The following is a 109,744-nucleotide window of genomic DNA, read 5'->3' on the forward strand; positions in this document are numbered from 1 at the left end:
CCCGCTGAGGGCAACTGCAAATCCGGCCCCAAGTAGACTCACTTCAGTTTATTCAGCTGTAATTGCAAGGTCAGCTCTGCTTACATCAGAGTCCTTTCACTGAGCTGCTCCCTTTCCTGGCACAGCAAAGATCTATATCACTGAGTTGAGGGGGGGCAAAAATTAATTCTGCATATTGGAAACTGAAAAGTGAAGCTATTGAAGGATAAGAATGTGATGAATCAGTTCTCTACTGTGAAGTGATGCTAAAGCTAGCTCTAACTTAGAAACAGCACAGAGCATTTTATTGTTGATCAATCCCCTTCTCCCTTTGCAGTTCCCCATGCAAGTATCTGGAGACAACGGTACTGTGTTTGTCAGTTAACAAGGACATAGTGTCGTACATCAAACCACAAACAAGTCCAGACTAAAAGCCTGCATCTGAGAAGTCCCAGTGCTGATGTTATACCTGGGCCTTATAAATGGAGGGAACCTCATTAATCTGAACACTTTGGGACCATACAACCATTTGAATTAATGAAAGCTCCCTTTCCTGATGTGTAGTCATAACCAGTGCAAGGACATACTCCTTTTTCTTTTTTTTCCCCATAAATGAGTATTTTGGCATAAAACAAAGCAAAAAAAGTCAAGTTTAGCATGCATGCGCTAAATATAAACATATCCCTGGAAGCCACAGCAGCAGCTGATGCAGGAGCAGGTTAGCTTTTGACTAACTGAGCTGCTTGGATTAGCAAATTCTGGAACAACAGTATTACAGGCCCCAAGAAGCTGGAAATCTCATATATTGATTCTCCTGGGCCTTGGAAGAAACTTCAGAATCAGATCAGAAACTCTTAGCTCAGGCCTATCTCAAGATTGAACTTCTGAATCTTCAAATCCTCTGCTTATTATTTTTAATTCACCTCCATATTCTCTGTGCCTCAGAGTGCATTGTTTCTGGCAATGACATTACTTTGTCTGTTTGTTTCCAGACGCAGTCAGAGGCGAGTGGTCAGCATCTCAGACATGATTTACTGAGGTCTCAGTGTCTGCTATGATGTCATGGTTATTTATTTTCTAGGGAAATCATCTTCCTGGAAGAATAAACTCATTTGAAGAACTAATGTTAATTGGAAACTGCCAAACAAATGCTTGTGAATTAAGGAGCCTAGAAGTGAGTAACAGATACACACACTGACCGTCTGTTGATGAAGCAGGACAAAACGCTTCCCCTTCCCCGTCATCCCCAGTCCTCTTGCTGATCAGAAAATTAGGAGGGTTGCAGAATAGCTAGGAATGAACTGCCACCGTGTGGCCGAGGGACAGTTTTAGCTACCTTTCTAGAAATCTGCTTCAAGAGCTGTTGCTGTAAGACAAGTGACAGTCCCCAGCACTTGCTAGTGAAAGTCTTCTGCTCGATCACACATTTCACTTCGGCGGCACTTGCAATGCCTTCCCAGCAGCGGCCACAGGCTTCTCGGTGAGGTCTTGCTCCCATCTCAGTCTCACTTTAGAAGGGTGGAACACATCACTTTTAATTCTATAAATTTTTTTTAAATTTTTTCTAACAGGCCACCTCCTCTTCTGACAGGAGTCAAGGCACCATAATCACTGAGCCATTCAAGCAGCCTTCCAATACCTGAAGGAGGCCTACAAGAAAGCTGGGACTTTTTACAAAGACGTGTAGTGATAGGACAAAGGGCAATGGCTTTAAACTGAAAGGGTAGATTTCGATTAGTTATAAGGAAGAAATTTTTTACAACGAGGGTGGTGAAACACTGGAACAAGTTACCCACAGAAGCTGTGGATGTCCCATCCCTGGAAGTGTTCAAGGCCAGGTTGGATAAGGCTTTGAGCAACCTAATTAGGGGAAGGTGTCCCTGCCCATGGCAGAAGGGTTGGAACTAGATAATCTTTAAGGTCTCTTCCAATGTAAACCATTCTGTGATTCTATGATGATGTCTGGTCTTGTCTTAAACTTTTTTTAATATGAGAAGCCTGCTAGTAGAAACTTTTTGCCACACTCCAAATTACTGCTAATCAAGTAACAGACTCTACTGTCTGCTTCTCTGCCCAGTAGGAAGCAGCTGGGCTCATATGTTCTGATTTGCCCTCAACATTCTTCCAGAACAACGTATTTTCCTAGCCATTAAGATAAGTCAAGAGTCATTTCACTGACTTGATGCAACTTGTTTCCACTTTACTGTGGGTATAACTCAGAGCTACAAGTTCTAAAGGTGGCAAAAGCTCCCTCAACACAGCCTGCTGTGACCAACCAGCTTGGAGCTACTTTCATCTCCTTATGGACCTGCTCCACCATGAAATCAGAACAGAAGCTCTCCTGACTTTGCCCAAGCGGAACTACAAACCAGCCTTACAGCTGTGAAAACTCTGAAGACATCCACTAGGTGTTAATCTAATATTTTTTACACACCCCATTCAATCTGGAGCAGCAGATAACTATATATCTCCGCTACGCATTACCTTGGAGGACTTCCTGCATTACTTAAAGCAGTGCTGACACCTTCTGCCTTCCTTGTAGCTTTATCGCACTGGAAGATTCAAACCAGAGTGCACATCTTGTCCAACTGCCAACTTTCCATCAGCTGCCTACATTTCTTCTGTTTCTGCCAAAGACGTTTACAATTTCAGCTCACTTCTGTGCACCATGATTACACTTCGCTGCTCAACACGAAAGGACAAAATGATTTTGAATCTCCCAGGACATGACTTCTTCAAGAGACTTCATCTCCTTCAGTTACTGGTTTCTTGTACACAGTGTCTTTAGTTTCTCATGGACAGCCACGGATGTGACATCACAGAAATTCGTAGCCCCTTCAGAGCTAGTGCTCAGCAATGACGCTAGCTAGTGGAATTTGAAATATCCCAGTACTTCAGCAGAGCTGAATTTGAAACCTCAAAATAAAAGATGCTCTCCTAAAGATCTTGCCTATTAATCCAATGCACTCTGGGAAAGAGCTTTTGGGTATCAGTGCTGCAGGGAACGCTCACACATAGCAGCCTTGATCGATAGAGCTCTGAGTTGATGTACTTCATTACCAGGGCCTGGGGGCATGACTGAAAGCTCACTATTAATGTCTACAAGGGATCTAGGTCATATAGAGCTCTGCTGGTCATCAATAATTCTATATGATTTGCATTGTCAGAGCACCTACAGTAGGTACTTAATTTCAACACTGCAATGCCTGAAAACAGCTGCATGTTGCAGCAAGGTCGTTTAGACGGTCTATCCAAAGCAGATAGAGTCTCTTTAGTGTCAGCGCAGAGAGATCTGCCTCCAAAGGCCTTGGGGGAACAATTCTCAGTAGTCGAGGAGCACCTTTGTAGGGCAACCAACTGCTCCTGGAAACAGCATGCAAAGATAGCTGCCGGTGTTGGGCAGGGGCATGGTTCTGTCTCAGGGCAATACAGAGAGTGCTGCCTTCCACACTAAGCCCTTCTTTGAGGAGGCAGCTAACACAGGGGGTGGAAATGCTTCCCCTTCCTCTCTTCTGCTCCCTTTCTGCTCAACTGCCCTGTTCTAGCACAGGCAGCACGACACCCTGTTTCTGGGCTTGAACCGTCAGCTCCCACCTCCCCAGAGAGTGTCCTAAGATGCTAGAGTCACTCTCCATAGGTCTGCTGGAGCTGTGCCCAGTGAGGAGCTTGCAAGGGCTAATATGCTAGGAGAAGGAAGATGCTGGCTTTTATAGGATAGGAGGCAGAAAATGTTCTCAGAGAAAAACTGCTTTATTAAAATGTATGGTAACAGGCTTGAAGTGAGCTTTAAGAAAAGGAAAAAAAAATCACAAAATCCAAATCAAAATTACAAATCTTTTTTTCCCCCTCTGTCTCTTATTCATAAAAGCAAACGCATAATTCATACTGGATTTTGTGTGCTGGATGGCAGAGGGACCCTTACCCTCTGTCACAGCCAGATGACCAGAGATATCTCTGTTTTACAAGGACAGACGAGAACTCACAGGGAAGGTCAAACATGCTGAAGCAATCTGGTTCTGCACATCACAGTGCATCCTTAAAACAATAGCAAAAAGATCAGCTACTCCAATGAGTAAAACCTTGGCACTATGAACATGAAGCACAGCCCAGGGTAGAACATCGTTGGAATCCTTTTCTTCTTCTTTCATCAGTATTTTAATTATGCACATGCCTAATTCTGTTACAGTAACTCAAAAAGATGGTGAAGTTTTCTGTCAGCTTTCATTCCTGTTGCAGGTTCTAGTGGCAAAAAGGTGACCACACACTCAGTAAAAATGTTCCTCAGCAACTTCAGTGTGAGTTTCTGCATGGAGAGGGGCTTCAGGGTGACATAGTTGCAAAAAAAAAAAAGTGCAATTCTTGGTCTTAAATGACCATATGTCAAAGACAGAACAGTTTTAAAGACAGTTATGATGTTCAGTTCAGGGCGGCCAGCACAGGACTGGGGAGGTACAAAGGCAGCTAGGTCATCTGTATAGAGAATGCAGACTAATCATGGGAAGCACCAGCAGCAGGAAAGCCAAACCTAGACCTTAATTTAAGCTCTTAATGAAGATTTATAAATGATGTTGGTTAAACTGGTCGTTTTGAAGAGGACACAGATTAGACAGAGAGCGGCAAAAGCACCTCCAGAATTAAAGTGCTACAGAAACAACTCACCCCTCCCCTTCATTAACACCACTAGAAAAAGAAATATAATGCTTTAATCAAACAGGAGATGCCAGCTCTGAATGGAAGAACAGGTGGGGTTTTGGCACTCTCTTATCTCATGACAGAAAGTGTCCTAGATCAGTGAGATCTGAGAGAGGTACTTCCACCTCGTGGTAGAAATCCTGTTTGTATAACTCAGTTCCAAAGAGCAGGAACACAAATCAGCAAGAATTGTTGTAAACCTGCCAAGTATTCTGTGTGGTGGGCACAAAGTTTACAGAGGTTACGATCTATAGGATGGGTTACATTGATGGCCAGTGCCTTAAGAAATTTATCCAAGCCTGTGGACAAAAAACCTACTGAATGTAAAAACAGGAAATCATCAGTGAATCACCAGCTGGTCATACCAGTGCTGCCATGATCCATCTGTCATAGTGAACCCTTGATTGAACACCAGATGAAAAAAATCAGATTAAGCAAAGACTTGATCTCAAACATCTCAGCAAATTCTTAAGACAAAGCATGAGCTGGGACAATGTGGCTCAGACTGATGCCTGTGATATGAATGGTATTGCCCTACCTGAAGGGTGATAAGCCAGTATTTCTATAGGGTGATAGCTCCTTGTCACTTTTTATGCTTTTTTACATTGCTGCACATCAGTAAAACTGGCAGAGTATGAGGCTTGACAATTCCAGGTACCACATGGAAGACACATCACCTCTAAGATGAAGGAACACTTCTAGACTGCATTCTTCCTAATACATAGTCTTTAATGATGAAGTAGCAGAATTCAAAATATTGGGTATAATCTAATGCTGATGCAGTGGATTTGTCTGCAAATTGTCTTCTGCCCTTGAGAACAACCCTTGCTCCAATTTATTGACAAAGTGTTCTTCTCCAAGACATTAAGCTTTTCAAGTGTACACTGTGATGTCTAGATTCAGCAACTAGGTGTTAAAATAGATGAAAATTAACAGGTGGTGTAACCATATGAGGAAAGTTGCATACATTTGTGCATGCAGTGAATCCCTTGATGTTGTATCGCAGGACAGAACCATTCCCAATAGCAAGTAGAACACAGGATAGGTGTTTTTTTTTTAAACACACTGGAGCAATTCCTCAAAGTGCAGGTTTCTAATGCTGATTCCTTCACAGCAGCTTTTTCTGCTTGTACCATAGCCTGCTTGTACCTCGGTGTTTCTGTATACTCTCAGATTATGGAGTCAATGATGGCACATACAAATTTTCACATGCAAAAAAAGGAGAAAATTTTGCTTCAGTGCTCTGAAGTTGGAAACACTGGTGCAAAGCTCCAATGTGTTAGCTGAATTGCTTGAATTGCTTTGCAGTACTGGAGTCAGAAGAATGACAGAATCACAGAATCACAGAAAAATTACTGCACTAGGTAATCTCTGAATCGTTGGTTTCAATAAAAGCACTAGAAAGAAGGTTTGCCAAGTTGGAGTTCCCCGCAAGCTGAATGACAAAGCAGTACTGTTAGGCACAATGAACTCAATGAGTTAAATCCTCATATGAGTACAACGTTGGAATATCCATGGCTTAAAATATGTCCCGCACAAAGAACATTCAGTGACTGCACATGTCACTTCTAGAGTGTTGGAGTCGGATCAGAGGTTAAAAAAAAAAAAAAAGCAGCAAGTCTTACATGTCCTGTTTCAAATATTCTATCTTCAGTTGAAAAGGGAATATTCTTTCAATATTCTTTCTTACGTGTTTTGGGCTTAAATTTTAAAGTGCTATATGCCCCTTCCACAGCTTTGGGCAAGTACATGGGATGTCTTTCCAACCTCTTCCTAGAGCCAGTGGTTCTCCGCTGGCTGTTTCTTTGAGACTGGTTTGCAGCCTTTGCTGCTTGGGCAGTATCTTGTGAGTATCTCCGGGGAGCACGAAGGATCCAGTTTGAATGTAAACTGTGTTCACTTGTGCTGGTAGCAACTGAAAGACAGAAGATAACCTGATGTTAACAGTTTGCCAGTGATATTTTTACATGCACAGTGAGAGAACAGAGTGCCTGCAGGATCCTTCCTGGAGGTAATGCTGAGAAACCAACCTGGTTTCACTGCAGGGTGTTGCTTAGGCTGGGATTCATCTTATCTAGTATTTCAATATCTGCAGCGTAAATACATATGTCAGAGCTAGTCCTTTTATACACACTTTTAGGGCACAGCTAATCTGACCTGTTTCAGATATCCACCCTAGCCTAAGTCAAAGGAAAGAAGTGTCTGTTTCTCTTCACTGATTATACAGGATAGATGATGAGTTCAGATGGGGACAACTTTATTTAGTTGGGCAATGCCATCCTTTCTGATAGAAACATATCATTATTTAGCCTAATCCCTAAATGACTTCTCTTTCCTAGTTGGAGAGAAAACATCCAGCTATTTCTCAATGAGAAGACTGAAAACCAGTTGAAAAAAAAGTTATCTTAATATTTTTTATAGCTATCCTCCGAAGACAGCTCAAGGTAGAGAGGCAAGGGTGGAATTCAGCCTTGGGCAGAAGGCAAGCACTATTCCAGCACTATACATGCTACATTTGCTTGTGTAATGGCCACACATGAAATAGTCGCATCCCTTCAATGGGGAATAAACAATGTATTGCTGTAGTTTCATATACTGCATGTAACGGTCCTAGATTTGGGAAGCAAAACAGATTTGGGAGGAAAACTGTGTCTATTAAATAAGCAAACATGGTCTTGCAATGCCACCCCTCCCTCTACACTCTGCACACCAAAAGTAATCATATTTCAGCTGGTTTATACTGCACCATCAAAATCAACATCTGCATTTGGCAGATCCACGTCAGGAACTCTCCGCCATCTCTCTGAATCCAGGTCTGCAATAACTGAGTCAAAGAAAGCTATTGCTTCTCTTACATCTGAACTGGGCTGTGGGCCTTTTCTCTCCACGCATGCCTGTTGATCAGATAGAGGGGAAAAAAGAGTTAGCTAAGGGTTGGGCATAATGACTTCTTATAAGCAAACTAGATAAGGAAGCTGCAAAAATTGTATTTGATTCCATACTTCAAGCTGTCAGGAAAGGACACAGGCCCAGATTACTCCACAGTTTGTAGTCATCAAAGAAAGCAGGACAGCAGTCTAATAATGTCCATCTTGTTACATGCTCAACACCAAACATCTGGCACTGGCTAGCCAGGTGTTAGAAAATCTCTCAGAATCCCCATATCAGGCTATTTAATTAGGTGGTAAAGTGACAGCTGGGCTTTCTGGCCAAATTTATTCTACCTAGCAGTAGGCATGTAATGAGACACACATTAGAAATGTAGTCATGCAGGGCTCGTTCTGTAATTAATGCAGGGCTCGAGTACCTTCAGAAGATGAATCAGGCCTTAGGTAGGCTGAATTCCCCTCTGCAGGCAGCTCTTTTAGCTGCAAAGGGATTGTGGGGTAACTTGGTTACTAATTTAAGCATCTTATTAAAATGCCTGGGTTAGGAGAAATGAATCCAGATCTAAATTGCAAAGTCTTTTTGAGATGGAAAAGGACTGTGTGTGCTAAAATATGAGTCATTCAACACTGTGATAATTCCCACAGGAAAGCCACAGGGTTTAAAATTAGGAGCCTGTCTTGATAAAAAAGCAAATGCCTGTCTGTAAATGCTGAAGCAGTCATAAAGCCTTAGTTGGCAATTCTGTAGGTCCATGTGGGATGAATACTTCCTGCCAGGCTCTACCTAATAACGGGCTGTATATTTTCCCTGCCAGTCCCAGCTAGATGTATTGCCAGGCAGCAATACCAAGTCAGAAAAATACTACCTTGGATTTCAAACATGCAAGCAAAAGGTACATGCTGGATCACATCTGAAGGATCAGCTTGCTCCGCATTCTGTGGAGGTAGAGAGATGAGCTAGCTTATTCCTCCCCTGACATTGAGTCGATTGGCATCCTCACAAGTGCTAAAAGATAACTGCTACCACACATCTACTGAAAATAGTGACTGCTGTTATGACTAAACCCTTATTGGTTAAAAGACATTTTAAAGAAATGCCTATGTACTTCCAGCATCTGACACACCTCTCTATTCTTCTCTCTTCTTAGACTCAGTTGGCAAATTTGGAATCCATAGCCAGCCTGTAGTCTGGACCCCAAGGATCTTTGGATTAAATCTCTCATGAGGACAGGGTTGTCTGGACAAAGTACCTGCCCAAGAATCATGCAGCAGGTAGGAGAAAGAAATGAATTTCCACTGACAGGTAATTTAACACAAACAGAGAGTTAGGGACAACACCATTCAAGCCTGTTTATAAGACAAACCTTGCAATCTATGAACATAAAATTTGCAGTTAGGAAGCAGAGTATTATGGCTATTCTAGAAGTTTTCTTGACCTTTCCCTAATTTTTGCAAAGCCAGGGCTGTGTGACTGTGACCCTGCCATTTGTGTTGGCAAGAATGACTCATATGGATGGTATATCCTACTGAGGTTCCTGTCTGTTCCTAAGGGTACAGCTCATGGAGATAGCATGCCAGCCAGTACCAAGGCTGTTCGTATGTAAGAGCTAGCTGGCCACAGTCAGATGACAGCACTCTTAGCCTCAGCCTGTGGGAGATTCACTTGTTTGCCAATCCAAGTTAAGATTTGGCATTTTTTCTTAGGTGGCATTTTCAGTGGCAAATCTCAGAAATTCACAGACCTGCATGAAGCTTAGTTGTGCAGAATCTATCTCCCAGCCTCTTTAGTATCCTTTTGCAATCATTTTTTCCCACCTGGCTGATGGTTACTCATGTACTGCTCCACTACATCACTGCTCAGCTCATCAGCGAGCTGTCATGCTGTAAAATCTCCGTTGCCTCAATGAATCTTTGTGTGACAGTGCACAAAGTCAGTTCACAGACTGTATCTATAGTGTTGAGATTTATCTTTTGGCATCCAGAACTACCGGGCCACTCTCCTTATATCTCAGTCATTCTCTTTGGATGTTTCTCTGGCCCTAAATAGTAATGTCTTTATAAAATCTGTCTTCTCCAGCCCACTGAGCTGAGTATTGTTTCCTACTATTATTTGTAGCTTCTGAGAGTCACCGTTCAAAGCATTAAAAAGATGACATAAAGCCCAATAAAGCCAAACGAAATATTCCCACAGACCAAATGGGTATTCGATCAAAATGTAAAATCTAAAAATGTGGTACATGGGCCTAAACACGAGTCTTGTCCTTTGGTTAAGCAACGCCTGCAACAGAGCTCGGCTTTAGCCACTCTGACATTTTGCTGTGACAGAACATCTAAATGTGGCAATAACTTTTTGGTGAAGTCTACCTGGCCTAATCAGTAAGTCAGCCATACATCCCTTCTTCTCACCATCCCCACTAGTACCCAGTTTAAAGACTGCACTGGGTAATCTGTGAGTCTGCTGCCAAAGTCATCTTTGTAGTCGTGTTTCCTAAACAGATCACCTCAATTGCTGCAATCCTTTCCTTTGCCCTCACTGAATCAGGTCCAGAGTCATATTAATGACTGAGCCATCTAGAGACATACAATCTATAAACTACAACCAGGATGGAGCTTGGCAATGCTTTTCTCTCTAGGGTACATAGAAATAGACTACACCAAAGATGATATTTCAGTTTTGGTTTTGTGGTATCATTACAGTAAAAGATGAGGAATGATACCATTTCAAAATGACCTGACAACTTTTTAATTAAAGAGAAAGGAACCCTTAAGAATTCCTCATGCCCTACAGCCTATCAGTAGAGCTTGCACTGATGTTAAATGTAGCACTGACAAATGATCTGACCAGTCAGAAAAAAATTCTATTTGTTTCAATGAATTTATAATTATTTTGTGGATGTAATTTTATGCCAATAAAAAGCCTGCCAGTAAACTTAGGGATTACTGTGCTTGTCAGTCTTTAACAGCTATAAATAACCATAGTGGAGAATTCTGAGGTACTTAAGTACCCTGTCAGAGCACCAAGAGAACAGCTCGCTCTTTCAAAACATGTTTTCAGATACTTCCCATACCTCTTTCCTTCTCCTATTTTCCCTTCCCTCCAAAAAACATACATTTCTTTCCATGACTAGTCATTCATACTTAATTTCACACTACTCAGGAAGAATCTTAAGGTATTTAGGAGCATTTCAAATGATGTAACAGTGAAAAGACAACCAGCAGAAAATCAACATAGGTCATAGAGCTAACTGCTTCATGGCTTAAGACCAAGCACATGGCAAAAGTTCTTCAGAATTACCTTAGAAGACTCTTTGGAAGGAAGTGGAAGAAATGACTTCTTTCCAGTTTCAGATGATTTTGTGGACGTTGGGGAATCTGCAGCCATATGCATGGATTTCAAGTTATTGATGTTGTCAAGATATTTTTTCCTCAAGGCTAACAGATCCTGTAAGTACTTCAAACAGTCCTGTGTCTTTGAGTACACCCAGTCTCCATCTTCCTCTTTTGGCTGGAAGCAAGAGTCGATGCTGCTTGTACTTTTGCATTTTTTTAGTGATTCACTAACTTTTTCCTGCTCACCTCCAAGGACGTACATAGAAGTGCTGCGGATCAGTCTCACAGCAGAACCTGTGCTGTCACAGTAAGGGATGTCATCTGTCACATTTCTTCGGTGGGAGTTGGGGTGAAATATAGAATGGATCTTTTTGAACATAGTGTGTCACTTCCTCCCGTTTATACCTTTTCTCTTTCAGCTTCTTAATTTAACCCTAGATCTGGGAATCAGCAGCTGTTACTCTTGCCCTCCGCAGACAGAAATTTTGCCACTTACTGTAATGAGGAGAAAAAAAAAAAACAACAACCCTGTTGCTGCACAGATTGCGTTCAGTCTAATACATCGTGAAGAGCACGACGGTAGCGCAGAAGCGTGTTTTCTATTCCGTCCGTGTCAGTGCAACAGCTTCGTCCTTTCCTCCGTTTAAAATACAGTACAGCAAGTCAAATATCATGCTTTGCCCTTTTACTTGACTGCCGCTCCCCACAAAAACAGCCAGCATGGAGGCAGGAATTCCCTCTCCCGCGCCTCCTCCGCGCTGCTCCGTCCGCGCGCTGCCGGTCACCGCCCGCTGCCGCCGGCCGCCGGCCGCTGACCGTGGTGCTGAACCGCTCCCGCTCTCCGCCCAGCATCCATCCGCCTGCCCGGGGTGCGCAGGAGGAAGCCCGGCAGGTCTCCGAGGGATGGGGTTTTTTTGGAAGACCTTGTTGAGATCAGTCAGTCCCGACAGGGACAAAAGCCTGAGTGGGGAAGAATAGTTTCTGTCGGGTGGAGTTCAGCTGCTGAAAGAAGTCGCTCTGTGTTTCACCCGACAGTAACCGGGATACGGCTACAGCTACCCGATACCACAGCACTACTAGGAACAAAGTGGATTCAGATATCAGGCTCTATTACACTCAACACAAAGAAGCCCAGTGTAAGGGATGCTGTAAAATAAAACACTCTTCCAAAGTGCTCATCTGGCAAAATATCGCAGACAGAAACCAATGAATTTGTATCTTTCCACATTAGTTCTTCTCCTAGATTAATGTGAGAACACTTAATACAGTGGTTTTGATGGCTGGTTTTTGGCTGAAAGCTACTGAGAACATTTACTATTATTGGCACATTCGAGCATGGCTGAATTTGTGACTGTGTGACAACATGATATATGCTTTAGAGATAAGTAGATAGAGATTGTCTTAGTTCTCATGACTAAGACAATCAACTTTTTAAAAGCAAGCAGGAATGTCCATTATTTACCATGTTGAAAAGAGTTTTCATAATACATCCTGCTCAAGCATTGAGTGCTTGAGAAAATTATTTTGAAAGCCAATGGATATCTCCCTGCCGACTCTACTGAGCAAATTTCTGCTAACACCACTGGAAGTGCCAATTAAAGATTTAAGCATCCTAAGAGCTGTAAGATCTCAACAGGAAAGAGAGGTTCTAATATAAATTTGCATCAATTCCCTCGGGAATTCTGATTTACTGGATACTAAACATATACCACAATCATCACAAAACATGCACTTTGTTCCTTTTACTTGTAAAGTTGAAATGTCCTGACAACTTAACTAAAAACTGAGGCAAACTTTTTTTGCCACTTTTCAGCCTTCTAATACTAGCATAGACACCATTTCCACTGCAGCTGAGAGCAGCCTAGAGATTGCTCTGAAATACTTTCAGCTGTTTGAGATCTAGCACTTGTATAGAGGTACTATGCTATTGATTATCTCCAAAGTCCTACTCTATCCCACAGCTAGGTAGTAGATTAAGTTGACTTTATGCTAGCATAGACCATTAGAACTATGAAAAATTATGAGATCTCTCCCCAGAATTACGTGTCTGAGATGAAGAAAGTTTCTGGTCATCAGTACTCACATAGAAAAATAATAATTTAATCTACAGATTGATTTCATTTTCAGAGCAAAAGGCTACAAGGAGATTTTAATTTATTGTCCTGAATGAGTGAGGTAAATATCTGTTGTAGTCATTCTAGATACTGTGTTTACTAACTAAGTTACGAGAATGAGATTGTTCCAGAATAACCCTATTAAAAATTACTTAGATTTGCTGCACAGGATACCGGTCTTTGGTTATAGATATGTTACAATACCCGTGAGCCTCAGAGAGGTACTCTAAGTGACCTCATAGTGACAAAACCTGTGATTCGAGAAAATCAGTGGGAGCTCAAGGAATTATTGATAAAGAGTTGAGTCAGTAAAGTCAATGGGATCTCCAATGAGCAACTGTTTATAGGATCAGACATTGCCTTTCAATAGCAGATGGATTTCTAAGCTCATCTGGATTTACGATGAGCAGGGGAACAAACAAACAAACAAACAAACAAAACCCCAAACCCAACCAAACAAAAAACCAAACACCCAAGATTCATGAAACCACAGAAAACGGTACATCTGTGAAGAGTAAATCTGATGATATACAAATATGTGATTTGAAAAAATATTTCATATGGGCCATGGATTTTCCTATCCTGCTTCGACTAAGTACTTAAAACATATGCTGACATCTCACTAATTTAAAAAAAGCTTTCAGGCTCTTAAGAGAGTTCTCAATTTCAAGTACGTTCATTCTCAATTTTTAAAAAAGCTTGCTGGGCCACATTCATTCTGTGCCAATATATGTGTGATTCCCATTGTTCATGATGCTATTAAAATAAGGAAAGATTAATAAATGCATGAGAAAATACAGTAGCTGAATTATATACTAGAAATTCATTTTGAGTAATACAAGGTCATTTACCATTCTTTCATACATGAATATTTTATTCTATGCATTGATTATGGGCAGTAGGAATACACAATCTTCCTCTCCTATTGTAAAAATGAATATTAATTTGTTTTGTTCAGAATATCTACTGTAATTTAAATAGCTGCACGGATTTAGGAAGCTAAAGGACAAAATAATGGTTATATTTAAAGGTCACAAACATCTCTAGTTTGTTTTGTGAGAAGAGGAATGCCCTATGTGTTTTTAAGATATTTTCCTATAAAGCATTTGCATTGAAACATATTTCTTGAATAGTGCTTTATTTATAGTCAGACTCTGGTCCCTGTGTACCTGTAAGTGTCTCTATTTAAGTAAATAGCAGGGCAACTATATTTCAGCCACCACAGATCACAGGTCTCTTCTCTAGTGTTATTGCTGGGGATTTAATATGTTACCGTTATCTAAGATGCCTGGTAATTAAAAACTCAAGAATTATTTCCTTCTGCACAAAGACACTTATCAAATGATCAATTTGGTTGACGAAGAATATTTAGTCTGTTAATTCAAACTACCAAATTCACAGAAGATATTAAGTCATAAATAGTCTTCCCCAAGGAGCTTGTGAGAAGCAGATCAAATAGACCACACTAATCAAATGGACCACACTAAATATTTAATGGCATCTAAGATTACTAACTTTAAGAAGGCAATGCTCATACGTTGTTCATTTATTTGACTACTTGAATCTGACTTCACTTACTCAATATTTTCTCTTTTAAGTGACTTTTTTTCTATTACTGCTTTCAATGTTTCTGCTTTCTTTGTAGCTCGCAGAGTGATCTAAGTTCCATAGATCACCACTTAATCACTCTCAAAACTTTTTTTTTTATCTAGCTCTGGCATCCTGGTAATTCCTGAGCCGTCATGACTGGGTAGGAAAATCAAGTTAGAAAATCCAATGTACATGTTCTGTTTAATTAAATCAACTATACAGTTGAACAAACGCCCATAACATCAAATTTATAGACAAATACAATTAAAAGAAAATCACACATCTTTTAAGTTTTTCACAATAACTTATTTGTCAAAATGCTTTGTTAGAATAACATGATATCATGCATAGAAATCTATCTACTCGATAGTTACATTTCACTCATGACCGATACAAAGGAATATCAAATCATCGTTGAAACAAAGTAAAGCTCTGATGCCAAAGAAGAAAACCTTTGACAAACTGTAAATGACAAGACATTCTTTCTCTATCATAAAATTGTATCAAGTTATTGTATTTCATTCAAGATAATATATTTTATTATATTTTTAAAATTCAATTGAAAACACTTTCTTCGCTTTTAAAGAAAAAAATATCCACACTTAAAAAATATGTGAGTGAATAGTAAAGTTACTAAACTTTGTGTTATTTTAAATAATTCAGAAACTAAATAGTAGTTGTCAATCTATGCCAAACTCTGCGATATAGCTACACAAAACAGTAGATTGTTTGGAGAGAGCTAACTGAAACAGTCCAAACCAAAGGAAAACAGAACCAACAATTCATCACAACAGGTATCTACACTTTGCTTACTAGTCCCTTATTATTTATCACATCATATGTTTCCTTGAAGTTCTGCAAAGACACACAAAAAAACCCACAATCTCCTAGAGATTTAAGAGAAAATCAACAAATGCAGGAAAGTGGAGACCACAGCTCAATACTAAAGAAAAATAACATCCCAAGGTTTGATATCTGCATCTGGTGGTTGTTACGACGCTTACTGTTTCAAAGACCACACATACTTGAAAAGGTTAGATGGTGGGGCATTCCCAAATCATAGACCAGGTGCTGAATGTCAATGCTTTTGGTGGGTGGCAAGAAACATCCACTATTAGAGGTGCAATACCACAGGACTCCTACCTTTCATTGATTAAAAGGCAAGATGGAATAAGAATGGACCTTGTTATCAAGCAAAGAAGAATTCTCAGGAATGGCTGTTTCTTCTCTTTCAGCCCGTAAGGGTAACAGTCTGGAGGAGTTCTGCCTCCCCAGAACCACTATCAGCAGCTTCTTGATATTCTTCCTCATTTGGCAAGTTCTCAAAGTATGGTAAAGTAGAGCAATTCTGATATCATGCATTTGAAATAGCAACGATTGCTTGTCTGAGGCATGAAACTGAAGAAATCAGTTTCGCAAAAATGAAGATAAAGATTTTCATTTGATCTGATTTAGATGTAAATGCAGTGAAATCTAGATGTGTTGCCCATGTCAGATTTAACAGTGATCTTTTTTTTAAAGCGTACATGCTTGAGCTGTGCTGTCACCCAGACAACACCGAACTGCAAAACCAGCTGAGTCAGAAAATTGAGGCTCCTGTCAGAGGATGAATAGAATTTTTTGTAAATCTAGAGCATCATCTTTCCATCTAATCTAAATTTGAATCTAAGTATTTCCATTTGACTTAGACCCTGCATATTCTCCATAAATTTCCACCACATGCAAAATCTGCATTCATTGAATAGGTTTTATTGCAGCATAAGCACTGACTGCGACCAATCAAAGCAGTGACTGCATTCCTACCAGGCACGAGAAGATAGAGAAATGTCATTCATGTACAGAGAAATGCTTAGGAAATTATTACACAAATGAGATACCAATCAATTTTTAATTTATTTTTTAAATTTTTTATCTTGGCATCACTGTTGGGAAAAGTTTGGTGTGCGTCCCATGACAAAGCAATAAAATGCACTCTAGTGAAATACCCTTTGCTTTAGAGCTATCTCGATGGCTGTTGCCTGGCAGCATTTTCAGAGGGTGAGAGGTTACCACACTTATCCCCTGCTGCATCTAGCCTCCTCTTTCCCTTTGTTTCCTCGAATAACCCTGTGACAAGCTTGAGAAGGGAACTTTGTCTTGTCTTCTGTCACACAGGGTCAAGGGACAACCAGTTGGCCTTGCTTGTTTCATTGGAAGAATTCATGTCCTTTTAGTAGAAACACTGTTAGGTCCTTTCAAAGCCTTGTTAGTCTTTGTTGAACTAGTTATTATCTCGCCTCTTGAGTCTTTTGTTCCAAAGATGGCTGAAGAATTGTCACGATGTGTAGCTTGTTGCCTGTCACATCCATCACCCCTTGACAAAGTCTTTGCCAGGAGACTGTGATAAATAGCTAAGATTCCTTCACGAGAGTTCAATGAGGAATGGATGTTGTAAGCAGCAGTTCTTCAAATTAGTTTATAAAAAACAAACATTTATATGACCTGTCTTGATCTTTAACTGGATCATCTCTTTCTTATTCCAGTTAAATTCTAATACACTATTTATTATTCCCACTAAGGAAGTCCATAGAATGATTTACAAGTGGGAACAGTCTGGATCTTTGGTAAGTCACGGGGTTTCCTGACCATGTAAGTGATCTCCAGGCAAGGCCAACTCACGACACCTACAGGTATTTTTGTAGGCACCCTTGGATCCCTACTTCTCATTTCTATTTCCTTCCTACTCTGTTTACCCAATCAAACAGGACAAAAACTAGTTTAATTGGAGAAGCAAAGGAGAAGTTTGGCTGGGATATCCGAGAAAGAGAAATTCAGTACAAGTGAGATATCATATGAGCACTAGGGAGGATCAAAAGAAAGAAAAGAAATACATCTTGAGCACTTCCCAATAGTTTTTCTTTGCATATTAACTATTTTTTTTCTCAGGTCACAATGCCCGTGGGGAAAAATATATCTGTACACAGCCTAACACACTGTGGTCTTTCCCTGCCCCTGCCTCTATTGCCACAACATAATCAATAAAAAGGAATTATTCTCTTTCCTATATGTTTCTCAAACATATCTTTTAGAACGTCTCCTTCAGCACCTGCAAAAGCAGTTTTCAGTTGGAGCAACTCTGGTCATGCTAAGGAATAGAAGGAGTCAGTCAAGACCCTTCCAACACACACCAGCTACACCTGCAATGACACGCTACAAGGACTAAGTCCTACAACACCATCACTGCTGTGGGTGCACACCACCAGCTGTCTGCTCCAATAACCGCTGTTATCACTCTATACGCTGTTGGAATGGAAAAGTTTTACTGATAACGAGTACCTCTCTGAAGGGCAGCAACCAAAACACGCAGGGAGTTTATTAACCAGGATTGGCAGGAGCAGTTTTTGTTGCCTCTCTCTGAGTGGTCAGTTAAGAAGCGGGAGAGTTGAGATTCCATGTTGTTCTTGTTGATTTGCCAGTTTTAACTGTTGCTGGTAAACCTGAATTCTTTCTCCTCAGCTGGTTTGATCTTCTGCCTCTACCCACTTCCCACCTACCCTTGCGCTGCCTTTGCAATGCAGTCCCACCAGTTTGTGTTCAATAAGACTCTTTGAAAAGGTGGGGGGAAGAAGAGGAAGAAGTGGCTATCCAGCTTCTCTGGCCACTTTCAAGCTAAACTTCAAAAAGCATTTCCCCTATATCCACTGTGAACAGTCAAATCATACGCTCCTTAGAGCTATGGCTGTTTGCCAGTGCAAAGAGAGTTTACCTACATCATCCCAGGAATTCTCAATCAATTAACATCATCTTCCATAATAGCTGAACTATTATGAAAATAGCAGTTCAAAGCAGTGGCTGCACAGAAGTTGTAAAAAGACCGGTCACCAGCCTGTTGGGCACCGTGCAGCTGCTGCTGGAATATCTGGCTTCAAAAAGGCTGCATGAAGCCCTTTGGCAACTCGCAAAAGTGGACACTTGAGGTGTCCCTGGAGCAGACACTGCTTGCAGTGGGTTCAGAAGTTTTAAGAAACTTCGAGGTGGCTCAGCAATAATACTAAAGGAAGTAAGATAAAAATAACCTTTATCTACTCATGGTCTTAAAGAAACATGAAAAGTCTCAGGAAAAGTACCGAGGTAAGATTTCAGTCAGGCCAGAAAAAACACAAGGAGACACAGGTGCAGGTGGGCATGTATGGTCAACTGGGTTTGCAGCTTTGCAGGATGTTTGCAGTAATCTGCAAAGCCAAATGACACTTTCCAGGCAGAGCTACTCATTAAATTCACAAAGCTTGCAAGTCAGCTTAGGCTGTGCTCGAAGGAACACAGAGATTTACGCCTGAATTCTGAAATAGGGCAGAACACATGCCTTTGACCCAGAGCAGGCAAAATACGGAGGTGCTAAATATGTTTTTCTGAGATCTCCATGTCAGGCAGGCAGGAAGTGAAGCTAGGTTAACTGGAATCAAGGGAATATTTATGTGAATGCTGGTGAACCAAAACAGCTGAGTCTTACAGGCCTGTAACCTGGGCACCAGCACAAACTGAAAGGGACCATAAGAATGGAAAGAACTGAGGCAGCTAGCACTTCTCTTGTGATTTTTTTCTACTAACATTATTACGAAAAAGCATCTCCAGGAAACTGTGGTAGCTACAAAAGCGCACAGGCCAAAATAACAGATCAAATCGTGGCCAGAGCTGGCAGCAAGCAAAGGTCACTGCATTTCTGGGTCAAAACACAGTCAGCAAGGGCTTCATGGAGCATCTTTTATACATCCACTGGAGCTAAGCAGATACAACAGGAATATCCAGAAGAATTTGCTGCAGTGGAAATGAACTGCAATCTATCACCTATAATTCTTCCTGCATAAAGAGAAATCCAATTGTCTGAAAACATGAGGCAGCAGAAATTGAGTTGATATTTCGATTTAATTCAGTTCACCTTATTGACTTCAACAGTATGCAGAACACTGTCTTTTATCACTCAAGTGTCACTGTTCTTCATTTTTTGCATAGTGAATATGATTATGGATAGAGTTATGAAATATGCACTTAGATTCCTCCACAGTGTGTCTGGATTTGTGCCTGTGGATATCAAGAATTGTTCTGTAGTGGCTGGGTGGTTTGGGGTTTGGTAGGGATTTGTGGGTGGGTTTTTTGGGGGGAGGGGAGCAGGAGAAAAGAGGTAGGCTAATCTTTCAAAAGCAACCTCCACAAGGTCACCGACTTCTTTCTTTACAGAGTTCACTGCTGTTGCAGAGACTGTAATGTCATTACAGTTTTCAAGAAGGGATCTATTTTGTTCCATCTCTTTGGCATATCCTTGCAGAAGTGATTATGAGCCAGATTACAGTTCTAAACCATATGAGAGAAAAAAAGATTATCAAGAGCTCTTGACAGGTTGATCGCAACCTGGAAAATGTCATTCTCCTCACCCTCCGTGACAGTCACTTTTTTTTTTTCCCGAAAAAAGGAAATCTGAAAATACAGATTACTGTGCAAAGACACACGACTTTCTGCCAAGCTTGAGGCCGTGGGTCGGGCTCACAGCTCATGCCGTACACCCAACTGGTACATCTGCAGAATGCCCTGCCTGGCTTTAAGTAAAAGACAACACTCACCCCAGCGAGATGTCCTCCCTGCCTGCCTGAACTACACTGCTCCTCCCAAACCTCAGAGATGTTGTGGCTTGTCCGGCTTTTCTCCTCCTTTTATTTTCTTGCTCTTCTCCTCAGTTTGGAACAAGAAGAAGGATGCTCGCATGGACCTCAGCCATCCTCATTTCCAGGGAGTGCTCCCTCTGCACCTTCAAGTTTTACCACTAGATGGAAACCTTGACCTCCAGAGTCACTCTCTTGCATTCCTGACCATACAATTGCACACTCGAGCTTCTTGATGAGCTGATTATCTACACCGAGTCAGAAATTTAAGTCACAATTCACTGGGCTCAAGCGTTTCTGTAGCTCACCGATTCGTATAAACCTGTCAGGTGTGGTGGTATCCTTAGACAAAATTGGAAGAGATTGCTACGGCTATGTAAATCTTTACTAACCACATGGAGTTAGATTGGATCAGCTGCGGACAAGCAAAGGGAAGAGCACGGGACCACTGCTTCCCACCAGCCTCAGCACATGGGGGTAGTCACCGGGGGTACATAGCTGGGGTTGCAAAGCCTGTTGAAGGCTATTCCTTTCGGCAGCACTGAGCTCCCCAGCATAGTACTGGGGTCCCAGGACATAACATAAATAGTGGCTATATAATCTGAGTTTCCTACAACATTTCTGGTTTGCAAGCACCACGTGAATGAAGAGTGAGTTTTCAGTTAATACTGTAAGAAATTTCTCACCAAATACTTCCTATGAAGGAATATTTTTTACATCTCATTTCCAAGCGGTTCACTCTGAATTTTTATGTTCAAGCATTCAAGGTGTTTAGGACACAGGGCTCCCACGGGATCATTCTCTGACTGGGGAAGTAGTTCTTAGTAATGGGATATGAGCTGCTGAATATTCACAATAATGAACTCAGAATTTACTTTTGAAGAAAACTCACGTTGGCTGTTAGCCAGCATCAATGAGATCAATGGGAGATACTTCTGCTCCCGAGTGCCAAGTCGGATGCTGAGAGCTCTACTGTTTTAGCAGGCAGCAAATTCATTTCAATATTTAGACAAAGCAAACAGGAAACACAGTTTATAAAAATTGCTCAGAAACTTAGAAGGCTATTCCTGAAAAGAACTTCTGATGCTCTTGTGTCTTTAGTCCTTACTTTTAGAAGCCTATGGAAAGATCCAGGGGCAAAGGGATGAAGTTCCTTGTGTCTTGCTCTTCAATTATTTTTTGAATAAAATTGTGAAAATCTGATATAATCTTGCTGTTATCCCTATGACTGTTCTCACACACAGTATTACAACTGTTATGTCTATAGTGCTACTAAACTGCAGAACAATTAGATGGTGTGCATGTCAACCAGTGGCATGTGAGGCTACAACTGCGCAGGTACATCAGATAGCGAAAGGCTGGATCTCTGGTTCTGAGGGCAACAGACATAGCACAAATTAAGCCTACCTAAATAAATTTTCTTTTTCCTCCAGAATATCTGGCTTTCTCTTTAATGCCAGACAGAAAGATTTCTAGCCTGTGCTGTTGCCCAAATTGTGATGGGTGCTGTTTGATGGAGCACTAGCTGATTCAAGCTAAAACTGCTGAAAAGCATGTAGCCAGTGTGGACAATAGCAGGCTAGTCATGATTCCATGGTGCCATGGAGCTGTTTCATCTACCAGTATAGGCATAGCTCTTAAAGTCTAGGCTCTGAGCTGGTATACGTAAGATAATTCAAAGGATTTACACACATTCAGTGTAGTCAGGGATTTGGTATACACTAGCACAGATCAGGAAAGGTTAGGAAAAAAAACTTCTGTAGATTTGTTTTCATCATAACATACCTGGGAATTTCACATCACAATTTGCAAATGATTTGTGTGAAACACAGACAGCAAAACCAACCCTCTCACGGGCTTCACAGGCAGCTCTTTTTCCTTGGGTTCTGCTTGGGGTTAGGATTGTGCTGTCATTACTCTAGATGTCATTAATCCCTTCTGTTCATTTCAGTCAATCTGTTTCATAGTGCTGCTTGGTTTTATAGGGTGTCCTTTGTGTGGATTGGGGTAAGAAGGGGAAGATGAATCATCTCCATCACGAAGGAGAATGCCTTATAAGTAGGAGTTAGTCCACACCATAGACATTTTATCTCAGTGGGATGCACCACTTCAAGTCTAAATGTAGTATATCCGAACTTAAAAAAAAAACACTGTAAAAAAATTACTTTTCCTAGAAAATAGTTTGTTTGGTGTTACCCGAAGTAGCACTGGAAATTATTGTAATTGAAAAGGATGGAAAATCTTGGGCTTTGGCACAGGTTTTTTTTGTGTACGCACTCCCGTTCATTCCTTGCAGAGCATACTACATGGGTCCTGCACCAGCTGGAGTTTCCGCCTAAGCTCACCTCAATTTCACCGTTACAAGATGACAATATTCAGCTTGTACACATCTCTTATACAGAAATGAAGAAGGGAAGAAGCCATAGATGAATGCAATAAAAAAACAACAAAAGCACCAACTGGCAGGAATCATGAGTAGCTGTACTACCTGAAAATACTTTGAATTCATTTCTGAAACCAAATGCGTTTCAGGTCGTCAGTGTCCCCTTAAGAAGTACCATTAAATGTGAAAGCCATCTGGAGAAAAGAAGCAAAAGCCTCGTTGATAATGATATCAGCATGGAATGAAGGACAATGCCACTGTATTTCATCACTGCCTTCTATGGTAGGACTTGTGTTTATTGAATGAAAAACTGTAAATAATAAATATGTGGTAAGCTTCTATAAATAGCACCTTTTTGTTACACTAATCATTTTCAGTTTTCTGTGATTTCCAGATGCCTCACATTTTGCAAGCAGAAAATGCACATGCACAAAGTGGAGCCTGGTGTATGAGAAGAAGTGAGAATGCCAGTCTGATGGCTAAAATTTGAATTAATATTTGATTTGAGTTTTATTTTAATCTACAGTTATAACACAGTCATGTGAACATTCATTTTACGGGTCAAATTGCTTAAATCTTTTCTTCCATTAATGAGCCAGCTGCTGCCGAGACATTCACCAAATTCAGTAGATTCACAATCTGTTCCTTAATCTAATTACTATTAAAGATGCCCACAGAAAAGTTTTTCTGGATTGCTCGATTTTACAAAGTTTAATGTAGTTTTACCAGTCAGAGATATAAGTCAAAGGCTGCACTGGTTCTAACGTCTAATACAATTAGGTTAATGGCATGAAGCCACTGGAGTGTGGAGATGCAGGCAGACTGCTCCGTGCCCAGGAGTCAGAGCCGTGGTCATATTTGCCCTTGCTGTCAAAGAGAAGAGAACGGCACTGACAACAGTGGCTAGAAGGATCTTTCTAGAAACAAAAACTGTCAGGCTCTCCTTGCATTCTCACACCCGTAGGCAGCTGTCCTACAAAGTACTCTCACTTCCTAGAAATTTCAGCAGGTGTTTCTGGGTGTGGACAGAACTTTTCATTAAAATGAAAACAAAAAGAAAAAACCCAAACAATTTGCTTTAATGAGAGACATAAACTGCTGTGCTCCTCAGGTCTGAGTCTTTCCTTACATAGACACCAGCATGAGAACATAAGGAGAGATCAGAATGAGGTCTCCTTGCAAGTGAGAAAGCATGTCAATCACTTGAATATCCCCAGAAAAGCCCTTAACATATTAAACTTTTTGCAGCAGCCTTCCTAAGTATAGGAGTTTTCTCCCCATTTTCTTCCTGCTCCTTATCTCCATTTTGTGGCTTTTTCCCCCTAGTTTCTACCAGCCTGTTTCCAAGTTGTGTTTTAGTTCAGCTGTAACAAAGTCAATGCTGGCATGAGCAGCATACTGTTCTCCTTGGCCATTGTTCTGGCTATGTAACAGCTTACCTCACCCACTCTTCAAGTTTGTGATGAAGATCAAAGATGCCAAGTTTGATGTCACATCTATACACTCCTCCCACAAGTGTTTCTTTTCTACAGAGGTGTAGATACAGGCAATTTCCACCATGAACAATACCCTGTGTGATGTGGGCTTGCCTGTGTATTATGTGGAAATCATTACTGAGCATTACTGAGAAAGAGCCTAGTTGATATAGATATGAAGTCTACTTTCATTAGGGCAGTCAGATTTCAGTTATTTATCGACTGGTTCTAGCTTTTTATTTTCTCTTCAGGAAAAAAAAAAAAAACCAACAACAAAAAAACCCTCTCAGTCATAATCCTGTTCTTGTTTCATGTGGAAAAGGAGGTGACTAGGAGGGACCAGAAAACATAAAGGAGGTTAAGTGGAACATTCTTATTAGTGAGATGATCACCATGCACCCACTCACGCAAGGGTCAGACTTTGGTTTCTCCATGTCCCTGAGGGCCAGATTATCCTTCTGTTAGGGAAGTGCTATGCTGCGTAAGCATGATAAAATCTCAGTCAGAGCCTTAAAGGAGCTAGACATGCCTGGAGAAAACCCCATAATACAAGCCAGAATTGTTGTGCAGGTGGAAGGAAGGTATCCGGATATGACATCGCTGGGGTCCAAAAGCAGCCTGTGTTCACATGGCACTGCACCCAGTTTCACAACCCTTGTTTCAGATGCACCTTTGGGGACTTGAACTGGCAAGTCCACCTGGTTGGCAGCATCCCCATCAGCTGGGGAATCTCAGTACTGTGCTCCGTTCCCAGGTACAGACATCCCTTCTGACATCTCCCCTCCACAGAGATGGACAGAGTGAGGTCAGACCAGGACCTCTGCCAGCACTGCAAGAGTGGAGGTCTCATTAAGGACATTTAATTGTAGAGTGGGAAAGGAAGCGCTTGACAGCTTTTCAGCACATAGGCCTAGGCTCCCACTAAGTGACAAAAGCTAGAGTAGATTTCTAAGGCTCTACAAGCAGTCCCTTTCTTCTTTTGCCCATGTGTAGCTTCAAAGCAGTGGAAAAAGAAGTCCATCATTTACAGAGAGACATTCTTACAAAAGAGCTCTTGAGCTGCTGGAGACTTTTACTGCAACTCAAGTGCCTCCAGGAGTCCTGAGGCACAAAACTTCTAGAGATTTTATTGTAAAATGGAATTCAGATATAAACACCAGTAGCACCTCACCTTCCTTGCAGCTGCTTTCTGTCTGCCCTGGCCACCCTGCCAGAACTGATCGGTGACCCATGAAGATCAACAAAAGATCATGCAATAACAGTACACACACTCACAGCTCAGCATCCCAACAAATTGCTTGTTTGGTCATTGTCATCTAGATCTTAATAATGTGAATTTTCAGGTTCAAGGCATGAAATCTGGCTTGCAAGTACATACAGGGGTTACTGATTTCACTAACTACAATTAAGATACTTCCTGCTTTCGAAAAGTGTGCTGCCTAGTACTTGGAAGGGAACAAATTCCTTTGGAGGTGACTCAGAGGACCTATTTCTCTTCATTGGCTCCGAAGGGAGTCCAGAGAGAGAAGTTTCAGCAGTCTGACCACTCTCCATGAATCTTCTCCAAGAACGTCTGCTAGGAGCAAGGGAGATCCCCCAGAGCACAACCGCAGTCCTCCAGCACCACGTCCCCAGCGCAGTGCAGGGCAGCAGACAGGCAGCCCATGGCCAGGGGTCTTACTGCAACAGCTGTGGCAACACCCCATCCCCTGTCCCCCAGGCATGGCACTCAAAATCAGGGGAGCTCCTTACTGTGCAAGGGCTTTTTGCTAACCTGCGATGTGGAGGAGTGAGGGCTGGTTCTAGTACATACCTTAACTGCATGGAAAGAGAAAAAAAAAAGACAAGTGGTAAGTGAAGAGCAGCCCTAAAATTAGCTAAAAAAAAACCCTGATGTGATGAATATCATGGAAAGGTTTCCTTTTATAACCAGATCTGTACAAATAGTGAGAAAAGCAAATAGCGATGTCTCTCTGTTACAGACTAAATAAATATTCTGCTACTGAGGATGCTGTTGAAAGTAGAGCTTGCACTTGGCAACTAAAGAGATCAGATTAGCAGCAGGATTCACAGCCTTTTAGATTTACTAACGTATGCAGAATAACAAAGACAACACTCTCACAGCACTTCATGCCTTCAGAGCACTGTGTAAACATCACCTAGCCATATACCTCAATAAAACCCTACATCTCCTCAATGCCCCAGCAAGACCTAGCTTTAACCAGACACTTGCTCTGTGGGAAGCCTGGCTTCCCTATCTGTCCAGCCTTTTGCCTCCCCTACAAGGTGGCTTGATAGGGCTGTGGTCTTCTGTCACTCACATTAGAAGAGAAACCTACAGCAGATAAATCACTATATAGTTGTTGGACTGTAAACCACTGATATTTTTTGTTGGCTTGTGAAATCATCCAGAGCCCATACTCAGTTCCCTGCGCCATCTAATACCCTTTCCATAGCCATCACAAAATTAGTCACAAGCTATACCATAAGCTTCCACCATTATCACCCATTAAAATTCTTCCTTACTTACAGAATGTTTAAACATATGTTATTATATCATGGCTGATATAATCATGGCTGACAATGTGGGTGGGGAGGTGAATAAGACTTTTTTGGTCCATTTACTTCTTCCAGTGCCCAAAAGCTTTGCCAAAAATGCAAGAAAGGAAGCAATCACTCAAACAATCCAATAAACATTTTCTTCATGTGGGTGATCTCACAATACAGCAACCACAGTAACTATAATAATTACTAAGAGAAACTTTTCTACCCCAGATAAATGATCTTATCCCACAAGAAATGCTTGTCTAGCAGAAGTAGGCAGTACGTTAAGACAGTTACATGAACTGCAATTTATTGGTTAGTATTACAAAGTTCCTTCAAGAATGAGGAATTTGGAGGCATCTGTCCATACAGGAGAATACTATCGTAAGCCCGAACACAGTTTCCCTACCACCCACGTGCAGGCTTCTTCTCTAGCAATGGAGAGAGACGCCATGCCATGGGAATCACCCCAAGGGTGCCTGTCTTTCTCCATTGACTAAGGCAGGCAGATGACTAGGTCAGCTAAGCTCCTCACCTAGTAGTGCTCAGAAGAGTGCCTAACATTAAGGAAAATCCATTCTGTCCAATATCTGTTTGGTATGGTCACTGTTCCCCTGGAATACAAAAAGGACCTGCACACAATGAACTTGCTCTCTGCTTTCATTATAGACAATCTCTGTTCTTCTCTTTCAAATCTTCTTTCAGACAAACCACTTCCTTTAAACTTTTCCCCAAGTGGAGACTTTTCCTCTATCTTTGTACACTGGGCTGGTGACTAATGCATCTGGCTTTTTTTTTTGGCTATAAGTTAGCACTACTAAGTTCTCTGGACACAGATCTGTGTCTCTCATACGTTCAGCACAGACTTCTGAAGAGCGAGAGTGGAAGGAGGAGATGACATAGCCCTTGTTTACAGCGGTACAGATTTTCCTGTACTCTTGCCCCACCTTATACTGAATATCCTCCACACTTCAACTGACTGGCTGAGGACAATAGCCAGATGCTGGAACTCAAAAGAGTATTTCGCTGTGGTTTTCTGAGAGCACCAGGAAAAAAAGTGGATTTTTGAGGAAGACAAACAGAGTAGGGACCCTGAAGAAAAGCTAAAGAGGTCAAGCTGAGGCAGTCAAAAAAAAGATACTTCTAGAACAATAATCCCCTTAGGGATATGAGCCAAAAGAAAGGATGGCAAATGGCAATTTATATAAAAATTGGAGGGGGAAAAAAGGATAAGAGGATCCTCTGCTTTCCTATTAATCACTCCATCCCTTTCTTACATGCTTGAGAGTTTCCTTATCCTCTGAAATCAATATTTGAATTAATGGCTCATATTCAGAGCAATAACAGAGATGTAGAGTTTGAAGAGTGCTGAGCATCTGCATTGTCCATGGACAGTAAGCTCCGCAAATCTTGTCAGTTTTATGTGGGAATCTAAATACAGATGTAGATACCTAACTTTAAATGGATACGCTTGCAAGTGATTATCTAAATGTAGGATGAGATTTTATTTGATAAATCCCAGCTGAATAACCTTGACATCTGAATAATTACTCCATGCACAGAACTTCTGGAGATCAGTTATGAGAGCAACTTCTGGGCAAGCAGAAGTAACTTGTAAAACTTCTTTTCACATTTCTTTGAGGAAAGGCAAGTGCTTAAAATCATGTATTTTGCTTCTTCCTTTGACAGCCTTGGAATAATTTTTTTAGAAGTTTTTAGATTTTTTTTTTCTCTGAAGTTTTTCTTAATGTTTTTTTGTGGCTCTTACAGCTATAGTATTATCATGGAAATAGCTGAAAAGGAACTATTTATGGGATCAGTCCTGCAAATACAGAATACTGTCCATGGTGCATATTCTAAAAATACTTTGTAGATCCATAACATACTATGCAGTTATAGGCCATAGTAAACAGTCCCAGAAATGCCAACATGCACACACACATATAAGGGTATAAAGGATGCATATATTTAAAATGAAATGTAACATTTTTACAGAGAAGTGCCGTTCGCTGAGCAGATAAGAATAATGAATAGTGTTGCTTTAGAGCTAAGATTAACAGTGCAGTTTCAGACAACAAACATGACGGTTTCATTGGTTTCATGCATGTCTATTTTGCCCAGAATCTGTATCTAAACCATTTCATGAAAGTCGCACACCATTTCTATGAGCATAAACAACATTCCTCACTCACAGACAAGAACATGCTGATCAGCTTCCCTGAACAGCGAGTTAACGGAGAGATGATGAATTCATTCCCCATTCTCTGTGGAGTGGCATTTTTTTACAGGCTGACGTGCTGTGATGAGTACTTTATGATGCATAGCTGACTGGCTCTAATACCACTTGATCCTTTATAAATTAAGTGGCAAGAGGCTGCAGCCTATCGTGTAACTCCATTACTGGGATTTGGATTAAGAGTGTCTTGCACATGTTACTGTCTTTCTTTTAGCTGCTACATATTAGGTGCCTTGAGAGTAGCTTTTGGAAACTTTTTTCTCAAGTCGTTCTTTTACTGCGCATCTGGGCTCTTCAAAAGGATCTATTTGCCAGTGAGCTGCCTGGGCCCAAGTCTGGGGGAAAATCCAGCAAACAACAGAGAAAAAGAGTAAGTTTAGAAAGAAATGTTTCCATTTAATTTCTACCTGCATTGCAAAATCTGATCCTGACTACTAGAGTAAATGCTTTTATTTGCATCATTAGTTCTAGGTTGATCCTAAAAAGATTTTACCTGTCATATTATGGCAGTGACTGTTTTCCCAAGAGATCTCTTATGGTAGGTTCAACAGTGGATACAATAGCAATTAGGCCTTTTCCTTTCATCTTTAAGAGCTGGTGTTTTTTTTAAAGTTTAAAGACAGCTTTCTTGCTCCTGCATCCTCCTGGGGTATGGGGCTTCCACCCACAGTGCACCCCTTCCACTCCAAGTCACACAGTCCCTGCACACCCAGCAGATCAGCCACAGGGAATTTTATGGGAAGGAGTAACATTAACAGGGAGGAGGGAAATGAGAGTTTAGACCCCTCCTCCCCTCTGCCACAACAGAGAAGCAAGACTGATGCCATTATTCCAGCTGTGGCCCAAGGGAAACAAGGCAGAGGGCCAGTGGGACTAGGCAGGGCTGTGCAGGGTCAGATCAAATCCTGTACAATGATGGAGAGAAGACACATTTCATAGAATCATAGAATCGTAGAATCATAGAATCACAGAATCATAGAATCATAGAATCATAGAATAGTTTGGGTTGGAAGGGACCTTAAAGATCATCTAGTTCCAACACCTCTGCCATGGGCAGGGACACCTTCCCCTAGATCAGATTGCTCAAAGCCTCATCCAACCTGTCCTTGAACACTTCCAGGGATGGCACATCCACAACTTCTCTGGGCAACCTGTTCTAGTGTCTCACCACTCTCAGAGTGAAGAATTTCTTCCTTAGTTCTAATCTAAATCTCTTTCAGTTTAAAGCCATTACCCCTCGTCCTATCACTACATGCCCTTGTAGAAGGTACTTCTCCAATCTTATTGCCATGAACAAGACTTTCTTCTTCCTGAAAAGCAGAATGTTTAAATCCAGTTGTGTTTCTTCGCATTTGTGAGCAGCTGGGCTCTGGTTTGTGCATTAAATAGCTTGGAGCTAAAATGTGCAATTAGCAACTTTGATAGTTGGACGTTGTCTCTTGATACATCTTCCGTGATGATTGATACTGTTACCTTTATTCTTCCAGATAATCCTTTTCCTCTGTATTGAGTTTGCATGGCATGCACACCCAATCCATCTCCCATCAAATCAAACCAACATACTCAGAGACAATATAACCACCCAGCTGTGCGCAGGATGATACCTCTAAATCACGAGAGGTCAGGTCCAGGCAGTAGCATTGCCAGCCACTAGTGTGGAGGTCTTGGCAGATTCACCAAGCTTTTGCTACATCATAAAGCTCTGTCTGAGGCATATCAGAGCTGAGGACTACAACCATTAGTTGCTCTGTCACCTACACAGTGCAGCTTTCCAGAGGTAATGAAATTAGAGTGTAAATGCTGCCAAGACAGCTTTCCTGTTTCATTAAGATTTTTTCCCCATCACTAGCTCTGTGATGCTACTAGAGCACTATTAGAATGTGTAGCATTTGCAAAATCAGATACATATTCTCATAAAGTACTACCACAGCCAGAGGTGGGCTAAGCATACCTACGCTCTGATTCACTTTGTACACTCTTATGATGCCTGGCCTTCTTAAATATCAAAGTTGCATCCTGAGAGAAATCAGGGAAGTATCATTAGAAGTTTGCCCTGTCCTTACACTTTTCTTAAGCATCTGCTTTTGGTCACGAAATGAGACAGATACTGGGTTAGATGCATCTTGAATATCACCTAGTACGACTGTTCTTATAGTATCTAATAAAAGAAGATTGCAGAGTAGCCAGGGATTCCAGGAGGCACTGTTGTTTGAAGAGAAGGCACTCACACACTCCAGTGATGGGCAGTCATCCAAAACACTAAGGTAGATGGATGACAATAAACTCCAGAGATAAGCAGATGGCTCCCAAGCTACAGAATGAGTTCACACCAGCGAGTACTAATGGTCTTAAGCCATTTTTATGAACTTCTCACAAAATGCCAGCACCAGCTCTTACGTGTCTGAGCTTCTTAAACACCAAAGCTATTTTCTTAAAGGTGATTTATACAAGCCAAAAGAAGTTATGTAATTTTCAGTTAAAACTTGCAGACCACAGAAATAGCATCCAAATTTTTTTCCTAATAATCCTTTCTGGCTAATGGATTTTTGGGCCAAGTTTCTGCCCTTCATACTTTTATACATCCCAGTTATAGTTCTGCAACACTTTCAATGCAGTCTGAGATCAGCAGTTGAAGTTAAATTGAATCCTGGCTGCTGTGGTCCTGTCTTCTGCCCTGGAGAAGCCACGCACCACCAGCCTTGCTGTTCTGTCTCTCCCCGTTGTCTTGCTGCGGGCATTTGTGCAAGCAGAAAGTGAGTCTGAATTTGGCTGAAGACGAACCACTTCTTTCTTTTGCTGGGCTGGTTTTCAGTCAGATCAGCACCTTCAAATTCTGCAGGTAGTGTGGAGATGAGGAGGTGGACATGCATGGTCAGGGACAGGAGAGAAGGGCAGAATTTACAGCCTCACTTTAGCTGAGTATTAGCTGCTGAGGAGCTCTGCTGCTAGCAAGAGTACGAGACATTCTGGTTCTGCAGGTCATTGCATGATGCAGTTTGCAGGTTTAGTGGAGACCTTTAATTTGATCCATAAGCTCCTAGAAAAGGCCACCCTGGTACAAAAGGATCAACCAGAAAACCGGGATGGTTTACATTCCTTCAGTGATTTGCCTGCTGTGAGATGACATTAAAGAACTGCCTGGCCCATATGTTGGGGCAAAGAGTTTCTCCTCTTTTAAAGTCTCAGTGATGTTCTTTCTATGGTCCCTGTACAAAACTCCACTTCCATTCCTTGCCAGTTCTTAACAGAAGTGCGTATTTATATCAAGTACTATTTCTCTCTTGCACCTGGCTCTCCCTATGATGATCATCAACTATGATACCTCTGAAGCAAAACACTCTTGACTCACAATTCACTGGCAATGATTGCTCCCTGATATTCTCAGCACAGCTAGAGACATCATGTATGCAAGGTTGCTCCTGACATGAGAGAAGAGTTATTTTAACATTTCTTCTCTCATCACACCAGTAAAAGGAGTAGTTACAGCCTCGTCTAATAAAGGAGGGGAGAGGAAGGCTGTACAAAGCCATTGGACGCAGGAGCTCCTACATCAGCCAGAGCAAGTGGGACTTTAAGATCTCCCTCTACATCAGTAAACCTACTCTTGCTTACAGATATCAGAAGTGGAAACAGAATCAAATACTTTCTAGCAAAAACTAATCAAGTTTTATTTCTGTGATCTACTTCACTATGTTTACCGTGGCTTAGATTATGCATAAAACAGTCATTCCTGCTGTTCGCTTGATAAATCAGTTGTTAAAACTTACAACTACTGGAGAAAGAGTTTAGTAAAAACATTTAAACCTAACAGGACCATCTGATTGTTGTTCTTACGATTAAAAATTTATATCACAGGTAATTCAAAACTGGATTTATAAAAATGTGGTAGAACAATTAAGAAATAAAATCTCCCTTGGAGATCTAACAATGTTTTAAATGAAGCTGCTTTCCAGAGCAAAATGTTTTACTGTCACGACCAGCTGCAAAGGAAAAAAACTGAGGACCATTTTCCCCTTCAGAAGAGTCTACACATAAAAGCTGCTATAATGTTTACTGAGGCTGCCAGAGGGGTTTAATCCTGCCTCTTTGAACACCAGTGGGTATAGGATTGGTCCTTGAAAATAAATGTTTCCTCTGCCTTGTAAAGTACACTATTTCATGAAAAACTTCATTTACTAGGCCTTGCCATGGTTACCATCATAGGAGTGCTTTTGTGAAAATGATCATTCACTGAGTACACGTGAAGGGCTCAGGATGCTCACCAGAAGCCAGAACTGTCTCACTGACCTCATAAAAGTGACACCAAATTCGTTGTCCGCTTTCCTGGTAAACTTTTCACACACTTGCTAGCACTCCTAAAGTGACAACTGAAACATTTCCGCTGTGCTTTAATGGATGTGTGCCAATACACTCTTAACACTTCCATCAAGGGAGAAATCAAGCAAACACTTGAGCATCATCACCTAACACCCACTCTGGCTCAGGCGTTGCCTCCCCAACTCCAGAAGTTCACAGAAGACAACTACATTTTCCACCCATTGACCAGCACAGATCAGAGTAGCCTCTAGCCAAGTGGGCTAAGTGTACCTGGAAAGATGTGCAAATATGTAGGTCTACATCCTGCCATTGAGATCTTGACAGCACCTCTCCAGTCCCAATGGAGTCCCAGATGGCCTTGTTTGGATTGTGCAGGTGCACTCTCTCTTGCAGGGCACCAAAGGAGAGGTGCAATGTAACACCAGCAGCTGATGACCAGAAAGAGAGGAATTCACTTGCATTACCTCCACATCCCTTCACATAACTGTGGCATGTAGCCTTAGTATGCCAGGCTTTTGACATTCAGGGCTGTCCAAACTAGTGCTATGCTCTTCTAGGTTCCCTCACATCAATGTGGGCTGGGTCAAGATTTGGAGCAAAGGCTCAACTCTTATACTTCATCTGGGATGTCAGTAGTACCGATCAGCCCACTCACTGAGCCTGGGGGCTGATTCATTAGTGCTTGGCACAGAGCCACTGCCCTGAAGTCCAAGCCTGGGTGTTGATGCTGGCACCTACATGCAGCAAACCCACTGATTACATCCACTGAAAAGATTTGGCTGAATGGAATAATTTGCAACTTGAGGGCAACAGGAATTCCTTCAAGTCCATGATACAGTCACCTGGACTGTAAGTCCCCTGCGAAAGGCTTTCCATCACTCAGCTTAGTCAAGCTTCCAGATACATGGTTGCACAGAGATGGGATGCGGCTCTGCTCCCCCTTGTACTTCCATTGAGCTCTGGGCTTCAGGATGATACAGAAAGGGACTCTGAATACTCAAGTTTTATAGCAGTTGTTACTGAGTGCTAGAAGTTTTCAATAAAAAATTTAATATACTAGAATTCAAGTTAAAAAGAGCAATTTGCTTATAAAATACATATTTGCTGCACTGTACCATGAACTTTGGTAGGAGTATGCATTCTAGGGTTTTCAAATTAAACTTAGAAGAGTGGGACCTGGGAACCAAAATCCCTGAAACTCCACTGAAAACTCTTGCCTCAGTGCTTTGAAGAAACAGTTTTTTATTGCATAGCTGTATTTTACCTCAAAATTGTAGAATTTTAGGAGGTTGGGTGTCTGGCTTGAGACCTACCACAAATGAAACTGACCTCATCATAACCCTTAAAAAAACCCAACGACCCAACAGTCTAAGTGAGAAACTGCCACAAATATTTTGGCAACACTTACCAGTCTGAAAGTCAGCCTTTTAGGGCTGACCTAGCATGAAGACTGAATCACTTGCCAAGACGTAACTCCCCTCCTCCTTCCCAAAACTGCAATTGTCTCCATTTTTTTTTAATCCACAGCCCAGTGTCTTAAGTCCAGTAGTGAATATTAACAAAGTCTTGACCTGTAGAGTGCTAATTTCCTCCGGGACCACTAAAGGAGAAAATCTTTTCTATAAACGCCAGATCCTGTAAACCGAGAAGTTCATCACTGCAACACCTAGAGTGGGATGGAAAGTGCCAGGAATGGAATCCAGAACCCCTTACTAGGGGTGAGATTCTGCCTCCTGAGTCAGGCAGCTGAGGATGAAGGCAATGTGATTATAGTCCATTTTGAAAAGTTTTAGTCGGGAATGAAAAATCCCATCCTTTAGCATCTTTGTTTCTTCTCCATCTGCAGTCCTGGATCCTCTGCTAAGCTAAGTCCATGTTCTGTCTCTCAAAAACTAGAAGGACTCTTTAATTTATAGCATGATAGCAGAAGGAACTGCAATGGCATCTGTCCCCTTTTCTTCTGGAATTGCACAGAAAAAGGGAGAAATCCAAAATGCTGCATGAAAAGAACTGAACTGAGTACTTTTTTTCCCAGTATCACAACCTTATCACCAGAATTTCAGTTACATGAAAAGGGACACATTTTTCTCCTCTCTCCCTACCCTACAGTGAAGCTCTGTGTTTTTTTTGCTCATTCCTCTCTGGGCTGGAGAGTCAGACTCACACTTTTCTGCTTACACTCCATCCTCATGGCTGGTGCAGGAAAGACGATAGCCCAGCAGGCAGAACTCAGGGAGCAGAAAAGAGATTGAAATTTGAATCCAGGTGTGGATTCATCAGGGAAATTGATGCTTTTGCTTCCTCATCTGTTTTAGCACACATCTGATCTGATGCGGATCGTCTTTCAGCTTTCCGCTCTGCCATTCTTCAGCTCCAGGATGCAGCTATCACTCTCCTGCACCATGTTCTCAGTTACTAAGACCATCATGTCAGGGATGAGGAGGAGGTTCTGCTGCCCATGTTTCCTTCTGTGAGGACAGAGGTAACAGCACCTGAAGGCTGCAGTTAGGTGGTGCTTAACCTTACTGATACGAGCTAAGACAGTTAACTTCTTTTGACAAGGGCGTGTAGTGATAGGACAAGGGGCAACGGCTTTAAACTGAAAGAGGAGATTTCAATTCGACACAAGGAAGACATTTTTTACAATGAGGGTGGTGCAGCACTGGAACAGGTTGCCCAGAGAAGTTGTGGATGCCCCATCCCTGGAGGTGTTCAAGGCCAGGTTGGATGAGGCTTTGAGCAACCTGATCTAGCAGAAGGTGTCCCTGCCCATGACAGGGGGGTTGGAACTAGATAATCTTTAAGGTCTCTTCCAACCCAAATCATTCTATGATTCTATAATCTGGACATACAGCACCAGGCATATTTAAAGTTTCCTTCGGAAAGAAGACACCTCCTAATTAGCCACTGTGTAGGACTTATTAGGCTAACAGATTTGAACACAGTCATAAAAAAATCACTTTACATCCTCTTTTAAGTACCTTAAGTCCTATTTTAGATCTGGCCCCAGGCAACTAGAAGCAAGAGAACCTTCTGCAGAACTAGCATTAATTTCATGTCCTCAGTGTTAGTTTGGTTTCGACAACGTAATGCTTTACTTGTTTGGCTTATCATGGAATCATAGAATGGCTTGGGTTGGAAGGGACCTTAAAGATCATCTAGTTCCAATCCCTCTGCCACAGGCAGGGGCACCTTCCACTAGATCGGGTTGCTCAAAGCCTCATCCAACCTGGCCTTGAACACTTCCAGGGATGGGGCATCCACAACCTCTCTGGGCAACCTGTTCCAGCGCCTCACCTCCCTCAGAGCGAAGAATTTCTTTCTTAGATCTAATCGATATCTACCCTCTTTCAGTTTAAAGCCATTGCCCCTTGTCCTATCAGGCTTCTTTCAAGATGTATCCTGATACTTTTGTATCTGACAGTCTTTGTGACCCCATGCTATTAAATGCTGTTTAATGAAAGGCTTGAAATTTGGGGGAATCTAACCTAGGAATATTTCCACTATATCCTTACCTTTAAACCAGTATCATGGCCTCGTAAGTATAAGAAAGTAATTAAAACTTAACTTTCCTTTTCAACAAAGCCTACAGAGGAGCTAATGTGAAGCACAGGTAACAGAAAATCTAAGTAAGGGCCAGGACTTAACACCTCATTCATTAAAATCTCTGAAATGCTTGGAATTTTTATATTTAAGGCAGAGAAGTCTCCTTTTCACCATAATTATGTGAAAGACCAGAATAAAACAGAGCTAAATGAAGCAAATATATAAATAAGAAATCCTAGAGCTTGTGGTAGCTTTACTTACTATCTTAATTATATATTTCCTTCGAATGTTTCTTTTTTCCCTCCCTGGGACAGATGGAATAAATTAATCTTAAATGCAGCATAAAATCTATTCCAGATCCTCTCATATGCCAGTGTTTAAACATAACTAACTAGAATAATAAAAGTCAGAGATGGAAAAGACCTATTAGCTGACCACCTAAATTTTACATACAGAAATGTATCAATTTAACTAAACCTATTTCTAAATATTTAAGGAGGTTTGGTTACATCTTAAATCAGTTCGCCAGTGGCTAGAGTCAATTTATTTCACTTTGAAATCACACTTAAAAGCAAATGGAAGTGACCTGCTTTCAAGCGCAGTTGCACTAGCTAAATAAATACATGTGTGCAGACTAAGAATCAGCCTGTCCAGTACTGGTAACACAAACTACCGATACCTCCTTTGGGAGCTCAGGGTCCTCCACTGCCTTTGATGGAGAAGAAATACTTATCCGTTCCCAAAGCAGAGCCCCAAGCTGGGAATCAAGATACACTGAATCGATGTCTCAGTTGTGCCTCTCTCTGGCCTCGGTCGAATCTTTCTAACATCACATTAGGTCTGAAAACACGTTAATGCCTCTTACCTGATAATGACAATTCAAATATGAGCAAGCTGAGAACCTGCTCATGGCATGGTTACTTCCATAGCCAGACACAGCGTTTTGGTCCCAGTCCTAAAAAGAAATCGTACGCATTTATGTGAGTAAATTGGTTTGGATGGCAGTTTACCAGTCACAAAGGACAGAAGAGTTTGTTCCTGTATGTTCTGAAGTACTATGTATGTGCCTGCACAGGACTGTTCTGTATGAGCACTTTTTATAGCTTTTTTTGTCCAAACTAGCTTTTAGCAACTTGCTAGGGGAAAGAAGGAAGAGGGATTGCAATTATTCCATACCTAAAGCCTTATATTTATGGTAATGTTTATGTGAAATCCTCCACACAAACGGGAAAATGACTTCACAATGACATGCACGTAAACCTAGCCAGACATTCAAAACAGATTAAATATCAGCTTTCCTATACAATGATTTTTTTTCTAATTCTTGGTGAATAGTAGAGGCTGAAAGTTTCTTCCAAAGATCACTGGAGACATATGGTGGACTGACCTCCTGTGATGCCGAGAGGCTGCAGGACAGCACATGAGCCCAGTGTCTCCCCATGGCAGAGCAGTGGGAATTCACTACTTTCATAATAAGCATTTCTGGGTTTGGTGCCTGCTCGTTGTTCCTACAATATGCTAACAACACCTTGACAGCTCTTGCCAAGGTGTTCTCCTTTCCTGCAATTTTACAAGCATCCTATCCACATCCAGATTATTTTAGAGAACCAGGGCCATACACTATTAGAGACAACAGAGGAATCAACTAGCGTTTGAGCCTGTCAAACAATCGTAGAATCATAGAATGGTTAGAGTTGGAAGGGACCTTAAAGATCATCTAGTTCCAACCCCCCTGCCATGGGCAGGGAAACCCTCCACTACACCAGGTTGCCCAAAGCCTCATCCAAACTGGCCTTGAACACTTCCAGGGATGAGGCATCTACAACTTCTCTGGGCAACCTGTTCCAGTGCCTCACCACCCTCAGAGTGAAAAATTTCTTCCTTATATCTAATCTAAATCTCCCCTCTTTCAGTTTAAATCCATTGCCCCTTGTCCTATCACTACACACCCTTGTAAAAAGTCCCTCTCTAGCTTTCCTGTAGGCCCCTTTAAGTACTGGAAGGCTGCAATAAGATCACCCCGGAGCCTTCTCTTCTCCAGGCTGAACAGCCCCAACTCATGTTAGATGTTACTAAGAATTTGTGCTACTGTATGTCTGCATATGGCTTAATATACCGCTAACAAGCATGAACGTATATTGAAATGAAGGACAGCAATGTCATACAATGTAGACACAGCTAAAAAAGTACTGGTGGCAAACTAAACCAGTTTAGTACTTCTTACACCAATGTAAGATTGTCTTCTGCAGTACCTTTCTACATTCTGGTCCATTTTATTTCTCAAATATTGCAATTTTCACTATTTTTCTTCTTTCTTGTAAGGCCCAAATAATAAAAAGTAGATTAAAATAATTATTTTTAAAAATATATTTTTTACTTCTGATCACTTTCTGCAAGTGGCCATCTCTTGCAGCTGATAGTAATTTGGTAGTCGGTGAATTTTGAAGAGAGAATTTCAATTCATCAAACCTGATATTTTCCACAAAATATTAATGGAAGAAGTTTCCCAGTTCTGGGGTAGTTTTATCCCCCTTCTCTTGTCATCTACTACAGCATGAATGACCAAGTAGATGAAAGAAAGACTAACTTTTTGTTGGAGCAAGAGACTGGTTCATACCTATGCGGGTGAATATTGGTATTTATGTAAGAGATGGAGAAATAGAGAGGTGTTCACCTCCAAATACAAAACAGACAGGCATGTGCGACATGGATGGAAGAGAGGAGCTCACCCACAACTTTTCCCTGCACTCTCAGGTTGTTGAATACAACTGCCCCACTACCGGTAGGCTTTTCTATGTCAGCGTTTCTTCACAGACAGCATTCAAAATGCTCCTCTTGCATCACATCATTTTTTCTCATCATTACAGAAATTCTCATGGGCTTGGAAAACCATCCCCTGCCTGCTCCTGTGTGTAACTTCAAAACGATTACAGTGGATGGAATGAGCAAGTGCCAGGCAGCACTACGGGAGACTGGAGAATGCTCAGCACAGCGAAAGAGTTCAAATAAAAGAGCTGTAACAGCAGATACTCAAAAAAAAACAGATGGGTGGTGAAGACGTTCATCCAACAGGGTCTCTTAACTTTCACTGGATATGGGCCGCCGCACCTCAGCCTCTCCTCCAACTGGAAAAACCCAAGTGACATAAGGTGCTGAAGTAGTTTCTAAAATCCGAGCACCTAAACACGGCGGCCTGTCGCCGAGCGCGGTTGAAAGGTTTCCTCTGCGGGACGGGGCTACTTTTGAGGGAAGCGGGCGAGGCAGGCGCTCCCCTTCCCCTCCGCCCGGGCTCCCCCGCGGCAGCAGGGCGGCGGCAGCGGGGAAGGGGGGCTCAGCGCCCGCCACGGGCGGGGAGGGGGAGGCCGGGCCGGAGGAGCGGCTCCGACCCCCGGGCAGGCGGGCCGGGGCGGGCCGGGCGGCGGCAGCCGCTGCTTCTCGCACACGGCGGAGCGGCGGCAGCAGAGACAGGTCTCGGCAGCCGCCGCTCCCCCGCGGGAGGGCGGGCGCGGAGCCCCGCTGCCGCCGCCGCCGCCGCCATGGAGAAGCAGCCCGGCGGCGAGGACGACTGCGTGGACTCAGGAGCCGAGACGGGCGGGTGAGTGGCGGGAACCGGGCGCGGGGCTCTTACCTTCCCCGCCCTGGGCCGGGCCGTGGCGGCGGAGCGCCGGGGAGCTCCCTCCCGGGCCGGAGCGCCCGCCCGGCGGCTGCACTTGTTGCCGGCGGCGGCGCGTCCCAGTAGCGGCGGGGCTGGGGCTGGGGCTGGGGCTGGGGTCGGGGCTCTCTGTGTGTGCTGGGCTGAGCCGCCCTCCGACAGACGGGACTGCACCCCGGGCAGCACCCCGCTCGGAGCCCTGTTTCCTTCCCCACCCCGGGGCTGGGCGTCCCTGGGAAACGGGGAGAGCTCCTGCCGCGGGGAATCCCCCTGCTTGGAAAGCCCCGGGGAATTTACCTTCTCCTTCGGTTGAGCAGGGAAAGCTCCTCATCGTCCTCCTTGTACACATGGGAGGAAGATACTAAGAGATCGTGGGGAGGAAGATACTAAAAAGATCGTGGCCGTGGGCTTGAAGTTTGAGCTCCAAAGCACTTTGTGCTGCCTCAGCGGTGGGGCTGTAGACACGCTGGTCAGGGCTTGGTGCCGCACCATCCCTGTATCCCAGGATAATTTGTGTTGAGGATAGTCTGGAAGCGTGCCCAGCTACCTGTGCTGTCCTTGTGGTGGTGACACTTGGACAGCATCAGGCAGATAGAGCTGACTCCTTACAAGGACTATCAGAGAGCCACCCACAAAAGCAGGTTAGAATTGTAAACACCCTGAAATTGAGTTGTTGTTGTCATGATACTCATCATACTGACCTATGAACTTTGCTAGTAGTTGTGCAACCTATAAGTGTCATAAAAGAGTCATGGAGAATGACTTTTTTTTCTGACTTCATGACCCCACTGCTGGAGGTGTGCTATGTTTGTTAGTTGGATGACTTCTACTAAGATCATGGAGCTGCAAGGATGATCCATGGGATCTCCCATTCAGCTCTCACCTTCAGCCCATCTCTGCGGGAGAGAAAGGGAAGTGCCTTCCAGCCCGTCCTATGTGCTGCTGCCGTGTCATGTTGACAGTGAACGACAGTGAACCATTGCTCTTTCCCTGGCTCCAGAAGGACAAAAGGAGATTGCCCACTCCTGTTTACACTGTGGTCTCCTAGGTCTTCATTCTTCTCCCACCGTGCTTTTTCAATTGTTTTTCTTCCAGCTCCTTGTCTGGTGCATCTTCTTTGGTCTCTAGTCTGTCTGTTGCAAAACTGTAAAGCTAATTTTTCATTGCAAAGTGATGTCAGATGCACAGCACCAAAACTTAATATTACATTTTTTTTAAAAAAAAGGTGGAAATGGAATATGGTAACCTTTTTTTGTAATCCAGCTATTAATTCAAAATTTTTTTTTAATCTCTTTTGTGGTCTGAGAAGTTAAGAACTTCCTCCATCACCTTGTATTGTGGGCACACCTAACAGTGAAAGTTTTAAAATATTTTATGTGACATGAGCTTAAAGGAAAAAATCCAGACCTCCTTTCCAGATACCGGGACGCAGGGGTTTAGTTCATCTTTGGAGAACATAGGTAAAAAGGAAGCCAGAATAATCAGTGAATTCATAGCTGGTTCAAAGCTCAAAAAAATCCTTGATGGGTTTAAGTCACTCTGAATTTGTTCTGTTTTTCTGGAATAGAAAAACCTGGGTTTCCTTGGGAGGGACACTTGGAAGGATTTGATCCAGCTGGTGATATGAGCCTTTAGATCTCAGTGACCAGCACGACAGCTGCTTGTGTCTGGTGTTGATGAGGTGCTAAAGCTGATGATTTTATGAAGCATCCCTGTCCCAGACTTGACACTGGGAAGTGCAGGTTAAGAGGAGAGCCTGTCTGAGGAATCTGAACAATGACATATGGCAATTAATAACTGCAGTGCTTTGCACTGAAGTTTATGTTGAAAAGCAATGGGTCTCTGCATTTCAATTATTATTTTTAGTTCTGTTTAGCAGCTATTTTAGTCTGATAAACATGTTGCGTATGTCTCTTTCACAATGTTTATGTTTCAGCTTTCTCACCAAACCAACTGTTCACAGCACTTGCTTCTCTCTCTTACCAGGAGATCTGCTTTTTGCTTTGTCTCAGTTCCATCATAGCTATTGCTAAATTGAGCTGTTTTCCTTTTTCTTCAGTTATTCAATGGTAAAAAAAATAGAATGAAATAAATTAGTTATTTTGAAGTTCAGCCGTCGTCCTCTGAAAGTACAAGGAGAGACAACTGTCAAAGTAATTCAGTAACATTTCAACATCAAGTGGTCCCTTTCTGTCACTTAGGGAACAATAGTGGCTAGTGACTAGTAAATCCAGGCGCTGCAAGCCCTTGTCGTCTTGATGATCATATGTAATGATGTGTGAGCTCTTATACGGAGCCTGTACCGCCGAAGCTGCTTATAGCAACTAACCAATCGAATACCTCAAGTACTCTATGGGGCATATGTTTCTTAAGGTTTTGCTGCAGCTTTCAGCTACAAGAGCAGGCAAAACTCTGTGCTACAGGCAAGATCGGTTGCAGTTTGAAGCCTTCATTTTCCTAATCCATTGGAAAATACCTTCCGCTTACGGCTTTTGCCTTGGTAAATGGGGTTGGCAAAGAGGCTGCTGAACAAAAATAGTGTATTTTGAGTTCCTGAATCCAATAAGAATGGATTGAGCTGGTGGTGTCAAGTACCTAAATAAAGGGAGTAGAACATATAAGCCAATTAGTTTCTATCGGCTATTTATTAATGAGATTCCAAGGAGTTTGGCTATCCTTGCTCTTAGAGATTTTGCCTGTACAAATTGTGTCCTCTCAGGAAATGTATTTTGGGGCTTTTTAGTATAAAAACCTCATTTTATCTGCTACTGAAATCTTTCAGCCCAGAAGAATGTGAGACAAAGAGCTTTTCATGGTAATAATTTTAATAGTGAATTTGTACTATAAAACCTGAAGGAAATTGAAGGGAAGGAGAAATATGTATGTTTAAAGAACTGTAGATAAATTGTAAAGAAAACAAAAAAAAAAAATCTAGAAAAATTAATACTAAGCTACCTAAAATGACTCATAGAAATGTTAATTTTCAAATTTTCTTGGTTTTACAAGCCATGCAAATGCTATTATTTCACTATCCTTACTCTGAATAGCAAAGCAAATTTTGGGGGGGATGAGACTCCCGAGATGACAAACTAAAACAGTTTTAGAAGTTTTTAGGCATGTCATTTTGAAGCAGCAAGACAGATTCTTGCTACCACTGATGTCAAGGACAAAGCATCAGCTGAATTCATCATATTTAGGGCTGATATCCTGAGTGACGCATAGTGAATGTGGGGAAACAGGTAGTTTCTCAGACCTAAAGTCTTAAATTTTTGATTCCTAAACTTTTATTTGGTCCTGTTAGCTGCGTTCAAGGACTACTTCTGTAGGAATGCTCCCTCCTATTTAGCAAGTGTATATGCCTTAACTGAGCGTAACACTTCAGCGGGATAGCTGGCGTTGGTGAAGGTTTCAGTACATGTGACAATTCCCAGCAGAACTTCCCTCGTTCCCTTAGGCAGCTGTGAGAGCCCATGACTTAAAGGGTTCTCGCTTTAGTCGTTAGCTTACTAATAGGATCAAAGTTTGCCTAAACCCTGAGTTTTCTCCTTCCTCACTTAGAAATTGTATGAAGTTTTGAGAAGTTACAACTTTTAACTTAAACTATTTGAATTTGCAACTCTTCCACTTATATTTCAAATAATTTGTTAATCTTTTTAGAGAAAGTGGGGAGATATTATTGAAGTACAAGGGTGTTTTTACTGTATAGTAAGTTTAAAACCTAAATATTGATGATGCAAACTGAATTAATTAGTAGTTCATTGCTGAGTATTTGAAAAATTTTAGGAAGAAGGAGAATTATACTGTTTTTTTTGATAACAGGCAGCTGTGAAGGAACAGTTCGATGACATATAGAGAAATCCATTGGAAAACAGAGAAACAAAAGATGTTTGAAGCTTAGGACACTGTACCATGCAGCAACTATTTTTAACATATATTTAGCAAAATCCATTACTGTTTGGTTACAGTTATTATTCAGGGGGAGGGGGTGTTGTTCCCCCCTTTTCATTTTTTCCTGTGGTTCTATCCCTCAAATTAATTTTGCAGAGGTGAGGTTAATTTTTTGACTCTGCTATACTTGTTTGTTGATTTTCCTTGTGACTCTCACTATCTGCATGTGTGATCCTGGCCAAATCACAAATTATTTGAGCCTCTGTTAACTTACCTGTTAGACAGATTAAAAAAAAAAATTCTTTCTTTATTTGTTGCAGTTTCGTAAAATATGTGAGACTATAAAGCAGAAAATATAATTGTTAATAGGAGACAAGGCAGCCTATAAAAATAAGGTGTACCCCAATTACAGATATTAAGAATATTGTAATTCATATGTGTCCTCAGTCAGAATGGGTTGCTTAAATTATTGAATGAATAGTTGAATGGTTTTTTGAGGTGAGAGGTTGCTTTCATGTCACATGTTTCTAGCTTAAAGGGATTCAACACTCATGACACTGTCATTTGTATGGTAGTCCTTCAACATGACATGTCAGTCTCTTGTCACATGTTTCATCCATCTATGAGAAACTCTCAGGAATACAAATCACTGCTGCTGAAACCTATTTCAAGGCCTATTTTTACCTTAGGGTTTCTTTTTTTTTTGCTGAGACTTTCACTTCCTATATATCCATCGTTCCAGATGTGTCAAGGTAGACAACTTGCCCCTGATTTGACATTCAATTTATATAAAGTTGAGCTATTTGTCACAAATTGGGGTTGAGGCACCATTTTTATCAGTGGAGCAAAGCTGTTTGGCTGAACCTCAGGGCAAGCAGACCTGCCAGCATGTGGCACTGGGGCTGGGCACTGAAAGCGAGGTTGAAACGGACTTTAAACCACATTCTGATGGCCAGGAGGTCTGTGCTGACACCCATGATAGCTAGGTCCCAGCGTGCAGTGAGGTTCACCTCCACTAACTGTAGGGGTGTGAAGGTTAGGTGTTTGGTATAAGTTAGGCTGCTTCTGTTGTTAGTTAAGAGCAACAGGACCCTGGAAGGGTGACACGCTCACTGGCTTTGGATGAGTAGGTACATTCCACCTGAATCCTGATGTGTCCCTCTGTAGAGTGCTCTGTGAAGGCGTGGTGAGCGGGGTGCACAGGCAGGTGTGCTCACTAAAGCACAGTGTGGTGCTGCCTCATCAAGTGCTTTTTGGAATGTTACAGACAACCTTTCATCCTTCTACAGTGATGATGATGATGCCTCTCACATGAGGCTTCAAACACTATTGTTGGTAATAAGCTCCTGAGTGTTGTAGTTAGAGCTGAGTGATGGGAATCCATCCTCTGGCTTCATCGCTCCACTAGAAATCCAGAGCAAAGCGTTTTGAGACAAGTGGCTCTGAGTTATCCCGTGGCAGTCATCTTGATTACACAAGTAGAAGTACGATAAAGGTAACAGATTTGTGTTGGGTTGATATTAGCAAAGCAGATCGTAATCGGACCCACAGGAATTTGGCAAGAAGAAACCCAAGACGGAGCTACAAAGCTAAATCTTCTGACTCACGCGTTGTGCTTTAACTGCTATAAAATCCTTCTGTGTGCCCTGTGGAGCACTTTCTGCGGAGGGAAGGCAAAAAACTGTTAAATACAGCTCTTAATGTGAAATAGTGAAATCTGAAACAACTTTGGGTAGTGCAGTCAGGAGAAACGTGAATTCAGCAGGTGTTGTTCCATCAGTCCTAGGCAAGCAAAGGATGCAGACAGCAGAAGAGCTAGTAAACTTTCCATGATTTCATTTTTGAGGGTGATTAAGGAGTCCTGGCAATGCAGACCTTGGGCATATCATGGTTTAGTGTTGTGTTAGAATAACTTGAGAGATGTGTGTTTGTTTTATACAGCAGACTGCCTCGTGGAGATGCTGCCTGGCTCAGAAACACTAGTGACAGCCGTGCCAGTGCATTAAACAGCATGTGGGAGTGTCCCTGAGCACGGGCACAGAGTTGTCGATATTGTTGAATACTTAAAATGGTTGATGGCATCAGTTTGGATGGGGCCATCTAGCTCTCTCCCATGCAATTCTTGGGTGTGTTTTACCATGGGCCAGAGACTTGTTTAATCACGTTACCATGGCCCAGGAACCATTCCCAGCAGACCACTTGCCAGTCTGTTTTGAAAGACAAGAGGTTTTAATGGTACAGGTGCAGACTGTTTCATGGCAGTTGGCCTCGGTCCCAGACAGTTCTCTGGAGCGTATTTGTTTATTGCCATAGATGTCACTGCTGTAGCTGTGTTAACGTGATGCTGTGCCACGGCTGATCAGCATGCCAAAGTAACCCAAGCACAGCGCGATGCTCGTGTAGCTACATTGCTTGTGTGGTTCAGAGGTGGAATGTAGCCATGCTTCTTACCCAACAAAAAGGTTTAGAGTGGTTTTATGTACTGTACTAAGTAAATACAAGTTGCTCTAGCAGATACTTACTGGTATTTAGTGAGCTATTTCCCTTTCTTGGATATTTTGAGGCCCTGTATTACTGATCAGCAATGAGTAGTGCATGCTGATCTCAGAGGATTGCTCAGGATCTTTTGTGCTCCTGATGGTCTAATGCTCTCTGGTAATGCGCAGTCCTGATCCTGCAATGGCGCTAATGGAAATCGAGGTCCCGCGTCTGTCTCAAGCTTCTACATTCCTATTTTAATGTATCTTGACATCTTCACAGCTCCTCTTTGCTGGTGGCTGACTGTTGAGCACAAATTCTTTGCAGACTGATGTGTCTTTTGACTGAGCGATGAACCCTCCTTTTCAGTACCTCCCACTGCTTCAATACCCTTTTTGATCATTTTTTTCCTAATTATGTGCCTATAAAGGGAACAGTCCTCCATTTGTTCAGTTTCTGTTCTGAATGTCTTTTTCCTTTTATCTATAATGTAATATCTATCAGAGGAAATGGCTTGCTGCAAGATCATGTAATTGGCCTGGAACCTCTGAGCCCCAGCATGGCCCCAGTCTGTCACCATTAAAGCCCCTCAGTGCTTTATTCTTGAGTTATCCTAATGGGAAAATCCTCTCCCAAGGCAACTGATAGAAGCTGATACTCAGGATGTTTAAAACAGGAATGGAAAGAATGAGAAAGAACAAAGTTGCTTGATATCTAGAGAGTCTACATGACCTAGGAGATATTTGTTTCAGTACTTAATTTTTCTAATGCACGATCTTGTCAAAGGGAATATTTGTTGTGTACAGTGGTCTAAAAAGCCTAAAAGACTTGTAGAAACTTCAGGTTCAGTATCCTAAATAGCTGACCATAAGGGGGGAAAAACTGTGTTTTGTAAGTCACTTACCAGTGCATGTCATGAATCTGAATGTTTGTGCTAATGTTTTGGAAATATTAAGGGTTTTACTAACACTTATTTTTGTTCTTGTGGACTAGATTGAAGACAAATTCTAAGAAAGGAGTCAGAGGGAGGACGAAAGGTGATTCAGGTTGGCCCTGAGAGCACATAGAGAGTAATATTCGTCCCATTTGGTTTTAGGCATGTCGCTGAGGGTCCTACGTTAGGAATGTGGTTTCTATGGGCTTCATCTCAAGACAACAGCTATGGAGAAATGCACCTCAGACTACTCTTTTTATTGACTGTAGAGGGAGCTTAGGGAGGGTACAGTCCTCATTTCAGCATCTGAGGTTGACATAAGCCTTTGAGCTTAATTATCCTTTTTTTTAATTCTGTGTATGTCAGTTATGCAACAAACATGAATTAAATATTAGCTTGAACCATATTAGAATTACAAAAAAAGCCCAATACAATTCTAAAGCCTATTAAAATGTCTCTATGCAATTAGTATTCAAGCACACTGTTGTCTCCTCCTTTCTCACTCCCCATCTTTTTATTTTTCTCCTTGTCTCATTTTTCATGTCCTGCCTGTATGTAGACTGCCACTTCGACGGTTCAGGACTCATTAATTCTCCATGTCCTATAATGTGCCTGCAGCTCTTCGGGATAATAAAATAACAGTGTGAAGTAATAGAAAGCTGCTTCTGCTTGCAGTAAGCAAAAGGCAAAAATGTTGTCTCACTTCTCTCCGAAATACAAGTGGTGCAGATTGATGTTGAATTAACCGCCAACTGCCGAACACAGATAGGTGGAAGGACAGCCCCGGGCTGTTTTCAAACAGAAGCGCGGACTGAATTAATCCTTGCTTGGGATGCTCGGAGGCAGCTGGATGTACATTGCTTGCCTGTGGGCTTGTGAAGAGCGACACGTTACATAGTTTTCACACCCTTCCAAATATACAGGGCGCCAAATGATACTGATGTGACTTGCTGCTGAAAATACCGTGCAGCTCTATGGCCTGCACAGCACTACTTAGCCTGCCCCTGGGGTCGTGTCCCCTCAGTCCCTGCCCAGAGCCGGACCGGTGGTGCGTACATGGCCCAGCAGTAGGAAGAAGGATGTCTCCTTCCCTCCTCGTGTCATTACTGCCGCTGCCTTTCCCGGCTACACAAGGGTCGTGGGGGAGGTTGGTTGAGGAATAGCATTTTATTCGTGGAGGAGGTCCCGTGTAGCAGGTATATATGGGGCAACTCAGAGGGGCTGGTAATAACCTAATCCTGTGTTCTCTGCCATATGTGACAAAGATGTTTCCTTGCTCCCTGGTGTTATCAAAGTGGCTGGAGGTGCGGGATTTAGTAAAGGAGAGAGTGCTGACAGCCCCCGTCAGTAACTCTCCCCTCAGCATTGCACAGACCTTTTTCAAAAGCTACGATAACCTCATGGTACTTGACGGTATCAGTGGATTTTTTTTTTTTAATGAGTATTGTGAAAAATTCAGATTGTGTCGACTTTCACCAGTCTGGCAGGATTGACAAAGACTTGGGGATAGTTCCTCTTGATCTTTCTCACACCAGCATCTGATCTGCACAGTACTGAGTGCTAAGCACAGGGCTATGAAATATGGGGATGGCTATAATTGCTTTGTTTCTTCTACAGAGATATGTCCATATTAGAGTCGAAAGCAGCCACTGTAGTTATGTGTGGTTGATGTCTTTTTTTCCCTTGGATGCCAGAGAGCCTAGAGTATGAAGGTATCCTGAGAATATGCTTAGATGGTATCTATTTCCAGAGAAATATCTTAGGAGTCAAGGCTCACATGGTGTTTTGGTTTTTTTTTAAATTTAAAGCAATATTGCAAACTTGTTGAAATTATTGACATAAACCAAGCATTTAGATTTGGATCCAAGAACTGTGTTACGCCTCCCCGAACAGTTTGCCTGTTACGTTCAGGGCACTGCAGGGCATACATGCAAGATATTAATTGTGGCAGAAAGCTCTGGTGAGTAGGGTCTGTTTTGGAGACCCAGGGAGTGGAAGCTGTCTGACTCTGAACTACAAAACCGAACAGTCAGAAGTCATAGGTAGGGCTTCAGAAGTGGAAATGATATTTTTTTTTAATATTCAGTGATGGCGTATTTGTTTTACCTTAGTGTTTCTGAATCTTTAGGACATAAATATGCCACGTTTTAATCAGCCTAGAATGGGGTTTTCAGGAGCTTGAGGTTGTATGCGGCTGCAAAATTAATTGCACTGTTACTCAAAGTACTTAACTGCTCTTTCCCACGAGTAATCCAGTATGCACTGAAGCAGAACCAATGGGTATATGGTTTTACTGAGAGATGTCTTGAAGAGGAAAAGGGTTTCTTCAAGCAAAAAACTTTGTCATCTGTGTTTATATTTTGATACTCATTTTGTGTTTTCCCTGCCAGTTGTGACCAAAGAACAATAAAAATTCTGCTCTTTGAATAGAGTTCTCTTAAAAAAAAAGAAAAAAAAAATCTACAAAGCAGCATTTGGAGGACATAGGGTGAGGAAGAGGGGGAGAAGAGTCAAAAGCTAGTAGACTTCTGCTCCTGACGTGTCTGAAGCATCCTATTTTTCTTTATAGAGAGCCTTCTGAGCTTTAATTTTTACACATAAAGTTAGGTAGCATGAATGGCCCCTAGATAATACCCTAGTTGCTTTACTCACTCTACGTAGGTGTTTTCAAAATTCGTGCAATACGCCAGTTTTTCTGAGGTCATGCTCAAAACCTGTTCCAGTTATTATGTTAGCCACAAAATAATGCTAAATGGGCATTAAACTATTTTAATGTGCAATGTGAGTTAAATTTGGTACATTTTAATTGTCCCTTTTAGGTTAAATTTACTCTAACCCTTTTACGTTTAATATGGTCTAACTAAAGTCTTTGTCTTGCAGGTCTGAGTACAGCCGTATGTCCTCTACCAGCAGTGAGTATAACTTTGAGAATTTTTTTGAAGTGAATCCTGATATTTTCTTTTTTCTGGTTGCTAATATTTATTAACATCAACCTAGCGTTATGATGGAGTTCCCTTTGACACAGTAAAGCCCCCGTTTCTTCTCTTCTTTGATCTATGTCTAGAAATAGTATAGAAAATTAAATTGATTGGATATTTATGACCAAAATATGAGCCATGTGTGAACTCAGAAATGTTGGAGCTCACAAGAATGCAAGGCAGAACGAGAACGAAATCTGTAGACGTGGTGTGACCAGTGCAAATGGGTCCTCAGGCCAGATGAGTTTGCAGTGATGAATGTCATTAGAACTGGGGGATGCAGGAATAATTGAATGCTTATTGTAAGCTGATGTGAAGGAAGCACTTCAGAACAAATTCTGTGAAGCATTTCTTTGATTTCAAAGATGATAGATGCTCTAGTAAGTGTCACAGTCTTTCTAGATTTTTACGATAACTGGTTGAATTTCACGTTATCCAACTGATAAAAGATGGCTGCTGGTGTCTGGATTATTTTTTTCTTTTTCACCAATGCGAAATTACAATTTTTTAGGAACAAGGAGCGCTTTTTCAGTCCTCTATCTAACAACTTCAACCATTTTCTTAGTTGTAGGACATACTGTATCCACAGCACTTTGAAATGCAGTAATGCTTATTCATGCACAGCTACTAGTATCTCTCTCTCTCTTGTCAAAGTGCAAGGTGATGCCTGTCTCCCTGATTCACACGTAGACGTGAGCTTTATTTATGCCAAGCAAGCAGATCAAAAATTCACAGATGACAAACTGTGTTTTATAATCTGGATCTTTAAGCACCATGAAAATCAGGGGGGAAGAAAGCTGTCAGTTTTTTCTCATTCACACATTCTGGCTGAAGCGTGGAGAGGGTTATTTTCCATTTCCCATGGTCTTCAGCCGAGGGCTTTTATGGATTTCAACGAGAGCTGGATCAGACAGTGTTCATAATGTCTGGCTCCTGAGCTGATGTGACTAGCAGGGAGCTCGCTGTCTTTCCTCCATCTGCTCAGTGTGTGTGTGTCTGAGAAAGAGAGAATTGAGTGCAGCTTTTTCCTAAATTCTGTTGTTTAAATAGATTTCTGGATTTCCGCTGTCAGATGTAATTTTTTTCATGATCGGGAGGCACAATCCAGGCAATCAACTTTTCTGTGATAGTAAAAGCATACTGGATTTGACTGGTTACACCAGATGTGTACCTCACTACCCCCTCAGCTCACAATTTTGGGTGATGGGTTGGGGAATATGCTGCCAGCTTCCTCCACTTTTTGGGTGGTGACTCATAATAATTTGCCTAGTAGAAGTGCTTATTTGGCAGATAAGTTCAGAAGACAAGGTGTAAGTAAAGTATTTATCATCTAAAAAATTTGGTTTTGATCCCTTACCAACTTTGCATGACGGCTGCACGTTTTACAAATAAAGGCAACAAATCACATTTGTAAGGCTTTGTTTGAATTAAATGTAAGGGTGTTAAATGTAAGTTTATTTGTTTGAATAAAATGTAAGGGTAATTTTTGTTTCTGTGGTAGCTACAGTGTGTCATGTTAGCTGTGGTCGCCTCAGTGTCTTGCTGGCCACAGCTGTCCAGAATATGTGGGGAATACAGTTGTATTTCAACACCAGTAATTTGTCAGTACAAGGAGGTATTATCATTCCAGCAAAGACACAAAAGTTCAGGAGACAGGACAGTCTCCATCTTTCTTTTTTCTGCTTCCAAGGCAAATTATATTGATACAGCTTCACAAGTAGCAGTTTTTAATTTTGCATTTTGTGGTGTTGGTGTGGTCGGTTTGATCAGACAGTGCAAGAGTAACAGAAAAAGCTACATAAAAGAATTTCAGTAAAATAGAAACACTTTCATGTCAGAGGCTGGCAGTCAGGGGGTGCGTAATGCATTTGAAGAAAAGATTATTGGGGAAGAGATATTAGGAAAAAAAAGGTGATTTAGCCATTTTAATTTCTTTAGGAGAAAGATTCAGCAAGTGGTATCATTAATACTACAGAAAGCAGTCTAATCAATGATGCTGTTAGGCCCTAACATAGCACTAAGTAAGCTGTTGTAAATTAAAAAGCAAAGAGTCTCCATTACCTACAGCTGCTTCTTCTGAAGCTCCTGTTCTAATGAAGTGGAGTTTATCTAAACCAGAAGGATCACAGGCTAATTTGCTATTATAGGGGTCTTACTTGTTTGTACCAATGAGGCTCCGATTTCAGTGTTTAATAAATTAATAACCTTCGGACTTTCTGGAGGAACTCCACTGGATAACAGTTTTCCACAGACATGCTAAGAAAAGGATAGGAAATATTTAGCAGGTGAATTAACTACAGCTGCTTGTATCACTTGCTGCGATGACAGCAGCTGAACAAGCTCCAGGAGCCCTAGACCGACCCCCAAGAAAGAAGTAAAATCTCATCAGCTGCTATATGGCGATATATGGTAGAATGATGGAAGGATCATTCTGCACATGCATTATTTCTGGTACTTTTTTTCCCCTTAGCATATGACAGAAGTTGTCATGGGCGATCTACTACTTCAGCAGCTTGAAGCCCTGCCTGGTGGGTTGGTTGGACCTTGGGTATTACGCAGCATCTCAGTTCTTTTCTTCTTTGCCCTTGCATCCGAGCTTCGGATAACCCAAAAATGCTTTTTACTGGCAGCATTCGTCTAACATTTTGGGTTTGTACAGCAAGTACTTTAGGAAACAGAGTACCAAAGTTCACAGAGTGTGTTTATTTCTGCAAGAAAATGCAGCATTTGTCTGCCGTGTGGGCTCTGGCTGTTGTCAGGGTGACTGTGTGCCGCTTTGCCTTTTCTTATTGAGCAGAGTAAACAGGCTACGCAAACCTGTCTGCTGGATGCTGGGATTTGAGGTATTAGAGGTTTGAAAGGTTCACTAGTGTGATTCCAAGGAAGAGAAGTACTAAATTAATTTGACTTTTTTTTTTTTCCCCCTGAATTCTGGTGTTTATAGCCACTTTTCTCTTTGTTCTTTAGCAGGAGCTGTGGTTTGTCTTATTAGGATGTTTTGCCCATTGGTGTGTTCTTCATTAATGTAGAAAATGTATTAAGCTTCTTTTTGCTCATATTTTCAATTACCTTTTAAATTACGGTTTACAATTACCATTAGGGATCCCTAATCATGTACAAGAGGGAATTGTGCTAGGCAATTTACACACACAGGAGAGACCTTTACCCAAAGTACAGAATATCGAAATATGAAAAACCGTAGGTGGCATATGGATACAGACAGTTGGAATCACAAAGAAATAATTAATTAATGTTGGTCAGCACAATAAGCAACAGTCTCTGCACATCAGCATTTTAATTATCTTCAGATTGCTTTGAGCTATGTGTTTCAGGCATGATTTTCGACCGGGGAGGATGAGTTTTGATGGGGGCTGCTTATTTCCTCCTCTGCATAATCTTTGCATTTATGATAATGGCTCTTCAGAAACACTCAAACCAGAAGTGGGCATTTTGAAGCAAGACTTTTGTGATTTGTAGCATTTGAAATATTCCACACCTAGTCAGCTCTGGAGCCAGTGTAACCAGATTGTCTTAGAAATAATTGTGGGAGTGAGTGATTATTTTTGTTCCCCTGACATTTTTCAGCTAGGCAAGCAGTAGGGAGCTGCCCGGATACACGTTTATACCGTTCCAGCTAAGTCGGTAAATGAAACATAAAACTGGCCCTATGGGATGAGATGCAAGTTTGTGGCAGATTTTAGAGCATTTGAGATAGTAAAACCCTGTAGCATGCGACAGTTCATGTTGTGCTTCTCAATGCGGTAAAGGGCTTGTCACTCACCTGCTTTGCAGTTGGAAAGCTGGTCGTTTGCCTTCCCCTGCTGCCCTGCCTTTCATTGAGCAGCTGGGAAATGATTGAGGCCTTCAGGGGTGTTTTTAGGTTGTTTGTAATCTTCCATGGTAAACCTGAGAGCTGAGATATTAAAATTTTATTTCTGTGTTGCGTGTACTTCCTAACCCATGGAATTGCACCCACTTTTTGGTTCTAAAAGTTAAGTGCAAGACAGTTTCTTTTGGCAGATTTAAATATGTGGGTTACCGAGCATGTTTGTTTTTTGATGAAGTTTAAGTTATTTTCTGTTCGGTATTCTTTTCCTATGCTAGTATAAATTCAGAACTTTGTTGTGGGATTTGACCAATGTTTTGTCCGTGTCATCTGCATCAACTCCCCTGGGCTGGTTTTGGACTCTCTTTTCTCTATAAGTGGCAAAAGTCCTCATGTGCAAAGCTTCCTGTCTTTTGGAAGGCTAGCAAAGGCAAAGTTTCTCTTATTCTTGATTCCAGAGGCAGGGTGAGGTGCTAAGGTTGTACCTTATCTGTGTGTTGAAATAGGCTGCCCTAACGGTACTCAGGATGGTAGGTTTTATCTCCTCAGTGGTGTTTACTCTTTGTGCTCGATCTGGGGAATGGGAAATCACCAGCACTACAGTAACAGCTGTTTGTGAAGAGCCCTTTGAAATCTTGTGTTTGTCTATGTATGCACCCCAACCTAGTCCAAGACAACATACCCTAATCGACATCCATTTTCATTCAGACTTATTCCCATTCTTTTTTAGACACCTAGCAATTCTCATTAAAGACAGTTAGGTTAAGTTAATGGCATGTAGTCAAGTGGCAATATTCAAATAAGAAAAAGATGATTGCCCAAAAGATAGGCTGTCCTGAATTTGAGGTAAACCTTTGTTGTCCTGAAGCTGCATTACCTTTCTTTGCTGATTCAGTGCGGTATTTATCTGATCTCCTTTTGAGGGACTCTGTTTATTTTGAAGTCAGCTGTGAGGTTAGGTGGTTGCTGCACCCAGTGCCAACATTACAAGTAGAAATTACATGTTTGTATACACTGTCATATACACCAAAAGATACTCAGGTGCTGATGTAGTCCATCATGTAGGTTGTGAGGGGTCAGTGTAAAGCCACCTGTCCCATCCACGCCCAGAGCTTGCCAAGGCACAATTACGTGACAGTTTTCATACCACTTCCATACTGTGTGCGTGCAACAATATGCTGCCTCTCTCTTTTGCTCTTTCTGGTTTGTCTCTTTTTCTCTTTTTTTTTTTTCCCCCTCACCGTGGGTCTGCTTCTTGGTATTACCTGGTAAGAATCTTTTTCTTCCCTCTCTATTCGAGTTATTATATCATAAGCATTGTTGGAAGGAAATGTGAAGAGGAAAATATATCCCTGAATAAAAGAAAGTGTGAGAACCAGCCTGAGCACTAGGTCCTTTACAGAGGAGATCAAAGTCAGAGTGTCCAGAAGTTCTCTCATTTCTAATTCTTAAGAATTTTTGTTAACAAACACTCTAGAGACCGAGGGATCGCATCTGTCAAAAAGGGCACTAATGGAGCTTTTGACTAAAACCAGACCACTCTTCCTGGTGGCAGAGATAACAGGAGCTACAGGAGCATAAGGATCTATAGTATTATGCAGATATATAGGTGTCGTGTAACAATAGCATATGGAGAAATGGCCTCCCATTACTTGTGTATCATTTCAAAATCTGGCTGCCTTCACTTAACTGTTAAAGGTGATGAAAACGTAACCAGGAGCAGGAAGGGGGCTGGGTTTGATTTGGGCTTTCAAAAATCTGTCACAAAGCTAAAACTTCATAATATGGTTGTCTACTTTAAGTTAGGTTAGTTCGAACCAGTTCTGACCCAGGCACTGCTGGACTGGGTATCTTCAAGCGGATGAGGCCCTCTATAGACAGATGGGAGCAGCCTCATGTTCACGAGCCCTGGTCCTCGTGGGGGACTTCAACTACCCCGATATCTGTTGGAGGTACAACACAGCAGGGCATAGGCAATCCAGGAGCTTCCTGGAATGCGTTGATGATAACTTCCTTCTCCAAGTGGTAGAGCAACCAGCGAGGAGAGGTGCTTTGCTGGACCGTGTTCTCGCCAACAAGGAGAGGCTGGTGGAGAAGGTGAAGCTCAAGGGCAGCCTTGTCTGTAGTGACTATGAAGTGGTGGAGTTCAAGATCCTTAGGACAGGGAGGAGGGAACACCCTGGATTTCAGGAGAGCAGACTTCAGCCTCTTCAGGGATCTGCTTGGTAGATTACGATGGGATAAAGACCTGCAGGGAAGAGGGGCCCAAGAAAGCTGGTTAGTATTCAAGGATCACCTCCTCCAAGCTCAGGAGCGGTGCATCCCAACAAAGAGGAAGCTGGGAAAAATGCCAGGAGGCCTGCAAGGATGAACAAGTAGCTCCTGCACCAACTCAAACACAAAAAGGAAACCTACAGAGGTTGGAAGCAGGGACAGGTAGCCTGAGAGGAATACAGAGACATTATCTGAGCAGCCAGGGATCAGGTGAGGAAAGCTAAAGCCCTGATAGAATTAAATCTGGCCAGGGACATCAAGGGCAACAAGAAAAACTTCTAAGGTATGTCAGTGATAAAAGGAGGACTAGGGAAAATGTAGGCCCTCTCCAGAAGGAAACGGGAGACCTGGCTACCCAGGATATGGAGAAGGCTGAGGTACTCAATGACTTTTTTGCCTCAGTCTTCACTGGCAAGTGCTCTAGCCACACTGCCCAAGTCGCAGAAGGCAAAGGCAGGGACTGGGAGAATAAAGAACTGCCCACTGTAGGAGAAGATCAGGTTCAAGACCACCTAAAGAACCTAAAGGTGCACAAGTTCGTGGGACCTGATGAGGTGCATCCGCGGGTCCTGAGGGAACTGGCAGATGAAGTTGCTAAGCCACTGTCCATCATATTTCAGAAGTTGTGGCAGTCTTGTGAAGTCCCCACCAACTGGAAAAGGGGAAACATAGCCCCTATCTTTAAAAAGGGAATAAAGGAAGACCTGGGGAACTACAGGCCAGTCAGTCTCACCTCTGTGCCTGGCAGGATGACGGAGCAGATCCTCCTGACAGCTATGCTAAGGCACATGGAAAATAAGGAGGTGATTGGTGATAGCCAACATGGCTTCACTAAGGGCAAATCCTCCTGACTAATTTGGTGGCCTTCTACGATGGGGTTACAGCATTGATGGATAGGGGAAGAGCAACTGACATCGTCTACCTGGAGCTGTGCAAAGCATTTAACACTGTCCCACACAACATCCTTGTCTCTAAATTGGAGAGACATGGATTTGATGGATGGACCACTCGATGGATAAGGACTTGGCTGGATGGTCACACTCAAAGAGCTGTGGTCAATGGCTCGATGTGCAAGTGGAGACCAGTGATGAGTGGTGTTCCTCAGGAGTCAATACTGGGACCGGTGCTATTTACCATCTTTGTTGGCGACATGGACAGTGGGATTGAGTGCACCCTCAGCAAGTTTGCAGATGACACCAAGTTCTGTGGTGTTGTGGACATGCTGGAGGGAAGGGATGCCATCCAGAGGGACCTTGACAGGCTGGGGAGGTGGGCCTGTGAGAACCTCATGAAGTTCAACAAGGCCAAGTGCAAGGTCCTGCACGTGGGTCAGGGCAATCCCAAGCACAGGTACAGGCTGGGCGGAGAATGGATTGAGAGCAGCCCTGAGGAAAAGGACTTGGGAGTGCTGGTTGATGAGAAGCTCAACATGAGCCGGCAATGTGAGCTTGCAGCCCAGAAAGCCAACCGTATCCTGAGCTGCATCCAAAGAAGCGTGGCCAGCAGATCAAGGGAGGTGATTCTGCCCCTCTACTCTGCTCTAGTGAGACCCCATCTGCAGTACTGCATTCAGCTCTGGGGCCTTCAACATAAGAAGGACATGGAGCTACTGGAGCACGTCCAGAGGAGGGCCACGAAGATGATCCGAGGGCTGGAGTACCTCTTCTATGATGACAGGCTAAGAGAGTTGGGGTTGTTCAGCCTGGAGAAAAGGCGGCTCTGGGGTGATCTTATAGCAGCCTTCCAGTACCTGAACGGGGCCTACAAGAAAGCTGGAGAGGGACTTTTGACCAGGGCATGTAGTGATAGGACAAGGGGCAATGGCTTTAAACTGAAAGAGATTTAGAAACAGATTTAGATCAGATCTAAGGAAGAAATTTTTTACAATGAGAGTGCTGAAACACTGACACAGGTTGCCCAGAGAAGTTGTAGATGACCCATTCCTGGAAGTGTTCAAGACCAGGTTGGATGAGGCTTTTAGCAACCTGATCCAGTGGAAGGTGTCCCTGCCCATGGCAAGGGGGTTGGAACTAGATGATCTTTGAAAGTCTCTTCCAACCCAAACCATTCCGTTCTATCATTCTTATTATATTTCTCCAAACAATGCCATTTAATAAGTGTAAGGATAGAATTACATTCTTTTACTGCTATACAAAGATATACTATAGTATATTGTTTCTTATTCCCACAGAGAACTGAGATGCTTTTACAATGGCTGGCAACGAGCTGTATTAAATACAATTGTAAAAAGAATTTACAGTGGGCTTGCCAGCATCATGCTGCATTTCCAGAAGGTGTTATTATAAAAAGAAGACTAATTAAAGTGTGAGGAAAAATGGCAGAGGAAATTGGACCCAAATCATGTAGAGCTCTTAGCCTGCAGCATCTGTCAATGTTGCAAATTCAGGTGGTTTTTATAGTGGTGAAATCTGAAGTATCAGCTTCTGAGGAAAATATAGCGAGCATCTTCTGTGTATCTTGCCTAGCCTGTATTATGCTGCTAGAGGTAAAGAGCAATGCAGTGTCTCACTGTGGCTGTGTGAAGAAGGAAAATGCCATTGCTACATGCCACCTAGCAGTCTTTGGTTGTGTAAAACATGTTTATGTAGCTGCTTGTCATCAAATTCCACCACGATGAAGGAGCAAACGCTTACGTATGGGATAGAAAAGTATAGTACTGAACCACAGAAAGATGAGGTTAGAAGGCACCTCTGGAGATCATCTAGTCCAAGCTCTCTGCTGAATGCAGGGGCAGTGAGAGCTGGTTGCTCAGGACCATGTCCCATCGTGTTTTGAATGTCTCCACTGCCTCTCTGGACAACGTCTTCCAGTGAGTGACCACCCTTACAATAAAAAATTCTTGTTAGGTTTAAACAGAATTTCCTGTATTTCAGTTTGAATCATCTGCCCAGAGTAACATCAACAGGTCCTGTTACTATCCAGTCCCTAATTTGCCCTCTCAATTGCATAATTTGTAATCAACTTCTTCCTGGTTTGCTATGGTATCTGATCACACAGCACCATCCCACCTCACAGCCTCACCAGCATCCTAGTCTCATCCACAAGCATTCACAGATGATGCATCCTGATTTTCAGGAGCTGCAAATGGACCTTTGCCTATGTCAGGAAGGGCACAGAGTTATCGCTGCTGCCGAGCACCATTGACTGGAAACCATGCTGGAGCTGTTGATGTCAAGTTAACATTGTTTGCACTTTTGTCTTTTGTGAAGCTGAGGTTAGGATGCTGTTCTAGTAGGCAGATGGAGTGTTGAGGCTGGTCTTACTGCACACGGTTATTTAGAAGCATAAGGAGTAGAGAGGAAACGTGCCTTGAAAGACATGACTAAAGATGGCCAGTGGCCAGAAAGAGAAGATAAAAAAGAGCTGAGGCACAGTCATGCATAAAGACATGCACAAACAAATGTGTAACTGTGCTTTAAATCAAATAGCAATTTGATTTTTGCATATCAAATATGTGACATTAATGACAAGCATGCCCTTCCCCTTGGAAAGACTGAAGTTCCTGTTGAAATGTGTTTAGCTTGGAGTAACTCATGTATTTCTGTTTGTTAAAATCAGAATTTCACTCTTTGGGATTGTTTAGCATGCACCAAACTGTGCGTCTCATGGATAAATTACTTACTACTGGATTAGTGCTAGCTTGGGATTTCTGTATTGAAGGATGCAACTGTACCCTAAACAGTTATTAGACCAGACCTATCAAAACTCTATTTTTGTTGTTCACTATATGATTGTTGTACATTGTTTTCTGACCACATCCAGTCAGTTTTTTTCTTGTTGTATAGATAGAGCAGATAAAAACTGGACTTTTTTTTTTTTAAAAAAAAAAGGTAAGAATGACAATATGGATGTTTTTCTAGCTCCTGTTTAAAGAAAACGTAGTCATAATCAAAACCACAAAAGCAAATGTTTCCTCTTTCTCATTTCCAAGCCTGATTCAGAAGCATAGGAAATCTTTGATAAACCCTGAGCTATTGAGTGCCACACAATTCTCGTAAAAATTTACAGGAAAGACTTCAGAGAAAGTTAAGTTGGGTTATTAGGTGACGTGGGTTGAATTTCTCTTTGTGGAAGTGTTAGTGCTGCTGTCCCAGAAAACCACAGGGAGCTAGGCAGCCATTTAGTGGGTCCTTTACCCTGAGCAATGGGTTGCGGGAAAGATCTTGGCATTCCAAGTTCAGCTGGTACAGTGATGAAAATGATCTGGAAATTGTTGAGACGTCTGTCTGAATTGTTAAAGCCCAAAGAGGGAAGCTAAAAAAATTAATCTGTCTCATGGCAACTCCTGACTCAGAGGCACTAGTTGTGGTAGGACGGGAAAAGCCATCTGACTCACCGAGTTGAATGACAAAACACTTGTGAAGGCTGAAGCTATTAAGGCAGTTTCTACTAAATGTGTGTTGTTTTGACAATGCCAACAATTAATTTCCTCATTTTATTGCCACAGAACATTATCATGGTGCATTTTCTTTTCATAGAATCATAGAATCATATATTGATTTGGGTTGGAAGGGACCTCAAAGATCATCATCATTTCCCATGGGCAGGGAAACCCTCCACTACACCAGGTTACCCAAAGCCTCATCCAACCTGGCCTTGAACACTTCCAGGGATGGGGAATCCACAACTTCTCTGGGCAACTGTTCCAGTGCCTCACCACTCTCAGAGTGAAAAGTTTCTTCCTTATATCTAATCGAAATCTGCCCTCTTTCAATTTAAAGCCATTTCGCCTTGTCCTATCACTACATGTCCTTGTCAAAAGTCCCTCTCCAGCTTTCCTGTAGGCCCCCTTTAAGTACTGGAAGGCTGCTATAAGATCACCCTGGAGCCTTCTCTTCTCCGGGCTGAACAGCCCCAATTCTCTCAGCCTGTCTTCATAGCAGAGGTGCTCGAGCCCTCGGATCATCTTCATGGCCCTCCTCTGGACGCGCTCCAGTAGCTCCATGTCCTTCTTGTGCTGGGGACTCCAGAGTTGAACACAGTATTCCAGGTGGGGTTTCACGAGAGCAGAGTAGAGGGGCAGAATCACCTCCCTTGACCTGCTGGCCAAGGTTCTTTTGATACAGCCCAGGATGTGGTTGACTTTCTGGGCTGCAAGCTCACATTGCCGGCTCATGTTGAGCTTCTCATCCACCAGCACTCCCAAGTCCTTTTCCTCAGGGCTGCTCTCAATCCATTCTCTGCCAAGCCTGTACTTGTGCTTGGGATTGCCCCGACTCACATGCAGGACCTTGCACTTGGCCTTGTTGAACTTCATGAGGTTCTCACAGGCCCACCTCCCCAGCCTGTCAAGGTCCCTCTGGATGGCATCCCTTCCCTTCCCTCCAACATGTCCACAACACCATTTTATTGAAACTCTTTTAAATAAATAAATAAAACTCTTATCTGAGCTTGATGGGGAACTGGGACATTTGGTAATCAGTGTGTGCCACATTCTAAAACAGTCGATGTCTGCTGCCTGCCTCATTTTTGTTGATACCACCTATTTGTTGATGAACAGTTTCAGAAAAAAATATTGTATCTGTAATTTCTAAGTGGTTCATGAAATGAATATGGGATCAGGATGAAGCACAGACCCCAAAAGCGTGCTTTCTGTTACTGCTTCTCCTTTCCGTCAGCTGGTATGGGGTAGGTCTTTTCAACCACATACTCCTGTCAGCTGAAGGGATTATGAGTTTCAAAATAGTTTTCCACTGCTGTCATGTCCAAATGGCTGCTTTGCTATGATGTTAATATTGTCGATTGTTTACAGAGACACAAACATGACCATGCTTGACCATGCCTCAGGGTTTGATCCCATGTTTTCTTTACATGCATCTTGAGTATGGATGCTTTGTTGTGTCTCCTGCCTTCTCTCTGGCCAGGTTTCCCTGCCATCTCTTTGTGATCCCAGGAAGGTTTGTGCAAAAGTGCAAAGTGATTAAAAGAAGAGGTCTGCCTGAAAATTAACATTTCAAGCTAGATCAGTTCTCTGACTGCAACCAGAAGGCAGAATCCTGATTACTCCTGTCTGAGGGCTTCTTTTCAGTCTGTTCAATGAGCTGCTTCAACTTGCACCAAGACCTGACACATGGTAAGCACTGGAAACATTTAGCTGGGAGCAGTAGAGGAAAGAGTGCCAGCAGTGAAGTCTCAAATTGTCTTAAGCCCATCATAAAATCACACTCTCGGTTAACTACAGTACATTGTGTGAGGTATGGAGCTCATTGTTGGACCAAATTTGTCAGCTGCTCAAGTGTACAGAGTTTCTTGGGTTTTTTAAGGCAATGTTATTTCTGTCCTTTTATAAAAACCAGATTTTTCCAAGTCTTGTCTTTACAGAGGAGTCAGATTTTAAGAAAATATAATGCTTGCAGTCAAAGGACTTTGAACAGTATGTTATTGGATGCAGTTTGAATGTTGACTTGCATTGTACAGCTTTTGATTTACTGGTGGTTGCTGATGGGAGTTTTACTGGATTACTACACATTACAACTCAGTACTGAGATCTGATATTTATACCAAAGATCGATGTCTGGGTTCTTGCCAAGTACAACGATCCGTATCTTTCTTTAGGAAAATTTTATGATTGGGAAGGACGTGCATCTCTGCAAAGCTTAACTCTTCTAAAGTGGAAATATGCAGCCATTTGGAATACTGCTCTCTCTGTGCTTCAGTTTCAGGCCCTCTTCCCTTTCCAACGACACCCCACTCCCACCCCCTGCGAAAAAATGAGGTGACTTTTTTTTTTAATTCTACATACAACATAAAATAACAATAAAATTAATGTAATAGTTGAGCATTAATAATTATTGCACCTTGCCTATATCTCCACTGGACGGAATGTAGACCACTACATAAAGCCCCATGTTTTACTCTGATGGCACAGGCTAATTCTGTGCATGGCAAAACTCACCAGGGAGAATCCTGTGAGCAGCAGCTAACCCTTGTGTTTCAGTTCACTGCTCAGGGGTTTCTGGTTACTGTTTCTTCTTGTGTGTTTCTAAAAGACACAGAAGGACAATTACCAGTTGTTTTCCACAAATCAGGAATACTTTTCAGGGTATCAAAAAAAATTCTTCCTTACTGTTTCTCTTATGTGTATAGGGTCTTCTGTGAGAATTAATCTCTGTGTGATTAAGTCATTTGCCCCTAGATGGGCAAATAGAGGTAGATTGTGGCTTTTGAGTGAAGACAGCTAAGACAGTGAAGACAATTTGAAGATGTCAAATCACATGAATCTGTTTTGTTGCATGGACACATGTACAGACTGAGACACCAAGACAGCTCTTGAGTTGTGATGAACTGTGTGGGAGGGCAGAGGCGAAATGGCAACAGTTGACATCCCAGAGAATAACCCTGAAGTTGTGTAAGTACACTAGCATTTTGAGATTCTTGCTTTTCAGCAAGTTAGTAGCTAAATCTGTGGTTGAGGATAAGCAGATGATAAGGCATTTTTTTTAAAACTGAAATTCTGATTATTTCTAACACTGCTGTTGCCAATATAACATATGGTGTCAGCAGCGTGTTTTGAAGGACGAGAACACCATGTTCCAATAGGACAAACTTTCCCTCCAGTTTTAGTTGCAGAGCTGAGATGCCCAAGATGGAAGTGGAGTTACTTATTTCCCACTACAGTGGACAGTGATGGACCTAATCTCAGCTTTGATTCTGTCTCTCACCATGGACTACAAAAGGAGCCCAGTACAGCCAGCCTTCTGCTGGTGGGACATCTGTTAGGTACTTCACCTTCCATGAGATGACTCCGAACCACAATGATTGTGTTTCCTATGGAGAAGAGGGCGTCATATTGTTCTGAAGGCAAGCCAGAATGGTGATCTTGGCACTATAGACTGTATGACTGCAAACAGGAGAGAGAGTTTCAGGGTGCATGTCATAGTTTAGCCCAGCAGGCAGCTGAGCTACCAGGCAGAGGAGAAAATTGTAACAAAAGGCCTCCAGCCCTCGCTTCTTCCCAGCTCTACCTCTTCCCCCCCAGTGGCACAGGGCGGGAAGGAAGAGGGGGACAAGGAATGGAGGAGGGTTGCAGGTCAGTTTGTCACTCATTGTTTCTGCTGCTCCCCTCTTAAGGGGGGAGGACGCCTCACACTCTTCCCCTGGTCGAAAGTGGGGCCTCTCCTCACAAGAAAATAGTCCACAGACTTCTCCAATGTGAGTCTTTCCCGCAGGATGCAGTCCTTACCCATCAGATTGCTCCACCGTGGGCTTTTCCCACAGAGTCACGTCTTCTTAGAGTGCAGCCATCCGCTCTGGCATGGGGTTCTCCACAGGCTTCAGATGCCTTTCCACCTCATTCTCAATCTACAGCAGCATAGGAAGTCCTTCCCACCCAGACAATCTATGACCTCCTTCAGGCACAGGCATCTCTGCTCCAGCCTGGAGTGCTCCATGGTCTGCGGATGGGAATCTGCTCCACCGTGTCTCTCGTGGCTGTGGGAGATCAGCTCTCTGACTGCCCCCTCTCTTCAGTGCGGGTCTCACTTGGTTCGGGCTCCTTTGTCCTCATCTTAAATAGGGCATTTGCAGAGGCGCTGGTTGACTCGACCCTGGCCTGAGGGGATGGAGGGTCAGCCCTGCCCAGAGGCTGCTGCAACCATCTTTGGAGCTGAGGAAGCTTCTTGCATCTCCTTACAGGGGCTATCTCTGCAGCCCCTCCCCTGCTACCAGAACCTCACCACATAAACCCAGCATGGTGCAGTTGCACGATCAGCTTAACGTGTGTAGCTACACAGCCAACATGAGGGAGTGGGCAGGAGTGCCTGGAGGTGGAGGAGGGGGAGTGAGATGACCCCTTTTAGCAGCAGCTTAAGCTGATGGTGAAAGGTTACCCTTTGGTTGGTCTGAGGGAGGGATGTGAATTCACCGAGGCCTGTAGCACAGTGGGGAGTTTGAGCAATTGCTGCACCATGTGGCAGCAGAGGTACCACAGGATGAGATCTGCCCTTACCTTTGCTTGATCATGCAGTGCCTCTGTGGGCATTAAGTATCACTTTCTGATAAGATTCATTCCTGCAGGGTTGGCTGTGTGCTGTATATAAGGGCAATGACACCCCGTAAGACTGTTCCTATTAATGTGCCAGAGAAAGCTTTTTATCTCCATCAGTCAGATAATGGGCTTAATTTTCCAGGTTTATTTTTGCTCAATACTCTTTCTTTTTTTTTTTTTTTTTGGTCATACAGCAACTGGGCAACAGCACAGAGAGCCTATATCGTGCCCATCTGGAGGAGCAGATTGACCATTTTGCCTTGCTTGTCAGTATGCTGGTCTGCTATGCTCTGTCTATACTACCTTAGTATGGATGGAGGAGTGAGCATCCTGGCACCATTATCTCCATTAGAGAACATTCTACAGCAGCTCTGCAGAAAGATGCAGCTCTGATGGGAGCATGAAAGAGGTTTCTCCTCTCGTCACTGTGCCATGCAGAACATCCCTTTTCTTATTGCTTCTGAACATCCTTCGTGAGTTTGAGTTGGTGTGCAAAGTGGGGCAGACTGAGAAGCACATTATCCTGCAGCCCTGCATTTGTCAGATGCTATTAAACAGCAGGGAAAGAGAATAGAGGAGCTGGTGAATCTGTCACATCCTACTTGTTCAAAGGATTATTGATGCTGCATAATGCATGGCCTAGCAGTGGGTTCTGCTGCCAGAGGTGTCCAGTAACTGCTTCTGCTGCAACTGCCCATAAAGTGATACTCCTTGTTTGTGAAAATAGCCTCTGTCTTTGTGTCTGTCTGTGAGCCTTTCAGTTAATACACCATAAAAGGGACAGTCTTGCCTTGGACCCAGATAAAATACGACGGTCTTGTTCAGTGATAAATGCTGCCATTTCAACATTTCTTTATGTTTCAGAATGGGACTGAAATAGGGAAATACTGGTATTTTCTTTGCAACAGAAACCCCTGGAAGTTTCAATTAGGAAATATTATATAGTGTGTTTTTCTGACATTATTTATGCAGTGAATTATTTTTTTTTACATTCCCACAGTTGAAATACTTTGATTTATTAGCAATGAATGAAATATGCTGATCTGTAATGTTCAGTTTTGAATTGTTTCATTACTTCCTGACAGCAATTATTTCCTGATAATGAAGTACTGCTTGATGGGAGCTGCAGTTCAGGACCTTGGGGCATTCATTCTTATCCTCTCCCATTGCTTGATTTACATCTCCTGCAGTGCATCATGCAATCTGGTCAGAATGAAATGTGAAATCTCACCACCTGATGTAGTGATAAAGGAATCTAGTCTGTACGGTGTAAGAGAGGTTCAGGTGTTGGTTCTCATGAAGCGTCATGCCGCAGCAGGAAAATGGAAGTTCATGTTCCAGTGTTCAGATTCTCAATGCAGTGTTGCAAGTCAGCTAAAAAAAAGTTTATGCCAAGTATTTATACTTGGTTGAATTCTTCCTCTGAGTTTCCTGGATAGAAGATTGAAAATGTAGGTGTCTATAAAATTGAAAATACCTGCCGCAGTTTGGAAATGCACTTTCCCGTGCACAACCTGGGGCCGGGATCCAGTCTGCCTAAAATCTCACTTTGCCACAGGCTCCATCCTAGCTCACATACTTACCAGGTTTGCCTAACCCTGTAGGTGACTCTTCATTAAATATCTCCCGGTGAGTTTGAGAGGTCTTTAGATCCATATCTTGATTCACCAGCGCAGGGTTAGGGGAAACATTTCATGGAGATAGGTACTTAAGCTCTGCTATAGGCTGGTTTTAGGCAGCCAGTAGATTTCCAGCCATGTCCCCTGGATGAAGCCTGGAATGTTGTCAAGACCGCTGAAGGGGTTGACTTCTCCTGAAATAAAATATTGGTTGGAACACTGCCTTGAGAAGGGACAGATCTTCGCGCAGGGCAGCTCCAGGGGCAATGTGACCTGGGCCTCTCACAGCATAAAAGAGGGACTGGGCTGCCAGGGTCGTGGCCAGATAACCCAGTAACCGTTCTGCTGGAGCCACGTGTGCAAGAGCACTGCGGCCAAAAAACAATGCAAAGGGAGACTTCTCTAACCTAGGGTTGTTCCAGTGGCGTGGGAGAAAACTTTGCTCATTTCTTCTAGGGACATTTTGGCTCCTGTGTGTTTTAATGTGAAACGCATACATACTGCAGGGAGAAGGAGCTGCAGCTCCACTTCCCTGTACCTCCAGATGAGCCTAGCTGCTTCCCAGCTGCTGGGGTTGCCGACCTGAAATTACACCTGCTTGTGCCTGCTTTGGGCCAGGAGCTCTGCCTCCTTGACCAGCTGCAGCAAGGATGCTGTTACCAGATACCCAACTCTTTATGGCACCCCTCAGAGGTGGTGGCTGCCCCCACCACCCTCCATCCCAAGGGAGCAGAGCACTTAACCCGTTGTTTCCCACTTCACCCGTGGGTGTTTGTGTCACTAGATCGCCACTGTTGTCATAGCCATCGTGCTAGGCACCTCTCGCCAGCTCTGGGTGCCAAGAGGGTTGTCGTCTGCAGACACCACTGTTTCCTACAGAGACAGGGTGGAGGAAAGGGATTAGGAAGGCAAGATCATCCTCTGCAGGTTTTTCAGAGGTGGCAGCCTCTGGCAGCCTCCCTCCAAGCACTCAGCAGGAGACATAGGCATCTGAGCTAGACAGACAGGTACCTGTCCTGCCTGTCCCCAAGACAAGGCAGCTTGAATTTCAGTGAAGTCATATTGAAACGAGGCAGCTGGCACAGGCGGACTTGACAGCACCCACTGCTTTCTTGTCAGGTTGTCTTTCTGATGAAAAGTTCCTGGTTTCTGGGAAGGGAAAGGAGGGGAGGAAGAACCACAGGGAAAGGCTGTCATGCTGCTTTGCAGGGCTTTCTGTTTGGGTTCTTTTTTTCGCTGCTCAGCAAAATTGCATCAGCAACAAAATAAAAATCATACATAGAGAAAGACCCATCCAAAGCTCAGTTGTAAAATATGAGGCCACCTTCAGCTCCTAAGCTGTAGGACATCAAGTGTGACAGCCCCTCAGTGTTTGGGTTGACTGTTTGCTTTAACCTCTCATGGGTGGTTAAAGCTACCTAACAGAGGAGTAAAAAGTTTAGAATTTTGAAATACTCTTTTGATCCTGGTAGTAATTACCTCTTAGCAACGCTAGTGCTTTGCCAACTCAAAAAGAACTAATCCCCTTCTGTCATAGGAGAGAAAAAAAAATGTCATAGCTGTGAGAACCATGGAGCTTATTTTCGAATAGATGCCTCAGCATTTTGATATTTTCTGTGGGATTAACTAGTAACACAGGAAGGCTAATACATATGCAGAGCTTTCATTCGCTTCTGTGACAATTTGCCCCGGGGCAAATGGAACTGTGTCATGAGAAAGGGTGTCGTTTCCCCCCCTTCCTTGTCAGTTGAAGCAAAAGGGCTTGTTAGTAACATAGAAACAATTTACAACTTATCGTCAGTTCAGGGGAAGTTTCTCTTAGCTCCTTGCCTCATATTTCTGCTTTTCTTATGTTTTTGTTTCTCTTACCAAAACAGAAAGGGCTGCTATTTTATAAGCACAGAGGTCACACTGCAAAAGGTGTAAAAGCATTGCAGTAAAAGCATCTTTGCTAACATAAAACAGATACTGAAACTCTTTATATACTGATTTGTTACACTTTCCCCTTCAGCATAGTTGCTTCTAACTCAAAAAAAGATGATTTGCTCTTCTGTACCCATAACCCGAGCTCCTAATGATGGCTTTGTGCCGTGCTTTGGTGGTCCTCTGAGGCTGGCTCTGTGAGCATCTGCTGCTGATGGGCACAGGCAGCGATGGCTGCAGAATACTAATGCTGGGGCTGGCTCCCACAGGGCTCCACTTTTGAAAAATGCTTTAGCCGTTCGGTGTCCATGCACCATGCTGAGCAACAGGAGGGCAGAAAAGCCATGCTCAGGGATGTTTTTTTTTTTTCAATGCAGAGCAAGAAGCCGACAGGAATGATGGCTCTTTGCTTCACAATGTTGTGGCCAGGCTTCTTTCAGAGCTGCAGTCATTTATATGCATAAATATCAAGCCTGTCACTTGTTGCGGGCTTTGATAGCATTTGTGTAACAAAGGAAACAGAGGGAGAAAGAGCTGAACATCCTCTGTTCCAGTCTTTAGAAAATGAATGACTGTGTAACTATGGAGATTACTTTCTTTCTGGTTTTATTAGATCACTGTCCTCTACAATTTGTTTTCCTTCCTGTCCTGCTGTCCCATGTAAAGGACCACGAGAGGATGTCCCCCCACACAGCCTTTGTCCTTCTCCCACACTGTGGCTGTCCACAGAGGATCATAGAATATGATCAATATAATCAGAGATATCTCAAAGAATTACCTACCAGTAACAACTGCCACAGCAAAGACTCTTTGCCATATGTTGACACATATGTTTTTCCTTCAATTTTTTCTTCTATTAACCATCTGACCAAGTCACTCTACATCCTCCATTCCATGCAGAGATACAAGAACTCTACTATAATTGTATTTTTTATAATTTACTTGATTTTTCTGTATCTCCCCTAGGCAAAATGCATGCTTGCTATTTGCTCTGCATTCCATATCTTTCTGCAGCTTCTGAATTGAGGCTGATGGTATGTTTACCGGTCATCTCTGGAAAGCTATGCAGTTGCATCTGGCTTTTCTCTGGGTCTTGCAGCTATTCTGTATTGAAAGACAACTAAAACTTGCTACTTGTATAATACTGCTTTTCCATTAAAGTAGTTGCTGAAGTATCACAGGAATGTTATTCTGATGCCAGGAGGGAGAAGTTCGTACTGATTGCCAATAGGAGGGGAAACTGCCTGTGAGACAATCCCCCTATTAAATGTGGTCTGCACAATGAAAAGCTTGGGAAGCCTTTCTAAGGCTTCACACATTTAGGCTTTGTGCCCAGGCTCGGGGTCTCAGACACAGAGGTGGTTTCAGAACACCACACAAGAGGAACCACTTCAGCAAAAATACCCAGATTACCTGGAAAATTTGTTAAACTGTCTTGGAGCTCCATTCACATGCGTCTTTATCAGCATGCAGGTCCAGCAGAACAGAAGTGACAATTTCTCCCCTGCCCTCCAGCCAGCCATTGCTCTGCTTCTGAACTATCAAAGAGGTTTCAGGGACAACAACAGATAGAGCCCCTGTGAACGTTCCCAAGGCTAACTAGAGGTTTAATTTTTCCCCTGAGTAAGTGTGATTTTTTGTGCTTCCTGCCTTTACCAGTCTTCCCTAATCTTATAAAAACCTTGAAGGAGTAGTATTATGGTCTTGATGGTCTGAAGATATAAACAGTGCAGGATTCGTAAAGGACAAGTAATATCTTTTCCTGAAGAAGGACTTGTGTGCCTGAAGGCTTGTCTGTTTTTTTTCCCAACTGTATCAGTTGGTCTCATAAAAGATATCACCTCTCCCTACAAACTTTGCTTTACTTATTAAAACAGTTGCCTCTAGGACACAGAACAGTCTTAACTGGGTGGAAAACTCCAACATCAAGGTGATAGAGTGGAGTGCAGTGGTGTGATTTCCATGCCCTGAGCCAATTGGCACAAATTAAAACAAGGTGGGATGAACTCTGTCCACCCTGATCATTCTGCACGTCATTAGTGTCCCTTTCACCCCTGCTCTACGTCAGTATTTTTGTCTTTTCTGCCTCTCAGATGTATGGGGTAGCTCTTTTCTAACACAGAAATGCACATCGGGTAACGTCTCTTGGATGCTACCTCAGTAGAAACAGTGACTCTTATGGCATGCTTGATGAAACTTCTCTGTCTTCTGATGATTTTCTTGATTGCTATATCTCTGTACATTATTTTTGTTTTGCTGCAGGTGAGCTTGAGAGAGATGAAAAAAAAAGACCAGTGTGACTGTGGACTGTTTCTCCTTTAAAGACCACTTAAATGTTGACAACTTTGTTACAAATCTTAAAGGATATTTTTCGTTTTATACCCCCAGGTGAACTTTCTGTGGAAGGCATACAAGACCCATTCCTAGTTAGTGTACATATTATCACAGACCCAGGTGAATCCAAGACTCTTCAGCAAGCCATCGATAAGCTTCTAGCCTGGATCCATCCAGACCTCCAGCTGTTTCGAGTCTCAGAAAGACGAGTGCCCAAGAAGCGCAGGAAGCCAGGTAAGGCTGGTGTTTCCCAGCCAGCCCTTGCCGTCATTCTGTTTCTGCAGGAGGAATATGGAGAAGAACCAATCTTGCAGCTCCACGAAACCTTTCAGCGGCCGCCTTGGCGCTACCACCACACAGAGCGAGTGCATGGGAAGTTCCTCCCTTACATGCCGTGCAGCCAGGACTTTTACTCTTTGGCTCCGGAGACTCCTCTGTGGGCCATTCGCCCAGTGCACTATGGGAAAGAAATTATCCGCTTCACTATATACTGCAGGAGTGAAAACTTTGTGGACATTTTGAAATTGTACGAGTTGATACTGAAAAGACCGGTATGCCAGAAAAAAGCGGACTTCTGTGTTTTCCCTGTCTATTCTAACATGGACATAGACATCCAGTTTTCTTTAAAAAAACTTCCAAAGGGCCAGGTGCCAATGCCGACAGAGTCAGCGGTGCTGGAGTTCAGAGTAAAAGATGTGGGGCAGCTTGTGCCTCTCTTGCCCAACCCTTGCAGCCCCATCAGTGAAGGCAGGTGGCAGACAGAAGACCACGATGGAAATAGGATCCTTTTGCAGGTAAGTTCAGTACATAGGGGAACAGAAGCACATTTGTTGGTTTTGTGCAGGAAAGCTTAACCTGCAGAAGCAGCCAGAAAAGGAGGTGTTTTTTTTTTTTGCTCTATCCTAGGACAAAGAGCCAGGACAGTTCTGCTAAAGAAAGAACTTGAAAACCCTTGCTGTGGAAAGCGGTGGATGACACTATCCAGATATCAGTCAACCTCAGTTTATGCAAAGAGTGATGTGAGATGAGGTAGCTGTTTAAAAGAATGAGGAGAGAAGGAATTATGAGCCCGAGTGGAGAAATGATGGCTGATGGGTGTAGTTTTATAAGAAATACGGGCACAGACCTGACAGGGGTTTATAAAATAGCTCTCAGTTACGAGATTTTTATGGAAGACCAGCAGAATTCCTGATGGTACTCATTATTTTCTAGCATCACAGAGTGACAAACTGCATCTCTCTTTTGCACAGTGATGATCAAGATGGAGAGAGAGATGGTAAAGGAAAAGAAATGCACCCTGAAGAGTAGCCTAAGAGACACATTCCCACAGACTCTCTTTTGACCTAATCTCAAGTGCTGGTAACCAAGTCCTGAAAGAGAGTTTATTGGTTAGGGCCTCTGTAGGCACCATATCTGGGCAATGTATCAGCATGCTCTGCTTCACTACACCACATCCAAGGGAGATAAAGGGGATAACAAGCAGCGATCTTTTAATAGCTGCCTGCCCTGCAGAGGGGGTATCTGTGGCAATCCACAGCCAGCTTAATGGGCTTTCCTGCACTGCAGAGGTATTTATTGCTGCTTAGCGTTAGAATCAAAGAGCACAGACCCTTACCTTTGGAAGACGGTTGTTCAGTTTTTGAAGAAGGGTGTTTTTTTTAGAGTGAATTGCATTCATGAAGCTTGTCAAATTGTCTGACCTTGCTTCTGTGAAAGAGTCATTTTGGGTGCCATCCTTCCACTGCACGGACCTCCCAGCGTGCAGAGAAGTGTGTACACCACCTCCCTGCAGCGTGGTGTGCCCAGGTTTGTAGCTCCTGGGACTGAAAATCCAGCTACATGGGGCATCTGTGCTCTGGTGAGTCACATCCAGGTGGTGGCGAAACCTTTCGATGCTGTGATGCTGCTTTGCAGATGCTGCTCACAGAGACACCTCATACCAGAGCTGAAGAGCACATGTGTAGAGCTCTGGAAGCGATTCAGCTTCCCTGCCAAGACAGTCACGGATTTGTCAGGGTTACTGCTTGCACTGTAGGCATCTGTAGGCATATCTGTCTTAGCCTAAGATAACTTGTAAACTTAAGCTTACAAGAGCCATCACGAAACTTCTAGACAGCAACCATACTCACCTATAGCCTCTTTCCCCTCTTCTTTTTTTCGAGAGTTTTCTGTATGATATAAACACCAAAGTGCTTATGGGATCTTGCACTGGTTTCAAGTAAATTGGAGGGAAGGGTATAAAAAAAACAATAGGGCTTCTAAATAAGGCTTTTGATTTCAAAACAGCAAATTTTCAGAAATAACAGGTGCCAGACGGTACAGAGGTAAAGCGAGACTTGCTGAACAGCAGGATGAAGTAAACTCTGCAAACAAAATCAGAATAAGATCTTAACCATGTGCACCAAAATAGAGGAATGAAAGTCTGCTAAGCGTGGCCTCCAAGTCCAGTTAATTTTCATTCTGTTTTCAGTGAGGATGATAATGCTGAACAGGAGGGCAAATGGGAATGAGGTTACCGCAATGGAAATTATCACATTGGGAGTGTGGTGAAGCAAAGAGTTTTAATATATGCAAAATGGGGGGAAAACAGAGACTTTGGATCTGACTTATGTGATTGTAAAGTCATGAAGACTAAGTCCCGGTATACAGATTTTTAATAAGTCTGTGGAGCTCTATAGCTAAACCAAAGGGAGAATGTCCTGTTTGTACTCAGATGACTACAAGCCACCGGTGCAACGTGGCCACAAAGACAAAAGCGAAGTCTCGAATGTGTAGCAGAGTTAGTATCCCCTATGGAGCGTGGGAAGTGCTTGTGCCATTGCACAGGGTCCCACGGGCCTCACCTGCCTTCAGCCCTGGGCTCCAGAAAGATGACTTCAGAGAGCTGTGAGTACAGGGAATGGCTCTCACCCCACGCGGAGGAATGGAGAGATTGTTTTACAACTGGAAACTTGAAAGAGTAGGGTCGTCTGAGCCTAGCCAAAGTAAGACTTAAGGGATCTCTGATTGTGCTCAGAAAGTATACCAGAAGGTAAACAGCAGGAATGGGAAAAGGCTGTTTCACCAAATGACTCTTCTGGCACAGGAACAAAAAACTGTCAATAAATAGATTTAAGTTGGCAGTTGTGCATATTGATGGCCAACAACGTAACAGCCACCCAACAGGTGCAAACAGGTTAATACCCTAATTCAAGACAGGGTGGGCAGTTAAGAAAAAGGGATTATATGATGGAGCATGGGTTATAGGGATCAATGGATTTGGTGATCTATGGACTTCTTATATTCTTTTAATTCATTCTGAGTTCAAAACAAGAATAGCATTTTAAAATGACAGGACTACCTTTTGACTTCTCACAGAGTGCTGCTATTAACAATATCGTCAATGCCACAGCATTGATAATAACTTTCATTACTTCCCAGTTATAGGAACCCAAACAATGAACTCCTAGTATTTTTCAGCCTGCACGTCAGTTGGTAATCATCAGAATATTTTTTATTTACCTTGTATGGATACTGCACCTTTTTACAGATTAAAATTACCAATTATACCCAAAATGGTAGATTAACATCCCTGTCAAGTTACAGGCAGTGTTTTGTGTTTGAAGTTTGAATACACCTCCATGATTAGACTAACAAGATGTGACCTCTGTGTTTTTCTTGGTGTGCTTACAGGGACTTGGATACTTGCCAGCCAGATTGATCCATGTTCTTAACCCATTTTGCAAATGCAATTATGGAGGTGCTTAGATGAAGTCAGTGCAAGAGAAAACAAAGATATTCATGGGCAGGATGAGTCTGTTTAGTACCACAGAAACTATTCCTTCATTTGCAAGGAGGCCCTTGAAAATTATTTTGTCACAGTAGCTTTTCCACGTTGACAAGTTAGCTCCAAGGGTGCAGCTCTATACCAGCTGAGGCAAAGGATAAGCTTCAGTTGGCTTTAGCAGGAGCAAGGCTTAAGAGCATGTTTACATCCTGTGGGAAGACACCCACACTGCTTCTCCAGTGCTAAGCCCAGAAGAGTGAGCTCTTGTCAGAGCAGTGGGAAGAATATGTAAATAATGTAGCTAAGAATGTACCATATACTAGTATACTGAATATACTGCCAGTTTTATAGGTCTTGTCCAAATTCCTGGCTGCCTCTGGGCATAATCTACACAGAGACAGCTTAAGTGCTAATGAACTTGCACTCCTGGCACTGCCACGTGGGAAAGGTTAATAACTAATGGGACTGGCTTGACCATGCATGTTTGGGAAGCAGGGGTAGTGAGCAGAAAGTGGGCAGATGGCTTCTTTAAATACGATAATGTCTGTGGATAGGGTAGGAAAGGCAAAATAGCATTTTGGCAGAATTTTCTAGCTACTCTGCACAAGAGGGGACATGCAGATGTACTTGAAAGGAAGGTGGGCAACAGCTAATGAATATCTCACCTAGGTAGTGACTCAGTACTTAAACATAAGACCTACTGCCTTTTTACATGCCAAAAGATACCTGAGCCACCTAAAAGAGGTGTCCTGGCAGTTTAGACTCAAGACCTACAGGAGGCCTGTGCCCTTCTCGAATACCAGGCAGGCACCTAGGAGATACCAGAATAGACCAAACAGCTACGTTCAAGCACCTGATTCACCCTGTAATAACAAATTTCTTGCTGAAATCCCTCCCTCTCCACCATCTTCAGCACCAAGAAGCAAACAACATTGCCAGAAGGCCAAGACAAATAAAAATCCCAAGAGATGCATGGTTTGTTACCAGTCTATGGTAATCCTGCCTGAAACAAGGTAGTCAGATCTGGCATTGTAAGGCTTTTATGCCAGTTGTTGTGCTAATGAACCTATATTGTTTATGGGGTGACTGTTTTCTGCCTAATGTTGCTTTATAGAAGAGCATCCTTGGAATAACAGTGCGAATGTTAACTGATCGCAGCTTTTAGAGGGATTTTTTTAGCTGATTTGCCAAGTTAATTGGCCAATGTTCTTCTTACCTATACCAGGCAACCGTAATCTTGAGTTCGGAAGTGGTATAATCATATTTAGGAAACACAGGTTATTACCTGAAGCTTTGGTTCTGAGAAGGGATTGCTTCTGGACCCAACCATTAAGAATGATTAACCTGCTGCTGTGCTACCTGCAAGCTCAGGTCTCTGCTACCTTGGAGATTTCTCCATTGCTTGGCATACAAAATGAGTACTCTAGATCTATGGTCAGGCAGTAGTTATCCCCCGATGGCTTCATGAGGTCAGCTGCAGTCATTTATGTACAAGATCAGTATGTTACTGTTGAATACGTCCTTGGAGTTGCCAGAAGTCAGTCTAGGCCGTGCAGATGTCTGCCAGCTGCATGCATAAAGGCATTCTATGCTAGGCATTTGCAGTACAGAATGCCTGAAGATGGGAAGCGGCATGAAGGTTACATGCCTACACAGACATCAGCCAGTATGTTGTACAGAAGAAAGAATCAAAAACTTACAGCTGAAAACTTCTTTGTTTATTCAGTGTGTTATATACATGTGAAACTCATGAGCTCATTTCTTCATCCCCTTTTATCTGGGGCCACAAGAAGAACAAAAGTGCCTTTATTTCCCTCAGCTTATTTAAAACGTGCTCATCTGCATGAAAAGTATGGTTATAGTCAAACTTCACACTCAGGATAGCTGAACACAGAAATCAGGGAGAGAGATTTTTCCATGATGCACAACTGACCCAATGTTGGGTCAGTTTTAGGGAGCAGAGACAGTGTCTTCTTACAGAGTGCTGAAGACTGGCTGTAACTGAAGCGAGTTTCTGGGACAATGCAGAAAATATGCTGTCTTACATATATGGGCAGCAAGGGCGGGGTTACTGAGCTGCTGAGGTCAAAATAATTACAAGATCGGAGGTTAGGACAAAGCTTTTCGTTTTCCTCTTTGAGTCCCAACTGAGATTGAAAGAAGCGGTTTACTCTCCTCTGCAGCACGAGGAATTTGCCTCTGAAGCTTATCTTGGCCAAGGAGAGGCAAATCTTGGAGGCTCAGGGTCCACTTCTGCTTCTGTTGAGATGATACCGATCAGTGTGGTCATGGTTGCATTTATTTCAACTGACTCGCCAAAGCCTTCCAGACCTCACCTGGCTCTGCGTTTCCTCTCTCCAACACAAAGCAGTGTTCCTTCTCCTTCCCTTCATTTCCAGTTTGGGTGCCTTGGTGGTCATCCAGCATTCATATGAGCTTGATAAAAGATGTAAATAGTCTAGAGACGTTAGTCAATCTGCTACCATTTTAGGGGCCTTGAGCCTTGTGGCACCTCGGTCTTATGCCCCTGCCTGAAGCATACAGCAATTTAGTCTCCTGAAAACTGAAATGCTGTCGTCTGCCTAATGTGTCAGCAGGCTCAGTAGAGAAATGGCTTAATGATTTGTAAAATGATGAACACAAGGTCAGACTGGATGATATAATGTACTCCTGTAGTCTTAAATGCAGTTAAATCATCTCATCCCTGTTACTCAAAGCGTTACCAACTACAAACTCTGGGAAATTAAGGAAAGAAAGTGCAGTCCCGCTGCTGCAGTCTTGAGGCACTACAGTTAAGTACGAGTAGAGGAGAGAAAGATGAGCAAGTAAACCAGGAAGCAGAGAAGGTAAAAAGGAAAGACAAAAACAGGCAAAGAGAGGGCACTTTTGCAGAGAACAGTTTGGTCTGCAAGGAGGAAAATGGAGGTGAGAAAAGAGTTTCAAGCTTGCTTGAATTAATAGTGCAGATAGAGCACATCTGAACAAAGAGAAGCAGGAAGGCAAGAAAAGCATCAAGGACAAGCAAGGATGTATACAGGGCACCTTTACAAAAATTACGTTTAGTTTCTGTCAAAACTGTTGAAAAGGACAGGCTTTTGGAGTAAAAATTGACTCAGTCAAGGGAGGTGCCTTAAGGTGATTTAATTAATCTGTAAGTCTAATACTAGCCTCCTGATTTTAAAAATCTTCTGCTCTATTTTTCCTTTCTTCTTAGTGATGTAGGTGTTTGGTTCTTCTTAATGCTAATGATTGGTTTGGGGGGGGGATGCAGCAAATCGGTCACTAGCTCAAATAGGAGGAGATTTTTTAGTTGTTTTTCTTCATCCTAAGGTACTTTCCCTCTGTCTTTTCTATTAGTGCAGTTACATTTCATGGCATCATAAGATCTCTGATGATTCTATACACCCAGCAAAAGCTCTTGAGAGTGAATATATTTAGTGTTAGTTACAAGACACCCACCTGTTCTAGTTTTGTAAACGCAGTACATGCCACTTTTCGATTATGTTCAATTCAATTTTAAATCAAATTTGCGCATTTTGCCTTTTGATAGCTGTCCTTCTGAATACATTTTGCCTGTCAAGCAGGGCTTATTATGGCAATACTGAGGACTAACCTCTGCCACTTTTTCTTGTGTTGAGTTGGTTTATTCCTGGATCAATCCCACTGGTTTTAATACAATTAAACAAACACTGTCGCACTCCTGTTGAGCAAGGCAGGCAAAATCTGAGCTCAAGATGGTGATGTCACTGCTATGCTGGCTGTTTGGCTGGGTTCTGACCTCAGTGGAGCCTTGCTGGCACTGCTTAACCAGATAATGCATTATGAGATCACTATCTGCTTTCTTAAAAAGCAAATAACTTAAAATAGACTGCAGGAGCACTCGTAGATTTTTTGTGTCAGGTATAGGCAGCCCAAGTGAAGTCAAAAGTGCATTTCTGCGAGGTTCACCCCAAGCTATTTATGCTGTTCCCGGATATTCGTCATGAAATTCTTCTGCAGCCTATTGTAATATGCAAAGACTCTAAATCCCCCCAGGCTTCACAAAGATTTGTGCAGAGATTATAAACGAGCAGCAGATTAGTATCAGATGAAAAAAATCTGTTCTGTTGGAAACCTTATCTCAGTCATCTTAGTCAATGGCCAGGTTTCTTGCATGTCTTTATGGCGAGGTCTGACACAACTCTTTCCCTGTATTTGAAATTTCAGTCAAAATCAACATGTCGGTTTGGATGGAGTCTTTGTCCTCTGTGATGGCTGATCCCCTCTCCAGCATCTCTGCCGCGCTAGTGCCAGACGCAGGCAGCATGGCAGTAGCAGGCAGGGCTCCACAGAGCTGCAGCCTGTTACTTAACAGGCAATGCGGAAAGCGAGCTGTCGGAAGGCTGAAGATAAGGACTTAAAAAATAAAAGAATTCAGAAAAATTACAGTAGGTGCAGCTGCTTCCAAAGCCAAGGGAATAACTGGGGAGGAGAGAGGAGGCTGTTCTGCTGAAATGAGCAGCTGCACGTGCATCACGCTGTCCTCAAGGCACAAAACCAGGTCTTGCTGTTTTCAGCATCCCACAGCCAAATGGATGGTGGAAGATCACTGTCTTCCACTTACTTGTCACGGTTTCTTCTGAGAGCAGTCACTCATGGAAATCCAGTGTGAACTTATGGGACTGTCAGGCACTGTAAGGTTAAAAAGAAGAGGGGCGATCACATGAAGGCGCAGGCTGCAAGCAGCTCTCCCTGTGCCCTGCCACGGTGGTACAAGGGACCGCAGTCAACCGCCTCAGCACGGGGCTAGGAGCTAGTTTTGCCTGAGTTTTAATCCTAGCTAAATCATCGAATCCTCTCTGTGATCTCTGACAAGCTACAGAATGTCGATATAGAAAAGTCTTATTAGTCCACATAATCCAGTTCTCTACAGTGTAGGATTAGCCTGTAATCTTTATTCACTCGTGTTTCATGAGATGAAGCTTCTGAGACTCTACCTGTAGTACAGTTGTGCAGTCCAGTATTCTCGCAGTCAGGAAAGTTTTCAGTTATGCTGCTTTAAGATGAAAAACGTTTAAAAAATCTCCCCCTATTATTTCCCCTTTCTGCCCGTATCATGAAGAGCAACATTGGAAAATAGGTCTTCTAAATCATAACACATCTAAACAAAAAAGGCTTGAGGTAAACAATTCTTCCTATAAACAGAGCTGTTCAGAAATAAGCTGCATTAGTGGTGTCTCTTGGCCTGCCCCGCAGGCAGCCATCCTAAGGGCAGGCTGTACTTGTCCCCTTGTCCTTGCTGATCCACCATTACCTCCTGCCGGGCCAACTGGGCTTAACCAGGAGCTGTGGCCCAGTAGCAGGAATAACAGCAAATACCTTGTATAAAATGAAATGCTCTTGCCTGTACACCGGAATGTTAAAAGAGCTAGGAAAAAAGTTTAAAATAACAAAACCTTAAAACTGATATCTTACCTAAGGTAGATTTTTCTTGTTAGTGTATGTTCCAGTTAGGCCAGGTACTTAAAGCTGTTTGGCTGCATGGGGCAGGTTGCCCATTGCAAGTGCTTCCACTTAGAAGTGGCTTTCCCCTTTCCTTTGAGTCTCTACTTTTTATTTGCATTTTGGTTAGAAAGTTCCTACGTGAGAGCCCCTGGGGTTTTCTAGCAGGGGTGTTTCATCTCTCCTCGTCCATTTATCCTGGTGTTGCCCTCCACTCCACACCCTCGTAGGGTATGCCTTGGGTATACATCCTTTTGAGTACTGGTAATTTGATTGCACTTGTAGTCATTGTGTTGCATATCGACAATCCAAAACTAACACAAGTTGATTTAAACTGGAAGGTTTGTAAATATTAGAAAGAGCTCAAAACAGCTATTCTTGTGTCTGTGCTTTATTCCCAAAATGCTTAAGACTTTACCTGTATTAATAAATTCAACGTGCCCAGGCACTGAAATCCCTGATATGGAGTGACCCGTGCATGGTCTTGCAGGATACAGCAGGTACCTACAATTACACAACTGAATCAAACCCAGTATCTCTCACCAGTAGCGACCTGAGGAACCAAATTAAATTAATTTTTCCTTGGAACGCTTGTTAAAAGTTTTGTCAGTAAATAAGAATAACAAATTATTACCATCATCTAAATGCATGAGACTTTTACTAGTGTAAAATATCTCCTCTATACACCACAGGAAAATGAACATGAGAATTATCTCTGCAGGATTTGGTTCAGCTGCAGATTGTAGACACCTAAAGCTGGTGTCTAACTGCAGGTATTTTTGTGTGATCTACAGTCTGTGTTCTCACTGTAATCGATGGATGTGTACTCGGTACAGCCCAAGGACCTAGAGAGCAATTTGGCTAACCAGGTACAGGTATTTCCTTTAGGGAAAACTGAATTGCTCCCCAGATTCCATTGGCTCTATTAACTAGACTACTAAATCCTACCTGTGATGTCCGTGGGCTCTGCTTTATATCTATAGACAGAGGGTATGATCCACGCAAGGTGAAGACAAGGCTTTTGTACTGCCCACAGAACTCTCCCCAGTGCAAGTGTCAGGTCTGTCCCCAAAAGCCTTGTGTTTTCAGGTACAGTTTTGTCCGAATTGTTACCAGTGCTTGTGGTCCCAAGTGCCTCCTTACCTTTTCTCAGACAAGAAGACTGCACTTGCTTGGATCCTTGGTTTCTTTGAATGCTCAATCTGCCAAATTATCAACTAAGTCTACGAAAACACAAGAATGTAGCATAAAAACTAGCCATGGTCAGACAATCCACCATCTTCTCTCCGAGAGGTAGGAGAAGTGTGCTAGAGGTGCTTCTGTTGATTCAGCGAGCATGGTGTATCTGTGTATAGATGTATATAGTGTATCTGATGTCAGAGCTACTGAACAGAAAAAATAGTACCTCTGGTTAGTGCAAACAGCAATATAATGAGGAGTGTTTGCTTGAAAAACTCATCAAGAGAGTCATTTGGTTGACTACTGTCAGCGTGTCAAGTTGTTATTGCAGGGTTATCCAGAAACATCTTCAGTTAATAAACATCTGATAATTTCTTCATGGACACGAGCCTTGTATCTTGCTGAGTAATTTTTTGAACAAATTAGCTCACCTATTGCATAAATAAAATACATTGCGTGTAGAGGTCTAAAGCAATTTCTGGTTAATGTTTTGTTGACAATTTGACTTATTTTATTTGACTCTTTTGTACTCAATTTCTTATCAGTTAATGGAACTGCTACACTATTGTGGTTAATTTACCTGTTAATTCATTTAATTCTTTACGGCATTAAGGAAAACAGCTTATTATATTGTACAGAAATAGGTTATGAATTAACATGCCTCATTACATATACATTGATGTATATATAGATATTCATCTACAACGCCTAAGTGAACTCCTATAGTTTGGCTGTCCTATAAATCACCTCTAGCTAGACGATCACAAATGAGCAAAACATTTTTTTGCAGATGTGAAAATCCTTTTTTGCCTTTAAAATCACTGCAATAAAAACCAGAAGATGGTTATGACAGATCCGGGTCACTAAGACAATGTGATGTGCACTAGCAAGATGGGAGAAGCAGCAATGCATGGGGTTCTTCTAGAGGCAGCGGACACAAAGGACCTCCTCGGTTGCCAGGTCTCATCCCTTTGTCATGTCATATAATCTCTTTGGTGAAATGATCAAGCTCCATCTTTGTCCATTACTCACACCAGAAGACTCTTCTACTTCTGTTGTGATTAGAAACCTTTTGTTGGTTTGTGGTTCAGGTTTTTTAATGGATAGTTTTGTGGTTTATTTTTTTCTTGTGGCTGCATCTTTCTCAGTTTGAATTCATTCTTTTTCACATAGGCATGATTTGAGTCATGTGCAGCATTCTGGATGAGGCCAAAGCATTAATACTTTTTTAGCTCACTTGAGACTGCCCAGAATCATGTTTGTCAGAGCCTTGTCACTTTAGTAGCACATAGTGACCAAGATACTTAGTACTTTCTCCTCTGTTTTTTCCAACTGACAAGTTCCATAGCTGAGATTAATGTTTATACTAAAGGGTATGATCTTGCACTTTGTCCCACTGTCTCTTTTGGGACAGAAATCTAGCATTTTGTATAATGTAAGAAATTCCAGTAAGAAGAATTTAAATTAAACTATTTAAAATGCAAACATCTAGAAGCCTTTACTGAGATAAGTGGGACAATGAAAAACCTTACGCTTGCTCAGACACTAAGGGCTCAGTTCAGTTACCCACACATCAGTGTTTATCCCATAGGAAGGCCACCTGGCCTCCAGCAGCTTCTTGAGAAGGACATTGGCTCCTCATTTGTCACAGCTGCTGTCCCTATGCAAAAGCTCAAGTATCTGGCAGGTGGACAACTGAAGGCTGCCCTAGGGATGAGATTCAGGTCCAGGTTCAGATCATAACCATCAGGTTAGGTCTGCAGTGTAGATGTCTACAAGCAAATTAAGTGTCCAAAGCTGTACTTAAAGTCATTAGGGGCTAGATAAGAGAGCAAGTGCATTCTAGGATGCACTGTTCAACTAACCAGATGTGAAAATGTGAAAGAGTTGAAAGAAGTGGTAAGTTCCCATTGAGACAACAGAGAATGAGGTTGCTTGCTAAAGGCTCTTTGAAGTTTCAGAGGAAAAAATAAAAACATTTGCACCACAGTAAGGAAGAGATGAGAAAGAATAATGATGGTAACATACATCTCCCATTTCTTCATTTTTGTTCTTTAGCTGTCCACTAAGGCAGTAATGTTGGAAGACAGAATATGAATGAATCTGAACAAGTCAATAGTAAGTGAGAACTTCAAGCTAGTGTAATTCAGCCTGCAAGGCAGGGCTCCTCTGTCATTTATTCTTGTTGTCTTCAAGGCTCCTTATGTAAATATTTGGGATTTTGGCAGGGTGCTTCCTCTTTGTTATTGAAGTGAAACATTTGCTGCAAGCGTACTGAATGAAGTCTGCTTCGTAATTATTTGCAGTAACAACTCAGCAATGGAGACTTAGGGTTGTAAGACTGCCAATTCTGTATTAATGTGATCTTCTTTTCTCCCTCTCCCGGCTGCAGCAATCACGCAGTTGGTGTAGGAAGTCTGCAAAGCAGAACAAGCAACCATACCCATCTGTGTCAGCAGATTCCCGCTTCACCACTCTGCCAGCCTTTCTTCCTCCGAGCCACCGATCTGTCCCTGAACAACCAAAAGAAATAGGTCAAAACAAGGTACATCACGCAAATGGCCTTGGTCATCATCTTGGTCTCTCCCAGCAGGACTTGAGACACAGTGATCAAGGAGACTTCACACGCAGATCCAGCAGTGCCTCCAGCATCTCATGGTCATTTCAGCGAAGCAAGTCTCTCTTCTGCTTGCCCACAGTGACCTGCTCCTCAGCTGCAGAGACTTTTCATTTCAGTGAACCATTTCAGTTTTTAAATACTGGGTCACCTGCAACCAGGTTAAAAACATGGAAATGCAGCCCCAGGCTTAACATTGACGACTTGGAGGGTGCCCAGGAGACTGATGTAGACACAGGGATGAAGCTGTCCCTCTCAGACCTGTCTGTCGTCTCTGCATACTCTGCCCTTAATGGATTTTGCAATGACTTGGAAGCCTCTCTTTCCCCACAGAAGCAAACTGTTGGTAAGAATAAACAGGCAGCCACCAGCGGAAGGCCTGTATCAGCCATGTGCAATACCTTTGAGTCAGTTGATGGTTCACTGCCTTCTCTCTCTGGATGGTCTTCCAGCTCATTCACCTCGGCATCTCTCCCCAAGCAGCCCAAAGAATCCTCAAGAGCAGCTCCTTGTTCTCCAGATGATTGTGGTAGTGTTTGCCCAGCTTCACCAGCTAACGAAGAAGAATTTTACATCTGAGGTTTCTCTGTCTTACAGCTTCCGGGGCAAACATGTTTTACTTATGAATGACAGCAGTGGCCCACCTTGAGCTCGCAAAAGGTTCCTCGCTGAGGAGATGATGATGCAGCAGAGCATGTGAAATATTTGACGAAAGCATTTGAATCCCTCAGAGATGATTGTCCCCAAACAATGTACAGTAAAACAGTCTGAGCTTGCGCCCTGTACGTTTGTGCTGGAGGGGATGATCAGAGGCTCGCCTGTGGCACTGCAAGGTGGATGGTTTCTATGACTGACCCTTGGACTGGTGGTGAAGGAAACGCCAGAAGAGGCACATGATAATCCAGTTTTCCTTGGCAGAAAATGAAGCATAATTTGTGACACCAAGCTGCTCTAACTTTTCTGAGAAATTCCCTTAACTCAGGAAAGATGGGAGGTGAAAGGGTTATTCTTTTCCTTTCAGAAGTTCCAAACGCAGCTCTAAGCACAGCAAGTCCCAGTAACACATCTCCAGTAGAGGACATACACAGTTCCTTCTGAGAGTTGACAGTGCTGAGGTGGGGAGAAGCTTCTCTCCTTCCCCAGAGAAGAGAAGGCTCCACTGTATCTGTTGCTTTAACAGTCCAAGATGCAGAAAGTGCCAAAAGAGAAACCTTACAGAACGTTTTCAACCTAACCCCTCAAAAAGCCCATCCTTTCCATCTGGAATGCAGCTGTCTGGGCTGTTGTCTGTCCCGCTCATGTAGTCGGTGGTAAACTCAAGTAAACTGAGTTTGCTGCTTCTAACTCAGGCAATACGGAGTTTACCTTTTTGGAATACAAAACAAGGAAGATAACCCTGCATTTTTATATCTTGCTAAACCACTAGTCTCAAATATATGGCAGCTCTCTATTTTTTATGAGGTTATTGTTTTTCTGTTAAAAAATAATTAATGCAGAATTTCCAATACAAGCATACTTCTTTATGAGTAAAACACATTTCTTGTCAAATACCTCTCTCCAAAGGGAGAACAAGTCAGATTTTACTGGCTTTTCAAGTGGTGTTTTTAAAATACACATTCATGATAACCTGGTTTGCTCCAATTCATTTGATATTTAAAAAAAAATGTAAGTAAGAAGCTGTTAATATGACAGCTAAGTACCTTCACTGGGATTTAAGTTGTATATCCAAATTGCATCATGCATGTTCTGAAAAGTTACATTTTTGTTGGAAATGTGGCGTTGATTGCAGCTCTAGTCTAGCAAGTGAGAAAATGACTGTGTTAAGAGGTGTATGTGTAATGCTGTATGTAATCTATATACAGGCACAGATGCTGAAGACCTACCATGATGGAGTCGTGGAGGATGGAATAAAAATGTATTTGTGGAGAAAAATGTTTGCTATATTACCAGGTAGTTTTACTCAGAAGAATCGCTGCTTTGAAAAAAAAAAAAAAAACAAACCAAAATGCACACACATAATCTAGATAACATTTACAAAAAGTGGAACAGCTGCCATGTCCCATTGAAGTAAATGCACAGTTTGTACAAACAATTCTGGAAGAAAGTCTGTGGGAAATCAACTACAGGTTCATAGGGAAGGAGGGGGGATTCCATTAAACTGGCATCCCCAATCCAGAACAGACCGGAGGAGTAGTCAAGAGTCAGGACACCACTCCTCAAGGCTTTTACCTTTTGCTATCATTTTCTCCACACAGGGAAAGAGGCATCAGGCTGAAGTCCAAGTCTCCTCTTTGTGAGATACCATCATAGCGTGTACCAGGGGTAGACCTTGTCTTTTGTGCTAAACACATTGTATAAATAGGAAAACCTATTCAAGCTCTAAGAGCACAGGAGATTATCGGCCTCCTCCTGTCCTCCAAACTGTTTAGGCTTACTGCAGTTTTGGGTAAACTGTTGTCTTAAGAAATGTCTGGGACCAGAAATAGCACCAATGGAGGATTTGTCATGGTGTGCATGTGTTTACCTGCTCTATGTTCCTTCAGAGACCATGCAGCCTTTCCTCTGACTTTCATGGCCTTTAGACCAAACCCCTTCTGAAGACAGAGGACCCAGTTTATCCAAAGTTGAGCTCCATGTTATTGTTTGCGCCCTGTCAAAATACTTGTAAACCACTGTGAGGTCAGACCAGCAGTTTTTTCCATCAGCTTGCAATTCAAGCAATTCAATTCCATACAAGCAGCAATGCCTAGGACAGTCCGGCTGCATAGATTTAAACTTATGGTTCATTATTTTTGGTTGTATTTGTGGTAGTACAAAAATAAATGATGGAATAGCATTGTATATTTATGGGACAGCCATTTTATCAACACTAGCCACTTCCAGATAAGACAACCAACAGAAAAATGTTGGTTCAAATCTGTTAAAAGTTTCAGTATTCATTATTTGGAAGGAGGAGGTGGATAAAAAGCCTTTTCAAAATATTTTAATAATACAGATAATGTTTGATCTGAACAAGAAATCAAAAAGTCTTCAAAGAGCTGGTTTCAGCTGATGCGTCTGTCTGGTCCTGGAACCATGCCAACATCCAGACTCCTGACAAAAGCTGATTGAGGTTTTTAATGAAGAAGAGGCTTTGAAACATCTTTCCACCTAGGGTGTGCCTGTGCGAGAAGGAGTTCAGTGCATCCAGGGGCCATCTCCTGACACCGCAGGAAGGACTGATGCTGGAGGTCTACACACAAGTACAGGATAGCTCAGGTGTCAATCATGAGGTTCACGTGTGGCATTAACTGGCAGCTCCAAAAACATCTCAGCTCTGGATTTTACCACGTTAATCCTAACGGGAAGAAAGCCAAATGAGCTTCCATGGACTCTGAATTTATGCTGTCTCCGTTGGTTCTGCCTCCAAGTATTTCTGTTATGTTTACTCATACTTAAATAGAAATTAAATTTTTAATTGTTTACATTTGGTGCTTGTACCAAATTTTGGAATAACCGAATGTCCTACTGTCAGGAAAAACAGAGATGATAGCATATGGAAAACTTTTTGCCTGTAATAAAGCAAAGCCAGATTTTGAAGAGTGTTTCACTGAAGGTAAGCTTCATTAATTCTCTTCCCATTAATTAAGAAGGGGCTGATCCCTTCAGAGAGTTGAATATGCACAAATTTCTTGGCATTTACTTATGTATCGTATTGTTTTTGTTAAATTATGAACAATGTCGTTTGAGAACTGCAGGTTTACCCTGAATTTTCCCTCCTTCTCACCCCAGGATGCGTTGCTTCTGTGAAATAAAATAGAGATGAAAAGTCAGCTGTGCTTAACCTTCTGCGTGTTCATTTATTAAGTATTGCAGACTCAGTGACTATTTTAACTAGGCTTCAAAATGAAGGCAGTGATACAAGCTCTGCAGCTCTTGGCAGTGCGTGTCGGTGGGATAATTACAAAATAAACATAGCAAAAATGTTTTTATGTTGGACTTGGCTTTCCCTCTGCAGACCGGATCTTTTGTTTCTCATTATATTACTATAAATCATTTGCTCCAGTAAAGCTGAATGATAAAATAGGAGCTGTGACATATTACCAGTAGGATTGGTAATCCTGCATGCTTAAATCCTATCTGGGTTTGTTTCATGTGTGTTGGTCTTCATAATAGTGCTTCCCTCTTATTTCCATCAGTGAGTGGTGTTATCTATTTTACATTTCTTTATTCCCCTCATGGGATGTGTCTGCATGACAATATTATATCATATATGCAAAGCTATGTAGGTTTGGCTTTGTTTAGTTTTTATGGTTTTATGGTTTAATGTTGTGGATTTTATATGTATTTATATGGCAGTTATAGAAGTAGAAGAATTAGGAGTTGGAAGAGGCCTCTGGAAATCATCTAGTCCAAAGTGTCTACTGAAAGTAGGCACAAAGCTGCTCAAACCTCAAAGCTTTGAAGTTAGATCAGGTTGTTCGATCAGGTTTGAAAATATCCAAAGGTGGCATTTTCACAGTGTCTCTGGGCAAACTGCACCATCGCTTAACCACTGTCATGGTGAAGAATTACTTCCTAATCTGCAGTTAAAATTTCCCACGTTTGAACTTGTAATCTTTCCCTCTTGTGTTTTGCTGTGTACCTCTGAGAAACTCTGGCTCTGTCTTCTCTGTAATCCCCCTTTATGTGGTGGAAGACTGCCATTGCTCCCACAGCCTCTCCTTGCACATCATATACTCTAGCTCCCTGACTATCTCAATGGCTCCAGCCCCTCTGAACTCTCTGCAGTTTGTCAGTAATCTCTCTCATACTGGAGAGCCCAAAACTGTATGCGGCACTCTGGATGTGGTTTGAAGAGCACTGAGTAGGAGGGAAGAATTATTTCCATCAACCTGATGGGAATTCCCTTGCTTATACCACCCAGCAGGCTGCTGGCCTTGCCACTGCAAGGTTGCACTGCTTACTCTTGTTCAACTTGCTCTTCACTGGGACCTCAAGATCCTTTTCTACTGATCTGCTCCCTAGCCAGTAGGTGCCCAACCTGTGCTGTCATACAGGGTTGGTCCACATGAGGTGCAGGCTTTGCATTTGACTTTGTTGAACTTTGTGAGGTTCTCTTTGGCACCTTCCTCCAGCTAGTGAAGGTCTCTGTGAATTGCAAGCCTGCTCTTTGGTATATCAGTCACTCCCCTCAGTTGGGGGTCATCTGCTAACTTGCTGGGGGTGCATTTCATCCCCTTATGCAAGACATAGACAAAAGCGTTGAACAGCACAAGCCCTGTTGTGGAACTCAGAAGAATGCCGCTTGCAGCTGGCTGCCAGTTAAACTTCAAACTGTTGTCCAGTACCCTTCAAGCCTGACAGTCCAGTTGTTAGTTGTTCACCCACGTTGTAGTCCACCCATCGAGTCCATGTTTCCTTGATTTGGCGGCAAAGATACTGTGGGAGACTATGCTGAAAATCTTGCTGAAGTTAAGCAAAATGACATTCGGTGTTCTTTCTCCATCCACCAAGGAAGTCATCTCATCAAAGGTGGCAATCAGGTTAGTCAGGCAAAATTTACTGTTGGTGAATACATGCTGGCTGCTCCAAATCACCTTCTTGTCCATCTTGTGCTTGGAAATGGCTTTGAGGAGGCTTTCCTGATAATCTTCCAGGGGTCTGAGGTTAGACTGATCAGCCTGTAGTTCCCCAGATTGTCCTTCTTGCCGTTCTCTTTCTTCCAGCCATCTGGGACTTCACCAATCAGCACAACCTTTCAAAATTGATGGAAAGAGATCTCACAATGACATTGGCGAGTTCCTTCAGCACTGTCAGGTGTAGCCGATCCAGGCCCATGGACCTGTGTATGTCCAGCTTATTGCATCCCTGACTTGGTCTTCCTCTAGTGTGATTAGTACCTTCATCCTCCAAACTTTGCTACTAGACACAGACACCTGGCAGGCCTGAGAGTAGACCTTGCAAGTGAAGATCTTGTGACTGATCCGGACGATTTTCCAGTCAGCAGATTTTTCCAGTTACAGAAGACGGGAGCTGTTCTAGTCTGTTCTGAAACAGTTTCCGGTTGTTCAAAAAAGGGTTTATCTTTCTCCATTTTTTGATTGAGTGAGTTGTAGGAGATGCCCACCACACCCTCCCTTTTGTTAGCTGCTGCTGACCCATGAGCTCTTAGCTGTCTCATTCTCTTTTCCCTCACAAATGTGCATGCATTCATGCCACTCACTTGCCCAGAGCACAAACCCCACCACCATCTTCCATCCTTTCCTAAAGAACATGTGTCTAGCCACTGCAGCTGTAGTTACACAACTGTCCCATTACATCTCTAATCATCTGGGTTTACATCCTGAGAGTGCTGACGTCTTTCAGGAGTGATTTTCAAGTTCATCAGCCTGAGCAGCAGAGTGGAACTACCCTGGTCTTGGTAAAACAGTCTCATCTCACAATGGGCTTTGGAAGCAGAGTAAAACCATGGATGCATTAACTATTGAAGAAACCAGAATATTGGAACACATTGGTGTTTTCAGTGGCTGATATCAGCAAGGAGATGAGCTCTTGTGATTCTGTACAGAAGGTTTTGAGGCATACAGTTTCATGCCTAGGTGGCAAGCACTGCAGAGGCCTGGCTTAGACAACTGAGCTGCCTTTCTAAGAACATAACAGGCAGCTATATGAATGATTGCATGGCCCAGGAAGGCCTGAAGTCCCATAGATGACAATTTTGTAAATGATTTTCCTTTCCTGAATTTGTCCAGTTGGTTTTTGAGGCCATTTATTGTCTGCAGCATCCAGTGACAGGGAGTTCCACTGCTACATGTGGAACTACTGCATGTTGTACAGGAAGGGTTATCTCCCAAACCTGCCACCTGATAACTCCATTTGATACCCCCTAGGTTTGCTCTAGGGAGACACAGTCAATAACCATTTTTTGTTCACCATTTTCAAACCACTCATGGTTTTATAGATTTCTATGAAACATCCCTCTGTTCCGTTTTCTCCTTTCAAGCTGAGAAGTCCTAATCGAGTTTTAGTTATTCTTCAGAGGAAGACCATTCTACGCTTTTGTTCATCCTTGTTACCCTTCTGCATTTTTTTATGTTCTGCTATGTGCTTTTTGAGCTGGGGGGTCCATAACCACACATAGTTTTGGAGCTGCAGAGGCACTGTCGATTTACAGAATGGCTTGAAGGTGTTTTCCATTTTATTCTCTGTTCCTTTCCTAGTAATGTGACTTGCTGTTTTGACTGTGGCTGACTACTGAGCTACCCTTTTCATAGACCTTTATATAGCCCCAAGGTCCGATTTCCAGACAGTAAAAGTCAATTCAGAGCCTACTATCGTGTATGTAAAATTAGATTTTTTTTTATGTAATTAATTTTAGAATTAGCTACATTGAAATTCATCTGCCTTTTTATTGCCCAGTTGCTGTGTATGGTGAGACACTTCTGCAACTTCCTCAGTTGTCCATCATCTTTAATATCTTGGATGCTTAATAACCTCAAAAAATTCCATCTTAGGAAGCCCCCCTTCCTTTTTCCAGGTTTAAGTCATGCTGAACAATGTAAGCTTGAGTACAAATCCCTGCATGACTCCACTGCCAACCTCCTCCACTGTCAGAACTGGCTATTTATTTCTACCTTCTGTTTCCTGCCTTTTAATCAGTCCTTTATTCACATAACCTTACCTCTTAAACCATCACAGCATGGTTTCTTTAAGAGGCTTTGATGAAGGACTTTGGAAACCTGTTCTTAGCTGTACACCTATTTCTTGATGCTTTCTGAAGCCTCTAATAGATTTATGAGGTGTGATTTCCCTTTATAAAACCATGTTGACTCTTCCTCAAACTAACTCAAAATTATTTCTGTTCAGATAATGAATTCTCTCTCATCTGAGCCCAAGCGTCATTTGAGAACGGAGCAATCCTCCCTGTGGCATCCTTTCCCGGCTTCCAGGACTCAGCATAGTGTAAATTGCTAAATTTACACAGAATCCAGACTTCCTGAGCCAAAAACTGTGTTCAGATCACTGTGTGACCAACTGCTACATTGTACTACAAATGGATTTATCGTCTGTCAATTTGTCAAATTTTCTGTTAAATCTCTTTTTGTTCCTCAGGTTTCCACAGCAGTTCATGGCAATGAATGGCACTGAATTCATGCTCTACATGAGAAGATAGTCACATTTATTTGCAGCCTTCACCCAGATAATTTCACTGAGTGCTTCCTATTCCAGGAGAAGTCAATGCAGGGTACTGGGCAATGTTACTTCAGTACCTGGAAAGGATCCTGTCACCCTGGGCCCAACAACAAATGGGTTGTGAGATAACTGAGAGGAACCATCCCACACATGTGCATGTGGGGGAGGAATCCAACTACTCAATGTGGAAAACCCTGCAAAGCCTTGTAAATCCTGTGATGGGAAATGTCTACAATAGTAAATGGAAGAGGGACAGAGAGAAGGTTCCGACGCTGGATCATTTGGTTGCTTGTTGACTCTGTTTTGAACCTCCTCAAGCAGCTTTCTCCAAGACACTACTTGGTGCCCTTCACCTTAAGGACTGTTCCCACTACAGAAGAGGCTACATTGAGCCTGGACCCCTCAGTCTCCAACACTGTCCCATCAGACTTTGCATCCTCTTATGCTCCCACATGTCCTTGGCCATCCCACCAGGCATGAAACAGCCCCTCAGGATCATGCAGTAAAAAACACCTCTCAGCTGTTCTGCAACGCAGTTCTCACTTTATTTCAGATAGCAACCTCCCTGCAAAATGGGATGGTTGTGCCCTAGAGCTGTAAGGATCCCGCAGCAGTCCAGGAGGGAAGCCAAGTCAGCTCCTCTGTGGTATGCCTGTGAGCAATGGGATAGCTCTGAAGGGTGTGGATACAAGTCAAACAGTGGTGGGCTGGACTTGGAGCTCGATATTATTATTCAGCTTGCTTTTATTTAGCAATTTGCAGATGGAGAGTGCTGCTTCAATCTGGCCACAGAAAGGGCATCTGGAGTCTTAGAGACCTTCACAACTGAACAGGCACACCCTGTCCCTGCTTTAACTCAGCCTTTTGCATTAACCATGGCTCATTTTAGAATCAGTTGTCTTTTTTAGTCACTTTTCTCCTGCGTACATGAGGCATAAAATGCAAAATAGCTTGGTAGGTGGAGGCCATTAATCCAATCTGCCCATCGTGAATAAAAACTGCTGACCATTAGTACGTAACGAAGTGGCAATGGAAATGAATTTAGCCAGAGCCGACCAGTCAGTAAGAGAAATACTCCGTCCACATCTCTGTGACTGCGGAGTCCTTGTATTTTGTGACGGGATCGCAGCAATGCAGTAATGCTATTTTTTTTTTTTTTTCCGTGTGTGTGCACCTCGCTGGGAAGCCACCAGCCTGCAGAAGTTGCTAGTGCCATCTCGTGGCTTTCATGCACACGAGTGTCACCGCGAAGAACCACCAGCCCGCGGCGGGTGACACCAGCAGGGCACCCGGTGGGGGACCCCGTGGGCGCCGGGTGCTTCACGGCGAGTGTCCCAAAAGAGCAGGGGGTGAACGTGATGGCGATCACTTCACGGCGGAGTAGAAGGCCAGCCTTGCTCCAGCCACCTCCGCCAATGAGACCCATCCGCCCTCGCACCCACTGTGTCCTGTGTTTCAGTATGACCTTTTGGTGGTGCCCGTGCTGGGCTTCCACCCTGCCCCTGTGTTTTATCACCCTCCATTCCATCGCAAAGCCAGGGAGCAGAACAGCCCAACGGCTTGGTGTCCCAAATGGCTCCACTGTGTTGCTTTGCTGCACCAGAGCCACGGGTGAGGAAGCGGCCACAGCCCACGGGGCGACCACTCAGGGTGGTGCACGGGATGGAGCCGAGCATCTGCTATGAACAAGCCCTTGAGTACAGGGCGGTAAGCCGGCTGGCTGTCACAAATTCCACTATTTGCTTTGATGAAAATTGTAGCCCTCCTGGTACGGAGATAATCTGCTAAGTATGACCCAACTCCTGCCAAGACAATGCCTCTTGTGAGTTTAGCAGTGCCACCAGAGTGCTCCCACTCCTTAGGTAATGAACTCAGTGACAGGGCCTCCCAGAACACATGTGTTCAAAGAATGCAATGCGTATCACCAATTTTATAATTCTTCCCACTTCAGTGAATTAACAGGCCATCTTTTTGCAGCTCACATGCACTATTGCATGGACAGATAATTTTTTTTTTTAATGAATTGTGATTAGGAACAGGTGTTTTTTTCACATGGTTTTCAATGACATGGCTGTAAGTCCCACTCTTTCCTACTCTGGGTTTTTTTTTGTCACAAGAAAGCAAAGCTTTAATTAATTACTCTGTGGCTCTGCTCATGGATTTTGACTAACTGCCAGCATTCCCTTGTTGTGCCACGTAAAGCCACAGAAATGCAGCCTCTGCCCTTAAGTTTCTCTCCCCAGCGCTTTGCTGCCTTGCTTGCTTTCAAGAGCTGATTGCTCTGTGGTTTTTCCCACAGGAGGGGTGAGGGAGCTCATTCCCACCCTCCCACGTGCATAAAGACCATGCAGAAATTTTGAAGAAAGACGTTTCAGGGCTGCCTATGGCAGCAAAAGCAACAACCGCTGCCAGGGTTGTTGCTGCCACCCGCCTGGGTAGGAGATGGGGAGCAAGAGCTGGCAATGAGGTCAGGGGAGTGCTGGGACAAGCCAAAGGGCAGGAAAAGAGCAGAAAGATAGGATCCAGCTGTGACCTTCCCCCTTTTTTCTAGTCTCAGAACTCCAGGTATGCAGGGCCATGCAAGACTCTGCTCTTCAAGGCGCTGGGGTGAGATATGGGGATGGTGGAGGGGAGCCATCAGCCCCAGGGGCTAAGGGCACTGAAGCTGTCAGGTTGCCAACAGCACCTGAGCTCACAGAGTGTTTTCCAGGTTTCCAGCACATTTGCTCTGAGCTGACGGGCTGGTTTGCTGTTTCAACCTCTTCCTTTGCAGATGAGTTCCCTTGGATTCATGGTGCCTGTCCCTACAGACACTCCTCTTCTCTTCCTTCCTTCCTTTAATCTTCTCTTTTCTTTCTCTTCCCATCCAGCTCATCCCTCTCCTTCACAAAACACCAGGGCCATAAAAATTACACTCAGTCCAGCACTAACCCTTCCCTGGCCAACCCGAGCCTGGAGGTGCTCCTGCTCTGCCCGCTCCCCCAGACCCCCAACACATTCCTTGTCTCATCTCTTCAGACAGGACTCAAGTCTGGGGCTGCACCTGCAGCTCCGTGTCCAGGCGAAGCAAGTGAGGACCCAGGCTCTTTTCCTCTTGCCCACTCCTCTCCTTAGCACTTGCCTACTAAATCAATGGGATTTGGTACTTACCTTCTCTCTAGCACATCACAGGGTGCAAAACACTGCTTCCAGAATCACCAGGAATCAGTCAGTGACGCGGCAAGGATGCAGCTGCAGGTGTGCCCTGCTCTTCTCTGTGTGTGAAGGCTCATTGTCTTTTAGACATACTGGGTCACCAGAACCTTTTCTGATGCTGCATTTTTTGGTAGACGGTCCAAAGAAAACCTGGCTGCTCTCTGGAGTGACAGCAAGCTTATAGCCTGACAGGAATGAAGAGCATAGCAAGATGGAACAGACTTTTGCCCCAGGCCTTCTCTGCTGATGTGTTAAGTTTGGCAGCATCATTTGGAGAAGAAGTGAATTAATCTTATCAGAGCTGTGTACAAAAGAGACTGAGGGGGAAAAAAAAAAGGAAAAAAAAAAAAGTATGTGTGAATCCATGTTGATTATTTTGAAGCCATAAACAAGTGACAGCAGAAAAGAATTTGACAACCATATGGACTTTCAGAAGTGTGAAATCTTCTGAAAATGATACACAATCATGGCATGAAAAAAAAAATTGAGATACAGATGCATTAGAAGTATAGATAGGGGACTGCAATCTGTGATACAGGAGTTAAGGTTCTGGGTACAAGATAAGAAAGCTATATAGAAAAAAGTATTTAAATTAAATTAAATTAAATTAAATTAAATTAAATTAAATTAAATTAAGTCACATAAGAGAATTCTCCCAAAGGTGATAGGAATAACGGTCAGTCCTATTTCTTATTGCTGGTTCTTAGAACTAGGCTCTTTGGGGATCTGCAGTCTCAGGGACTGAGCAACGACTTTTCCTTGAAAATAATCATTGCTTTCCTGGGAAGCTTCGCTGAAGATGCCACGTGCAAGCTGGATCTTGAACATGGCAAAAACTACATGTACCAGAGTGTAGGTCCTGCTGAAGGGCATCAGCTGCTTCCACTGAGCTCAGTAACTAATGTGACAGTGCTAGGTTTCTCCCCTGATGTTCACCAAGGGGACACTTCTTATCCCAGAGCTTGGGCAGTGCTGGCATTGTCCCTGAGAGGCAAGTAGGATGACTAGAAAGCAGATTTGCAAATTTTGTAACTTAAGTGTAGCACATCTCCATAACGCGCTATATGTGCACGTGTCAGGGACATCTCCATGGGCCACAGGGCCTGACAGATGAAGGTGCATGATGTGAAGCTACCCACGCACCAGGATAGTGAAGCGCTGCTCTGCTGCCTTGGGGAGACAGGGTTTATTGGCAGGGGCAAATCCTCAGATCTGGAGAAGGGTCACTACGCTGCGTGAGGTCTTACCTACCTGCTAGGAGGAGAGAAACTTGAGAAGTCTGGGCTGTCTGGAGGGAACTAAGTTTAAATGCTGGCACTCTGAGCCTCTTTACAACTGAGCATTTGATGCCTTTCCCCTTCAAGTTATCACAGTGCACAATACTGTGAGACACAAATTGCAGCAAAAATCTATTCAGGTTTGATTTATAAGTGGCTCTGATTTGCCTCTCTGATTTCAGCTTCCCCTTTGGCAGCCGTCCAGGTCCAGATATTGGTTTGTAATGCTCGGCACACCGTGAGAGAATGGGAAAAGCAGATGAAAGGTGGAAAACTGAAAGTGGAAAAAAGAAACCAGCCGTGCCATCCTAAAGAAGCAGGAGCAAAAGGATGCCGAATGCTCAGAGGAGGAATGATCTATCATGAGAAAACACAGATTGGGGCAAAATCTGGCTTTCATGTATCAGTACAGAAGTATGATGGAACGAAATGGATGATTGAAATGCATATATTGGCATAGTTTGGACATTAAATCTGATAGATCAACAGAACTTTGGCTGTGAAGTTATTGTGGTTTAGAAAGAGGAAAATGATGTTACTCATGCATACTGTAATGCACGGTACTGCAGCTCACCAAAGAACTGGGGTCTTGACCCAAAGAAATGTAGAGATGGCCAGCATAGGGGAGCCTAGAATCCACTGAAAGATCCCAGATAATCTTTCAAGGGAGCACTTGTGGGATTTTTGGAGGCCCTGTAAAATATGTGTTTGTTTGCAAAGGTGTGTGAAAGTTAGTAACGATAATTTCTTCCCCATTCAAACCGACAATGGCTTCCTACCTGCATAGCCATGGTGGCTCCTTTTGCATCAGTAACAGATATTTCCTGAGCCACAGAGAAAGCAAAATTCCCCTCTGTGACACAGTGTATAAACACTCATGTGTCAGCTCTAGGATGCAGGTCTCTAAGAAGTCGTTACAATTTTCTTATGTGATTGGTTCATTACTACAGCCACAGCAGTCTAAAAAGGGCTTGTGTGCCCAGCAGCTTCTCTTGGCTGCATCCATTAGCAGATATCAACATGAGCTGGCAATGTGCACTTGCAGCCCAGAAAGCCAACCATATCCTGGACTGCATCCAAAGAAGCGTGGCCAGCAGGTTGAGGGATGTGATTCTGCCCCTCTACTCTGCTCTCATGAGAGCCCACCTGGAGTACTGAGTTCAGCTCTGGGGACCCCAACATAAGGACATGGAGCTGTTGGGGCGGGTCCAGAGGAGGGCCATGAAGATGATCCGAGGGCTGGAGCACCTCTCCTATGAAGACAGGTTGAGAGAGTTGGGGCTGTTCATCCTGGAGAAGAGAAGGCTCTGGGGTTATCTTATAGTAGTCTTCTAGTACTTAAAGGGGGCCTGCAAGAAAGCTGAAGAGGGACTTTTTACAAGGGCATGTAGTGATAGGACAAGGGGCAATGGCTTTGAACTGAAAGAGGGGAGATTTAGATCAGATCTAAGGAAGAAATTTTTTACCATGAGGGTGGTAAAACACTGGAACAGAGAACAACACAGAGAGGTTGTGGATGCCCCATCCCTGGAGGTGTTCAAGGCCAGGTTGGATGAGGTTTTGAGCAACCTGATCCAGTGGAAGGTGTCTCTGCCCATGGCAAGGGGGTTGGAACTAGATGATCTTTAAGGTCCCTTCCAACCCAAACCATTCCACGATTCTATGATTGCACGATATCTTGCCTCCCTATGGACTTCACTGGTCTCATACAAAGTGGAAAGTTTCAGCAGGAGGACTTCAGAGCAGCTTGCCTTAGCTGCCCGGGGAAGGTGGTGGGAGGCAGGGAAGGAAGTGCTCCTGGGAGACCCAGGCTTTACGACTGCATGGCAGATCAGACAGGGGAGGATATGGCCGCATGTCCCTCCTTGCCCAGTTATGGTGTCCCATCGCTGAGGTATCACAGGGAACCTAACTTGGAGGCAGCTAAAGGGAGGTGAGAGGGATCCCAGCCTTGTTCTGCCTTTGCATGGGGTCAGTGTTGAGGAGACCACGAGTCACACTGAGCACTGAGAAAGCAGCTGAGACTGCTGTGGGGGGACAGACAGGTTGTTCCACATAAAGCACCAGTAACAAGGTTTCTGGGGGAATTCTTCAGTATTGTGTCTCAGCAGGACACGTGCTACAGAACTGCCCTATTCTGTTTTGCTTTGCACTCAGGATGACGAAAGCACAGAATCTGGGACATACGGTCCTGTAATCTGGTATTTTGAGTCACTCTTTCCAGTCCGCAATATTCCCATTAGACCTCAATGTGTTTAAGAAGTCATTACAAACAAGGAAATGTTAACATGTATCTTAAATTTTTCCATATGTGTCTTCTAAGTCCACCTTTTCTCTCTTTCCCCTTGCCTTTCACTAGGCCACCGCAACGCCTGGCAATCTTTTGTTCCTTGGTGACATTACCACAGTCACCAGGAAATTTAATGTCCTCTGGTCTCCTTCCATCACTGAAGGTGGTACTTGAAGTTAGTCCTAAGAGGCACCAGCAGTAAAGTGTCCCCGATGAGAATGTGACAAACTGTACAGAGAAACAAAAGGCTCTTTTGCTATTTAAAAAGGAAACTCCTGAGAATACTTTCAGATGCCTTGATCTGTACTTTCAGACTATGGAGTCACAGGCATAAAGAAAAGCGTATCAAGACCCTCCTTATTTCTTTATTTAATGACAGGGGGTTAGTTGAGGAATTTAAATGATCAACTGATAAGTATTTGGAATTCTTGAGGGTCACAAAGATCAACGCAAATGGATCAATCCAAAATAATTAATTTTGACACTGTGACAACAGCTAGCTGTTTCTTTTTTTTCCCTAAACGAACTACGAGTATTTTTTCTCTTCACGAAATGCTAAAGTAAAAGAGTCTTATTTTCCAAGGAACTGCAACATTAAATGTTCCCATATTTGACAAGAGCTCTTACAGACAGATGTAGCTGTTCTATCTCTAAATGAACGAAAACATTGAAAAACAACAATTTCTTAATTTCATGATTCATTCATTCATCAGCTGGTCTTTTGACATTTTTTTCTTAATTAATAGAGTTGTTACGAAACAAAGCAGCAATAGAGACACATTAAGCAAGGAGAAAAGATCCATTGAGAAATAAATGTTTTACATTGAATTACAATAGCCATGCAGTGAGCATATGTGCTCTGCCACATCTCAAGCAGAATCAGCACATCATTGTGTCCTTGAAGAAGCGACCTTCAGAAAGAGCAATTAGCTTTTTAACACTTTTACTTTTCTATTACTGATAATATTTCTGATGAAACAAGATTAACAGTTTGATTTTGTCTCCTTCCAGAACACAGATTTGCCATTTTCAAACATAAAACTTCAGGGGCTGGGAACAGTGCTGAGGGTCCTAGCTTGAAAACTGTCTTGGTTTCAGCTGGAACAGAGTTAGTCTTTCTTTTTAGTAGCTAGAATAGCTCTGTGTTTCGGATCTAGTCTAGGATTTATTATGAGAAGAATGTTGATGGCACACTGATGTTCATAGCTGGTGCTGAGACATCAAGGACCTTTCAGCTCCCCATGTTTTGCCAGTGTGCAGGAGCACAACAGCCTGGGGGGAACCATGGCCAGGACAAAGGACACACAACTTCTAGTCTGTGATTTGAATTTAGATTTAGGATTGAGGGCCAAATTGGCCCATGGAATATTCCATATCATGCAATGTCATGCCCAGTGTATAGATGAGGGTTCGCTGGGAAGTTCAGATCCTCTTGGACTCTCGGACTCTTGGAGTTCTATCTTTCTCTTGCTCTCTTTTTGAGCCTCTCGCTCTTCCGGGATTGTGGTTTCAGGACTTATCTGTTCCAGGATCACCTTCCGGCACGGGACGGGCATTGGTCACCAGGTGGTGAACAATTACACTGTGCATCACTTGTTTATATATATTATTATGATTTTATATATCATCATATATTATTATCATTATTACTTTAAATTTAATTTTATTTTAATTATTAAATTGTACTTACCTCAACCCTTGAGTCTCCTTCCCTTTTCCCTTTTAATTCTCTTCCCCATCCCCCAGGAGGTGAGAGAGGGTGAGCGAGTGGCTGCCTGGCGCTTAGTTGCTGGCCACAACAAAATATATCTCAGGACAAAAGTGTACAGAGAACAACTCCAGATGAAACACCAGCAGCCATCCTGTACTGAATGTCACATGCCTTCTGCATGGCTTCACACAAGACCCTCAACCACGTGGTGTGCTGCTCTTCTCAGAGAAAAACTGAGAATACCATTGTGCTACCAAACCTAAACCTAATGTAGTACTGCTTACATCAGGGAAATCTAAACAAATCAGTATTATTTTGTTAGATGTCTATTGCAGTAGACTTCAGTCTAAAGAAGGAGAAGACAGTGCAGGTTTGCTGTAAGAGCTGGGCCTGAGTTACAGCCCTGAAAGCTCAGCCTGGAGCCAGCTCTCTTCTCCTGCCAGACTTCAGCTGTGTCGGGAAGAGCTCATGGCTGGATATGAAGCAGGCTGCACACTGATAAAAGAGAGGGCAACTTCCCAAAACCACTGCCACTCTTGGGATTATTCTGACTCTCTTGATATCAAAGAACTGCTGTTGCTCAGAGAGGAATTCTTCAGAGTTAAGTGGGGACAAAGAACAAGCACAGAAAGCAAACAAACTATGCTGGAAACCAGCATTTGTCCATGCGAGTACATGCTCGCCTACTTCTAATGGCCTTTTGACTTCTCCTGGCTGGAGCAGTCTGAACAAAGACAACTGCCAAGCAGTGAATCTCGCTGTGCTCAGAGGATTGGAAGTGCCCCGATCACTACGGTATCTGAAGAAAGTCCATGTAGATCCTTGATGAATTTGCCTAACGCCAGGATCAGCAAATTACTTTTCAGGATCCTGTTTCTGAAGATTCTTCTCCTCTGATCTTTGTTCTGCTGCTTCCTCCCTTTTTTCCATCTGTAGGAACATTTTCTGCAATATATAAAAGAAAAATTCAATTTTGAAGTTGTTTGTCTGAGCAGTAAGGGTGATCCTATCAGCCTGCCTTGGTCTAATGCAGAATTCCTGGGTGACCATCCCAATTGAGGCAATACAACAGAGGCAACGGTGCAGCAGGGCTGAGGGCTTGTGAAGAGCCTGCAGGCAGCAAGCCCTGTTGTATCCATCCAAAAAAAAACTATTCATTTTAACATCTCAGCTCCCTGTTCAAGTGCTGCTCTGGCCATGTCACTGTTACAAAGATCAAGAGCCGGAGCTGCTAACATCGAGCATTAACACTGGGTAGGGTTTATTTTGTTTCTGCAGCAAGCTTGTCCTGCCATCTCGTGTACCCAGTTTTCTCTGTTGCCTTGGCAGACGGTGGACCAACACTGGTAGAGCTGAGCACCGTCACCTCCCAACACTAGCAAGTAGGAGGGTGCAGCTGCAAATGACTGCTTGTTCCTTGCCAGCCGCTGGCAGGGGAATCAGGTGAATGATTTCCTGAGCTCTTCCCTGAAAAGTACAGAAATCTGCTTTGCCTCCTAGCGAGAAATATCCCTGGCTTGTTCTTAGCAGCCAGCTCTCTCTCAAGCACAGAGGAGAAACGGGAGACTTCCTTCCAGAAGACCAATGGTACCCTCAGATACTCCATCGGGAGAGAAAGGACAATCTGCTCAGCTGCTGCATCTCCTTGTTCAGGAGTCAAATGCCAGATCCAGGTCTGAGTTGGTAGAGACCTGCTCAGGCCTGTGAAGGATGTGAGCCAGGACAGTCTCCTTGTTGGAAAAAGAAAAAAAAGACCTGCTATGAATGCATACACTTTTGGAGAAGACTGTCAGCAGGAAAACAAGGGCATATAACTGAGGGAAACATGTTCACACAAGTGGTCCGTTTCTGAACCAAATCAGCCACTCCATATTAAATTGGACACCAGCAGCAGGTGCAACTCTTCCATCCTGCTGTATATTGTAGATTTATAGAATCATAGAATGGTTTGGGTTGGAAGGGACTTTAAAGATCATCTAGTTCCAACTCCCTTGTCATGGGCAGGGACACCTGCCACTACACCAGGTTGTTTAAAGCCTCATCCAGCCTAGCCTTGAACACTCCCAGGGATGGGGCACCCAAAACTTCTCTGGGCGACCTGTTCCAGTGTCTCACCACCCTCAGAGTGAAGAATTTCTTTCTTATGTCTAATCAAAATCTACTCTCTTTCAGTTCAGAGCCATTTCCCCTTGTCCTATCACTACATGCCCTTGTCGAAAGTCCCTCTCCAGCTTTCTTGTAGGCCTCCTTTAGGTACTGGAAGGCTGCTAGAAGGTCTCCCCGAAGACTTCTCTTCTCCAGGCTGAACAACCCCAACTCTCTCAGCCCATCTTCATAGAAGAGGTGCTCCAGCCCTTGGATCATCTTCAGGAACCTCCTCTGGACTCAGTCCAACAAGTCTGTGTCCTTGTGTTGGCAGTCTCAGAGCTGAACACAGTACTCCAGGTGGGGTCTCACGAGAGCAAAGTAGAGGGTCAGAATCACCTCTCTTGCCCTGCTGGCCACGCTTCTTTGGATGCAGACCTTAATGCTCTCTTCTGCACTTTGTTTAACTTCGGTTACCAGCTCCTAATACCATTGTGAATGTATTTATTGATCCACTTTTGGATCTCCTGCTTTCCCCTTGCTCTCGTCCTCACTGCTGTAAACTAACCTTGCATTTTCTCCATCAGGATTCTTCGTCTTTGTGCATAGCTGTGCCTTCAGGTCTCCTCAGCAGTCGCTCACAGCAGTCACAAGGATGGAATGAGCCTGTCACCTCGACCGCTAGATAGGAATACTTGATACAGCAGTTCCTGTACAGAGATGGTAAGCCAAAGGCTTTGCCTTTCCTTGTGCAGGACGCCGCAGTCTATGATTGATCCCGCATCTGGAGGGAGGGGAGAGCAGGAGCCTGGTCTCAGGGAGGCTGTTTTGGGCTTTCAGGTTGCATCAGGACACCTGGACCATGGCAGCCTGAGAGCTTTTCTGTGGTTTCTGTACTTCCCACAGGTCTCCGTTGCAAATCCATCTCATGTGCCGTGCCAGACACATCCCTCTCCTCCCAGGCACACCGCAGCGGTGCACAGCTCTCACAGCTGCTTCTCCCCACCACTATCATAAGATGACTCTTGTACCCACCTTACCCACTTTACTTTATGAGGTTTTTTTTGCTTTATGGGCTACCACGAGGCTGAGGAAGACTTTCAGTGCTCTGCTTTCCGTGTTGCCTGAGGAAGGCTGAGCTCAACTGCTTGATAAGGGGAGATGAGAGCCACGGTGGGCAAGTAAAGACACACTCTTGCTCATGCCTTCCCAAGGCATCATCAGACATGGTGCTTGTACACAGGAAAGAAAAAGAGAGAGAACTTATATCCACAAAGTTGTGTTCCTTTGCTACTGAAAAAGAAGATGAAACTGATCTTCTCTTTGGATTTTCATACTTTTCACTTTCTGCCCTGATGCAGTTCCGCACTGATAAATGCTGTCTATAAAAGGAAACTTCAGTAGAAAGCCATTAGGAAGAGGCCTTCTAATTAGTGCTTTCTCCTTTCCTTACAACTCCAGCTTCGTACAGCGGTCTCCTCGCTCTGTGTTTAAGCTGTATCTGCCTGTAACTCACCCACTACATGGAGCAGTAGACCTCCCTCCACGAAGCACATGCACCGGCAGATAATCCAGATCAGTTTACCTCTGTGTACCTGGCAGCACGCTACTGTGCAGTGACCAAATATCAGAAGAGTTTGTGGTTAATTAGGATCAGATTAATCCCTGCTGACTGCCTGTCTGTGTGTAAAAAGGGCACTAGAGGTTAGAAAGTATTAAGTACCTTATACATCTACTTGCATAATGTAAAAACCTACTGAAGATCCAGACTTCGTGCTTGAAAGAGTTGATGTAAAATTATTTACCCCTAGAGGGATTTAAACGTGCATCTTATCCTATCAAAGCAAGAAAATCCATTAAAAAGTTCCAGGAGGAAATGCAACAAATATTTGGCCACGGAAAATAATAAACCAGCAGCACAATGGAGACAAGACATCTACCAAAAAAAGCCCTTAGAGATTCTGAACATTATTTCCAACTTCTAAGAATTTAGTTCATCATATGAAATATAATTATTATAGCTGCAATAAAGCTTTTTCTGGGATAAAATTGTACATAGTTTTCCATTTTATTAGTTCCTATTTATCATAAAAATACGACAGCTAATAATTAGATAGGTAGCTACATATTTGCACCCAGTCTATGGCACTGCCCATAGAGCCCAGGGGGTTTCAGAGGAAAGGCACATTTCCTTGCTCTTATATATTCACATTATTCAATGCAATCATGACACTAAAATGTATATTATATTTTATATGTAAAATGTATATTATATTTTATTGAGACGCTTAGCTATCCCTAGGCATGTAAGTGGTTATTAGACATGTCAAAATATAGAGAACTTTTGTGCTTTTCTCTTGATTTTAAATATAATAGTATTTTTAATTGAGGAAGGATAGGTTGATTTAAAAAGCTGAGTAGCTACATAAATGGAGATCATAGTAGAAAGATTTTTAGAGGCAAGACAAACTAACAGAGGATCTACAAGTCTGTGAGAAAATGTCAAATTTACACACATATTTACATATGCTGATAGACCGTCGGGCCTTTTTTCTTTCTTATTTTTAGTTACTGACACATTTATATAAGCATTAGGGACATTTATATAATAACAGGATATTAGCTCCTTTTGAGGTCATCTGTTCTTGTGACTTATTCCGCATTTACAGTCATAAGCTTCTCATTGTGACATCACCTTGGCGGCTGCAGCAGTACCTGTGATGTCACCAAAAGGGATTATAACCTGGAGTGGAGAGTAAGCTGCAAGAGCAGATCAGCTCCTAAAGAATAAAGGTTTTATTTTGCCCTGCTAGCAGAGTGAGAAGGAAGCACCCCATCCAATCTTTCTGCTCTGCCTGTCATGGTGGAGCAGGACCATTTTTTCCTGCAGTGCCAGCTGGCAGTGCAAGGACCTTTGGGTCTGCCACCAAAACCCACCAGGGTTCTGCCATAAGCGATGGTGGAGCAAGGCTGGAGAGGGAGCTGGATCGGGCCCTCCAGAGCTGGGACCCCCACCGGCACTGCTGCTCTCCAGGGCTGCCGTGCCAGCACTGGGATGCCGCAAATACAGAAATCTGCTTAGGAAAGTGGCAGCCAAGATTGTCAAGAGAAATGGCCAACATACGGGGACATCTGTGAACTACATCTAAACTTTCCCACAACTATTAATGTATGGGGCGCTCTGGTGAAGAAGCATTGAATGCCAGGGAGGAAACTCCTCCAGGGAGGAAGACTGGAGCTGGCTGGGTAGAAAAGTTTGGTTAGCTTGGGTGAACTTCGGTGCACCAAATTGGACACATGAGAAAGTATGTGCAACATGTACAAATAAGTACAACCTTGCTCCTCTGCCCATCTCAGGGGTACATCACAATCTGGGGTGAGTGGATAGAGGGTAGGACAACAGCTCACTGCAAAATCGCAGCAAACACAAGGATGCACACACAAAAGCCGCAATGGGACACGTTGCAGATGTGCTGGTCCTGCTGCATGGGCCCAGCAGACTCAGAGGTCAGTCAAATGTTGCTCACTTGGGTCCAGTCAGTTTTCTGACCTGATTCCCAGGATGAAGGGAGAGTATCTATGATTCTATGATTCTATCTGTGAGATGACAGGCAGGATATAAAAGCTATGGCTCAGTACTAAGTCAGTCTGGCAATGTGGCTTTCAACATGGATCCACCTGGTCGGTTCAGGCCACAGGAGAGGCAAAACCGCAGCTGATGAACTGGCCTATGCAGAGCTGCCCTGTAAATAACATTCTTCCACATTATTCACTCTGTAAGTTCCCATTTGATCTCACCTCTCTCGCTTACTCAAGTAAATCCCTCTTTCTGAAAAAGAGGCTTCTTATGACAAGTCAGCTCTGCAATTTCATAAACATCTTCATGATTTCATCTTCTGCTTGGTTCCCTGTCATTTCAGCCAGATCAGTAGCAGAAATTCCAGTTGGCAACATGCTCACATGAGGACCTCTTCCAATGTCATTTACTTGGCATCATTTATTTGGCACTGCAGGAGACTGTGATAGTCAGTTAGATAAGCCTTTGGGGGGTAACTGAATTAAAATCAGCTTTTAACATACTTTATATTCCCTGTCAACAGTAAATGTATTTAAGTTGTCAGTTCATATAGTCATCTGGGAGGAAAATGTGCTGCCACGGTGCTGCTGCCCACTCCTGCTTTTGGCTCACTGGCATGTCTTGTCTGAGTGTGAATCTCCACCAGGCCCCATGCAGGGTACTGACTCTCTCCCAGAACCATTTTAAATCTGCGGATACCAAAAGGGTGACTTTTGGGGGCAGAGGTGGCGTTTCACAGACTGGCAAGTCAACTCTGAACGTGCTGACGCAGCACCTCGGAGCTACTGCTGGCAGCAAAGCAGCTGATCTGCGACAGCAGCCATCACAGGTCAGCTGTGCACGGAGGAAGGCTCTTATCATACATTCAGAGTCCACAGGGAAGAGGCTTTACTGCTGAGATCTTCATATAACAATGCGGGAAATATATACGCAGCTGAGATTATCTCTTTGGAGCTCATGCATCGTTTTTCCTGGAGTTTCTTAAGCCATCTTCCCCTATGACATATGTATAGGAGAACTACTTGGATTACAATAAGGATGCACAAAATCTTTATTCTCTCCTCAATCAGCTTTTCTTCCTTTTTTAAAAAAAATCAAATAAGTTTCCTCAATCTAAAAAAAAGAAGTGATCTTGTCCATGTGGTTTCTCAGCCTTTTTGAATTCTGTCTATTGAAAACCATATAACGAGAACGGTCACTGTCAGTTAGAAGACTGACCTGATTTGGGCTCTTATTCAGCCTACACCTGCATGTGGAAATGTGTCATTTCATCAGTGTTATGATGTTAACCTTGTTCAGTGAAAGCAGAACTCCTCTTTGTTTTGCTTTGCTTTCCACCAGACAAAGGCACCACTCTGCCCACTGCAGAAGTCATCACACGACACATTAGAAATACACACCCTAAAACAAGAAAAAGGAGTTGGCTCCAGCACTGAGAGCTCACAGCTCTTGTTAACTTACTGTCTGGCAAAATTTTGGGTTGCTCCCAATACCTGTCTCCCAAACTGCCCCTAAGTTCAGTTCAGGGCTCGTTTATTCCAGAACTCATCCCAAAATCCCCCCATGGCAAAGTCTAGCTCAAGTCTGGGTCCCACACAGTCCTCCAGCCCATCAGCCTTTGCGTCCCCAAGCGTGCCCATGTGCCCTCGGGCATCTCACAGGGCAGGAAACACCGATTCCCAGTGTGGTGCTGTAAAATCACTACTCCTTTATTCCACTTGCAGTATTAGAGATACAGGAAAATGAACTCACAAAAATGTTACAGTTGTGGTTTAGAGCCGCAGGGGCTGAAGGGGACTGAGAGCCAAGTGCTGCACAATTTTGGTGACAGCCAGCCTGTGCCACTGCCCCTCTGCTACTTAACCTGCAGCCATGGGCAGGGAGGTCACCTCCAGCTGTGAGAGCTGCCAAAAAGCTTTTATCGCTGCTGACAGTGCTTCTTTCCACCTGGAGCTGGGCAGGAGGATGTGAGGGAAGCGGTTTGGGGACTCCTGAGAGATGGAGCTCCTTTGTGGGTCTCTGCACTCTGTGTCCTCCCCAGCAGGTCCTGCTTGGCTAGGCGCTGGCACCAAGCCCATCTGTTCAGCAAGGCCATATCCTGCAGAGGAGTTTGTTGCCACACCAGCACGTGGAGTTTGATCTGAGATGCCATCACACAGTCAGCTGACTGGTTTTTCTTTTAATAAAGTCCTACAGAAACAATTCATTTCACTGGACTTTTCCTTTGAAGGCAATCCTCTACAGCAGTCATCCTTTGAAGAGCCGGATTTTGCCCTCATGCCCCAGCAGGAAGCAGAGGCAGTGGTGGTGGGTTTTACGTGGCATGTGGATAACAGTAAGCAAATTCACTTGAACTTGCTCAGCTGGGTGTTTCGCAGCTCCGCAGCCAACCGCCTCCCTGCAAAATAAGCTCTGTATGAAATGATGGTGCAAATCTTTCTCAGCCTGAAATTCAGCAGAACCACCTTCCTGACACAGCAAATGTGTTGGTATCTTGCAGTGCTGGCTCTCTCCTGGAGGAGAGATGTAAGCAGGAAGGAAGCTGGTTTGGATTCAATTTAATTACCCGGGGTTATACACGTTAAAGGGAGCAAGCACACAAAAACCAGGTGCAGGTAGAGGGTTAAATTCTGTTCTCATTGATGAAGCAGTAAATGTACAGTGATCCTGCTGATTGCAGGGTTGTGCTGGAGTGAAAGGAAGATTGCTGGAGACTGACCTGACACGGGAAAGCGAACAAGAGGGTTCTGA

General features: G+C 43.1%; 2 protein-coding genes across 2 annotated transcripts; one reads left to right on the forward strand and one right to left on the reverse strand.

Moving 5' to 3' along the window:
- Positions 1-6,344: 6,344 nt before the first annotated feature.
- On the reverse strand, positions 6,345-11,268 carry C1H13orf42 (chromosome 1 C13orf42 homolog). Its single transcript, XM_086612172.1, has 3 exons — positions 10,855-11,268; positions 7,418-7,565; positions 6,345-6,586 (listed from the first exon to the last, which is right to left on the reverse strand). The coding sequence occupies exons 1-3, from the start codon at positions 11,266-11,268 to the stop codon at positions 6,345-6,347; spliced, it is 804 nt and encodes a 267-aa protein (XP_086468298.1).
- A 28,995-nt stretch (positions 11,269-40,263) lies between these two features.
- On the forward strand, positions 40,264-85,262 carry FAM124A (family with sequence similarity 124 member A). The gene is made up of 4 exons (XM_086612183.1): positions 40,264-40,322; positions 50,560-50,591; positions 71,695-72,434; positions 84,459-85,262. The coding sequence occupies exons 1-4, from the start codon at positions 40,264-40,266 to the stop codon at positions 85,260-85,262; spliced, it is 1,635 nt and encodes a 544-aa protein (XP_086468309.1).
- The last annotated feature ends 24,482 nt before the right edge of the window (positions 85,263-109,744 follow it).

Source organism: Tauraco erythrolophus, chromosome 1, assembly GCF_009769465.1.
Source record: "Tauraco erythrolophus isolate bTauEry1 chromosome 1, bTauEry1.pri, whole genome shotgun sequence".
Classification (NCBI taxonomy): Eukaryota; Metazoa; Chordata; class Aves; order Musophagiformes; family Musophagidae; genus Tauraco; species Tauraco erythrolophus.

Coding starts and splice junctions, on each gene's coding strand:
- C1H13orf42 (XM_086612172.1), bottom strand. CDS start 11,268: ATGTTCAAAAAGATCCATTCTATATTTCACCCCAACTCCCACCGAAGA. Junction 7,566..10,854: donor CTTCCAAAGAGTCTTCTAAG/GTAATTCTGAAG, acceptor TCTGATCAACAG/GCATGCGTGGAGAGAAAAGG. Junction 6,587..7,417: donor TGCAGATGTTGATTTTGATG/GTGCAGTATAAA, acceptor TCTGTCTTTCAG/TTGCTACCAGCACAAGTGAA.
- FAM124A (XM_086612183.1), top strand. CDS start 40,264: ATGGAGAAGCAGCCCGGCGGCGAGGACGACTGCGTGGACTCAGGAGCC. Junction 40,323..50,559: donor TCAGGAGCCGAGACGGGCGG/GTGAGTGGCGGG, acceptor TTTGTCTTGCAG/GTCTGAGTACAGCCGTATGT. Junction 72,435..84,458: donor GAAATAGGATCCTTTTGCAG/GTAAGTTCAGTA, acceptor TCCCGGCTGCAG/CAATCACGCAGTTGGTGTAG.